This window comes from Babylonia areolata, chromosome 5 (assembly GCF_041734735.1).
Source record: "Babylonia areolata isolate BAREFJ2019XMU chromosome 5, ASM4173473v1, whole genome shotgun sequence".
Taxonomy (NCBI): Eukaryota; Metazoa; Mollusca; class Gastropoda; order Neogastropoda; family Buccinidae; genus Babylonia; species Babylonia areolata.
This window is the reverse complement of record NC_134880.1, coordinates 51,333,944-51,468,943: the sequence shown is the minus strand read 5'-3', so window position 1 is coordinate 51,468,943 and position 135,000 is coordinate 51,333,944. Positions and strand designations below refer to the sequence as shown.

The 135,000-nt window shown below is 40.3% G+C and overlaps 5 protein-coding genes and 1 pseudogene across 9 annotated transcripts in view; 2 read left to right on the top strand and 4 right to left on the bottom strand.

The window, feature by feature from the left end:
- LOC143282517 (flap endonuclease GEN homolog 1-like) overlaps positions 1 to 19,578 on the top strand; it is a 19,719-nt gene extending 141 nt beyond the window's left edge. The window contains exons 2-12 of one of the 2 annotated variants that reach the window (XM_076588184.1): positions 1,087 to 1,263; positions 1,984 to 2,164; positions 6,271 to 6,360; positions 7,033 to 7,119; positions 7,936 to 8,117; positions 9,698 to 9,795; positions 11,136 to 11,320; positions 13,270 to 13,463; positions 17,189 to 17,250; positions 17,570 to 17,740; positions 18,775 to 19,578. In XM_076588184.1, coding sequence (XP_076444299.1) covers positions 1,094 to 1,263; positions 1,984 to 2,164; positions 6,271 to 6,360; positions 7,033 to 7,119; positions 7,936 to 8,117; positions 9,698 to 9,795; positions 11,136 to 11,320; positions 13,270 to 13,463; positions 17,189 to 17,250; positions 17,570 to 17,740; positions 18,775 to 18,872 — 1,518 coding nt within the window. In that variant the 5' untranslated portion in view covers positions 1,087 to 1,093 and the 3' untranslated portion in view covers positions 18,873 to 19,578. Of the gene's footprint in view, positions 1 to 1,086; positions 1,264 to 1,983; positions 2,165 to 6,270; positions 6,361 to 7,032; positions 7,120 to 7,935; positions 8,118 to 9,697; positions 9,796 to 11,135; positions 11,321 to 13,269; positions 13,464 to 17,188; positions 17,251 to 17,569; positions 17,741 to 18,771 lie in introns of both variants that reach the window. The other variant, XM_076588183.1, reaches the window with a different exon arrangement.
- Positions 19,579 to 20,229: 651 nt separating this feature from the next.
- LOC143282516 (survival motor neuron protein 1-like) lies at positions 20,230 to 31,097 on the bottom strand. The gene is made up of 8 exons (XM_076588181.1): positions 31,010 to 31,097; positions 27,422 to 27,496; positions 26,494 to 26,622; positions 24,792 to 25,010; positions 24,320 to 24,475; positions 23,385 to 23,444; positions 22,553 to 22,678; positions 20,230 to 21,992 (listed from the first exon to the last, which is right to left on the bottom strand). Exons 1-8 carry the CDS (start codon positions 31,058 to 31,060, stop codon positions 21,936 to 21,938), a joined length of 873 nt encoding a protein of 290 aa, XP_076444296.1. The 5' UTR covers positions 31,061 to 31,097; the 3' UTR covers positions 20,230 to 21,935.
- A 1,219-nt stretch (positions 31,098 to 32,316) lies between these two features.
- On the top strand, positions 32,317 to 56,753 carry LOC143282150 (SURP and G-patch domain-containing protein 1-like). Of its 2 annotated transcripts, none has more exons than XM_076587692.1 (14): positions 32,317 to 32,560; positions 33,699 to 33,877; positions 34,314 to 34,361; positions 35,142 to 35,202; positions 35,838 to 35,932; positions 38,482 to 38,593; positions 45,622 to 45,734; positions 48,004 to 48,183; positions 49,669 to 49,766; positions 50,889 to 51,063; positions 51,805 to 51,902; positions 52,647 to 52,801; positions 54,360 to 54,489; positions 55,542 to 56,753. In XM_076587692.1, the coding sequence occupies exons 1-14, from the start codon at positions 32,406 to 32,408 to the stop codon at positions 55,566 to 55,568; spliced, it is 1,626 nt and encodes a 541-aa protein (XP_076443807.1). In that variant the 5' UTR covers positions 32,317 to 32,405; the 3' UTR covers positions 55,569 to 56,753. The 2 variants fall into 2 exon arrangements, with proteins under 2 accessions (XP_076443807.1, XP_076443806.1); XM_076587691.1 differs by having other exon boundaries at positions 38,470 to 38,593.
- A 1,628-nt stretch (positions 56,754 to 58,381) lies between these two features.
- Positions 58,382 to 99,143, bottom strand: LOC143282149 (large ribosomal subunit protein uL24m-like). 2 transcript variants are annotated; one of them, XM_076587688.1, is made up of 6 exons: positions 98,993 to 99,143; positions 95,068 to 95,339; positions 62,090 to 62,185; positions 60,896 to 61,002; positions 59,228 to 59,367; positions 58,382 to 58,616 (listed from the first exon to the last, which is right to left on the bottom strand). In XM_076587688.1, the coding sequence occupies exons 2-6, from the start codon at positions 95,317 to 95,319 to the stop codon at positions 58,480 to 58,482; spliced, it is 732 nt and encodes a 243-aa protein (XP_076443803.1). In that variant the 5' UTR covers positions 95,320 to 95,339; positions 98,993 to 99,143; the 3' UTR covers positions 58,382 to 58,479. The 2 variants fall into 2 exon arrangements, with proteins under 2 accessions (XP_076443803.1, XP_076443805.1); XM_076587690.1 differs by lacking the exon at positions 98,993 to 99,143 and adding an exon at positions 96,177 to 96,303.
- On the bottom strand, positions 76,610 to 85,608 carry LOC143282148 (uncharacterized; annotated as a pseudogene). The gene is made up of 2 exons (XR_013055214.1): positions 85,098 to 85,608; positions 76,610 to 78,965 (listed from the first exon to the last, which is right to left on the bottom strand). The product of XR_013055214.1 is annotated as an uncharacterized LOC143282148 (transcript).
- An 8,547-nt stretch (positions 99,144 to 107,690) lies between the features above and the next one.
- Positions 107,691 to 121,303, bottom strand: LOC143282147 (transmembrane 6 superfamily member 1-like). The gene is made up of 9 exons (XM_076587687.1): positions 121,278 to 121,303; positions 119,472 to 119,739; positions 117,978 to 118,179; positions 116,820 to 116,902; positions 115,634 to 115,743; positions 114,430 to 114,540; positions 112,357 to 112,449; positions 111,199 to 111,318; positions 107,691 to 109,761 (listed from the first exon to the last, which is right to left on the bottom strand). The coding sequence occupies exons 2-9, from the start codon at positions 119,668 to 119,670 to the stop codon at positions 109,534 to 109,536; spliced, it is 1,146 nt and encodes a 381-aa protein (XP_076443802.1). The 5' UTR covers positions 119,671 to 119,739; positions 121,278 to 121,303; the 3' UTR covers positions 107,691 to 109,533.
- Between the last annotated feature and the right edge of the window lie 13,697 nt (positions 121,304 to 135,000).

Below are 135,000 nucleotides of genomic sequence, written 5' to 3'. Positions count from 1 at the left end.
CTTACGGCGTATTTTTTTTCATTTACGATTTCAGAATATGACAGACGCACGGTGCAGTGCATGAATGACTGAAATGCACAACCACGACCGAAGTCGATCTCAGGCCTAAGGCCACGCTTTCTGTTTCACACACACACACACACACACACACACACACACACACACACTCACTCACTCACTCACTCACACACACACACACACACACACACATTTGTGTTCATGTTTCTATGCACACTTCTTAATGAGTGCATCCGTTAGGGAATGTTTGCCAGTTTATTAGCATTCCCCTCTGACTTCCCTTCAATGCAATGCAAGCTAAGAAGGCTTTTTCTTTCAAGTCAGATACGAGAACTAATGCAAGGTATGTGCATGCTGGGGAAAATAAACATTTGCTGGTGATACTGATGAAAACGCTTTCTGATGATACTGATGAAAACACTTTCTGATGATACTGATTTGATGATGCTGATTGAAAACACACGCTGATGATAGTGATGGAAGGCAATTGCAGATGATACTGATGGTAGGCAATTGCTGATGATAGTGATGGTAGGCAGTTGCTGATGATAGTGATCAAAAGCACATGTTGATGATACTGATTGAAAGCACATGTTGCTGATACTGATAGAAAACACATACTGATGATAATGATGATGATAATGATAATAACAATGATTTTTTTTTTTAATTTTTATATAGCGCTATAATTCAATCATAAGCAAGCTCTAAGTGCTTTACAAATCCAGTACCTAAAGTGAAACAAGAAAGCACATAAAAAGTAGTAGAAGCATAAAACAGAATCATTAATATTATGAGATCACAATGCACAAAACCCACAAAGTAACATACTCTCAGTACTACAACTGTTACACTCCAACACAGACACAGACACACACACACACACACACACACACACACACACACACACAGACAACTAAACGGCTGAGATAATAGCAATTGTCACTTAAAAAATATATATGTAAAAAGGAGCATAACTGTAATTTGGATGTCATACATTTAAAAAAAAAAAATGTAAAATAAAGATGGAAAGCACATGCTGATGACACTGAACTGTGCTGATGCCAGGAGCCCAATGGGTGTGACCAAACTGTGGCAGGAGCTGGAGGAGGCCGGAGAAGGATTCACCCACCTGTCACAGTGTAGTGGCCAGACATGGGCTGTGGACGTCAGCGGGTGGATCGTGCCAGCGCGCACAGCTTCAGTGGCAACAGGGGACATCAGCCCCGAATTCTCCATGATCAGGTGGGTCGTAATTAATCACTCTTCCTGGTTCCAGTCGTTGAGTGTTCAGATACAGTTTTCCTGTTTCCCTTTTTGATAGTCTTTTTGATGACAGCGGAGAGGGAATGATCAGCATGATGATGCAGTCGACATCCTTTCATTTGTCTAAACCAGCTATTATGTTGTTTAAAAACTGCACAGAGCATAGTTGTTTGGTCTTCAGATTGGAATGCACTAACCGGATCAGAGTGGGTTTTTTTGGTTTGCAGTTTATGTCTAGTGATTAACAAAAAGCAGGAACATTTTCTTCAACTTTGATTTGTGAAGTCATAACCTGTTTAGTAATATTGTAACATGTGATTTCAGAGTCTTGGTGTTTATATCACTTTATTTGCTGAGCTTTAGTGCCAGTCTTAATGACCTCTTGGTTTTGGTATTTAAAAAAAAAATTTTAAGTTGTGTGATCTATTTTAGATGAAATGTATCTGTTTTATCACCCTGATTAGATTGTCCTCTCTCTCTGTGTGTGTGTGTGTGTGTGTGTGTGTGTGGTAAACTCAATACTTGTATGATTGTTGTTCTGAATAATTATGGTTCAGAATGACTGTTTCTCATCATCAGAATTTATGTCACATGTAGATTCCTAAAGAAGCACATCAGAATACTTGAAAAGCATGTAAGGGTTGGCATTGGTTCTTCTTTTCTTGATTTTATGGAAGTCATGTGTTTTACTTTTCTCAGAACGGTGTTTTTTCGAGCCCTGTGTCTGATGAAACATGGCATAAAACCTATCTTCGTGATGGATGGGAGAATGGCACCGCAAATAAAGTCACAGACCATGCAAGACCGAAGCATGAGAGTGTTCTCAAGCAGTAAACTGACCGCAAATGAACGCTCCGGTCTTCAGGATATGAATAAAAGGGTCAGTACTTTTGAATTAACATTTCTCTCTATGTTGCAGGTTTCACATGGAGTACAAGGTTTCCTCATGAACATGTAAATATGTGTGCTTTTTAATAATTTTTTTTAAATATTTTTTTAAGTTGTTGTTTTTTGTTTTTTCATTGTTATATTTCATAAATCAGTTTTTGTGCCTTCTTTTGCTTGAAAAATTTCTTGTTGGTTTGAAAATCTGACACTTCAATCTTTAAGCTATTGCACCAGTTTGTTGGTATCTGTTTATTTCAGTTTGCTTTTTAGCTTTCTTTGTTAGCTGATGTATATTCTAGAATATGCACTTGTCTCTGTGTGTGCACAAATGCATATGCCAATATGTCTCAGATGTTTATAGCTCTCATTTTGGAGGTTTTGCCTGCTCTGCTGGTACGGGTTGATAGATATGCTGTTATCATGTAGGTGTGAGTGAGCATGTTCGTATGTGTGGTGTGGTGAGTGTGTGTGTATGTGTGTGGGCACAGTGAGCATGAATATCATGAATGAAATTTTTTTTTCATGTTTTTAACTAGAAATGTTGTGTGTCTAGATGGGGTGAGTAATGCAGGAAGGACAGACATGTGTTAATATTTGTTATCTTCGTTCTTTGCTTGGTTTACTCCAAATGTTCTTAATGCTTGCATCTGATGTGGTTTAATGGACTTTGATATGGTTGAGAGATTAATGGAGTGTATGTTCATGAGTGTTGTGTGGACACAACTGAATTGATACAAGGGATTAATAGAATTGTATGCTGTCTTGCTATATTTAGGGATACACTCATACAGGAAACTAAAATATCTCAAGCAGGATAGCAGGGATTTGCCCTAACTTGTGCACTGTGAACACAGGGCATGTGAAACTATTCATAACTGTCTGAATCCTGTCAGCGTATTTCTTAGGAATTCCTCCTGTCGGGGAGTTGCAACAGTCCGGTCTAACGATGGTAATGTGGTGTCCAATTTCAGAACTAAATTTATGGGGGGGGGGAGGGGCAGGAGGGGGGCCAGGGTGGGGGGCTTGGGGGGGGGGGGGGCGTGCTGACTTGAGTCTTGTACACAGTCCACAAAAGCGAGGGACTTGGAGCCTGACTAGAGCAGGAAAGTGACCAAAAGCTGAGAATCAGGGCTACGATCATGTGTATTTTAACTAATTAGATTCTACATCTTTGGGCTGTTATCTCAAATTCTAACTGAATAACAGTTACCTTAGCCACAAACTTATTATTATACCTTTGGACATTAACCCTTTCGCTGCCAGGAAAATAAGATTTAAGTGAAATCTGTTTGCCAGGGTTTTTTCACAAAAAACGGGTATAAATTTTCAAAAAATTCTGTGCTCTTTGTTATTGGAGAAAGACCCATAAAAGTATATATTTTCTGAAAGGGAAATGAATAAAGAATACAAAACACATGATGTTTTCCCATTTTATGCATTTTAAGTGACATGCTGTTGTTTTGAAATCAGTGTTTTGTTTTTTGTCACATTTTCAACTTGTTCATTACAAACATTAGTCTGGTAATTTGCACAAAAATATCATTTTCTGGACAAATGGATATCTGCACACACAAAATCATACTAGAACAACCACAATATAAAAAAACTGAAAAAGAAATAGATGCATTGTGACTTCTGCAAGTGATAATATGGATGTGAGGCCACGCCCCCTCAGTCTCCACCCCCCTCTTCTTCACCCCTCTCACACCGTCACTTCATCAGACCGCGTTGGCTGAGTGCCAAGAAAATAGCTCATACGGTGCCCTGCTAAAAATTCGTCTGCTACAGTTGAACAGCCTGCATCACTCACTGATAGTTGTATCTTGGCCACTCTCTTGATTGCTCCCTTTATTTTCTATCAAATCGTCCTATAAATGTTCACCACTGTCTTCTCCTTCGAATTTATGCTCCAATTCTTTCTGAGCATTAGCTAAAGAAAGTAATCATGGTTGATTTAGTTCGCCACGAGCGCATGTCTTCAGCACGGAGTCAGTCCGACATTTTGTTGAGCGAGTGAGGAGAGAAGCCAGGCAAAGACTGCGGCCAGTAACCCAACCAAAACCTTCAAATAAAGGACCGCCTTATGACGCAGATGGTGTTTCTAGCTATGAATAGAATCCAGAGAGATTCCCCAAGCTAAAGCTACCAGCATTTTTGTCAACGAACTGAATGCAAAGCAGGGAAAAGTCAGAATATTTCGATGACGAGTTATCTCGTCATGCAGGCAGCGAAGCATACATGCTTGCCATGACGAGTTATCTCGTCATGCAGGCAGCCTAGGGGTTAATTGTCTGACTAAATAACAGTTATATTCGCCACAACCTGATTATTATACCACTGGGCATCCATCGTCTAAATAAATAACAAAGACATCAGCCATAAACTCATTATTAGCAACCTGTCACACAAGTCTCATGCTATCAAGGAAGGGAAATGGTGCACTCATGGATCTGTTTTGAATAAAGCTTCCTTGAACACTTGACGGTGTGGTCAGTCCGCCATCCTGCAGCTTGCCAGTGGAAAGAATTGAAGGAACAGTCAGTCAGTTCAGGCTTAGCTTCGCACTCAGCCCTCTGGAGATGACAGGGCTGACAGGGAGTCCTTCTCACAGTGATAAACGAAAATAATGATGACTACTGCACATTGCACCCAAAACTCTCCATACTGTTTGAACTGAACGGAAGCATGAAGCTACATTTGTTATATGGCACACTGACCTAGTTACATGCATGCTGCAGTATCAAAGATCAAACTGTGAGGTGTGGCATGGGGGTGGGGGGTGAAGATGATATCGTTTGGTATGATTGGAATATGTGTAGGGGTGTGATAGCTGAGTCAGAGTGTTGGTAAAAACTGTTACAGGTCTGGAAACCCTCTTGTAAATAACAGTAAATGTTGTAGTTAAAGCCCACAAACACAAGAAAAGACTGCAGAACAAACTTGGTGTCCAGCGTTAATACTGAGTAATCATTGCTTATGACATCATCTGTTGCCTGCCTGAATACTTTCTTTTTTCTTCTGATAGTTTGTATTTGATATGCATCAGTTATGGTCTGAAGATCTGTGGAGAATCATGCAGAGAATGTTTTTGCTTGATTGTGACAGTTACTCCGTGAGGCAGTACAGTCCATTTCAAAATCAGTTGTTCTCTGATACGTTCTTTTACTTAAATTCAGAATGGTCCATCTTCTCAGTCATTTTAGTTGAAAGAACATTTGACTGGCTAAATTCAAGCTTAACAGACCATCTTAAAAATTGTCTTACAGTAAATTTATGCACCATTAAGTTCAATCAGAGCTACTCATTTTTCATAGATCGTTCAAAATTTTGATAAGAACATAAGAGATTCAGCAATGTCAAGTGGAATCTGAATCAAATAAAGTTGGACAGCAATAATGTTGATTCCTTCATGTTTGTTTTCTTATTTCTTATCTTCTTTGTCTTCTTCTTCTTCTTCTTTATCCTGTGTGTGTGTGTGTAAGTACGTATGTACATGTAATGTACCAATTGTTCCAGTTTTCATCGCTTTGTTACCTTTAATAGACTATTCAAGTTCCTATTCTTATTCGTCGTTCTTATTATTTTATTTTATTTCAGTTTATTTCTTTATTTTTATGTTTTGTGTCGTTCTTTATTTTTTATGTTTTGTGTCGTTAAATGGCCTTTACTGTGCCTAATTCTTTACCCATTAAAGATTCAATCAATCAATCTGTGGTCACTGGCTGCATCTTCCACATTCAGTAGTTTCCACAAGAATGACTTGTATGTGTATGATCATTTTACTCCCCCATACTCTGTTTAAACAGTATTTTTATTTTGAACATGTTGCAGTACACTACAGTTACATGTCAAACAGGACAGCAAGAAAATCTTATACAAAGTCCTGCCCTGTTATATGTTTCACATACTAAGTATGTGATGGATGTCTTCACAGCTACAAGTTTGAAACTGACCGTACATGAATTTAAACTAAACTATAAAAAAAGAAAAAGAAAAAAAAAAGAAAAAGCTATACTCTGCTTGTAAAGGTTAGAGTGAATTTGATTTTCTGGAGGATTGGAGGCAGTATTGAGATGTTTGACCATCTTGTTCTGACAGTGCAAGGAGATGCTGGAGTGCCTTGGTCTGCAGGTCATGGATAGTTCTGGTGAGGCTGAAAAAACCTGTGCCCTTCTCAGTCTGCTAGGGGTAGGTTGGTGGGTGTTTCTTCTTTTATGTCTGTCTGTCTGTCTGTCTGTGTGTCTGTGATGTCTATGGGCATGTGTGTGTACTGTCTGGATGGGTAATCAGATTATTGTGAATGGGAATATTACACAGCTGAATGACAGAAGAGGAAAAGTGTGTATGTGCGTGAGTTTGCATGTGGATGAGTGACAAGACAAAGACAAGCAAGACAAATTGTTTAATGTGTTTTGGCCATTGGCCATACATACACACGGGGTGTTGGGGAGGGGCGTAGAGTGTTATGAATTGCAAGATAATCATGTGATAACATTACTTTAAACAGATTGACTACATTTTTTACACTTCATCATCTCCATATTGTCTAAGCAAAGTGCATGTGATATATTCTGAACAGCCGATATTGTTGATAATCGAGGTTCAGAGAAAATATGATAATCACATTTCTTAATATTACTTCATTAATTTGTGTGTGTGTGTGCGTGTGTGTGTGCGTGCAGGTTATATGCATGCATGCATACAAGTGTGTGTATGTGAATGGTAGTGTGTGTGCATATTTCTGTGTCTGTGTGCATGTGCGTGAATGTGCGCATAATTATGTGTTTAGACTGGAGAGCAAAGGAAATTATTTGCATTCCTGTTTCATAATGATCATTTTGGTTCTGATCTTTTGCACAGATTGCAGACGCCTGCCTCACCAATGACAGTGATGCATTTCTGTATGGAGCTAGAACTGTGTACAGAAACCTTGATGTGAAAAAAGAGGTAGTCATTATAGTGATGACTGTTTTATTTCGAATGACAGCGATGGTATTGATAACATCCCCTTTTTTGTGTCTGTGCATGTGTGTGTGTGTGTGTGTGTGCATGTGTGTGTGTGTGTGCGTGCGTGCAGGCCTAACTGAAACCTGAGTGAAATGGTTATCTGACTTTGATAGTTTTCTTTGGACTGTCACAGATGAGTCTGGGTATGGAAGTGTTTGGATGATTCAGAGTAAGCATGGGAGTAAATTCAGCAAAGAGGGCGCTAGTCAGGGATGCACAGCGGAGGTAACCTACTTCAGGAGGTTATCAGCCATAGCTACTTTCGTTTTCTCCGCATAGGCGGGTAGTAGTTTGCACAGGACAGGAATCAGACCCCTGCCGGAGTCTGCACTAGTGGGTCACGGTAAGTATGTTACTTAAATGTAATTTTAGGAAGAAAATTTCCTATAAGGGGCACAGAAGATCGGAAGGCAAAACACTAATTAAATATTTTTTTAGGACCAATTTTTTGTCTGAATCTGAGCAGGGTTGCTTTGGAGGTAAAAAAAAAAAAATTAAGTCTCTGGAATTTCTCTGTAAGTTCTTATCATTTTTGGCTCTTTTAACAGATATAAGAAATTTTCTGGTTTATAATTCAAAGTCTGTATTGAGTTGCTTGTTTTTTTTCTGTTTTTTGCTGTTGTTGTTGTTGTTTTTAGGGGGGGGGGGGGCATAGATATAACTTTTCTTTTCAATATATAGAAATAATGTTCACAGCTTCGTCATATTTTTCTATTCACAAAGCTTTTTTTTTTCTCTCGCTCTCTCTCCTTTCAGGAAGCAGAGAAATACACGTTGTCTGGCATTGAGGAGAAGTTGAACCTGAATCGTCAGGACCTTGTGGTGATAGCACTGCTGAGTGGTTGTGACTACGGGGATGGAGTGAAGGGCATCGGACCAAAGAAAGTGTTGGAGCTGATTGCCGCTGTCAAGAAATACGCCCCAGATGTTTTGCGGAGGTACTATGTTCATCGATGCATCATTCACAAACTGCTTTGGTTTTGTGTGAAAGGAAATGAAAATGAGCATAAAGTTTCAGTTACTGAGGGAGGTGTCTCCAAGCTAAATCAAACCAATGTACACTACATCACATCTGCTAGGCAGATGCCTGGCCAGCAGCGTAACTCATCACACTAGTCTGACCTCAAGTTCATGCACACATATTTGTGTACCTATCAGAGTGGATTTTTTTTTTTTCAGGATTTTTCTAGAGGACAACACTCTCGTTGCCATGGTTTCTTTTTCAGTGCACCAAGTGTGTGTTGCACATGTGGCCTTGGTTTATCAGTTCATCCAAATAACTAGACGCTCAGTTTGTTTTTCCAGTCAAACTTGGGAGAAAGGGCAAGACACGAGATTCAGACCCAGACTCTTCACAGACGTTGTATTGGCAGATAAACGTCTTGACCCTTCTGCCACTTTCCTGAGCATTAATGCAGTGAGCATTATACAGCAATGGCATGACGTTGTGTGCCTTTGACAGAGCACTGTTATTTGTGGCCAAAAAGGCAAAACTAATTATGTGACCTGGTTGGAAACATAATTTGACAAAAAACAAGAACACCAGAGAATCGACAGAGAGACAGGAAATACGAAAAAAAATTAGCTGTATGAAGAGCACGGGAACAGGAGTCATGATGGCTGCCGGAAAAAGTGGGCGCTAGCCAGCGGGACAAAGGGGAGGTTACCTACTTCCAGGAGGTTATCGGCCGTAGTTACTTTCGTTTTCTCCGCATAGGTGGATAGTAGTTTGCACAGGACAGGAATGTCAGACCCCTGCTGGAGTCTGCACCAGTTGGGTCACGGTAAGTATGTTATTTAAACATAATTTTAGACAGAAAATTTCCTTTTTTAATCAGGTATAGCCCCTGCGGAGGGCTCTGACTTTTTAAATATTAGGATTTTCAGCAGATACAATTTTTCAGATATGTGTGGCATATGTGTCAAAAAAACGTGTGTTTTTCTGAAGCCTAATGTGCTGTGCACTTTTCTGTGCTATAGGTCTGTTAAATTGCAGTAGAAGTTATTGTGCTTTCTTCTTTCTTGATTTTGTTGGCTCTCTTTGCATTTAAAAAAAAAATCATTTTTTTTCCTGGAATTGGATTGGCATTTTCAAAAGTTATGTGATTTTAGAACGAAATTAATAACATGCAGCTGTTGAACCATACATTTTTCCACCACCATTGTGGAGAATTTTTTATGCTTTATGTCAGCAGTGAGAGTTTCAGTTTCAAGGATGCATCATTGCATTCGGACAAATCCATATACACTACACCACATCTGGTAGGCAGATGCGAGACCAGCAGCATTACCAAACATGCTTAGTCAGGCCTTGAGTGGCTGCACATAAATTTGTGTACCTATCAGAGTGTGTTCCTTCGACAGAGGACAACGTTTTCATTGCTATGGGTTCTTTTTCAGTGCGCCAAGTGTGTAGTGGGAGTGAGAAGAATGTCACTTTTTGGATTTGGTTTAAATGCCAGTATCTAATTGGAATACAAGGTGAGATGAATCTGTGATTAGTTTCATGTGTCTACAGGGTATGTGGCTGGCGAGACAAAATGGATTTGGATTCCATCAAACAGGAGAGGACAGAAGTTACCAAGTCAAGTCACTGTCAAAATTGCCATCATCCAGGTAGGTGCATGGAAATAATTTTGGTACTGTCAGTTTATGACTGACTGAACAGATTAGGATTTATGTTTTACATGAACATCACCCCACCCTGAAATGTGTGATCGTTGCACTTGAAGAAAATACAAGGGCAGGGCACTGGGGTGCAGCAAGAAATGGAGGATGAGAGAACAACACTATTACATTTGCACATTTCAAATTTAGAATGTATACATCAGAAGTAACAGTAGCTCAGTTCAGTTCAGTTTAGTTTCTCAAGGAGGCGTCACTATGTTTGGACAAATTCTATATACACTACACCACATCTGCTAAGCAGATACCTGACCACCAGCGTGACCCAACGCGCTTAGCCAGGCCTTGAGGGTGGGAAAAAAACGAAAAGAAATAAAGAAAATAGTAAAGAAAAAAAAGAAGGGTAAGAAAAGTTATGTTAGTGAAATGATTGTAGCCTTACCTGCACAAAACTGTCATTACAAGCCACTGGGAATGTTGATGTCTTTGACTTTTTTACATTCATTAGCAGTTGTTCCTTTTGTTAATTAACAACTTCCCTTTTACAAAATCCAATAATTAATTGCATTTAGTTGTACTTCTATTATTTATTTCAAATATTCACCTTTGATTCGACCCTTCACCTGTTCTCTTTCCACCAACTCACCATCCAACTCCCTCCCTGCTCTCCTCCCTTTTCGACAATACCATTCTTATGTGAAAATGAATATTTTAGCTAAAGGTCTATAATCACCAGTGTGTGTGATGGGACATTAAAGAAAACTCCTCCTCCTCCTAATGGCAATGAGTGACGATGAGAAGACTGTTTTTTTACTTGCTGCCCTTTCCCATGAAAGTCCACAGAATCTGGAACTATTTTGTTTTCATCTTTGATGATGGTCTATGAAGATTAAAGTGGTGAGCTGTTGCAATCCATTTTTGTTCGAAAGTATGCAATGTGTTCCAACCGTATCATATCCCAGCATCATTCAGATGTGAAAATAGCAGACATTGACAGTGTTGGTCAGAAGATGCAGACATCTGCAGTGTTAGGCACCTTTGAAGCTGACAAGACTTGTCTGTGTGAGCCCACCGTACACTGACATCTGGGTAGGAGTTATTTAGGGGCAAAACATCGCACAATATTTTACTACAGTGGAATCAAGCCACAATCACAAAGTGTTTGATAGCAACACCAACTATTTTGGACTTATACAAACAGTGATGGGTGTGTGTCTTTGTCATTGAAGATTTGTATTGTTGTTGGTCTTCATTATTGTTTGTTTCAGTTTAACTTTAAGCAGGATTATTGGCATGACTGACATCGTTGTCATACATTTTTGTGTGAGCAGGTAACAAGGCGGGGCATAAGAAATCAGGATGTACATTCTGCGGAAGCACAACAGAGTGCCTTGCGCATAGCGGCAGACCGTGTGACTGCCAGTACCACACGATAGAGCGACGAACCAGCCCCTATCTGGTGGAGATGAACATGAGAGAGAAAGCAATCAAACAGGAGGGCTTTCCCAACAAACAGGTGAGCGGGATTTGATGCAGAGGTTTTTATTATCATCTTCCCCCGCCTCCCCCCAACCCCCTTTGCAGAGAAGGTTATATTTGTCAAGAAACACATGTAATCATATCCCACATTTGGGTCACCCGTGTCGCAAAAATACATAATCAGATTCCATCAAAAACTAGTGAAGTAGAATCTATTTCAAGGAGCATACATGAACACTGACAATCACTTCACAGAAGTTATGTTTTTATTATTATGTTTGAAGACTGATTGTGTAAATCTTTTTTGAAGTTTTGAATTTGTCTGCACATTCTGATCCTTTGGATCCAGTGGATGCTATACACACACCCATGTGGTGCTGGAGCCGCTTCCAGTATATAGCAGTTTCCCAACTTTCTAGAAATTCTGTGCTAGAGATTTCCTCTTTTCTGCTACTTCTGAACAAGCTTCAATGTTTTTGTTTTCTTTTGTTTGTGTGTGTGTGTGTGTGTATGTGTGTGTGTGTGTGTGTGTATGTGTGTGTGTGTGTTTGTTGTGTTGTTGTTGTTGTTGTTTTGTTTACTGTTTCTTTTTCTTTCAGTTGTCTCTGCCTTTCTTGCTACTTTCTGTCTTGCTGGTCCATTCACCTATATTTTTGCTGTTGAATAATTTTTGTCTTTTTCTGGATTTCGTGACTGGGTATTCTTTCTTTGTTGTATTCCTTGATTTTTGTGCCAAGGATGTCAGAGGTGCTCGGTGACAATTTTTAGTTTCGTATGCCTGTTATTTTATATTGTCTTGTGCATTATGTTTGATTATGTTTATTTTCAGGTTAGTCTTTCGATCAGTCTTCTCTTGAAACATTTATAGAGTTGTCAATGTAGGAGGCATGTCCTAGGCTTGTGTGTCAAGTATGCCTGTATTAAGTTTTCTTTTCCTGGTGTTTTTTTGTTTTTTTTTCCAGGTCATACGGGATCAATATTTACAATTTTTCAGCCTTGCCTAGTGTGCATTGTATTGTATTTTATTATTATTATTTTGTTCCAACAGATTTCTCTGTGTGAAATTCGGGCTGCTCTTGCTGGGAAGAGCCCGTCACCTCAGTTCAGCACCACTCTTTTTTTTTCTTTTCTGATTTTTTCTTCTACATGCAGCTGTATTTGTTTTCCTATCAAAGAGGGTTTTTCCACAGAATTTTGCCAGCAACATCCTGTAGTCGACTGGGCTGTAAGCAACATGGCTGCACAAAGGAATTCCAGACTGTTGCACATTAATTACAGAACAGTATCAGTATTGTATGATATGATACAGTGAGAAGCATTACAAAACAAGAGAGGCAAGGCCTTCAAGACTCACTTGTGATACACTTAAAAAAAAAATCCAAGCTTTTTATGTATTGAGTATAATTTCAAAATGTAATGTTTAAGATGAGAAAGATCAGTTTAAAGCAGATTAAGTCCCCTAGCATTAATTACAGAGTAATTTCCCTTTTTTTTTACTATCTGCACCAAAACGTTTGCAAAAATAAATAAAACTTCCATGCTTAGCAAAAGAAGTTCCCGTTTGAACAAAAAATGATAATAATGACTGCTCTTGTTGTTGGGTCAGAATATCAGATCAAAGTGCCAAGTTTAGAGAATACAAAAAATATAAATATAACAGTAAATGCAGTTTGCATATAATTAGGCTTCATTTTTTATTTTTTTTGGTGCCCATCCCAAAGGTGCAATATTTTTTTAAACAAGATGACTGGAAAGAACTGAATTTTTCCTATTTTTATGCCTAATTTGGTGTCAACTGACAAAGTATTTGCAGAGAAAATGTCAGTGTTAAAGTTTACCACGGACACACAGACACACACACACACACACACAGACAACCGAACACCGGGTTAAAACATACTCACTTTGTTTACCCAAGTGAGTCAAAAACAACAATTATAAGGCATTGCAGAATGACAAGACAAACTGCTGATACTGTTGTTTCAGCTGGTTGATGAGTTCCTTGACGACAAGGAGACGCTAAACGTCAGTGAGGTGAGGATCTCCTTTCCCATGTTGGGTGATGACTTGACAGGGCTGGTGTCCATGAGTAACGTAGAACTCATGAAGAAGTTGATTCCTGTCCTGATTCACATGCATCTGTATGGCACTCTGCAACTGCCTGAAGCATCACCTGAAAGGTTCTCTTTGTGTGTGTGTGTTGTGTGTGTGTGGGTGAGTGTGTGATGTGTGTGTCTCTGTGTGTGTGTGTGGGTGGGTGAGTGTGTTGTGTGTGTGGGTTGGTGATTGAGGGGTGTGTTTGTTTGTGTATGTTGGTGATCGAGGGGTATGTTTGTGTGTGGGTGTGTTGTGTGTTTGTGTGTGTGTGGGTGAGTGTGTTGTGTTTGTGAGTTGGTGATTGAGGGGTGTGTTTGTGTGTGTTGGTGTGTTGTGTGTTTGTGTATTGGGGGGTGGTGAGTGTGTTGTGTGTGTGGGTTGGTGATTGAGGGGTGTGTTTTATGTTTGTGTGTGTTGTGTGTTTGTGTGTGTGCATGCATGAGTATGTTTGTGTGAGTGTGTGTGTGTTGTTTGTGTGTGTGTGTGCATGTGCATGCATGTGTGTGTGTGTGCATGTATGTGCATATGTGTGTGCACATGTGTGCGTTTGTTGTGTATGTGTGTGTGCTTGTGTTTTGTGCATGTGCTTGTGTGTGTGTACAAGAAAGTGAATGTGATCGTATTGTGTTTATTGCTCTGTGTGTATGTACTGGAAGTGTGTATGGAATGGCTGAGGTGATTGTGATTTTGTGTGTGGTTTTGTGTGAGGTCATGTGTGCATACTAAAACGTTTTCCTTGGATGTTTGTGTTACGCTATTGTATATGTATTTACGCATGTCTATGGGTATTGCAAGAGCTCCACTATCATTGCAAATTTTCAGTGGAATTTGTTGCCATGTGTTTGTTTTTTATATTTAGTAATGTGAGATTTTTTGGGGGGAGGGGGTTGGCGTTAAGATAGTGACGCACTAGTGTGGGGTTGGCGTTAAGATAGTGACGCACTAGTGTGGGGTTGGCGTTAAGATAGTGACGCACTAGGGTGGGGTTGGCGTTAAGATAGTGACGCACTAGTGTGGGGTTGGCGTTAAGATAGTGACGCACTAGTGTGGGGTTGGCGTTAAGATAGTGACGCACTAGTGTGGGGTTGGCGTTAAGATTGTGACGCACTAGTGTGGGGTTGGCGTTAAGATTGTGACGCACTAGGGTGGGGTTGGCGTTAAGATAGTGACGCACTAGTGTGGGGTTGGCGTTAAGATTGTGACGCACTAGTGTGGGGTTGGCGTTAAGATAGTGACGCACTAGTATGGGGTTGGCGTTAAGATAGTGACGCACTAGTGTGGGGTTGGCGTTAAGATTGTGATGCACTAGGGTGGGGTTGGCATTAAGATTGTGACGCACTAGGGTGGGGTTGGCGTTAAGATTGTGACGCACTAGGGTGGGGTTGGCGTTAAGATTGTGACGCACTAGGGTGGGGTTGGCGTTAAGATTGTGACACACTAGTGTGGGGTTGGCGTTAAGATTGTGACGCACTAGGGTGGGGTTGGCGTTAAGATTGTGACGCACTAGGGTGGGGTTGGCTTTAAGATTGTGATGCACTGGGGTGGGGTTGGCTTTAAGATTGTGATGCACTGGGGTGGGGTTGGCGTTAAGATTGTGATGCACTGGGGTGGGGTTGGCGTTAAGATTGTGATGCACTGGGGTGGGGTTGGCGTTAAGATTGTGATGCACTGGGGTGGGGTTGGCGTTAAGATTGTGACGCACTAGGGGTTGGCGTTAAGATTGTGATGCACTGGGGTGGGGTTGGCGTTAAGATTGTGACACACTAGTGTGGGGTTGGCGTTAAGATTGTGACGCACTAGGGTGGGGTTGGCGTTAAGATTGTGACGCACTAGGGTGGGGTTGGCTTTAAGATTGTGATGCACTGGGGTGGGGTTGGCTTTAAGATTGTGATGCACTGGGGTGGGGTTGGCGTTAAGATTGTGATGCACTGGGGTGGGGTTGGCGTTAAGATTGTGATGCACTGGGGTGGGGTTGGCGTTAAGATTGTGACGCACTAGGGTGGGGTTGGCGTTAAGATTGTGACGCACTAGGGTGGGGTTGGCGTTAAGATTGTGATGCACTAGGGGTTGGCGTTAAGATTGTGACGCACTAGGGTGGGGTTGGCGTTAAGATTGTGACGCACTAGGGGTTGGCGTTAAGATTGTGACGCACTAGGGTGGTGTTGGCGTTAAGATTGTGACGCACTGGGGGTTGGCGTTAAGATTGTGATGTACTAGGGGTTGGCGTTAAGATTGTGATGTACTAGGGGTTGGCGTTAAGATTGTGATGTACTAGGGGTTGGCGTTAAGATTGTGACGCACTAGGGGTTGGCTTTAAGATTGTGATGCACTAGGGGTTGGCTTTAAGATTGTGATGCACTGGGGTGGGGTTGGCGTTAAGATTGTGACGCACTGGGGTGGGGTTGGCGTTAAGATTGTGATGCACTAGGGTGGGGTTGGCGTTAAGATTGTGATGCACTAGGGGTTGGCGTTAAGATTGTGACGCACTAGCGTGGGGTTGGCATTAAGATTGTTACGCACTAGGGTGGGGTTGGCATTAAGATTGTGATGTACTAGGGGTTGGCGTTAAGATTGTGATGCACTAGTTACAAGCTACACACAAGACATCAGTATATTGTCTGATTCAAAAGACACGCACCCATACCATCACTCAGCATCCAATGGTTAGGATGGCCTTGGAAGATGTGTGAGTGAAAATCATGGGTATTGCAAGAGTCGAATCCAGGGTCCTTGCTTCAAAGTTGGACGCTCTGTCCAGTGTACATTCAGCAACCATTCCTTGTGGTTTCTTATGCATTTTGACTTCCAGTTTCAAAGCAGCTTAGGCTTATGGGTGTGAGATTTCAAAGTCTGTTGAAAATGATATACTGCACTTGTCATGTTCAGACCTTAGTTTGAGTAACAAAATCAAACAAGAATTTCATCATCTGGCTTATTTACTTTGATAAACAATTTCATTGATTGTGATCAGAATTTTCTAGCTGCCCCACATGGAGATGAAAAATAAACCTTTGACAGATTTCAGTGCAATTTACAGCAGCGGTTGTAGTATTCCATTGAAAATTTGTTCTTGTAATTTTTTTAAACTTATTTAAAGGTCACAGAATCTAAAAGCTTTGTCCTTTTTTTTTTTTTTAGAAGGGTGGGGGGAATGGTTGGGCTTTTTTTTTTCTTTTTTAGGAGGAGGGGGAGAGTGTGTGTGAAACATTGAACCCACATTTACTGACTGATGAAACGTGACCGGAAAGTGTAAATCAAATCTCAAAAATCTGAATGTACATGGAGAATAGAGGTCAAGGTCACAAGTAGACCAAGCAGTCCTTAAGCTACAGTATGTTTTATGGACATTACCTTGAACAAAATTATTTTACACCATTTGTGAATTAATTTAAAGTCTGTCTCAATGACTCTTGATATTTATTGTGTTAAGCAGCCTTTAGCTGTGGTATAGTTTGAGTGTGTATATGTGGATGAGTGTTTGTGAGTGTCTGTGGTGTTAGAGCATAGTGTATGGATAGCGAGAATGGAAACTGTACAGCACATTGATTCGCACTGGGCAATAGTATACACCATATAAATATCATTGTTTGCAATATATTATTATGATCATTATTACACGGCTTTTCTTCATTCCCCTGACGCATTCAATACAATGTTTTGCAAACCCAGTCACCAGCATTTTTTTCTTCATTTTTGCAATTATTTTGTTGGCCTGGAGTCTGGTTCACTTTGTTTTGTTTCTTTTTGCTTTTGGGTCAGGATTTTATTTGGTTGTTTTTACTTTTTTCTTCCCCCCTGCATCTTTCAGAGTATTGGAGAAGTGTACACGGAAATCGGTGCCCTGCTATCTTGTCGAATGGCAGCGACTTGGTGAGAAATATTTCCATATTGCTACATAATTGTTTGCTTCCATTTGATTTTCACCTTTTAGTTCATGATTAGCAAATCCGGAATGAAAGTCCTCATTTCTTTAACTGTTGCTGCGAGCTTTTTAAAAATAAAAATAAAAAAAATAAAAATCCAGTACCATGTTGCTTTAGTCAAAGCAGATGTCATATTACTCGAGTTGGGTTTCTTGGTAATGGGAATTTCTTTACTTTAAACTTGTGTGTGTGTGTGTGTGTGCTAGGAATGGTATCAGTGTTTGTGATATGGGAAAAAAAGGTTCATTATCAGAATCCTTTTACAGCATTTGACAAATGGACTCCTGTGTCTGTCGTCGATGTGGAAAAGACGCCCAAGAGGGAACAAGAGAGAAATAATCCTTACCTGGTGGCAGTGCCAAGTGAACCGTTTGAGAACAAGTATCCAGAGATGACCAGAAGATACAAAGAAAGCAGGAGCATGAAGAAGGGAAAAGGTAAGCCAGCAAGCCAGAATTCCTGCATACCTTTACTAAGACTTATGGTACAGTGCAGTGTAATAACTTACAGGGATGGAGGTGACAGCCGTATTATTCAGATTATAAGTTTGCTGGCATTTCCAAACTGGATAGTGCTGCACAGAAAATGATGTTGGGGGTGGGGATAGAGGGTGAATGCACGCAAACTGCAGATGATTGTATTCTTGAAGATTTTAGAGCACAAAATCAAAAAAGAGGAGGAGGATTTCTTGTTTAATTTCCTATAACATATACTGGTGATTGTAGACATTGTGTGAAAGTATTCATTTCCAGATTTGAATGTTATCTTTTGAAAATAGGTAAGTAACGTAGGAGAGGAGAGGGAGATTATGGTGAGTTGGGGGAAGCAGGGTAGATAGAGGATGGAATAAAAGATTATTATATTAAATAAATATGAGAATAATTAAAGGAAATTACTTTGTTAAGGGAAGTCATTAACTGAACAACAGAAATAACTGATTATGGATGTAAAAAGTAAAAAACAATCATCTTCCCAGTGACTTTTGACGACACAATTTCATGCAGGTAAGGCTTCATCAACCCAGTCAAAAATGATACGCATAACTTTAACCTCACTCAAATATATTTGATATTTATGCAATATTTTGTCCATAATGATTCAGATATGATTGGAATATTGAACTAAAAACAGGTCTGCGAATCAGACCAAAGTCTTAGAGAGTTCACAGACAAGGTTTTAAAGTTGAATGAAAAAGTCATCAAAAGTCTCATTAGATTTTTTTTTTCTAGAAATATACACCACAAACACAAATCTATAAACCATTCTTATTATTTGTTGTTGAGGATTGCTGTAGTAGACATTGGTACTCAATGTACAGTTCATGAGTCAGTCTTTTACTGATAAATATAGAGAACATCATGACGTTTTGCTGTGCATCTGATTCATTCAAACTTCACACAATGACAGTGTTTGTTTTTAACTTTTACTGTTTTAGTTACGCATACCTCACATATTTTGTTTACTCCAGCAGGCAAACGACCAGGTGAAGCAGACAAGTCACAAATGACGATGGAAAACTTCTTGAAAGTAAAGAGAGAGCTTAAATATGAGAAGAATAATCAACAGTAGCCTTGTTCAGAACACTTTTCTGACTGGGGGGCTGGGGGTGGTGGGATATGAGGGCTAGTTTTGATGTCATAGTGTGATGCCTGAAATGCGGATGACATCCTTGGTCCATAGCTTCATTCTCCACCTCTGCCTCCTGTACATCTGAACACTGTCCAAAACATGGGGCTAATGGTAGGATGTTGGGTATCATGCGTTCGCATTGAAAATTATGCTGGTTTGTGGTGTGTGTGTGTTTTTTTTTTCTGTCATGCGTTTATTACAGCAGATTGTGACAGAGGCTTTGTAACCTGTGTACACAATTAAACATGTCATTTATTGCTGCTGTGATCAGTATTTTTCCTTAACTAAGTATTTTCTGTTTTTCTTTTTAACGTTTTCACCAGAGGTTTTTTTGTTGTTGTTGGAAACAGGCTCTGCAGTAGTGACCAGACTACTTGACGATATATGTTATATTGGAGATTTTTAATTTTAATTAAGTGTTAATGTGAAGGGAATACTATATATATATATAGAGAGAGAGAAATGTTCTGTTTATCATTTTACAAGCTTGCAGTCAGTATGTAGGTTTTGTGCAATTTTATTTTTGTTGTCACTGTGCTACATGTGATTTTTTATATATTCATTTTTTGTTTTGCCAGAGCTGTGTAAAGAATAGAAGGCACTTTTTTTCTTTTTGACTTTCATGAATAAAATTTTATAATGCACATCAGCTGGTTGGTTTTCACATCACTATTTGGAAAAACAAAGATAAAAAGTATTCCAATGTTGTTGCTATACCTCACTTTCACACTCATGTTTGGGGAGGTGTCAGTATTGTTAATTGATGGCATCATACTCTGACTGATGAAATTATTGAGAAAGGATGAATAGGCCAGCGCATAATACCATTTCTGTACTTGGAAGGATGTAATTTAATATGAAATATATTAAATTGAACAAAATCAAAAGCTGTTTACATTTAATTTTTTCTTCTAACCAATGCAAACCAATTAGATGTGTAAAAAAAACAAGTGAGAGGTAAACATGTCGTCCCTGGTAATGAATGAAATTACATTCCAAGCACTTCATTGTATTGCATTGCACCAGGAAAGCCGCTGTTTCCCTGAGATGAGCTTACTAAATTTCAATCACTAGAATAAAATTGTGGAGTAAAAGCCTGTCTTCACTTCTATTTTAAATTTAAGTTAAGCAACCTGATATATATATATATATATATATATATATATATATATATATATAGCTTTGATTTGGAAGTACATACAATATCTACACTGTTAAAATATTATACTGCTCTCACATGATACATCCAGCCACATTCATCTTGGGGATGTGGCAAAAGCTCCAGCAACCCAAGATATGTGTTCTGACAGTTTATTACTCAGAAAACATACGCAAACAATTTACAAATACACATTATCCATCAGCGTACAGAAACACAAAACGACCAGGCAAATCAAGGGCAGCATTCAGCTTGTTAACATTCATATTTTCATTCTTCCAAAATACTCCAGTTTACAAGATAAGCTCACACCAGCACAGTCCTTTAGTTTCTGCACACTGTGAGGATAATCTGCTAGTACACCTTGCAACTCATTTGCTTCTTGTTCAAATGGATGGGGGGAAAAAACCCTGATAAACAAGCATTTAGTAATGTATAGAAATACCTATCGCTTATCAAATAAGATAGAATGGATGTACTATCATCCATCTGCCTATTAAATTTCACCATCTTACATTCTGCTCTCACATTTATTCTTAACACTGGGCACTCTCATATTTACTGGTTAACCCCATAATCATGCAATCAATCAAAATGAAATAAACGCTTTTGTGCTGCCTTTGAAACAGTATTATGACATTCTGCAAACTGGTAATCCTGTATTGCAATGAGCATCTTCATCAACAGAACTGTCTGAACAGCATTTGTTTTTTTTAATGAAAAATACTTTCTTTTGAAAAACTCATTGCTCCAGGAGGAAGGGGAAAAAAGAAAACAAAAATAAAGGCTTTTTTATTGCGAAGGGAAAACATTGTCACACACAGCTATTTAATTGTGACAGCAACACTGCATCAATGCCAGTCTTCTTAAAAATATAATTTAAAAAAAAAGAAAGTAATCACATACCAATATTGAGATCCTTCACAACTGAAATCTCCAGCAATGGAAGTAAACCTTTCTGTTTTCTGTGTGCTACTTTTATGTATCACTGGTATTTCCTTAAACCTTTGTTTGACAAGTAAAAAAACACTTTGTGGAGAGAATGAAGACTGCAGCAAATCACACATAACCTTAACAAATAAAGCAAAAGGATGGTGTATTTTTGGCACTCTAATTCATTATAGCATACAAGGTTGCACGACTTGTCTTTCGAAATTTGTGAAATGATAAACCTGGACTGCTAGAGGTATTTAGAAGGAAAAAAAATTATGAAGACATAAATTTTACAGTATTTGATATTTTTCTTTTCCTGAAAGTAACCCCAAGTGGCAGTATTGGCACATCAAATGAATTACGAACATAATTAAACTTCTTTTCCCAAATTGTAACTGACACAGCAGTACATCTGAAGAATTATGAACATAACTGTGCAATTAAATACACCTGCACATGATTGAGGGGGGGGATGTAAACAGACAGCAGGTACCATTCACTGCTACTGCTAGGAAAAGTTAATGTTATAGTTTTCAATACATAATTCAAGAGAAAAAAACAACTCAGCAATGATAACTAAACTCGCACATCTTATTTTGCTGTGAAAATGAGTTCAACTGTACACCTTTTACTAAAGATTTCACTTTCTCCACCCCAGTCTCAAACTTTTGAGGAGGGCAACACACCAAGACCTTTGAAGATGTCCTCATTTTGTGCTTCGTAAACTCACATGCCTGCTCCCACCGGAACCATGACCTTCCCACAATCATCTGAAGTCATCCAATGTCCACTGACACATCCATCCTGCCTACAGTTGTGTGTTAACTGCACGAGGCCGGATGATCAGCAAGGCATGTCAGTAGTCTGGTCGTGGCTATGTCAGTGATAAACATCAACATGTCCAATCTGCCTTATCTCGCCGGTCCCATGGCAGCTGAAGCATCGTGCTGTCGGCCCTGCTTCAAACCCTGTGACACACATCAGTTTCCAGGTTATTTACATCGCTGTAACCATTCAGACAACAAAAAAAGTTCTCTGTGTCAGTGTTATTGTTCAGTTTTTAAAAACTCTTTAATTCAACTGATTCCACAAAAGCTGAGGGTCAAATCAAATCATGCTGTTTATCGCCCAGCTGACCACCAAGGGGCCATTTCAAGACTAGCTGGAGCAAATATAAATATGGATAAAAGGTTTTATAACATGCTGTCATGCTTGCATATAGAGAGGACAAGCACTACATGATAGTGTCACACACACACACACATAGCTCATCACTGGCAACTTTCACAGGTCAGAGAAAATCACGATGTGATATAATTTCTCTTTTCTTTTTTTTTCTTTCTTTTTTTTTTTTTTGCAGACACACACACACAAACTGTACTACTGACAAAGCAATTACTGTTCATTCCATTGCTGAACAACTGTTGGTGATGATAAAGCATACAGAATAATCAATTAAAAAAATCCTCACCCTGCCATGATGCCAAAATGCACAGAAAAACATGCACATACCCAAGCAGCGTTTTACCTGATAATATCCTGTGTGATAGCCGCTCATGTACCAGGACAACAGCATGCTGCAGAGAGCTTCATTCTCATTGGTTACATTGTCATTCGGCATTGGTGGCGGAGGAGGTGGCATCATGGAAAAAGGCTGGAAGAAAAAGTAATACACAAGTTTTTAAAAAATGAAGAAAAATTAAGATTCAACAAACAGATAAAATCCAGAAAAATATCAACAGTTTTTCATAACCTTATGGTCGTCTTTTTTATTTCCTTCATATTAGAGAGGTGAATAATAAAACTGTATTGTTCAGAACACATGAATAAGTCCAGACTTGGTTTTTGTTCGCTTGTTTATAGTTTCCAAGTGAAATATCACATGCAGCTTGCTTTTACTTTTTTAGTAACTTCTGAGAAAGAAAAAAATGAGGATACATCTTGTAGTTCTGCATGGGCAGGCATACACGAGTGTTGTACGCGAAGGGGCACAAGATGATTACCGAGTTTCAATACTTGTTCTAAAAATCTGCATTTATTTAAGCTGCACAGAAATCTGTCCATTAGTTTTACAGGAAACAGCTATCCCAAGAACACTGACACACACACACGTGCACACACACACACACACACTCGCAAACACACATGCACTCAAACAAACACTACTGCTCCCAGTTGTAAACTGAGGACTATGTTCACTATATTTTTTATTAGATTAATAAAGCTGCATTGTACAGAATACATAAAAAAAAAGAGGGACGTGGGGGGCAGGGGGGTTGAAAACACACACACACACAAAACGATTTGAACTGAAGCATGTCGCAGACTTGTCACCCCTCCCCCCCCCACCCCCTCCTCACCATGGAAGCAGCACTGCCCATGTGTGGCTGAGGCATACCAAAGGGAGGATGGCCTGAAATCTGAAACAACAAACCATCTGAATACAGCTCATACGGAAGGATGTAGCTCATCACCACAGTTCATTCATCAAAATACAGAACACTACACTTTCTCCAAGGAAAACTTTATTTTTTGGTGTAAAACAAACAACAGACAAGAATCACAGCATAATTATAAAAACAAAACATAAAATGCTTAAATATCGAATTAAACCACAATTAAAATAAGAAGTCATACACATGCAATAATCATAGCAGACATAAAAAAACACTTAAATGTTGAAAAGAGTTGGCAGACAATTAGATCAGTTTTATGAATTGAGCGTATTTACATAAAACTACTGTAAACCTTTTTTGGGGGAGGGGGGGAGGAGCATGGACACAAATGTGGTTACTCATATAAAGCAACAAAGAACTTCAAAATGTGTAATGAACTATTCCTGGGAAAAGAAAGAATGAACCACATTGAAAAAAAAAATCAATATCATACTTTTCTTATTAAATAATTAATAAACAGGCTGAAAGGAACTAAGACTGAGAAAGGAACAAATACAGTTAAGACAGGGAAGACACAGGTAGCTGTGACAATACTGTATCTGGAATCAGCGCAAGGGACATAGGATCATGTATTAGACTGGCAAAGTTGTAAAATTCATCCTTAAAATTCACCGATTGTCATAAAAAATTATATCGTTTTAATAAAGACCCATGACGTACCACAAATGTTAACAGGAACTGTGCACATGAGAAAAATGCTGCAGGAAAGAAAAGCAAAAGAACTGAAACCCTTCACTTCCGACAACAACAGAGGCCTAGGTGGGGACCAGGGAAGATAAAACAAGAACCGCCTTTCTCCTGAAAATAGCAGCAGAGATCAAGAGGTGAAAATCCATTACCCCAGGAAAAAATGGATGTGGTGGTGGTGGTGGCGGTGGAGGAGGATGGAAACTGCTGCCTTGACCAAAGCTGGGATAAGCTGATGGGTGCTGTGGATGGCTTGATGCTCGATTTTTCTTCCCCATCTTCACACTGGCTGAACTCACACTGTCCGTCTGGAAGGAAATTTTATCAGGTTGCTGAAAAATGTCAAAGTTTACCACTCACACACACACACACAAACACACACGCGCGGAACACACCAAAACAGAGCCATACACAGACTTATTAACAGCTGTATAAAGCAATTTTCAAATCAAAATATAAAAAAAAGAGAGAAAAGAAAAACTTACACAAGTTACAAAGCTATAAAAACATTACAACCCCTTTCCTTCATATTTGACAGGAAAATCCCTTCAATGAATATTCTTGCAAATATACTAGCTTATTTAACTAGGTGTTCCTTTACATGTCTTAATGATGATAGCTCACCTCGCTTACTGATACAGAAGCACTTCGACGCTGTTTATAAGCTGATCTGTCTGGGTGGATCAAATCTTCCAAACTCTGCTCTTCTTCATTCCCATAGCCTAGGTATCGTACAACACAAGTGTTGTCCTCTGCATTGATGGAGGTGATTTTAGCTTCGTAAATGGCACCATCTTCTGTGAACACAGCTTGGCAGTAATCCCCTACCGCCCATCCACCTGCCTGAAACAAAAACACAAAGTCAAACTTTCCCCCCACATCCCTGTATAGAAATGCCTCAAATGTGCTGGAGTGGGTTACATATTTATACATGCACACACACACATATGTACACAGGCACAAAATATGACTCTTTATGAGAGCAAGTCTGAGATAAAGAGAAAATGAGAAGAAACAGAAAAAGCTGCAGCACACATACCAACAATTATTCAATACAAAAATGCTTCATTTGAATTTTTCAAACTTTTTAGTGAAAAAGCAAACAAACAAAAACAACAGTACAGTCAGTGTTGCACCACTGATTTTTGGAAAAATAAATCTAAAATCACACAGTCCTTAAACCTGGGAAAACAGCACTGACCCCTAGCAAATACATTTACCCAGGAAAGCAGAATTTGAATAAATTTATACATATTCAGGTGATATACAATATATGCCCAACCAACATACTGCTGACCTAAACGAAATATGCAAATGACAACACTGATCCAACAAATGTTCAAACTGTATAGACTTACAAGACTTCATTGTACATTTTTTCATTAGAAAGATTAACTGTACACAGACTGAAAATATCTGTGAAACACTGAAAGATGTGTTCTCTTGAAAATATTATAAACCAGAAGTAAACAATCAGCTTGGATTTGTTGAAGACTCTTTTTTCCAAGGGCAGGACATGTTTTACATAAATAACAACCTCTTAAGTACCCTGACAAAATTGCAGTCCCCTTCCAATGTTACAAAAAAGTGCCCCAGGATGGAAATTTCCACCCGCATCGTTATAGGAATTTTCACAAACAATTTGCACAAACTGAAAATCAAATTAATGCGAAACTGTCATAACTGGAATGGATAGTGTGTTCATTTTCCTTTCAGAAAAATATAGGTTATATATAGTAGTTATTTTTTATATGGAAGTTTGTGTACTTGATCTTTTTTTCTTTCTTTTTTTTTTTTTATCATAACCCGACCATTAAGAAACCTGTGACTGACAAGTCACTCTTCTCAAAGCCTCTTTACTATGGGGTCAGCAAACAGAGAATACAAATGAACATATTCAAAAAAGCTCTTATATTTTCATTTTTGACAGGTCTTCGGCAAATGACAAAGCCCATCCTCTTTCCCCCAACCCCCCCAAGAAAAGAGACATTCCATTTTAGGGTGAAAATCTAAAAACAGATTTCTGTCCCTAGCAGAAAAGCTGCACCCTTGCAAAGAAGCTTTTCAGGAACAGAAAACACAGGATAAGAACTGTGCATGAATGTGTGTGGGTGGTTCTCTCTCGGTCTACCTCTCTGTCTCTTTCAGTCTTTGTGGTGTTTTATTTCTTTTCAGTGAAAGAAAACCACATATAATACATAAAAGAAGGGGAAAACAGAAGAAAATATGATTACATGCTCTGTGACTTGCAAGGAACTGAAGGAAAAGCAAACGTTCAATTCAATACATCCACTAGATTTTTTTTTGATTTTTTTTTTAAGTATACCTGATGTTTCTTCTTTGCTTGCTTTGATTTTTTCTTTTTGTTCTTCTTCTTCTTAGAATGCCCAGAGTCTGTGGTTTTCTTGGTGGCTTCCAAAACAGAGGGATCCCCTGTATGTGCTGCTAACTTTGCCTGTATGAGTGGAACATAAAAATCTATCATTCATGAGCAATGTACAAAAGTCAGCAACCAACATGACCATGAAGACTACCTCATGAACATAGCAATCTGTTGAAAATTAAATTCTACTGCAGACATTTCATAACTTTAACACTAATAATCAGCAATAAACATTGCACCTTCCCAAATCAATAAACACATATGATATCCAGAACGTGAATCTTTATTACAAAGTACCTAAATGTCTCATTGTAGGAGCGTGCTGTTATTATCAATTTCATAATTTCTAGCAGTACTATGCAACCACTGATAAACATTTAAAAGGCTAAGTCTAAAAATATAATTCTAAAAAATATTCATAACAATTAAAATGACACTGGATAACTAATGTGTTTGTGTTACAGTTTAGTGAGGATCAATAAAATCATGTAAACAGTAAAATGAAAAATAAAGGAAGTAGCAACCATAGTGATATTACCAACAGGGTTTTACAAATTTCAATTTCATGAACAGCATAAATCAAATTCTAAACACACATACACCCACCATATACAAGCTGTGGACAGAAATCAAAGTACACATAATAGTGACTCATTTCGCACACTGAAAAACATGACACTGCCATACCTTGAGAGGTGCAACTGCAGCATCATATGCTTCAATCAATGCTGTATCATCCCGATTTCAATTGAATGAATGGCATAAATCAAATTCTAGACACACATACACCCACCATATACAAGCTGTGGACAGAAATCAAAGTACACACAGTGAATCATTTCGCACACTGAAAAACATGACATTGCCATACCTTGAGAGGTGCAACTGCAGCATCATATGCTTCAATCAAAGCTGTATCATCCCATATATCACTGTCATATTCTTCCTGAAATCATACATCATAAAACCATAGTTAATAACTGTAGCCATTGCAATGTCATTTTCACACTCCAAAAATCTTGTCAGTCAAACTTTTCAACTCTGCATAACTTGAAAAGAAAAAAAATTCTCCATCAGGATTTAAAGTGTTTTTCCCAACTCATCATTGATCATCATCTTCTAACTTTTTCAGAGTGAACAAACAATTTGAAATTTTTTAAATCCTGAACAAAAGGAATACAATTTTTTGATTACAGGTATACATTGTTATTGTTATTGTTAATATTTTTACAAAGATTTTTCTGTAACCTTCAAAGCTTATGTATAGCAATAAACACACTATGAGTATGATTTAGATTTTATTGAGCCAAGGTTGGCAAAGTAACTTTTTCTTATTACTAGTATCAATAATATTCTTAACTTAATCAACTTTAATATTTGCTGATCAGCTCCCCCATCATAGTAAGTCTGTTCACAGATAGAATAATAATAATAATAAAGCTCCCTACCCTTTAACCCAATCTGTTTTTTATGTTAAAAAAAAGAAGAAGTAAATGTATACATATACACACATAAACACTTACACACACACACATATATATATATATATGTGTGTGTGCGGGGGGGGGGGGGGGGGGGGGGGGGGTCATGCGCGCGCACACCAAAAATTCCCTAGAGCCCTTATAAAAAATTTTTTTTTTTTTTTTTTTTTTTTTTTTTTTTTGCTGCCCCATCATCTGCACCGTTTCAGTGGCATTACTCCCACGCCGCTCATTTAGATTCCCCCATACACGGCCACACCCGGGTTCGTCCGTCGCAGTTCCAGCGTCGGCAGTCCACAGGGAACCATCGATGTTAGGTCGCCTGGAGGCCACACACCAGAGGAGACCCTGCACTGCTGCTGAGTCACTTCGGTGGTGTTCAGTGGTGCCTGTTCTGATTTTACGTACTTAGGACACCACCTACTAAGCCCCCTACTAACGACAATAATGGCTTAGTCGCGGAGCCAGACTGAGTGAGCGTCCCTCCCAGAGTGGAGACCGCCACCACGTCCCTCAAACAACAGCCCCCGACGAATCCGCCGATACTGACGACATTGACAGGACTCACCCCAAGCACAGAAGTGGAGGGGTATCGAAACTGAGGTCACCATGAGAGCAGGGCATGAAAGGCCACAGACTTTGAGACTATTTTGTTTATATTGATGACGATGGAGGAGGAGGAGGATGACGATGATGATGACGATGTTGCTATGGAGGTCCATTTTGGTTTGGGACTGCGTGACAAGGCTGTACTCTACGCTTCCTGTCATAATGATATCCCGGCGTTAACCAGGCCCGAGAGATACAGACACTTGCAGTGTTGGTCAAGTAATTAGAGCAACACACCCAAAGACGCATCCTTGAAGTGGATGACACTCGACTGTGTGGTCCCAGTCTCCCCATTTAAGCCCACAGCACACTCAGCTCTGGGTAGGAGCCGGCCACGGGCCGAAAAACCCACCTCCGCTGGGATTCGAACCCGCGTCCTCCCAGCCGTCAGTCCGCGACGCTAACCACTTCGCCACGGCAGCTGGTGCCCTTATAAAAATTGATATAAATAAAATGACACACACACATATACATACATACACGCGCGCGTGCACGCAAAAAGAGAAAGAAACCAAATATTTTTGTGATGGAAAGCTAATGAGAATTCTTAATCTGAACTTTTTTCCACATCATTTTGACTGCAGATAACAGTGCTGGCATTTCAAGTGAAGATATTTTTTTGTGGAAAAAAAGCCTATATCCACGTCCACACAAAGACATCCAATACAAAGAGAAAAGAAACAAAATACGACTGTAAGTTACTAGCGTTGTCAATTTGTGGATGGAAATAAAAAAGGTTATATATATATTTTAAGTTTATGATAACAATCACAACTCTTGCAGACCCATATAATGTAAATAAGAATAACTGTCCCTGCAAACCCCAAGAACAGCACAGGAATCACCAAGGCGGCCGTGTTACCTGTAGGCCATTACTCCACTACATTAGTACACTCCTGAGAATAGGGGTGATTCATTTTACTGCTTGCTTTTTAGATTCTTCTAGATTTTATATTTAATTCAACGAGTTTTTGTTGCGGCTCTCAACCGAATGTAAGTAACGCATAATGTTCGGCACATTGCGCAAATTTCTTCAAAACGGAACAGAGTCTCTGTGGGCTTTTCCAAATACAATAGACTGAGAAACACACTAGACGCCACGTTCTTGGCATCAGAGATCTTTTCCCATCCCTCTTGCGGCCAATCAGTGGCAGCCTCTGTGCGTGTGTGTATGTGTGTGTTTATGTGTATGTGTGGGTCTGTGTTTTTGAGTGCGTTTGTGCATGCACGAGAGTGTAAGTGTACACAAGTGTCAGGAGAGTTCTGTGCATGTGCGTGTGTGTGTGTGTGTGCGAGGGGGAGGTGGGGGTGCAGGGGTGCGTGGGGGGGGGGGGTAGAGGATGAGGTATGTGAGTGCATGCATGCCTACACTGTGGGAGCAACAGGATATTGGAACGTATATATATATATATCTTTGTATATATGTGTGTGGGTTTGGGGGTGGGAGATATGGGCGTATGTGTATGTGCTTGTACAAGTAAGTGTTCATCTGTGTGTGTGTGTGTGTGTTTTTGTGTGTGTGTGTGTGTGTGTGTGTGTGTGTGTGTGTGTGTGTGTGTGTGTACCGTGGAAGCTGTGATACGTAGACTAGAAATGAGTGTGTGGAGGAGGGGGGTAGAAGAGGTGCAGGGTAATGTGTGTGGTGTGTGTGTGTTGGAGCTCATGTACGTTTATATGTATCTGACTGTGCGTTCATATCTGTGAAACTGCATGTTTGGTGCATATCTGTTATGCATGTGTGGGTGTATGTGTGTCTTCATGTTTTACATTTATTTGCTTATTTATCATCATTGTTGTCTTATTTATTTATTTATTATTATTATTATCTTTTATTATTATTATTACTACTACCTTTTTTATATTATAATTATTATTTATTTATGTAAGCTTATCTATTACTTATTCACATTTTTTTTTCCTCAAGGCCTGACTAAGCGCGTCGGGTTACGCTGCTGGTCAGGCATCTGCTTGGCAGATGTGGTGTAGCGTATATGGATTTGTCCGAACGCAGTGACGCCTCCTTGAGCTACTGAAACTGAAACTGTTCGGCACAAGAGCTGGTCCATCAACACAGTACAGATTAGAAACGAGTCTTTCATTATCGGGACGAAAAGGGTGTGGCAATTGCAAGGAGACAGATAAAGAGAGAGAGAGAGAGAGTTTCTAAAGTCCTCTGAGTACTCGGTTGTGAGAGTACTGAGTAACTCTCAACGTGTGTTCCAACGCACAGCGTGAAAGAAACGTACTCCATTTAAAAGATGAATAAAAGGACAATAAGAAACAAGAGACTGAACACAGACTGAACTGTTGTGGTATTTGATTCATGAACTTAATTGGATCACTTCATCAACAAATGTATAAAAATCCACCTCATTTCCAACTGCACGATGAAACAAAACTGTGCCTTCTGCACCTGCCATATTGATCTTTCTTTTTCTGTCTCCGAAACTGAAGAACATGTGAAACAATCTTTCATTTGTTTCCGGATCCGATAAATAGATGTATCTTATTGTAGAAAAGACAACAAAACATAAACACAACATTAACGCATACCCGTCCCACTCCTTTTTAGTTTTGGTTTCTGGGTTTATCAGTCATCAGTCAGTCAATCAATCGATCAATCAACCAATTAATCAGTCCCTTTATGTCTGTTTCACATATTACATATACTTTTCCTTCGGCTCCGTCATTAGAGAGGACAAAAAGCAGTCAAAAGCCATCACAAGAAAAAATGAAATAACATAAGTCATTTCACCATGAAAATAAATCGCATTCAAAGCTAAAGTGAAGAACCACTCACTCGCATGATTCATGGTAGGAGAGGGGCGTGGGAAGGCTGTAAGAGGGAGTTAGCAAGTACATCACCCAACCACCATCACAGTGAAATTATCACTCTCTAATACTCTCTAATACGAAATGTAAAAACACGAAAATTTTACACACGAAGTTACTGGCTAATAAAAAAAAAAATCTACTTCGAAATTAAACTTGATTTCAAATTATCCGAATGTGGATAGGTGATGCAAAATAAGAATGGAAAGAGCACACACACTCATACACACACACACACACACACACACACACACACACACACACACACACACACACACACACACACAAACCCTAACACCAGTACAAGCACTCAGGGCAACAACGTGGCAATTATAAACAAGCGATCAGTGAAGTGGAATTTCAAAAGAAATACCTATCATGAAGAAACCGATTTATCTATTAAATTAAACTAAGCTGCTTGAAAGATGAATGTAAGTAACAGACATGCCAGTCTAGAGAACCCCTAATTGTAAGAAATTGTCAAGATTTCGTGTTTGCATGGACTGTAGGGTGATATTTTGATATGTCATCGTTTAAATATATAATTACATTCCTTCGCACTTTCACACCTGTGATTCCCCATCCTCTTTCCGCCTTCGCCATAAACCCAACCCACCCACCCACCCACCCACCCCCTCCCAACACACACACACACACACACACACACACACACACACACACACACACACACACACACACACACACACTCCACCATCTCCTCCCTCGCTCTTTTCCAGCTCCCAGCCATGACAAAAGTCCCTCAGTTTCCGGCTTTGGGTTCAGTGTTATATATTTTGTCAGAATTCGGTAATCAGGTTAGACTTGGTTTCAACAGGAAGTGAAGTCAGAGGTGCAGCAGTGATGTTGTTGTGAGCCGAGGCTCGGGGTTTTATCCGTGTTTTAGACTGTTATTTTATGAAATAATAAACAAACATGGCAAGTTTTAACTCACCGATTGCAAGAGAAGACCAGCAAAAATTCATTGAAGAGAAAAGGAGAAAGATTCAAGAAAAATTAGCTGCAGCGCAAAGCAAATTGAACAAGGAGAGTTCTTCAGCAAAGGCAGGCAGTTCTCAAACACATGCACTGTAAGTACTGACTTTAGTCTGTGTTATTTTCGTTCCTTTTTAATTCAGTTTAGTTTAGCGTAGACGTATAGATGAAAAAAGACACAAGATCGTCCGGTTTTATCAGGCATTGTTTCAAATTAACTTCAGCTTGATTGACCTACGTTTTCCATTGTTAATCAAAGAGTAACTTAGCAAGTCCATGTAAGTGGTTACGCATACAGATTTGCATTAATCATGTGTGACTTTAACTCAGTTCAGGTCTGTGCTGGATCTTACGCATTTCTTTTTTTATGTTACTGATTGGTGAATACGCTAAGTTTGGGATGGATGTGGAAGCAGGCAAACCAAGCGTTTTGTAATTGTTGTTTTTTCCTTTCTTTTTTCTTCTTAAAAAGACCTGTGATAGGTTTCAGCAAAGACAAGGTTACTCCATCCCTGTGACCAGTGGTATTAAAAAGAAGAAGAAAAATTTACCAGCATATGAATTCTTTATTAAGACAATAGCAGCATTCATGTATTTTATCTCTTAGTCTTACTATCACAAAGTGCAATAGTTATTCTCTGGTTTTTAATTTGGAGACTTTGAGTTACTTGGGCTGCACGAATACAGCTATGATATTTTAGATATTATTTATATGATTATGATTAGTTAATTTCAACTTTGAATGGTTTACAGATTAGCGAATGAAACCAGAACAGAATTTGTTTTTTACTCACTTTACAGTTTGCTGTGGAGCAAATTGTATATACTTTTTTTTATTTTAATAAAAAAAAGATTAGATCAGATTCAGCCTTGACTATGACTGTATGAGGTGTTTTTTTCTTTCCATTGATCAGTGATTATACAGGCTTCCTTCAAAATGACAGTAAGTTGCCAGTTTTCTCAGAATGTGGTCATAATGTAACATTTTAATTTTCTCTCTCTCTCACTCTCTCTCTCTGTTCTCTCTATCTCTATCTCCCCCCCCCCCCTCCTCCGATCCCCCCCCCCCCCTCCCTTTCCCTCTTGTCACTCTCTCCCCCCCTAACCCCGCCCCCCTCACCTCCCTCTGTTTTTTTTGTTTTGTTTTGTTTTGTTTTTTCCCTCAGTACACTCCTGCATTTCCTACTGTGTATATGCCCATTTTTATAACATGTTCACATGTGTTTGATCCAGGATTGGTAAGCGTCCTGGCAGTGCAATGGTAGGCAGCATCGGGGCGAAACAGATTAAAACGGAAAAGGGCAGCATTCCCGTTACACAGTCAGCACCAAACCTTGGACATATGGAGATGTTTTCCAATGATGGAAACTTCCTGGAAAGATTCAAGAAGATGCAGGAGATGCAGTCAAAAGGTGAACGGTTGACATGTTTATAATTTAGGCATATTTTGATTATTATGATTTTACTCAAAGTATGTTGAAACTGGGATTAAAGATGAGTGTGTTACTGTATAGTTTTGTTTGTTTGCTATGATGTTTCAGTTTTCTAAGAGTTGCTAATGTGTGAACCCACTATTTGGTAAAAATTCTAATATATATATTGTGTGTAAACTCCTGTACTTTTTCGCTGTGTGTGTCATTTTGTGTGAAGTGAACTGGTATTGACTTCTTTTTCTTACTGCTGTCAATCTGTCTGTCCCACAATCTGCTAATAACAGCTTTTTTCCTTTTATTTTTTAGATTTAATTTTTTTATTCTACCCTCATGAAATTATGCCTCTTTCTACCCACTTGTATAGGACGTAAATTATAGTGTCATAATTTTATATATACATATATATATATTTCAGGAGGATCTGTGAAAACAGAAACATCATCAGGAGACACCACAGATTCAGGTAACAGACCATCTAATGTCATTCATAACTGTCTGTCCATGTTCACTCTTTAAGTCTACTGCCTTTCACTGCAACATATAAAATGTGAGGAAAAAAAATTGCTTACTGAGACTGTCTTTACAAACAGAAAACCAGATGAGTGAGCTAACAATACCCAAAGTGTAACATGGCAGAGACCCTCCACTTCTTAAAAAAAAATGAGAGAAGAAGACCGCCACCAGCGTTTAAAAAAAAAAAAAAAAAGATGGGGGTGGGGGTCTCCCACATAGGCCAGTATTCTTGGACTAAACAGACTACTCAGAAATAAAAATTATCAGTGCTTTTTTCTTTCATACAACAGATGCACCAAAGTTTGATAATTAAAAAAAAAGAAGTTAAGAAAAAAAAAGAATGAAGAAAATAAAAGAAATAACAGAAATGAAGGTAAAATTTAAAATAATGATTTCAATCCAAATGCTGCTGTGCATCATACATGCATCTGCTCTGCTCATACGTGCATAATATATTTTTGCTCACACACACTCGCACAGGCATGCATCTGCGTGTGTGTGCGCACATGCAGACAGTATTCTAATATTAACTAATTAAGTAGTTAAAATGTAATCTGACACACACACACACACACACACACACACACACACACACACACACATGCATTGTTTTGTAACATTTAGTTTAGATGGAAAAGATCCCTTGGTTATATTTACTAATTCAGTCATAATTTGCTTTGATTTTTTTTTTCCCCCGTTAGATTTGCTTAAATTTTTTTTTTCTTTTCAGATAAAGGAAAATATGAGGCGTCTACAAAATCAGCAAAGACCATCAAACAGGCTGTGTCATTGTGAGTTTGATGTGAAATTGTTTTCATTGGCATTTGGTTTGGGTGACAATAGCTCTCCAGTTTTCTGTCATAGTGAATGGGATTATTGGGTGGTTTTAAGTGAAGGGTAAAATGAGTGGTTATTTGCTGTGAAGTGTTTGTGATAATGTTATGGTTTTATGTCAGTGGTATTACTAGTATTTTTTTTGTTTTGTTTCTTAGTTAATAAGTGCTGTTAAAAGTAGGGGTTTTTTTGTTTTTGGGTTTTTATTTTTAAAAGTGCTAGTTAGAGTGAAAATGTGTGTTTTTGTGTATGTGTTTGTGTGTTTAAAATCCCAGGTGGCTTTGGTTAGTTGTTTCAATTGGAAATTTGTAATTTTTTGTGTGTGTGTGTGTGTGTGTTTAAATTCCCAGGTGGCTTAGGTTAATTGTTTGAATTGGAAATTTGTATTTTTTGTTTAAAAAAAAAATAAAAGAAGTATTTAGCTGTATTTAGCTGTCCAGTCACATACTGATTGAGGGTGTAAATGAACCATATACTTATGCTGTGGTATGCATATTTTGGTCTACAGATTTTGCAGTGGATTGATTGATTTATAAAAATGCATGAATTAGTTAGTAGAATAATTATTAACAATTACAGATAACTATTTCAGTTCTGTGGGGCAGCCGATAAAACCAAAGCAGTCATCAACAGTCCCAGCAATGACCATTGCTGACGTATTTGACCAGGATGACCAAGAGCCACCAGGTATCAGCCAATTCCTTTTTGATTTACAGTTTGTCTTTGTGCTTCTCAGATGGTGTTTCTTTTGTTGTTGCTGTTGTAAATGTGTACATAATATTAGATATTTTCTGTTATTTTCTACATGATTATGAACAACGCTTTAGAAAGTTTGTTTTCATTCCAAAGAACATCTTGATGTCATTCTTTACATATGAACAAATATTCTTGTTCCAAAAAACACCAGGGAGATTTTTTTTTAAATGTTCATATTTAGAAGTCAAAAAGATGTAAAGGGTGTGGTTTGTGGGTTGTGATGTAGAAATCTCAATTTAAACATATGCCATACAGTTCGGCCTGTAACTAAGGCGCCACCTGCACCATATCTGTTTCTGAACACCAAATTCTAACTGCCACTTGATGCCATCTGTCATAACAAACTCAATATATGACAGCATCTTTAATCAGAATAATCACTCACGATCACAATAAACAGGTTGATCAGAATAGACGCTCACCATAACATCACACTGAACAGCAATACTTCAGTTTTACCACTGGTCAGTCCAACATGGTTCTTGTTCACTATCATATCAAATCGAAACCAAATGACATAAAACACCAAATTTCAACTGTACATGATCACATTTTGCACTTAGGCCATAAAAAAAGAGCAGTGTCCAAGTTGGGGATAAATTTTTGGTTCGAAAGTAGTGAAATCAGAAATGAACTGACTGTTATTCAAAAGCGGAATGCAAAGTAAAATGGGGGATGGGACTGGAAGCAGGGCTAGCAGGCTGGATTCTGATTGCACAAGTTAAGGAACAGGGGCTTTAAAACAGTGTACATTCGACTGAAGGCTGTGAAATTATTTTATATGAAAAATTGTATGTGAAAAAAAAAAAGCAACAGATAACCAAGTAGACGAATGGACTAACAGAGATGAGTGGAGATTGAAGAAGCAGATGAAAACTAGTCGGATTCAGATCCATTTTTCCAAAGATGTCGTCACTTCTCAGAAGGCAACATCCACTGATAGCAGAGGACTGGAGGACTTTACGGTAGATGCAGCTTATCAGATGTGTGCGCCTTATACACGTTCAAAATAGAGTTTTTCTTTAAATTCAAGAAGTGCTCCTTATGTGCTGCAGCACCTTGCATGCTGAAAAGCATTGTAAAGACTATTTTTAATGGAAGAAAAAGATTATTGAGGTCACTTATGTGCATGCAAAAAAAAACGAGAACAAAAGTGAAAACCTCAATCTGTCCAAAGAAAGTTCAGTTACTTGAAGTCAGTTCAAGAAACCTAATTTTGAAACAAACCTTCAGGTTTGTCTGTGGAATAGTAGACATTCTATTTCTCAATTTTCTGTTTTACTTTTAGCATACTGTTCAGTCTAGTCGTCATGTTTTGTTTTGTTTGTTTGTTTTTTGTTGTTGTTTTTTTTTGGGGTTGTTTTGAGGGGGTGTTGGAGTGGATCAGTAGTAGAGTTAGCTGGATTTGTGTGTGTCTCATATTAATTTTTTTGCTTTGTTTTGTTGTTGTTTGTTTTTTTGTAGTTCTACAACCAGCTTTAAACATGTAGTATTCACCTATTAGTCAAATGGGGAAGTTAGTCACATTTGATACATTTACTGTGTTATTAAGCAGTGCTCAAGTTTTTGTTTTGAAACATCGAAGGTCAGTGAGCAGTTGTTCTCTTTTATATAAAGAGCAATATGCGCATAGAAAAAGGAAGATGTGAGAGTAGAACTTATGATGTTACAGGATATTATTGTCATCGTTGCTTACTGACAGTCATCCATAGATATGTATGTTTTCACTTTTTTTTCCATAGATTACAATGATTAAAACATTTCTTTTTTAATTTCTTTAATTTTTGTTTATGTTTGCAGCTCAATGTTTTCAAAAGCAACAAATGGTTTGATCACTTTATTTTTCTGTCTAGTGAAGTAACCAAAGGTTATTCCAAAGCATCACATTATGAACTGTCCTAAGTCTAACCCAGATGTCATTTCTGATATGACAAATGGGTAAACTGTCAAAGTAATTTACTTAACAGACTTGTTGTTATGATTTGTTTTTAAAGTGAAGTTCTTTGTCAAAAAATTGTGCTTCGAGTCATTTCTTCCCCCCCCCCCCCCCCCACCCCCCCCAACCTTCAGATTAATTTGAATCCACATTTTCATGGTTTTTCTCTTCAGAGAGCAGTAACATAAGAAATTCATGCCATTTTCACAGCTTTCCTGAGAAGTTGCTTTCTCTAGACATTGAGCATGCAGCAGTAAACAAGAACACAACCGTTTCTTTCCAATCTAGAGTTTAGTTTGCTCCAAGGAGACCTGGCTGCTGGCAGAACCCCTGAGGGCTGGAAGCTGAGTACTCGGTTTGAGCGCTGTTTGTGTCCATTTGAAGTGGTTGTGTCAATGGCAACGGAACCTCCAGCCAGATTTCCCTGCAGGACTGATTTAGCGTTGCTGAGTGTGGTGTGGGGGAAATGAGGGGTGGGTAGGTCATGGAGGGTGGGCCCTTGGGGGACAAGGTTCTGATGGAGTTGTTAAAGTCTCTCCACCAGAGGACGAAGCCACCCTGGCCCTAATCGACAAACTGGCCCGAGATGTGCTGGCGGGAGGGGAAGCTGTGGAGGTCACCACCCAGGTCAGGCAGTTCAAGAACCCCCTCTTCTGGTGAGTTGTGCTTTCTTTGGACTGGATTTTGTTGACTCACTTGTGTAAACAAAGTGAGTCTATGTTTTAACCCGGTGTTCAGTTGTCTGTATGTGTGTCTGTGTGTCCGTGGTAAACTTTAACATTGACATTTTCTCTGCAAATGCTTTGTCAGTCGACACCAAATTTGGCATAAAAATAGGAAAAATTCAGTTCTTTCCAGTCATCTTGTTTAAAACAATATTTAATTACACATACTTAACCGTGACCCAACTAGTGCAGACTCCGGCAGGGGTCTGACATTCCTGTCCTGTGCAAACTATCCGCCCATGCGGAGCAGACGAAACTACGGCCGATAACCTCCCGGAAGTAGGTAACCTCCCCTTTGTCCCGCTGGTTATCGCCCTCTTTTTCCAGCAGCCATCATGACTCCTGTACCTGTGCTCTTCATACGGCTAAGTTTTTTCGTATTTTCTGTCTGTCTGTCGATTCTCTGGCGTTCTTGTTTGTGGTCAAATTATGTCTCCAACCAGGTCACATAATTATGTAGCTCGATTGGGGAATCGTGCTAAAATTAAAGCGCGATCGCAATCGATTCGCTGACACTCTGGGCCCTCTACTCCTGGCCCTCTAAACAACGCCAACCCGCCGCCTTCTCCACTTCCTCCGCTCCCTCCGGTCGACTCCAGACCTCCGCCACCTCCTCTGATGACTTCTAGAGGTTTGTGGTCACACACTCAGGTCAGTGTTACCTTTCATGTCATTTTTATCGATCCGCGAACTCACTCGACGCGATCCGCGTTTTCTCGGCCCTGCCAGTCGGCAGTGTACGAGTCGATCTCCTCTATCTCTTTACCATACCCACAGTTGCACCAATGGAATGGCCACAATCCCTTGGGGAAAAAACAAAACAAAAAAAAAAAAAAAAAAAAAAAAAAAAAGGCAGCTTGTCTTGGATCCGCACGTTAGACTGGGCCCTATGTGCGATGCGTCCGTGGTGGCGGCCGTGACATCGGATCACGCGACCCCCCACGCGGCTTGCCTCGACCGTCTCGGATCCAATAGCGACCGAGGCGTGTAGGGATGCCCTCCCCTGGTGTAGGGAGGAAGGTGGACCACTAGGGGACACGCTTGCCCATACGCGTGCTCCCCCCCCCCTTGTCCGGATCACCCGATCCAAGGGAGGCAACCCCTGCTTCGGCACCCTTGCCGGTGACCGCCGCAGTTATTTCCCTTGCACCGGCACTGCTCCTCGCCTTCAGTGCGAGTGTGTGCACGGTCCTACCAAGCTATGCGGTGATGACCCCATCTGCCACACCGCCGAGTGCTGCTGTTTCCCATCCACTAATGGTGTCTCAGAAAGCTACTCAACCAAACAATCAGCAACTCATCGCTAAACTTGCTGCAGCAATTATGCACCACTCTGCCTTCTGGTGCCGCGCCTTGCGCCCACAGAGCAGGTACGTGCACGCCCCATTGGAACTTAGGCAGTGTTGGATTCTTCTGCCCCATTGCCTAACTCTGCTGTTTCCCAGACTAATATTGGCACTTCCACGTTGGAGTACCTCTTATATCATATCATATATCAATATCAAGGCGTGCAAGCCTGACAAGGCCTTTTACCCGCTTGAAGTGGGGAAGAAAAAGAGAGTCCCCACGTATGTCTGTTGCATTTTTCAACATTGAGTGCGCAGTGTTTGAAAAATCAGAAAATATGTAAACGAGTTTTGTATTCAAGATAATTCTTACATGTATTAATAACTCGATCCTGCCTCTCGGCAGTGCTCGGGCCGATCTTGTCTATCACTTTATCCGTCAACACACAACTGACAACTGAACGCCGGTCCTCTCGCAGGAGCTGTTCGCGAGATTGGACCGCCGTTCAGCAACAGGGGGATGCACATCCCACGGCAAGCCGACGGACTTGTCACCCCCTCGCCCACGACGCCCATAACACTCGATTACGGCGCCGTCATGCCACATGCCCTGACCGTCTCGCGTCCGATGGCAACCGATTTGGGTTGGGATGCCCACGGCACTAAGGGGCATTATAATTATTCCCCTTGCGCTCGTTTTCACCTGTGTCGGTTACGGTGGCATCGAACCACGGACTCTCACACACAACATGACACTCCTCCCTGTTCAGCGAGGACACGTCGCACAAGGGGGATATGTGCTCTAAAGACACATTCCTTTTCGATGATTTTCGGCGCCAAGGGAGGCAACTCCACATTTGTAACCTAGGCGCTCGAAGCTGTGGTTAGTTTCGCCGACACAGCACATCACTCCTGCCCCCCGTGCTGTCCACCAACGATGTTTTCTTTCGGTTTCTCATTGGGTCCTCATGCCCAGTCAGGGACTTTACACATCTTTGCATAGCAACTGCACTTTTCTTGCTGTTTCTCAGGCTATTGGCTACAGGAAATGCATCACAATATTTCCCCTTCTATCCATTTGATTTATTATCACAAGCAACAATCACGAAATATATATATAGAAAAATCTATACATATTTAAAAAAAAAAAAAAAAAAAAAATCTATATATATGTATATATATATATATATATATATATATATATATATATATATACACATATATATATATACACACACACATATATACATATATATGAGATATATTGCTACATTCATACGCATTTCTGCTTTCACGTATAGATGCATACTTATCCATCGGTATACACATGTGTATGTGCTTATGGGATAGGTTCAGACGACTTTCATATTAACATGTACAATTATATTTCTATCTCAATTCATTGACATCTGTTCATTGAGATTCCCTACATAGCAATATAGGCACACTTGCATTTGCGGCCTTCTGTTCACAATGCCCAGAACTCTCTGCCTGTACGTACTGGCACTTTATTCATATGCGTATGTACATCTCATATGTAGGTGCATGGACAGATTCCTTTCCATTGATGATTATGCACACTTACCCACTTACTTGGGTATATCGGTGCACGCTACACGTATGCTTATACAGCCGCTTATTTCTTGTGTCTCGATCTCTTGTCATTGGCATACTTCTGACATCACTTGAGCTGACGGAAGTTTTTATTCCCTTGGCACATATATGTATTCATTTTCATAAATTCATCCCTACCTTGCTTTTGGAGGACGACTGCACTCACAAAAATAAAATAATAATAGCCTCATTCACGCCTGAATGTATGCTCCTTCACATTTCAGTAGTGGCTGGTCCTTAGGGATCCACACATACCCCCTTCACACCCACAGGGCTAAGAATGCCTCTCTTGGTGCAAGGACGGACAAGGCAACCCAACTCATTTGCCTGCAACAATCACCCATAAGGCTGGAGATGCACAAGGAAGGGTGAGGCAGTCCAACTTAGAGGTGCCACTCTGGACACACATGCCCTTCATTCCTTCCAAGTTTGTAAGGCATCCCTTCTTTCTCCCCTTGCCTACAACAACCCTTGGTTTGCACCACTGTGATTGTGACAAAAGCTCCACACAGGCCCTACATCCTAGCCAGCCTTCCCATGAAGAGGTGTCTATCTTGCCTTACAAGTTTTAGCGCACCCAAAAACTGCCCACTGGGCAGGAGACAATCACCCTCAGCCCATCTCTTCTACTACTCTCTAGTAGCAGAAGGCCTGGGTCATAATTGTTTTCCTCTACATTTGGGAGAAAGGCATATTGACGAGGACGGATGCGTCCCACAAAGCACAACGAACCGTCCATTAGCCACAGGGGTGTACCTTTCTGCCCACTCATACCAGCACGGCAGATGCCGCATTCAAGCACATCAGTTCACCCCATCACCTTGCTTGAACACAAATCCAGCATCAACGTCTCAAACAATTGGCGTTCGAAAGCACTTTCTGCACTTAGTCTTCCCTGCCCGATCCTTTCGGCCCCTACACACAACCACTGCTGTGGTTACAGATGGCCATTCCTCCTCAAGCACTGTCTTTCCAATGAGACACTTCCAGAGGTTGCTAGCCTAGGCAGGCTATCCCATCATGGAGCCCCAGCCTTCGGTCAAGGGACTGTCAGAGGATGACTTTGTTGTCACTTCGGAAGCAAGCACCATGTCTTTCTGACACACGGTTGCACCACAAGACCCCGTCAACTCTTTCCGGCTTCCTTACATTGCAACATAATCTGCATGGTGAACACCTTCGTCCCTGAAGCACACAGCAGCTGTTTCCTGGTTTACCCATGCTGATTGGTGTCCTCCTAGGAAGAGTATATGATAATCAGTCGAGTACGACAGTCTCCATCAGAACAGCAGAGGAGGCATCTGCTGTCCAGTCTATTCGGGCTGGAATTCGATTATACAATTTATAGTAGAGAGTGTTTTGCCCAAGTTGCATCCCCGGTCCCTCAATCAAGAGGGCCTTAGGACTCATAATTGGGAAGGTTCCCAAAGGCTACTTAGGCCTAAGGCTACAGCACTAAGTCCCAGTGCAATTTGACTTCTAGTCTGAGAGACATAGTCATTCATGAAAGACTAAGCTGCAAATGATTTCCCTTTGCAATTAAGAAACCACTGATAATACAGCTCTCACCTTGCAGTTGGCCATACTAAAAACGTATGTCAGATCAGTGCCTTGATGTCAATAGCCAGTACAACACATCTTGAGCCACTTACCTCCCTGCCCCGCCCCGCTCCATCCCAGACTCAGTGCGCACCACACACAGCCAGAGGCCTATCATGGATCCGGTCCCCTTTCTCACTAAAAAACCTTCAGCAAAATTTTCCCCATGGAAACCCTCTTCCATTTGGGAATTCCATCACTGAATGAGACTCAGTGACCTGTGGGCACATGAAATGCACTTCCACAGCCTGATCCAACCCAGCCATTGACTGCCGACAACCTTCTGCAGGTTACTCCAACAGGCCACACTCAGGCAGAGAAGCCACCAAGCCTTCTGTATGCCCCTTCGTGATGGTACCTACCTGGGCAATTACACAACCCTGTCCCAGAGACACCAGGGACATCAAGTCTTTTGTTACCAAATGTCTGCCATCCTATGCATAGGCAACATACCAGTGCTGTCATTTTTTGACAACGTCAAAAAAGGGGGGGGGCCAGGGGCGGGGGAGTGCCCATCGCCTGTCAGCTCGCATGGAGGAGCTCCACAGATCTGGCTGTCATGCCTGAGGCAGGCCCAACACGGTGACCTACCTGTGTCTCGTGCCACAGTTTCCTTCAAACACAAAAACCACTTCCACTATCGGCCCACATCCGTTGTGGAATCATCAGATCAAACCACATGCGCACCTCCTTGCATTGACGCTCATCCGCGCTCATCTGCTCAGCTGTGGTCCACAGACCTCCCCCACAATACAGCTGTGGACCTCTGTCTTCTTTACCCGCACTAATGTCCTTAGGCGACACAGTACACTCTACTTTCGTCAAATTCTACTTGAGGGACACCTATCGCCTAAGGGATAATGGCTCATCGACTTCTACCAGAGAGATGTCGCACGCCTGCGGGTTGATGACGCAAGAGCCATCGCTTCTGTGGTAGCTGCACAACAGACCATTACAGCTCACAGACAGTAGAACAGGCGAGCCCTCCACCTTGTCGTGCTATTCTGCACTAGTTGGGTCACGGTTAAGTATGTGTAATTAAAAGGAAATTTTCTATCTAAAATTACGTTTAAATAACATACTTACCGTGACCCAAATTTAAGACCCTCCCGTCCTCCCCGCTTCCTGTTCTTCCTGCTTACTGCGCTGGTGATGGCATATTGCCGTCAAAAGAGGGCGATAACCAGCGGGACAAAGGGGAGGTTACCTACTTCCGGGAGGTTATCGGCCGTAGTTTCGTCTGCTCCGCATGGGCGGATAGTTTGCACAGGACAGGAATGTCAGACCCCTGCCGGAGTCTGCACTAGTTGGGTCACGGTAAGTATGTTATTTAAACGTAATTTTAGATAGAAAATTTCCTTTGCACCTCTGGGATGGGCACAAAAAAATTTTAAAAAGAAGCCAATTATATGCAAACAGCATTTACTGTTATATTTATATTTTTTGTATTCTCTAAACTTGGCACTTTGACCTCTTATTCTGACACAACAACAAGAAGAGTCACTATTATCATTTTTTGTTCAAACAGGAACTTCTTTTGCTAAGCATGGAATTTTTATTTATTTTGCAAACGTTTTGGTGCAGATAGTAAAGAAGGGAAATTACTTTGTAATTAATGCTAGGGGACTTAATTTATCACAAGTGAGTCTTGAAGGCCTTGCCTCTCTTATTTTCTTTTCTTCTTCTTCTTTTTTCAGTCTTACAGGCTTTGTCTTCTTCACAGTGCCTTTTCTTTTCTTTTGACTTGTTTAGGTTGTAATGCTTTTCTTTAAGGGAGCATACAGTGATACAGGTCAGATAGTCAGGTTGAAGATCTGATAATCCTGAAATCGGAGTATTTAAATTTGAATTTAATTTCATGTTGATATTGATAGTGGCATTATTGTACTTATTTGTATATTTATTTGGTGGTGGTTTTTTTTTTTTGTTTTTTTTTTTTACTAACTGTTATGAATAAGTTATTTGATACAAGTGATAATATGGTTCATCAGCGGTCTTGTTAAAATTGAAGTGCAACATGTGAGATTTAAGCTTGTTGATGCTCCCTTATCTTTGTTTGCATTGTAATCATGTGTACTGTTGAACAATCATAGATTATTTAAACCACGTCAGACTATGGCTGTGTGGCAGGTAAAAATTGTCATTTATACATGAAGGACTATTCATATATTTTTTGCATGAGTTGCAGTCAGCTAACATAGAAAAATAACTGCTTTACTATTTCAATATAGAGTCTGTTCATAAGATAAGGGTGTGTTTGAAGTTACATGTGAACTTGTGAGAGGAAAATTGTTTCTCTTCCTGATGTTTCAAGGAAAACAGCAGAAACAAACAAAAGAATCAAAACAAATTAGTGAAAATGATATTGTGTTGTTTATATAAGTGGAAATATTGTTAATTTTTACTTTCTTCCTGTTTAAAAAAAAAAAATGTTTACTTGCGTGGTTGATTTTCTGACAGGTTTCTTAAAGACCATGACTCAGATACCTACAAGTACTACAGGTGGAGATTGGAGAAGTTACGTGAAGCCAAGGACGAAGGCAATGATGGGGACATAGAGGATGATGACCTAGGTAATGTGAAGAAAACTGGTAATACTAATAGGTATCATAGTATCATACACAAGCCTGCATACTGTTATTGACGTATATATAGAATTTCTCTGATTTTTTTTTTGAGATACTTGTTACCAGGTGCACATGGAAAGGACACAAAATTGAATTGAAATACTCAGTTCTTCATGGTCAAAATCACTGACAGTCATGTGGCACAGCAGAGAAAGAAGACATACATGTTTTTGAACTGCTGGCGAAAACAAGAACTGCAGCATTTGCACTGTTTATCATTAAGAGTTGTCATCCTCAAGTTCCTGCTGTGTCACTTTGTTTATAACAGAAAACATTATTTCTAGACAGATTGTCTTAATGGGCATGGTTCCATTTGACAAGCAGGACTATATTAACACCACAATGAAAAGGTCCAAGCAACAATGTGTTTGATCCAGGAAAACAAGGTCTTGCATTTGGCATTGGATTTGTCAAGAGAGGATATCTTTTGTCTGGTTTGGACTTTAAAAAAAATTAACAAGAATTTTCACCTATCAGTTGACGATCTGTTTATGTGTGCAGATGTAATCCATGACAGCATAAGAAGTATTATCCCTTTTTTTTTTTCCTGTAATGAATATTGTTTTATTAACCTAACAAGTTTAGCACCTCATGCACACTAATGAGGCTGGATGTTGAAAATTCTTCTGTTTTATCAGTATACTTTTTCTTGTCATTGGTCAGATAAACAGTATAACTTTTAATACAAGTTAAATGCAGATCCTTTGTCCTTGAAAAGAATTCAAGCATAACTTGTGTGCATTGATCTGTACCTCCATGGATGAATGAGGACAGAGCAAACTTTGTTCATAGAATGTATGAATTATAGTTACCATAATAGCTTTCTAAAGCAGTGTAAATTTGACATGCAATAGATTTAAAATCAGTTACTGTTCCTAATCTTGCTGTGGAGTGTTGTAGCTCACAGTTCGCTTGTGGTCATTGCGCTGTCGGTAAGTGGTGGTTCTTGAACAGTTTGTTGCATGTTATTCAGACCATCAGTATCAGGTGATGTGATGTCCACGACTGTTGTGCTGTGATTTACTTTACCATTGTTTTTCAGTGAACTGATACAGGCTTGTGAGTTGGACACCAAACTTAGTCCTGATAGAGAAACGATGCATCTAAACAAACATTGCTTGTTGAAATTGTATGCTCTTATGTTTTTGGTTTGTTTGTTGTGTTTTGTTGTTGTTTTTGTGAGTGTGTCTTGTATGTGTAAGGTGTACGGAGCTAAGTTATTACTTTCCTGCAGTAATGTCCTCTCCTTCCTTTTTGTATTCAGCTGTCATTCTTCTTTCACCACCCCACACCCCTTAACCTCTCTCACTCTTGCGAAATATCACTCAGTTTCATATACTATATTGTGACTCCCTTTCTTTGGGCATTCATGGGCTGCATCTCCCACATTCAGTTGCACGTACAGGCAGGCATTTAGTACCCACCAATAAGGCAGCCATACACCATTTTGGTGGGTAATCTGGCCCAGTATGCTTGTTTCCATAACCCACCAAAGGCTGTCATGGAGTTTGTGATCTTTGGTAACCATATTTGATCTTTTGCCTTTGTATTCACGAAAATGGAATTGAGATACTAGCAGGTCTACATTATGTTGACCTGATAGATTGGAGAAATCTCCACCATAACTCACCAGATGCTGAAAGCAAGGTTGAACCTAGGATCAGAAGTCCAACACTTTGGCACTTTGACCATTTGGTGCCTGTCCGTGGTTGTCACTTTGAGGCAGGGTTGCGAGTTACACAGATTTCTGTGTTATTTCTTACATACTTATATCTTAACTTATCTGTTACGGACTAATATTTTGTTTGAGACAGGGATCACAATCCATGCTTGCTTTAACTTCAGTGGGTCCCAGTGGGTCATGGTAAATATGCAGTAGTTTAAATGCAGTGTTCAGGGAAAAAATTCCTTTAAAGTTGCTTTCTTCATGCTTCATTATTTGTGTTATGAATGACAAGTACCTAAACAGGCAATGTTGTGTCACAGATGTGTTGTACAGTCATGCTGATTACGAGTTTCACAGCTGAATGCCTATGATACTGAAAGTAGAACATGTCAGCATTTACCCAGAACTGTGACATACACACACACACACACATCGTGATTAAATTTGCATCACACCATTGTTACAAATTACCAGCAATGCAAAGAGTTTTCACGGAACTAAATTTGTTCACCATGAACACCACTTTTGACCTTCCATTTCCAACAACAGAAACAAGCAGGTCCAAAGTGCTGCGCAAAAAGAAAAGTCGATGGAGCAACGACAAGACACGCAGCCCCTCTCCCCCAGCAGCAGCGCCACCTGTGATGCCCACAATGTCAAGGACTGGACCAGGGGTGGCGACCAACGTTCAGCTTGGACAGCCTGCCGCAGCCAGACGTTCCGTGCCAAGTGAGTGGAGGGGGAGACAAACATTAATCATTTCTGCAGATTCAGTGCTGGGACTGGGACAGTCACTTCAAGTGGGAGACGTTTCCTTGTGGGGGTGGAAAAAAAGTCTGCTGAGACTTTTTTTGTGTGTGAAAGACAACAGTGTTTGTTGGTGCAGTGATTTCTTGTTGGTGACAATATGTCTTCACACATAAAAATTACTTTAATGTATGCATATATGAAAGTTTTTTTTTGTTTTTTTTTTTCCTCTGGATTCATAGTTGTGGGTGGCGAATGTTTTAAGGGCAGATGTACATAACTAAGTACCCTGAAAAAAATAAACTGAACAGCCCCAAGTAGTTTTTCACAGATAGGACATGTACTGTATTAATCATTATCATTGTTATGCAGTTGATTAAAAAAAAGATAAAGGGTTATGTATATTGATTTAGAATAATTACTACACACACAAACATGCACATGCACACTCGCACACAAACATATACTGTCACACACACACACACACACACACACACACACACACACACACACACACACACACACACACACATACACACACATCGTCTAATATCACTGACAGTGAAAGGACGCTAAACTAAAGAACAAACGAACGAAGGAACCACACATGCACGCACGCATGCATGCACGCACTAAAAGATGACAGACAAAGATGTGTAACAGTATTCTAATCACCAAATGATTGAGAGTGATGCCGGTAACAGACATCAATTATATAGTTAAACCATATATAGAGTTCTCTGTCACAGTTATTGTGTACATCTTGCCATGGCTGTTGGACCGATTAAAAAAGAAAAATGGGAAAAAAAAGTCAATCCACCACATGTCTGAGTCTTAAAAGAGACTTGTTCAAGAGATCAAGATGTTTCAACAACAACAAAAAAGTAAAAGAGAAGAGCATAGGCATGAAAAGTGACTGTTCTTTGAGTTGAGTTTTTCAAAATATTTGTTTTTGTAGCATTACCTTTGTTTGTAATACGCACGCATGCACACACACACACACACACACACACAACACAACACAACACAACACAACACAACACACAACACACACACACATCTAAAAACACTTATAGTGAATAGACGTTAAACTGAAGAAAACACACACACACACAAGCGCGCGCGCGCACGCACACACACACACACACACACACACACACACACATTTGCATAGAAGGAGAAGAGAAAAGTTTTGAATAAAGCCAACTTTAAAGCATAATTCTATCTTTCTTCTGCCCTGGTTCTGTGATGGTCATGCAATTGTGCCTTGTAATATCTACATTTGGAAGGTGCATGTATGTGTGTGTGTGTGTGAGCATGCAGACTCTTCTCTTGTTACTGTGAAATATATATATAACTGTGGATTGATGTCATAGTTTTGAACACCCACGCGCGTGCCAGACTCTTTCATCTGCAGCCTGTAAAAGTCAAAGATTCAGTAGAAAATGTGACTCTGTGTGTTGCTAGCGTCTGGTTACCCAACCATCCAGGACTTTGCTCGCAAGATGGTGGGGAGCGACACTATCAGCCCAGAGCAGATGAAGCAGATCCGGGAACAGAAAGAGGTCAGTAGCTTTTTGGCGTCTGTATTGTATTGTATTTTGTCATAACAGATTTCTCCTCGTGAAATACAGACTGTTCTCTCTAGGGAGAATACGTTTCCACAGTGCAGCACCATTTTTTTTTTTTTTTTTTTTTTTTTTTTTTTTTTTTTTTTGTCTGCAGGTGTTTGAATTTGTTTTGTTTTTCTTACTATCATAGTGCCTTTTTCTGCAGAATGTTGCCAGGAACAACCCTTTTGTTGCTGCAGGCTCTTTTCTTTTCATGTGCACCATGTGTAGGCTGTACACGGGACCTTGATTTATCGCCTCATCAAAAAGACCAGCACCAATACACCACTCAGGATCTAGTGGAGTGGAGCATTCAAATTCTTGGTCTGTATAAGCCTGGAACCCATGGGCACTTAGTTCCTTGTCAACCACATCACCACTAAGTCATTGCTCCAGTGCCTGGGCTTGGAATTCCTATTTTCCGCAGAGAAAGTTTTTAGACTTTTCGCAGTTGGCAACCAGCGATCATGCCCCTGAGGAGAGACCCTAGAGATCAACACAGCCACTTTTGCTCGAGTTGATGTTAAACACTTAACTCCCTTGTTGAACACTTAACTCCCTTTGATACGAGATACAACTTCAGTTGCCCATAAAACATGGAAAAGTGTCTTTGGGCTGCACTGTAACAAAACGTTTGCACACATTTGAAAATAAATGTGCACGATAACAGAAAGCAGACTGAACTCACTCCGTTCCTTTTCTTATTCGGCTTCCGCCACCCAACAAGCTATCCCTCTATTTGCCCTGTAGTCCCTATCATACCCTCCCCCTCTCTCCCATGTGGCGGATGTAATATTTGAAGTTCAACAATGCAAGTTTATTACAGTTACAAAAGAGAGGGAACTCTCAGTGTCTGTCTGCTGACTCAGAGGTTGAACACATGACTGTATTTCTGATCTTTAATGTCTTAGAATAAATAGGAGATATTAAAAAAAAAACAACAAGAAACCAGCATGTTTATACAAGCACGCACACACACTTGCACACACACACACACACACACACACACTGCATCACTGGCCATAGTTTGTCCCAAGATGGTTTAACATGTTAAACATGCATGTTGTTTTTTGCCAGATGAACATGATGTATGAACTGATCATCGCTCAGAAGAAGGCAAAGGAGGCCCAGACAATGTCAGAAATCACAGGCCTCAAGGTCAAACCCAAATATGAGTACGACTCGGATGAAGATGTTGATGGCGGAACCTGGGAGCACAAGAAGAGAATGAATGAAATGAACGCCACAAAGGGTGGGTCCTTCGTTTTGCTTTTTTGTGTATGTGTTGTTGGTTTGTTTTTTGTTGGTTTTTTGACTCACTCGTGTAAACAAAGTGAGTCTATGTTTTAACCCGGTGTTCGGTTGTCTGTGTGTCCGTGGTAAACTTTAACATTGACATTTTCTCTGCAAATACTTTGTCAGTTGACACCAAATTTGGCATAAAAATAGGAAAAATTCAGTTCTTTCCAGTCATCTTGTTTAAAACAATATTGCACCTATGGGATGGGCACAAAAAAATAAACAAGAGAGGCAAGGCCTTCAAGACTCACTTGTGATGCACTTAAAAAAAAAAAAAAATCTAATCGTTAAAATGTGTTCTGTATTTGTTATTATAAAGCTTCGCATTAAAAAAAAAGAAAAAAAAAAAAAGTCCTAACCAGATTCAAATTAATTCCCCTAGCATTAATTACAGAGTAATTTCCCTTTTTTTACTATCTGCACCAAAACGTTTGCAAAATAAATAAAACTTCCATGCTTAGCAAAAGAAGTTCCTGTTTGAACAAAAAATAATAATAATGACTGCTCTTGTTGTTGGATCAGAATATCAGATCAAAGTGCCAAGTTTAGAGAATACAAAAAATATAGAACAGAACAGTGGGATTAGATTGATTGCCTTGAGGGTAAACTTGGCAGTGACTTGCATTGTTGCGTTTGATTGTTAGGACAGAATTGTCAGTTGTCCTTATTTCTTGCTCTGTGCTTTTTTTAACAGAATATGCTGAAAAGTTGACCGAGGCTGGAAGAGGGAAGCATTTTATTGGTGACTTCTTGCCACCTGAAGAGCTAGAACGTTTCATGGAAACATTTAAGGTAAGTTGAAAAGTGTGTGTGTGTGTGTGAAATTATATGCGATCATTCATTATGAATCAGCACAGAAAGTATGAACTGTAACTGGTATGAGGTGCAAGTCATGCTATATTGCAGTGAACAACAACAATCACAGGATGCATTAATGATAATGTTGCTGTTCACTAATCAACTCGTGCAAAACATTAAAAAAGTTGAAATGACTTGGTTTCCTTTTGAGTTTGTTAAGACTGAGCACTGGAAATCCTTTGCAATTGAACACTTGATTTTGAGCGTGTTAAGACTGTGAGCACTGGAAAAACTTTGCAGACAGTTGATCTTGAGCGTGTTAAGACCGTGAGCAACTGGAAATCCTTTGCAAACGGTTGTTTAATTACACATATTTAACCATGACCCGGTTGATGTTGAGCGTGTTAAGACTGAACAACTGGAAATCATTTGCAATCAAGCAGTTAATCTTGAGCATGTTAAGACTATGAGCACTGGAAATCCTTTGCAAACAGTTGATCTGGAGCGTGTTAAGACTGAGCACTGGAAATCCTTTGCAAACAGCTGATCTTGAGCTTGTTAAGACTGTGAGCAACTGGAAATCCTTTGCAATCAAGCAGTTGATCCAGTGAAACTATGGTTGCATTTCACTTAATCACACTAATTCTGATGTGGTGGCTCTGCCATAAAAGTTTTGTTGCGTTTCGCTTTTCACTGAACTACACAAACACTGATGTTGCTGGCTCTTCGTCTTCACAGGCCTTGAAGGAGGGTCGGGAGCCAGACTACTCTGAGTACAAGGAGTTCAAGCTGACGTGCGAGAACATCGGCTACCAGATGATGCTGAAGCTGGGCTGGAAGGAAGGTGACGGGCTGGGCTCTGAGGGACAGGGCATCACCAACCCCGTCAACAAGTCAGTAGGCCACCTTGGATCTTGAAGACCCTTGTGTCTGTGCTGTGTTGAAGACCTCAGTGTCTGTGCTGTGTTGAAGACCTCTGTTTGTGCTGTTGAAGACCTCAGGGTCTGTGCTGTGTTGTAGACCTTAGAGTCTGCACTGTGTTGTAGACCTTAGAGTCTGTTTGTTTGTATTTGTATTTCTTTTTATCACAACAGATATCTCTGTGTGAAATTCGGGCTGCTCTCCCCAGGGAGAGCGCGTCGCTATACTACAGCGCCACACATTTTTTTGTATTTTTTCCTGCGTGCAGTTTTATTTGTTTTTCCTATCGAAGTGGATTTTTTCTGCAGAATTTTGCCAGGAACAACCTTTTTGTTGCTGTGGGTTCTTTTATGTGCGCTAAGTGCATGCTGCACACAGGACCTCGGTTTATCACCTCATCCGAATGACTAGCGCCCAGACCACCACTCAAGGTCTAGTGGAGGGGGAGAAAATATCGGTGGCTGATCCGTGATTCGAACCTGCGCGCTCAGATTCTCTCGCTTCCTAGGCGGACGCGTTACCTCTAGGCCATCACTCCACAATGCTATGCTGTGTTGTAGACCTCAGAGTCTGTGCTTTGTTGTAGACCTCTTGGGTCTGTGCTGTGTTGCAGACGTCTGGGTCTGTGCTGTGTTATCGACCCCCGGGGTCTGTGCTGTGTTATCGACCCCCGGGGTCTGTGCTGTGTTATCAACCCCTGGGGTCTGTGCTGCATTGTAGACCCCCGGGGTCTGTGCTGCGTTGTAGACCCCTGGGGTCTGTGCTGTGTTGTAGACCTCTGGGTCTGTGCTGTGTTGTAGACCCTTGGGGTCTGTGCTGTGTTGTAGACCTCTGGGTCTGTGCTGCGTTGTAGACCCTTGGGGTCTGTGCTGTGTTGTAGACCCTTGGGGTCTGTGCTGCGTTGTAGACCCTTGGGGTCTGTGCTGTGTTGTAGACCTCTGGGTCTGTGCTGCGTTGTAGACCTCTGGGTCTGTGCTGTGTTGTAGACCTCTGGGTCTGTGCTGTGTTGTAGACCCTGGGTCTGTGCTGTGTTGTAGACCCTTTGGTCTTTGTTGTGTTGTTGATCCTTGGAAGCTGCATATATATAATATGGCAGATAACAGACCTTTTTCTTATTATTTTTATTAGAATTAATCACAAAGTATGTCATGAACTGTGTTTGGTAGGGTTTTTTTTTTGTGTGTGTGTGTGACAGTTTTGTGTTAAACACGGTTGGACGTTTGTGTAGTTGGGCAGTCCTGATCTGGCCTAGTGCTGTCAGCTGGACTATAAGAAGCAATGATAAATAATATATTATTAACCACAAAGAATATTCTGCAATCTCCTGTCCCCTTTGGAAGCCTTCCTGGCTTCCTTATTCTGTGTTTTGCTAAAGTTTGCATCCTTCCCCCAAACACTGTACATGTGAAACACTAGCCAGGTGAAAGCCCTACCCCAGCCACTGTATAGACAGTATTCTCTGTCTTTCTGTCCATGTACAAAAATCAGTAGTGCAAACCGCCTACATTGTCTTCTTTCTCTTTGTTCCAGGGGTAACGTTTCCCGTGAGAATCGGGGTTTGGGAGTTGAGCGCCCTGCAGAGCTGAGCAAGGAAGATGACGAGTACGACGCCTACAGAAAGAGAATGATGCTGGCCTACAGGTTCAGGCCCAATCCTTTGGTGAGTGTTCTTGTCTTCTTTCCAGGAGCCCCACCCCATTATGTTTTTAGGACAGGTGGGTGTGAGATTTGTTGTGGGAATATGAATAATTTTCAGTTGCATTAATGTTTATTTACCAGAATTGATTATTAAATATTTCAGCACAAAATAAATTTAGTCCGAGAAACAAGCTAACAATAAAGAAATTTAGTCCGAGAAACAAGCTAACAATAAAAACGACCACCTCTCTTACACACACCACCACCACCACACCACACCCACCAAAGCAGTTTATGCTTTCCAGGTTGAATTCATCAGTGAACTTTTCCGTTTTGTTTTGTGTCGATTCAAAGTTTGCAAGGTGTGTTGTCTTTGTTGCCTTGTAATATTACCTTGCTCAAGTTATTTTAGTGTTTGTGGTTGCATTCTAATTGGTTCACATTTAATGCTTACTGGAGGGTGTAAATTTTGTTTTCTGACAAATTTAATTGATATGAGTCGTTTTCCTTCTTTCATTGAGTGTTGCATACAAATGGTTATAGCCATGGTTATAGTTTGGTCTTCAATACAAAGTTTAAGAGCATGTTTTATTTATCCTTTATCTGGTGGTATGAGTGATTGAAGTTACACAGTAACAGTGCATTGATGGTGCTATCCAGCTCCCCAACCTCCTCTGGGGACAAGTGATAATGTGCTGAGGTTGGAACGGCAGGCACCCCATCCTTCAGAACTTCATATTTTCCTTCCATTGAAACAGAGCACTCGGGGGTGGAGGTTCATATTGTCAGGGGTTTTTTTTTTTGTAAAGTTAATGTCAGAAAAGGAAACTGTCATGTTGAGGAAGAAAAATGTCACAGGACAGTTTTGAAAAGTGAGGTTGTTCAAGGAAACTGTCCCAGAAAAGGACTGTCCTTGAAAATCCAGTTTTTACCATGGCATTTGAATGACTTCATTTGCGTTTCAGTGGAAGACTTCTATTGATTTATTACAGATGCAGTTATGTAATAAAATGTAAGTATAGTGTTCAGTTTTATTGTCATCATCTTATCTTACTATCTTTTTTATTTCTCCAGAATAATCCCAGACGACCATACTACTGAAGTGAACGGACACAGCAGCAGCAGCTTCCAAGAGAATGCATGAACTTATGTTGTATTATTGGGAAGTGTATTGTTTGTCTAGCCTGTCCTTCCACGAACCAGGCTGCCAGAAAGCATGACCAATCACACTTGTTATTGAGGAGCTTGTCTTTTATCAAATGCCAGCTGTTTTAACTTGCAGATTAATTTATGCAAGACTTGAGACTTTTACATGCTCTTCCTTACGTCTAGTTTAGTTGGGTGAGCTATCCTGCATGTTTTTAGGGAACTAATGAAATTTTTATTCTCATAAATTATTAATGGACAGACATCTCTGATGTACAAAAGAGGGGAAGAGGTGGGTTTTTAATGCTCAGCATGACCTTGGAATCTACTCAACTTTTAACTTCAGTATCATGTTATGAATCATTTTGCTGTACTGAGGAATAGGGCTAATCCAGATTTGAAGGAGATGAACTTTGGTGGTTTGGGTAATTTACTGGGGTTTTGTGTGTGTGTGTGTGTGTGTGTGTGTGCATGCTCCTTATGTGTTGTAATTCTCAGGAGAGGCTGAAAAAAGGAGAGAAAAAGTGTCAGACAGTGAATGAATTTATACCATGGTTGTGTTACAGCAATATTCTGCAGCTTTGTCACCTTAGGACAGTGCATGCGCATTAATGAAATGTCAAGTTTTCCTGATACATTGCTTGAAATACAGCATCCACTTTGAAATATTGACACAAATCTTGGTCAGTTTTCTGGCATCACTATTCCAACTGCTTTTACATGTATGTCTTTTATCTATTTAGACAGCATCACTTGATTTTAGGGGCATAGGATGCTGCATACAGGGTTCTTTTGTATTCCCAGAACTAGTAGAATATGGACATAAAAACATGAGGTCATGAAGCACCAGGTTCTGCCAGGATTTGAACCCTAAGCCTGTCAAGACTGGTATAACCTTTTGACTGCCAGGCCCATCAGTCACAAGTAAAATGCAGAAAATTGTAAAGTAGCATGTGTATGTTTCTATGAGGTGATTATTATTATACTCCATTTTGCTCGTTTTTAGCAATCTTAAGAAGTAAAAATCATAAAACCAGTTTTCATGAGGTATTTGTTAATTAACAGTTGTCAGTGATTGTTTTATCAAGCCATGTTTTGTAACAGATGAGTTGTAGTTCATTAAAACATTTTAAATCACAACTGCTTTGTTTTCTGTGTTAAAAAACGCACACACACACACATTCAGCTTGGCCCTGTTCCACAGAAGAGCATGCATGTGTTAACCATATTGGACTGAGCTACTGATGCTGGACAAGGAACAGAGACACCATCCAAGCCCAAAAGGTCATGGATTCAGTAATGAAAAATCAACTCCAGATTTATGGCTTATTCAGGAGTTTTAAATATGTGATGTGTTTGTAGGTGAGGTGATTTTTGTTTACAAACAGTTGATTGTTATTGGTTTTTGTTATCACTGGGCTTTTCCAGATACAATAGACTGAGTAACACGCTAGACGCCACATTCCTGGCATCAGACTTGTTCCCACCCCTCTTGCGGCCAATCAATGTGTGTGTGTGTGTGTGTGTGCAAGTGTGTGTGGCTGTGCGCGCGCGAGTGTGTAAGTGTACACGTCAGGAGAGCTCTGTGCACGTGCGAGCACATACATGTGTGTGTTTGTGGGTGGGGATGAGGGTACGGGGAATGTGTGTCAAGGGGGCTACAATGTGTATGTGTGTAGAGGATGAGGTGTGTGTGTATGCATGTCTATATTGTAATAATAATAATAATGGTATTTATATAGCGCTGAATCTTGTGCACAGACAAATCAAAGCGCTTTCACTCCAGTCATTCACACGCATACATAACTCTAAAACTGGAGAAACTGAAATACAAGGAAAAGGCAGGGAAGGGAGGTATTTTGGGAAGAGGTGGGTCTTAAGGCCAGACTTGAAAGAGCTGAGTGTGGAGACTTGATGAAGTGAAAGAGGAAGTTCATTCCAATTGCAAGGTCCAGAGATGGAGAAAGAACGGTGGCAAACAGTCAAGTGTTTGAATCTGGGTATGCGTAAACAGAGTTGATCCGAAGCCGATCGTAGTGAGCGAGATGGAGTGTAGATGTGAAGGCAGCCGCAGAGATAGGAAGGGGCAGATTTGTGAATACATCTATAACATAGAGTGCTGATCTTGTACTTTATTGTGGGAGCAACGGAATGCTGGAATGTGCAGATGTGTGTACATGTGTGTGGGGGGTGTGTGTGTGTGGTTGTGTGTTGTAGAAGCTGCGATACATAGCCTAGGAATGCGTGTGCAGGGAACGGGGGGAGAGGCATGCAGGGTAATTTGGAAGGTGTGTGTTGGGGCTCATGCACTTTTGTTTGAACTTTCATATCTGTGAAACTGCATGTTTGTTGCATATCTGATGTGTGTGTGTGTGTCAGTATGTTTCACATTTGTTTGCTTATTTGTTTATTTATTATCATTATTGTCTTTCATTTATTTGATATATGTATATAAATATATAAATTTTTTGTTTTTAATTTATATTTTTATTTTTTCTCAAGGCCTGACTAAGCGCGTTGGGTTATGATACTGGTCAGGCATCTGCTTAGCAGATGTGGTGTAGTATATATGGATTTGTCCAAACGCTGTGATACCTCCTTGAGCTACTGATACTGTTATTAGTCCATCCCACATTACAGTGAGATCTTTTGTTAGCAATACTCTAAAGCTAGGTGGAAAAGCAAATTCTGTCCAGTTGCAGTCATTTCATCAAGTTATAGCTATGAAGAATGGTTCAATCCACACTCGCCACAATAAATTCATGCAGCTCTTTTCAAGGCTTTTAATCCCATTCTGTTGACACAACAGCACACACAAACCTGCACACATCATTCACACAGCCTGCAGTCCGACAAAGAGTTCAGTTCAGTACCAGTACGTGGGGGCTCTCTTTCTGTCGTCTTTGATGTTCATCTGCTTCAGAATGTCTTCATCAAAGGTGGACAGGGTGGGTTTGAAAGTCACCTTGTGCACCTCTGCTTCCTTTGTGTCCCACTCTTGCTCTGAAGAAAACAACAACAAAACTCTATTGCATTCATATATTTTTTTTCACTGAATCAAACTGCAATCATGACTGCCTTTACTTAGCAATTTACAAAACAACAAAAAGCAAACCTGCTCCACATAAAAGACAGCTCTTTCAAATCTTTATTAAGGAAATAGTTTTAACATTGGAACAAGGCAGTCATTACCTAAATGACTATATCACAGACACAAATATAAGGAGTTTAAATTACATGCAGGATGAGGATGGCAACACTATTTCTTTTCGCCAAATATCTTGGGAGTTTGAATACATCAGCTTTGCCCATTTTTCCCTTGCACTGGGATTGTGTTAGTCATATAAATTTTTTTTTTTTTTAAACCCTACGCAAGTTAATTTCAGTTGTGGCAAATCCGTCACATTGTCCTCTTATTATGAACTTATAAGTGTGACAGCAGCGGTGGGGCCCGGGGGAGGGGGTCACACACACACCCTGGTTACATTTACCAGTCTGTTAGCTGCATCTCTCTCCTGAATAAAGGGATGTTTGACATGCAGTTTTGATTTTCCCATACATGGGGCCATCTATTTGCTGGTACACAATGTGCATTATGGGCAGTGAAGGGTTACCTGCATAACCACTTTTGGCGACCATGTCCTCTGATTCATCTTCAGCTATTTTTGACATGGGAACGATCCGCCCTGTTCTCAAGGATACCCGCACTCTCTCCCCTTCCTCAGTGTAGCGCCACTCCACTGGACTGCCTTTGCTGAAACAGAAAGCTAACGTTTTAAAGAAACATGCCTTTCTGAAAGGAAACTGCCTGAAACTTGAAAGTAACATGTTATATTTACCCACAACAGCCTTTAGTCAAGAGCATTCGCAATAAGAACGGACATTTGTGTCATGACATGAATGGTTCAAGAATCTTTCTTCTTTTTTTTTTAATGTTCAGCTTGTGCATATACTGATTATGTTATGATGAATACACACAAAATAACACAGGTAAAACATGCCTCAGCTGCAGTAACACTATAATAGACAAAATCTGTCCAAGCAAAACGAAGTGTCCTGCAGGCTCGCTAAGTATGAGCAGTGAAAGCCTCAGTTTCAACAATGCATCCTGATTCATCATTTCCTATGGGTTTTCCATTAAGTTGTGAGTCACTAGACCAGCTGCCGTGGCGAAGTGGTTAGCGTCGCGGACTGCCGGCTGGGAGGATGCGGGTTTGAATCCCAGCGGAGGTGGGTTTTTTGGCCTGTGGCCTGCTCCTACCCAGAGTTGAGTGAGCTATTTTTGGCTTAAATGGGGAGACTGGGACCACAGAGTTGAGTGTTACCCACTTCCAAGGATGCTTCTTTGGGTGTGCTGCTCTAATTACCTGACCAACACTGCAAGTGTCTGTATCTCTCGGGCCTGGTTGACACTGGGATATCATTGTGAAAGCAACATAGAGTACAGCCTTGTCACAAAGTCCCAAACCAAAATGGACCTTCATAGCAACATCGTCATCCTCCTCCTCCTCCTTCATCATTACCAATATGAACAAAAATGTCCCAAAGTCTGTGGCCTTTCATGAACCTGCTGCTGTCATGGTGACCTCAGTTTCGATACCCCTACACTTCCGTGCTTGGGGTGAGTCCTGTTAATGATTCAGAGTGAGCAGATTCACAGGGGGCTGTTGTTGGAGGGGCGTGGTGGCGGTCTCCACTCTGGGAGGGATGCTCACTCAGTCTGGCTCCACGACTGAGCCATTATTGTCGTCAGTAGGGGGCTTAATAGGTGGTGTCCTAAGTATGTTAAATCAGAACAGGCACCACTGAACACCACCAAAGTGACTCAGCAGCAGAGCAGGGTCTCCTCTGGTGTGTAGCCTCCTGGCGACCTGACATCAATGGTTCACTGCAGATTGCCGACTTACGGAGTGTGACAGACAAACCCGGGTGTTGCTGTGTTTGGGAGACTCGGAAAGAGCGGCATGGGAGCAATGCCACTGAAACGGTGCAGATGACAGGGCAGCAACAACAAAAAGTTGTGAGTCACGAAAGTATGAAAAGTATACAGGCTGTGAGTAGGAGGATTGATTCTCTTAAAAGTAACTGAAATATGAAAAATATACAGGCAGAGTTCACTGAAACGTGTAGTCACTCTCTTCAACACTTTTTAGTACATAGGCTCCTTAAATGGTGCAAACCAGTAACTGCTGAAAGATTGTCAACAACAAAAAAGAGAGAAAATAAAACTAGACCTCCAAAATACACCATACCGTTAATGTAAATACCACATGGCAACCTACCTGTCAGAAGGATCAACCAGAGCCACTTCAGTTGTGACCAGGAGCGGCTTCTCTGTCTTCACCATAGACCCTGGATTGGTGGAACTTCGGTTTATCCACTTGTATTTCTGTTCAATTCAGCAAAAAAGAGAGAGAAGAAAGGGGGGGGGGGGGGGGCAGTGTATTGGTTAAGCATATGTTTGTCTTCATTTGGTTGCATGAACATTCTTTAATGTTACAAAAAAGGGCAAACACATTTTCGAATAAAGACTAATCAAAGATTAATGTAAACACACACACACACACACACACACACACACAGAGCCTGAGGATAATCTGCAAACTAAGTTTGCTGGAATGGACAACTCTGCAGCAATTTTAGCTACCAAATCTTCAAAAATTGCTTTGGACTATCCTCCACTAGCCCATTTTAAATTCATATTCATTCAGCTGCAGACAAAATCAGAAGAAAAAAATCCTTGTGTCTCACAGCATGAAACCTGTCATCACAGTTTTGATGAAAGACACACAGGGTCCACCCCACCACTCACTCCAATCCTCGGCCGGACCCGAAAGGTACAAAGAATTGTTGGTTGTGGGTGGCAGGACTGGCATAACCACATTCAGAGTAGTGACAGATTTGCTGAATATAAGATGTTTAAGTTGACAAATAATGTGGAGCCATACATTGAAATGAAAATGAATAGATATGTGAAATGTGCTTTGATCAAAGTTAGACTTGGTGTATCAGATATTGCCTGTCATCGTTTAAGATACAGTGAAAAAAGAGCTGAGAAAGTGTTGTGTCGTTTATGCCATCAATCAGAAGATGAAATTCACTTTATGTTTTGTTGTCCTTGTCTACTTGACTTAAGGTTGAAACATATCCAGCCTAAGTTTTATAATAACCCATGCCGCTTTAGATTAATTTGCTAATGTCATCCAGAAATGAAACCGTATTGTGCAATGTGGTGTTATACATTTACAATGCCTTAAAGTGATTGCGTATCGCTATAACTTAGATCATAATATCAACATAGATTGTCAAATATAACAAGCATCTGAAGTGTAAATGTTAAACAATGTGTTTTTGAAAAGTGTTTGTGTGATTGATATAATTGTGACTTACCCCTTCAGTAAGGGGCTTAGGCCTAAATCTGAATAAACAATTTCATATTCGTATTTCGTATTGGCTGACCCGGAAGGTACACTTACGCAGTTCAGGCCCTCCACGAACACCCAGTTCCTCTCCTTGATCACGCAGTCCACGATGCCCTGCTTTCCCTTGTCTGGTCCCGTCAGTACCTCCACCTGGAAGGAAGGACCACATAAACAATATCACAGTTCAGTTCAGTTCAGCTACTCAAGGACGCGTCGCTTCGTTCCGACAAATTCATATACCCTATATCACATCTGCTAAGCAGATGCCTGACCAGCAGTGTAACCCAATGCGTCTAGACCTTGAGTGGGGGTGGGGGTGGGGGTGGGGGGGGGGGAGGAAAGCATAAAACAAATCCATATACACACAAAACCACATCTGCTAAGCAGATACCTGATCAGCAGCGTAACCCAACATGCTTTGTCAGCCCAGCCCTTGAGGGGAGAGAAAAAAAAAAGACGTGCGCAATAGCCGAGTAGTGAAAGCATTGGACTTCCAATCTGAGGGTCCCAGATTCGAATCTCGGTAACGGTGCCTGGTGGGTAAAAGGTGGATATCTTTCCGATCTCCCAGGTCAACACATGTGAAGACCTGCTTGTGCCTGAACCCCATTCGTGTGTGCACAAGCAGAAGATCAAATATGCACGTTAGAGATCCTGTAATCCATGTCAGTGTTTGGTGGGTTATGGAAAGAAGAACATACCCAGCATGCACACCCCCAAAAACAGAGTATGGCTGCCTATGTGACAAGTAAAAACGGTCACACACGTAAAAGCCCACTTGTGTACAAATGAGTGAATGTGGGAGTTGCAGCCAACAAACGAAGAAGGGGGGGAAAAAAGTTAAAGGTTTAGAAATATTTAACAATAGCTTTCTTATGAGCAACATCTTTCAATGATTTTTCAGGAACGCTAGGTATAAAAGGTTTAAGAGCCTCACACTCAAAAAGTATAAATATATGTATTTGAAAGTTGTCCTCCACAGAAGCATGTGACATGTTCGCTGCATTTAGTTTAAAATACATTTAATTTCCAATCTGTAAACTTACGAGATAATTTGGACATTTGCTTTAAGTTTCAGCTGGCAATGTATTAAGTTTTGGCTCATTTGAATATGAATTTTGTTGGGTTTTTTGTTGTTGTTTTTTTTGTCTAAAATAACACAAAAACACAGTTGTAAAACATACACATGTGCTCCAAAATTCAGACTTTTTTCTTTCTGCATTCATGGTCCACAACTATAACATTCACTCAACCATCAATGGACTTTTATGAATATGACCCTTTTTACCTTAACGATAAGGCAGCCATACTCCATTTGGGGAGTATAAAATTAGAAAAAGGCGTGATTTTCTTGCTCTGCTTCCTTTCAACCTGTAATCAATGGGAAGCTCAGCTCTTCTTCTTCTGCGTTCACTCGTATGCACACGAGTGGGCTTTTACGTGTATGACCGTTTTTACCCCGCCATGTAGGCTGCCATACTCCGTTTTCGGGGGTGTGCATGCTGGGTATGTTCTTGTTTCCATAACCCACCGAACGCTGACATGGATTACAGGATCTTTAACGTGCGTATTTGATCTTCTGCTTGCATATACACACGAAGGGGGTTCAGGCACTAGCAGGTCTGCAAATATGTTGACCTGGGATATCGTAAAAATCTCCACCCTTTACCCACCAGGCGCCGTCACCGTGATTGGAACCCGGGACCCTCAGATTGACAGTCCAACGTTTTAACCACTCGGCTATTGCGCCCGTCAGGAAGATCAGCAAATGCTTAAATCCCCCCCCCCTCCCCCACCTCAATATTACTTGCTAATGTGGTGGTGTTTTTTGACAAACGTCAGAGGAATTCAGATGTGGATTACTGGGAAAAGAGAGAGAGAGAAAAAAAATTAGCGGTTACTTTTGAGAAGAAGTGTTCCTTAACCAATGCAAAGTAAATTCAAGATGTCATGCAAAAGCACAAACACACACACACACATGCATACTTACACTCCGTATGGATGGAATTCTGTAATCGTGTACCACTCTGTGTTTATGCTTGTGTGTATGTGTGAAGGGCATCCTTTCAAACACAACTTCCCATTCAGATCCAAAACAAGCTTAAAGGGGATCAGTAAATGTAATCATGGCAATTGTGAATGTTAGTTATGACTAGACAGTAGCAAACACAGCAAGGGACACAGGTACACAGGAGAGGTCTGAAAAACAAACATTCTGACAAACACTCCACATGATCCTGTGCCGTTTTTAATTTTTTATTTGCACAGAAAGGACCACAATGTTGATGACATCCATTAGTAATACACATTTCAACGCATGCATTTCACAATTTATTGTACAATCTAAAATAACATCTAATAATTTGCCTTATTTGTGTCAGATAGTACTGACCATGTTCTCCAATAACAAAAATGTTGTGGGAGCAAATACTGTACATCCACTTGAATTGGGCAGCTCTGATGAGATTTATCACACCACCTAAAATAACATTTAATAATCTGTATTACATTGACCATGTTCTACAATAACAAAAAATGTGGAAGTGGTTACTGAACATCCACTTGAAATGGGCAGCTCTGATGAGATGGAGATTTCCTTGTAAAAAAAAAAAAAAAAAAAAAACCACCTGTCAGTATATCATGCTGTATTACAAAGGTGTTGCAGAGTTCTCTCCAAGAAGTGACACCAACCAATAATTCTGTGAGCCAATTTCTATGGCTGCTGGTTGTAAATTATTCTGTCACTTTTGTGTGTTTCTTACAAACTGATTTTACTATCACACACAAAGAAACAACCTTTTTTTTTTCTTTTTTCTTCTTTTTTTTTAACTGTTGAAGATGTTCAGCCCTGAATATGAAACAATCCATGTACAATGTTGCTGACGGTGGAAGCAACAACTGCATAGTTGTCTGTTCACAAAATTCAGAGGAGAAAGGGAAGGAGTGGTGGAAAGACAAAAATTCAAAACCAAAAATTCATGGAAAAACTGCCCACATACAGTGCCTCTGTCCAAAACCACAAACACCAGGTCCTTCCAAAACACAGGAACATGTCTGAATTCATGGGAACATCACACATTTGTTACATCACTTTTTACCAACACTATACTCAACTTCTCAACAATGATCTTTGTGCAAATTCTGTTGTTGAATCATAGTGATAACAGTGCTCCCATTTGTTAAGTTATAACAACTTCACTTGGACTTGCCACCATTTGTCAGTGGGCAATTTGGCCGAACAGTAGAATGCTACATGAAACAGCTATCAGTCCTAATGTTTATAAATTATCAATGAAATCCTTATTTTTCTTTTCCAGGTCATTTTCAGGATGACTCAAATGTGTAAACCAACACACACTGTCAAGGTCCAATAAAATCAGACAACCACAACCCTGGCACAAAAAAGCAGTCAAAGGAAAATGTACAAGGGAGATGATTCCACAAAAAGACTTGCATGAAGGGAGGAGGGTGTTGGGGTGGGGGCGGGGGGGTGAGGGAGGAGCCCATTTACAACCTGGTACACCCAGAACAAAGGATTGCAAAAGTCTGAGATTATGTTTAAGCTTTTTTTTTTCCACAACAAACCAGATACACAGAAATCTAAATGAATTTCCAGATTAACTAAATGCGGGTCCAAACAGGGATGAATGAAATCTAAAAACCAAATTAAAATCAAATGGTACTATTACTTCATTAGCATATACTTTCAAGATGTCAGGAGCTGGGGCAATTATACAAACATCTGATCACCTAAAACAAGTTACCTCATACAAATACACTGTGACTGTTTTCACTGAAGTACAATTATAACTATCAGAATCATGAAAAGTTCAACATCAGACAGATATGAATAAATCATCAGATAAGTACACATCCATTTCATTTTTGTCATGTTCACTGGCAACACTCTTCTTAAGGGATACTTTTAACATTTAAATTATTCTTTCGTACTTTATACTTGAAACTGATATTTCTTTAAAATAAAGAAAAGAAAAACAAAGCAATACTTGCATTCATGCACACATATATTATCCATTAACATTTGAAACAGACTAGAGAAGAAACACTGACACTAATCAATGACAATTCAATCAAACGTAAACAGACTCTAAAGAAAAAAAAAAAAGAAAAAAAAAAGTCAAAATCTCTAATCCTTGAGAAAGTTGTTTTCCCCGAGAAAGAAAGTACATTCTCTCCAGGCAAAGGAACCCTGTTCCCTGCATAGCGTGAGAATGTTAACAACCGGGATCCTCATCCGCAAGCCCGCCCCTAGACACGAACCACACACTCCCCCTCAGTCTGTGCCAGCCAACTGCCAAGCAGCTGAGACAACAGGACGTCGAGGCCAGTGGAGGTTTGCCGGCAGCATGGACCATTTATGATTTCTGCATATTATGCACAGTGCTGAAGGCAGACATGCACAGAAAGAGAGGAGGAGGACATGGTTCCCCCTTTCTTCTTGTGCGCTCGTTACAGGTGGTAAGAATTAATGGCAATATGACGTCAAAAGCCCAAGATGGTATTTACACTGGAAAACATGATTCTTTTTTTTTTCTTTCTTTTTTTATCAAAAGCTGTGTGAAATGTTAAATACTTCATCATAAATAATGTTAACAATCATTTGTAGCGTGCAACATTTCTTATCTGTCAATGAAATTATGCTGCCTGTAAACGTCTGGCAGGTAAGTTTAGAATCACTGCTTTTCTATTGTTTTAGAGTTTCAGTTTCAGTTTCAGTAGCTCAAGGAGGCGTCACTGCGTTCGGACAAAACCATATACGCTACACCACATCTGCCAAGCAGATGCCTGACCAGCAGCGTAACCCAACGCGCTTAGTCAGGCCGTGAGAATTGTTTTAGAATCATTGCTATTCTATTGTAGCTGACATACAACATTCTTCACTGCTACTGTAATTAGTTTCAATATAGTTCTTATGAAACACTATGTATAATGTATAAACAGTTTCAGAAGCATGTTTTCTCAAAAAGCTTCGAATAAAAAAAAAAAAAAAAAAAAAAAAGAGATTGTACAGTCTGAATTTGCTTGACGTAAGTGCTATGCTAGTTTGATATATCAATAAAAGGTTGTCATGTCCATTCTTTTCGACAAAAAGGTAATCATGTCCATTCTGCTCCTGCCTAATGTACTGATTTATTTGATGAACAAAGTGAACACACCTTTTGTTCAAGGTTGTTTTTTTCCTGCACACACATATTAACTAGCCAACCAAAGAAAAAGAACCACCTAAATCAACTACACCAATTCATCAGTTAGTTTTCTATAAATTTTTTTTTTTTTTTTTTTAAAGTTCTTTAAGTTGTATCTAACATCTGTGAACAGTTCCACAGCAGTCCAGACAAAAGTATTTCTGTAGACAGACAGAATAACATGTAGACAGACAGAATAACATGCTGAATGAATTACAAACGGATGACCTGATGACTTAATACCCCCGATAACACCTCACACATTCTGTTCCAAGCACCACTTTTTTCATCCATCTTCAGATGAGTGTTATAATATCAATGGTTGTTATCTAGCAATGCAGTGCTATATGTTTGCGTCGACTATGCCTTGCTTCTTTACACGCTTTCCCAGTCTATTTATACAAAGGCCAAATGATAATGGGAATGCCTGTACAACTATAGTTAGTTATGATACCATACTTCATACCACTCGACCCTCAAATGAGATCAACATTGAACCTATTTGTACACTTAATCTGTACAACTATCACAGATCAGGTATTATTTGTAAGTACTGTGTTACTGAAGTTTCTTTCTCAATCTTTAAGCAAAGATAATGTAATAACGCAGCACTGAATGAGAGCCAAGAACACAACATTCTGATACATGAATACAAGTCTACTGCCATTTGTCACTGAAATCTCCGTAACACACACACACACACACACTATGAACAGCAAAACAGCAAAACTAAGTAACGGACTGTTGACAGTGCCTTTATCACACACATACAGCCTACAAAACAAACGATGGGTTCTTTAACATCACCAATGCCACAACCACACTGTCTGAGGGAGAGTGTCACTGCCCTGAATTTTTCTACCATCATTGATCCATAAATGTACCAACACAACAAAGACATCTACGGCTTTTTAATAAATCTTAAGTGCTCCCTTTGCTAAGTTAAACTGTTCAGCAAGTGTGGGGAAAGTATCCAACCAAACTTTCCAGTTTATAAGCTACTGTTACTGCATAAATTCAAGACTGGTTATAATTCTAGAATTAAAGTTAAAAAAAAAAATCAATACATTAAAAAAAAGTCCACAGAGCTACCATAGTCTGTTCAACAGCTCCTTGACCCATGTCTACTGAACAATGTATTAGGGTATGCACTCGTCTTGCACAAGTAGTGAAGTCTGGATTTCTTACAGTTTATAACTTAAGCAGGATAGCCATAGCTTAAAATACACGCTACCCACTTTGAACATAAAACAGTTCTTCATAATTTTCATGAACAGTCTTTTCAAAAGAACGGAGGAACATCTGTTATTTGTCATGCACATCTCATCATTATACTGGAAGCATAACAAAAGTTTTCCTTTCATACCAGCAGATGTTTTGTTTTTTTTGTTTTGTTTTTCTTACGTACATCACAGCGAACAATCCAATTGTACACTCTTCATTGTAAGTACTACAGTATCCAACTCTTCTGTCTGTACACTTGGTTTGCTGCCTGTGGAGCTGCTTAACTGGTGTTGGTCACTCTGACCACATGGTCTCCTGTTGCTGCATAGTACGCTATTGTATTGTATTGAATTGCATTACTCTGTCACAACAGACTTCTCTGTTTGAAATTCGACCTGCTCTCCCCAGTGTAATGTCTGATATTCTCATGTGTGGTTGGAGACATTTTAATTCTTGCGTATGTACTAGACACATAAATGGCTTGATTTTGCGAGAGATGTTTTTATTTTCTTCAGCTCTCGGTTGGGTTGACATTGACCTGTTCCCCCCAAAACCCGCATGTTTACCCCATTGCCTATTCATATAACCTCTAACCTTACACCCAGGGAGTATGTAATGCTACAGGGCAGCACCAACCTTTTTCTTTTGCCTGAAAAGTGTATTTGGTTCCCTATCAAAGCGGATTTTTGTACAGGATTCTGCCAGGGACATCCCTTTTGTTGTCGTAGGTTCTGTAATGGGCATGAAGTGCACGCTACACATTATACCTAGGTTCATCGTCTCCTCCAAATGACAAGCATCCAGACAACCACTCAAGGTCAGTGGAAGGAAGGGGGTTGGGGGAGGGGGGGGGGAATACTGGAGAATGTGGGATTGGAACCTGTGCACACTCTCTCGCCTCTTCAGCAGATGTGTTCCCACAAGGCCACCAATCCACTGCTGAGGCTTTTGTTTGCCTATTTTCCTAAATCCCCTTCCAACATAATTCTTTTATCATTGGTTTCCTCAAAATTGAACAGATTTTTTGGGGGTAAAAATCAAACTTTGGAGTTGAAAAAAATACCTCAGATCATGTTATTTTACAAATGAGCATTTCAGAAAGGGGGTATCTTCTTCCTCTTCGATTGTGGGCTGCAACTCCCACGTTCATTCGTATGTACAAGAGTGAACTTATACATGTATGACCGTTTTTACCCCACCATATAGGCAGCCATACTGTTTTCAGGGGTAGAAGGGGAGTATAAAAAGGAGGGATGGAGATGGAGAGACTGGGGGGCAAGAGAGCTTCCAGTTTCACTACAAACTCTCCTTGCAGTTTTTTTTTTGTTTGTTGTTTTTTTTCACCCTGAGACTGTCCCAGAAACACTTTGTTTCAAAGAAATGGTGTCCTGCATTCAGGTGGTGGTGGGGGGGGGGGGGGGTTCTCCTGTTTCTCCTTATCTTACAATGTTTCTTGTGTAAGAGTATCCAAAAAATGTCTTATCTCCTGTTAGAGTATCCAACAATGTTTCTACTGCAAGAGTCAGTTTTACAACACTATTTTCACATGACATGGTAATTCTTATTTGGAGTGTTCTGCTATGACATGATAAATATACTCTAAGTTCAGCATAGGTGTTCCAAACATCACATGTGTGTGTGTAAATGTGTAAAACCATGTGACCAGAGTGACGAAAGTAGCTGCACACAATATACGAAGAGTGAGAAGGGTTTGGTTTTTTTTTCCTTCCACGCAATGCCAAGCTTGCAGTATTGCCAGCTATGATACTACCATGAGGTAGGCAAAAGAATTTTTCAGCACTGTTCCACAGACTCGATCTAAAAAAAACAACAACAAATAAGTAAATAAAGCAGTAACTTTCAAGACACAGAGCATGTCACTGTCAGTCTAGATTTTAAGGGAAGAACTATCACATTCAAAAGAAAGCAACAAAACAAAAAAACATGTTCAGTTTGTTAAAGTGATAATAAGGAAAGAATTATCTCCCCCCTCCCCCCAAAAAAAAACAAAACATACACATAAACATTTGCACTCATGCCAAGTAAAAACATCTAACAATATGATTTCTTAAAAGGTCAAAGAGTTTTCGGATAAGGAGGATGTAATCAACCTCCCATTCTCTCTGCAAGCATCAAGGTAACCAATCATGATCAACTGGCAAATACACACATTATATAGGTCTTCACATTATTCAAAGTCAATACAATCATTTTTGGAAGACTAAATGATGTAATTAAGAGAGAGAAAGCAATCTATAAAGATACAAGGGCAGACAAGGAATGAGTCAGATCAGGTTCTTTTATTTCTTCTTTTTCTTGCCTTCTTCTTTCTTCCTACTCTCTATCACACTGAGCAGCTGAACACTTGAATATCATATTTAACTACGGTCTCTTTCAGGTTTAAATGCTGTTCATGAAACAACGATTTGTCTACACAAAGCTTCACACAAAGCACAGAGTTACATTTTGAAAACCCAAAACATCACAATACAAATTACAATACAAATTAACACTATCTCTAAACTCTGATTCAGTATCAGTATGTTGCATTATTCACAAGATCTTGATTTTCAACACAAAAGTCTCAAGTTCACTTTTGTGGAGACAAGATCTCTGAACTCGGTAACACCATCATTTTATCAGCCCACAACCATGCTGTTGATGTTCAAGCCCTATGAGACGAAGAAAACTATTCAAGAGATTCAAGTAAAATTGATGCCCCATACAGACAATTCTACATTAAAAAAAACAACAAAAAAACCCAACAACCTTGGAATAATTACTGGACAAAACACACACATTCACACACAAATATACTGGAACTGTGAAGGAGATTTAAGTGAAAATATACTACAGATGTACATGCATGAACTTTTGAATAAATATTGAAATGGAAAAAGAAACTGAGCAAAGATGATGGAATAGCACCATGGGCAATTCAACTTCCGTTATCTGAGAACCAGACGAAGTCGCTGAGATACTTCTGCGCTTTGCCATTTTTCGTCACCGTCTTGTGACTGCTTCCATCGTCACCCATCAAGAATACATATCAAGAGGTCTTTTATGGTTGAAAAAAAAAAATCCACTTTTCCCTCTTTAGTTATTTGTTTCTTTCTCACAGTAAGATGACAGTTTTAAGAACACAAAGTGCTAGTAACATGTAGGTTTGGTGTTGTTTTAAGAATAAGCAAAATGGGGGAACAAAGAGGTTCACATAGAAACCTGAATCTAGCACTTACCTAGTTTTACCCCAAAGATGTCAACTGTTTTGTTTGTTTCTTGTGATCTGTGTAAAATTGCTATGAAACATTTTGACAAGATCATGAAGAATTTTTTAGCAAAAGTAAAACCTGGAAAACTGGTCGCTATACCTGCAACTCTGCTTAACAATCAAAAGAACATCCTGCAGAAATATTTGGTGGCAGCAATTACTGAGTGAGACCTGAAATTCAAAGCAAGTTTTTCCCTCAACCATAAAATATTTGCCCAACATGAAACCAGCAGAAATTAAGATGAAGTGCAGACTCAATCAACCTACACTGATCTGATGTCAAATGGAAAGATTCAGGTCAAAATTCTTTTCCCCAACACTGCTCCAGGCATCTCTTGTCCTGGAAATGTGCTTAAAACTGTCTTCCAGTGGCCTTGTTCTTTTCCAGGACTTAATCAAACTGGCCAAATTTGTATGTGTTGTTAGGAGGGCATCACAATAAAACTGACCCAAAAGGAAATCACAAAAGACCTCTTGCATGACCTTGATGGTGAGACAGTCTGCCAGTCATTGTTACTACGCATCATTTGATCTAGAGTATCACTCAATACACATGATGTCAAACAAAGTGGTACATACAATAATGAATCGGTTCTCATGATTTGAATGCAGCTGTCTCCCACATTTAAGAACTTCACTCATCCAGTCAAAATCTGAAATATTTCATGAGACCAATTAGTAGTCATGGTTTCCAGAACACTTTCATGCACATGCTGAGATGGTTTCTGACTGGAACTCATTTCATGGTTACAGGTTATCGCTGACAGAGAACAGAGTGAAACAAACAGCACAAGGGCAGCCCAGTCCACCACCAAGACAGAAGTGAATCTGAAGTGTAACAGAAATGATCCCATAGGATATTTCTGACACATGCCCGCTTTCATATCTACACACTTTTCCTGGCTTCTAAAGTTCTAATATACCAAGATTCAACACAAATCATCCAAAGTTCACACATCTGCACCTTCCAGTTCTTCAAGCTACAGATTCAAAATTGTCTTTTAAAAATTGTTTTAGTAAGATATTTAAAAAAAAAAAAAGAAAGAAAATGAAAGAAACACACTGCCCAGGCAAAAAGGAAACATACTAATTTTTTTTTTAATCAACTGATAAAAAAAAAAGTTTAAAAGGAAATACTTAAACCTTGTCTGCCAGATGACAACATTCAACCCACCATGTACCGCACCCTCCAACAAAAGTGGTACAGAACATTCTTTTGGGTTCTGTCCTGCACAGTTGCCAGAGTGCTTACACCTTCATCAATCAAATTCATTTCAGGTGGAAAGTCTTTAAATTTTGTTTATACCTTTAACATTTGGTTTTTGAAGGCTCAATGGGCTGGGTTGCACAAGTGATATTCGCAGCGCTAAGTTTGTTTAGCGTTAACAATTTTACTTTCAATGATTTCTGAATGTTAAACAAACTTAGAACTATTAGCATTGCTTATGCAACCCCATCGAAATGCTTTTTTTTTGTGAAACAGTCTGTAGCTGTGACTATTAAAATGCCCATGAAGAATTCTCTTTGAGAGTTTTAAGACCTGGACTACTGGTGAAGCTCTTATTCTTTGTTGAAATGCTCAGCCCATGCATCTCTTGCTTTTATGTTTTTTACCATCAACACCAAGGGGACAAAACAAACAGCTGGTGTTGCTTCAATGCAAAGGGAAAAAAAAAAGGGGGTGGGGGTGGGGGTTGACACTTCAAAAGAGGCCAGGTTTAAATCGCAACTTAAAAGACTGCCTCACTTTAAGTGAAAAAACACAACCATGGTGTCTACTTTTTAAACATCCATTGCTACAAAACAGAAAAAAATACAGACAGATAAATGGCTGCAAAAGCAAACAAGACCCGACTCCAGAGAAAAGACACGGCATTACATGTTTGTTTTTTTAATCACTTAACCTACAATGTTGAAAATATAACAGTTTTGCACAATTTGTTATTCCATTTTGCAAATTCTTGGAAAACAGCTTGTAAATTCAAACAGCTAACATGTGAGACCTGTTGCCTAACTATGAAAATAAAAACAGCTTTATAAACCTTTATCCTTTCCAGACCAAAAGCTAGAACCATCCTACTATTTGGTTTTCACAGACATATCAACACTTACTTTCCAAAAAACATATCTACAACATCGAACAGATTTGAACAATAATAACACCAAGCTCTTCTGACTTCAAACCAAACTCAACCAAAAGACAGTGCACAACAGAGCACAATGGATACAATTCTGTACAACAAAGCAGGAACAAGACATCAAGTGCACCCTGGCTGCGCACACAGCACAGGCTGTGTACTTCATTGGCAGGCTTGAGCTGGTCTTTATGTCTGTCACCACATCATGGGGAGACAAACATGTCCATCTCCGGGAGGAGACAGACCTGACACCTCAAACAACTGGTGCAATCTTCACAGTAACATCTGCCAATTACAACTCTCCTAAACCTTTTTTTTTTTTTTTTTTTTTTTTTGAGTGCACACAACTGGTGCAATCATCACAATAACATTTGCCAATTACGACTTTCAAAATAATATCTGCCAGCCGACAACATCTCTCCTAAACTTTTTTCAGTGAACACAACTGGTGCAATGTTTAAAATAACACCTGCCAATTACAACTCTCTGAAACCTTTACAAAGCACACAACTTGTGCGATCTCTCTGAAACCTTTACAAAACACACAACTTGTGCGATCTTCTCTCTGAAACCTTTACAGAGGGCACAACTTGTGCGATCTTCTCTCTGAAACCTTTATAAAACCCACAACTTGTGCAATATCCTCTCTGAAACCTTTACAGAGAATGCACAACTTGTGCGATCTTCTCTCTGAAACCTTTACAGAGTGCACAACTTGTGCAATCTTCTCTCTGAAACCTTTACAGAGTGCACAACTTGTGCGATCTTCTCTCTGAAACCTTTACAGAGCATACAACTTGTGCGATCTTCTATCTGAAACCTTTTCAGAGCATACAACTTGTGTGATCTTTGCTTTAACAACTTTTCAGCACACACAACTTGTGTGATCTTAACAGTAGTAAATCTTTTGAGCACACATGCAGAACCTTTTGCTTTCTTACATCTTGGCCTGAACCAAATTTCTCAGTGCTGTGCCAAGTCAATGCAGTTTTCGCACCATTTTACTGTGATTTGTGATACACAGGCAATTTAATATATAATAACAACAAAATACAAAAACAGGCATTTTTTTTTCACCTTGCAAACTGGTTATGTCAATTTTGTTGTGGCATTAATGATTATGGTAATTGGTAGATGTAGCTTCTGAGCTGGAAATTGTTGTTTTTCGTGGTTTAAGAAATAAAGGTTAAAAGAGGAAGGTCGAAAATCAATACAAAAAGTAAAATTTGTTAAAAAAATTTTTTTTAATCAAACCCGAGTCAAGGACTGACTAATTTTGATATCTAATCCGTTATCAGCTACTTTTGGTTTCTAAATCATGACACCTTACTTTCAGATTTTCTTCCCTATTCCATCAATTGAAATGGCTGTCACTTCCAGTGAGACCAACTTCAAAGGCCCATAATCAGTGAAAGCCAATGCATAAACTGACTGAGAAATGAAGCTTTACTTGCTTCTGCTAAAAATGGATCATCTGACATCATAAAAACAAGCACACAACTTGAAATCCTTGTTTGCGTATGGTGAGTGCGAGTGCGAGTGTGTGTACCTGTGTGAGTATGTGCAAGTGTATGCATGGATACAAGCAAATGTGTGAGTCAATAATTCTTACATTAAAACCATGACATACTCAGAAGTTTGATGAATGAACATCAATTCTCTTTCTTCTTCCCATCTGACCCCATCTCTTTACTTTTATCAAACTCTCAGAGACAAGATGATATAAGGAGAAAAAAAAAACGTAAACGAGCACAAGCAATAAAAGATCAACAATAGATCCAAAAAGTATGAAGATTACACCTGGTGTTTGTGTGACATATCACAGCATTGCTTCGAACAGTTAGAGTACGGTAATTCACTGTCAAACATCCAACTATGTCTCATGTGCACCAAACCTTTTTTCTTTTCCTTTTTACATCATTCAACCACTTTCTAGTTCTGTGCATTCCATTTGCTCCTGATAGATTCAACATTCATTGTCAAAATCATGACAGAAATAAAAGACCAAAAAAAATCAAATCAAGTGCAAATCTTTAACCTTTTTTTTTTTTCTAACTGCAAACTCAAAACCAACACATGCATACAATTCATCACTGCTCCATTACTTCAAACGTTTAAACGCTCCAGACACTCATGGCAAATTCAATAAACAATAACAGTAACAATAAAGATAAAATTAAAACAGTATGTTAAACAGTTTAAAATCTGTCTTTTTCTTTTTACAATGTAATGAAGAAAGGAATCAGTGAAACGCACAAACCAGCTAAAAGAAATAACAATCTCTCTTGACATTACTGAGGCTCATTCTCTCTTTCCTTTACCTAAAAATGTACAAAACCTGCTAAAGTTTTCAACCATCTCTCTTGATATTTTATCAGAGGTCTCATGTGCTCTCTCCATCCAGCAAAAAAAACAACAACAAAAAAACAAACAAATGTTTAAAACAGATTTGCTTCACCATTTCTCATAATAAAACTGATACTTCAAGTACCACTCCCTAGACCATGGTTCACCTCAGGCTGAAAAGTCAGTTCTGTTCATGATGTTAATACTGATTTATGGCTGTACCAAATCCCTGAAAAAATCTTTGACGGCAAGTCTGACTGTAAAAATCTACCGTAAACTTTCCATCCAACAGCATGTTTGTTCCTTTAAAAAAACTGTACACACACACACACATATATATATATATATACACACAAACACACACATATATATATATATATATATATATATATATGTGTGTGTATATATACAAAAAACAAAAACAAAACAAAACACACACACAATGACTAACAGACATTCACAAAAAAGCCAAAGATGACTAAGAAGGTACCTACATGTTATATTCAATGCCTTACAGACACTTCAATGTATTTGATTGTGTGCTTATATACTATGTGTCAGGGCCTCCATCTGTTTCATGAAGAGTAGATTCATATCACACACATGCAGCTTTGGTTTTGATAATTTCAAGATAACCAATCAATATGACCTGCTCTTAATAAAGGTCTCCTATTCCCCATCATGCATCAATATCTATTTAAAATTTTTTTTATTTTTTTTTTTAACAATTTTAGTTTCAATATCAGTTTTCAAAAGTCAAAGAAAGAAAAGAAAGATGACTGTGTAAAAACAAGACAACTATTGTGATCATATCATTAAAAGACAAAATAACTGTTTTTAGATGAGAATTACCTTTAATTTCTTCCATGTATTGAAAAATGTCCAAATAAAAGTTGTAAATCTAGTGTAAATGCAAGTTTCACCACAACCATTAGGGGGTGGGGGTGGGGGGATGTGGAGACAATGATAATGATGTAATTAAGTGGAGAAGAAATGGAGAAGGTGGGGGAAGGAAATAAAGCACTGTAAAATAAGGTTTTCCATAACATTATCCGGACAGTGAAATATCTCCCTCTCTAAGTCTCTCTTTCACACATACACATACAACAATGAATCGACTGCAATACAAGGGAATTTGTATTAAAAAAGTATGAAAAAAAACAAACAATAAGCCATGAAAGAAGGTAAATGATGAACAGTTATATGATCCCCACACCCTCCCCCAGACTCTCAAAAAAACACAAAAAAAACAGCAGATAAGGAAAATAAATAATATAGCTGACCCTCAAAAATCAAGCATAATATACACATCACAGGCAGTATGAACAATCCCGGTTGCCAGGTTGCTATTTTTGTGACAACACACAAACGTACACCCAGTAAATCTACCCTTAAAGATCAACAAGCACATCACAACATTCTTCACATCTGATTGTACAGACAAGAAAGGGAAACAACAAGAAAGGGAAACAACAATATCAAATATATACTATACATGTGAGAAGGCAATGGGACGGGAACCACAAACCAAATCTGTTAAATCAAAAGCTGTTGATATAGGCACTTAAATGTTAGACACTCTCCCAGTAAAAACTGACAGCCCTTGATCATGATTAATTTCAACAAACACAAAAAAAGCAACTGAGATTTCCAATACAGTTTATACTAACTGCCAAGTACAAGGCCTAACAGCTGAAGTCAGGTTTTTCAGGGAAGGTACAGCCATAGTTCTGTAGAACGACTTTAGCAGCATAGGTGCCGCAACGCAAACATTCATCCACAGTGCCACCTTGCACCAGCTGAGACAGGAAGCCCCCGACAAAGGAATCCCCACAGCCGTTGGTGTCTCTGATCAGGCTGGGATCTACAGGCTGCACAGGGATCTCTCTCACCTCCCCTTTATAGGCAACAATGGTAGACTTTTTGCCCTGCGTGAAAACCACCATACGAGGTTGATCAGCATTGGCTTTTGGTAAATCTGCTGTCATCTGTGCAATCTGCTTGATATCATCCGTCTTAAAACCTGCTTGGTGAGAAAACTCTAAAGCTTCGTCGCCGTTGCCAAACAAAATGTCAACATACTGCATAAGACCAAGGGACGGGTCAACAAAATGTTTAACAATAAATGTGGCATGCAAGTTCATGACGAGGGTCTTCTTGTGTTCAGCGCAGTGGCGGGCAACGCTCATCACAGCGTCAGGGCTGACTGGGACGATGAATCCCCCGATGTAGTAGAAGTTGGCTTTCTCCACCAAGTCCCAGTTATGTTCTTTGTGCAGGTGATCTTCAGTGAAGTGCTCTGCAGCGCCAAGCTCCGTCACCAACGAGCGATCCTCACCCGTGATGACTGCCCCACATATGCCAGTTCTCATCCCAGGGTGCACCTGATAATGGACGTTGACCCCAACTTCCTCTGCCTTCTCTTGCAGGATGTGACGGAAGTGGTCATCGCCCACGCCTCCAAAGAAGGTGGTGGCATGGGGAACCTGCAGCAGCCACTGAGCCACGCGTATGGAGTTCTGGGTGGCGCCACCTGCAATGTAAATGGGGCTCATGTTCTCCACCATGTCATGGAACATCTCGTGCTGCTTGTCAGTGGCGATGATGGCATTGTTGGGCTCCAGGCCGTAGAGCTTCAAGTAGCTTTCATCGCTGTAGACAGTGATGTCCAGCAGAGGGTTGCCCATTCCAAGCAGCACACCCTCCCTCACTTTGTTGTCTTTGGCACTCGTGCTGTAGGCCATCTGTACAAACACACCAAAAAAAACCACACAAACGCTTTGTTAGACTGGAATGCAACATATCAAATGCAACATTAAGTGCACACCAGCATAATCCAGCTGTCAATTGATACTAACTTTAAAATACACTGCTATTTTCTTTTAAATTCAAAAGTACAATTTTTTTAAATTTTTTTTTTATCAAGACCAAACACTTTTTTGGCTTCAAGTAGAACATGGGATGCATGTATTGTATGTCTTATACAAGGTAATTACTCACCAACTGGTTGCTTTAAATAAAATCATGAGTGATATATTGCTTGCATGAAAATGCAAATGATGCCGAGTATACAATGTTTACTTCTACAGAAATCCTCATTCCCACTGGGCTGCTGATCCAATACCAGTAACTTTTTATGCTGACCAGTGAAAATACCAGGTCCCCCTTCTTTTTTTTTCTTTTTCTTTTTTTAATTAATTTTTTTGTCCCCCACTGTAATCAACTGATTTGTATCCTTTGCAATGTGCAGCACAAACCCAGGTAAGTCCTATTCATACACATACACCGATACAGTTAAAAGTTATCATAAACAAGTGCTATCAAGCAGCACAATACACTTACTATGACAGGTCAGTGTAACACTGTCCTTCTCACAGTTTCAAGTGCAGTGTTCTAAAACATACACCGCACCATCATTTTACATCACTAGTGCAACAGCATTTAACTCTGACTTAGGCCATTTTTTATTCTGTTTCAGATTTTTTGTTTGCTTGCTTGCTTGTTTTCCTTTCGGTAGTTTTTTTTTTTTTTTTTTTTTCGTTTGTTGAGAGTGGTGGAGAAGTGGATGAAGGGATGGAGAAGGGAGGGTTGTAGAGGGGAGAGGAGGTTACGCACAATGACACTATGTAAATTCTTTTTCTTGTGTGTTTGTGTTGTTTTTTCATCCATCTCCCTTTCAGTATGCCTATAGATATATGTGTATGAATATGCACATGCATCTCTGTGACTATGTGTGTGTTATTCATGCTTCCAACTCCATTAAAACTTGTTAAGAGACCTGTCAGCTGACTTATGCTGTGAGATTTATAAATTATATAAATTTGGATGTGGCTGGGGGAGTGGTGTGAGAGGTCAAATGAAACCTCATAATGGATATCATTATTTGATTCTTCATACAAATACTATATTCAAATCTATCATATGGAACTTTGTTTAGCCTATTCCCCAACCAAACAAAGTGAACTCTGTACAAACAAATGTTACAATGTACTCCAAAATAACCAGGGGAAGACTGAAGCTGACTGCAATGGGTGCTTTGAGATAGCCTTTGCCAAACTTTTATTTGACAAACAGTTTACAAAACTGTCACAGCCCACTCAGACCCAAAACTGAATATCTCACTTGCACAACATAGAAAAAAAAATGCACACTTGAGATTTGCATTCAATCCTGTATATTTACAATGAAGATATTTTTCACATACATTGGTATGCAGTCAGTCAGTAGTAAGTAAAGAACACAAGAGTTCTGAACAGTCAACACAAAAATAATGTGTAGAATATTCACAGTGGACTTCCAACACAATGAAGAAGAGCACATCTGTCATGGATCCAATAATCAGAATTCAGATTATATAGTAATGCATTTAATAAAGAATATATGTGCACTTTCAGAAAATTCCATCACAACAACCACATGCAAATACAAGAACTTTTCAAGCAGATGCATTTCACACATGCATTACTATTTATTAACTTCTCTTGAAAATAGGGGGTTTGTGTTTGTTTTAATCAGTCTAAGTTTTGATTACCATTTCCTCTGATTATGCTTATTGACCACTGCTACTTCTAGTAGATAAAAATCAAGAACAAAATAAAATTCAGTTTAAATATGAGGTGAGAAGACACTATAGACTGCTGGATCACTAACAGAAGATATCACTTCACAAAGCTGTCAACCATGGATGCTATCTTCTTTGACTTTTACCTCATGTCACACACTCAGAGCATTTATAAATACAAACATGTGTTTGAGTATGTCTGTGTGTGCATGTAGTGTGTTTTCTATAGGTGTGTATGCTTTCCTTGTGTCTGTGTTCTCTATTTGTGCATGTCTTCTCTGTGTGTGTGTGTGTGTGTGTGTGTGTGTGTGTGTGTGTGTGTGTGTGTACTCTTTGCCACTACCTCTCCTCTGGTGATCTTTCATAACTGACCAGACATTATATCAAGAACACTGCCCCAGGCTGTACAGACAACTACTCATACTCAAATGAGTATTTTGAAAATGAAGTGAACACAACCTTGTGTCAAATTACCTGTGAACAGCATCTTCTGTGTTAGTATGTGTGTGTTACGAATATGTGTGTGTGTAGGTACCGTACTCTGTGTGCATGTGTATGTACAGAAGAATAACTTGACATTTATGACCACAAAGCAATGGACAGAGAGCACACTTATTTTGGGTCATTTTCTGCCCTTAATTCAGCTCAACACTGACACAGACATCCATTCCCCAGCACAATAATATTTAATGTCTGTCCTGAAACAATCTACATATGTGAGAAAACAGCTTCCTTAACCTTTCACATTAAGTTACAGAACTGATTATTTGTAAACTGGACCTGAGACATACATACCACTTCCATATACAGATCACAAGAACTGAAAGCCACTTTATAACACACTGGTTCTGAACTCAAGTCCAAGGTATTGAGTTATTGCACACAACGCTGAGTACAGATCATAGCAAGAACTAAACATCAGTTCACACACTGACACACCATCTCTGTGCTCTAGTCCAAGCTGTCTAAGTTAGCGCACACAACTGCCCAGTTCATATCAGTTATCACCACTGGAACTGAAAGCCAGTTGGTAAAACTAACACACTGACTCGGTTCTAAGTCCAAAGTATGGAGTGACAATGGAAGGCACAGACTGTGGCTGCCAGCCAAGGTCAAACAAGCTTCTGATCACCATGTTCACCTGCTGGTAATGTGGTAGGTTGCTACTATTTGTGTTCATGCTGTCACTGGGTTTTATGTGGCATATGCCTAGGCTTGAGGGGACTCATAAATTAATGACCTACGTCTACCTTGCTCTTGCTTCTTTTTTGTTCTTCATAGCCCACCCCCACCGAAAACACTCAGGGTGTGCGCGCACATGTGTGTGTGTGTGTAAAGGCGTAGGTGTGTGTGTAAGAGGGTAGGTGTGGTGTGGTGTGGTTGTGTGCATGTGTACATGCATGTGCGAACATTGTGTGTGTTCCTTCATGTGTGCATGCTTACTTGTACCCACTGCTGTAGTGTATCTGCATAACCATGCATCCAGTCCACTAAAGAAAATGACCTAATTACTATGAATAAGCAGCAATAGAGACACATACATGAACACTTTAAAAGAAAAAAAGAACTGATTTCTAAGTCTGTTTCTGATCAGACTGGGTTCATCTATCCTGTCCGTTACTTCAGGTCTTTGACCTGACTTTCAACATGAACTGATATGTATTACATACTAAAGTGCCAGCAACCAGGCTGACGAGAAGACTCCAATGGACGCAGACCAAAGTGTAAATTATCAAGAAATACTCCACACTATGCAAGAGAGATAAACCCCTTCTCCCTCCATGGCGGAAAAAAACAAATCTAAAAAATATTATTACTTAAAAGTAAGTATTTACTCTTGATATAATAATTTTCTCTCACTCTTTTTCCTGAAAATAATTTCAGTAATTAGGTCTTTTTCTTTAGTGGACTGGATGCATGATAATTTCAGCTGAACCGGTGGCCATGACCAAGACTAAATCCGAATGGACCTACCAGGGGTCACAGTTACAAACTCAAGAAACAGTTCTGCAGCACGAGTCTCCGACAAAACTTTATCAGAGCAGTGGACACCTGGAACAACTTGGACGACAATGTGGTCAACGCAAAAACACTCAACAGCTTCAAATATATGATGTTCTGCAGAGACCTTTGCCATCCGCTTCGAACCACCCAAGTTGTCATGTGCCCGCTGCCACCCACCACTCAGTTACAGACTCGGCTGAAATACTACACTGTACTATACTAAGAAGCAACATTAACCCCTAGACTGCCTATATTACGAGATAACTCGTCATCGCAAGCATGTACACTTCACTGCCACAATGACGAGATAATTCGTCATCGAATTACTCTGACTTTTCCCTGGTTTGCATTCAGTTCGTTGACAAAAATAGTGGTAGTTTTAGCCTAGGGAATCTCTCTAGATTCTATTCATAGCTAGAAACACCATCTACGTCATGAGGCAGTCCTTTATTTGAACCTTTTGGTTGGGTTACTGTCCCAGTGTTTGCCTGTCTCCTCTCCTCGCTCGCTCAACAAAATGTTGGACTGATGCCATGCTCAAGACATGCTATCGTGGCGAACTAAATCAACCAAGATTGCTTTTTTTAGCTGATGCTCAGAAAGAACCGAAGCGTAAATTTGAAGGAGAAGACAGTGATGAACATTTATAGGACGATTTGATAGAAAATAAAGGGAGCAATCAAGAGAGTGGCCAAGATATGACTATGAATGAGTGATGCCGGCTGTACAGATTTAGCAGACAAGAGAATGTGACCGAATTATTAGCAGGACACTGTGTGAGTGATATTCTTGGCACTCAGGCAACGCGGTCTGATGAGAACTGGATGAAGTGACCATGTGTGAGAGGGGTGAAGAGGAGGGGGGTGGAGACTGAGTGGGCGTGGCCCCACATCCATATTATCACTTGGAGAGGCCACAATGCATTGTGTATGTCTCTCTTTTTTTTCTTTCTTTCTTTTTTTCTTTTTTAATTGTGGTTGTTCTAGTATAATTTGTGTGTGCAGGTATTATTCATTTGTCCAGAAAATATATTTGAGTGCAAATTACCTGAATAATGTTTATAATGAACAAGTTGAAAATGTGACAAAAAACAAAACACTGATTTCAAAACAACAGCATGTCACTAAAAATATATAAAATAGGAAAACAGCATGTGTTTTGTATTCTTTATTCATTTGCCTTTCAGAAAATGTATACTTTTATGGGTCTTTCTCCAATAACAAAGAGCACAGAATTTTTTGAAAATTTATACCCGTTTTTTGTGGAAAAACCATGGCAAATAGATTTCACTTAAATGTTATTTTCCTGGCAGCGAAAGAGTTAAGTCAAGGTATTAAAACTGCTGTGGCCTCAGTCAAGTTGATGTTGACCTTAACTGACCAATGCCTCCCAGGTCAGTCCACTCTGTTCTCTGCCTGCCTTCTGCACTCATTGACAGCAGAAGGCCCCGCCCCCTCCACACTCCCCCCCCCCCTCACCCCAGATACTGACCCCATCCCAATATGGACATATCTGACCCAGTTTCAGCCAATGGCTGATCAAACGGTTGACCCATTTTCCCCCATTCATTAAGCCCCCACCCCCTCCCCCTATCTCCCTTCTTCGCCTCTCTCGCCGTGCGGTGGAGACGGCAAACAGTGTCGCACACAGTGTCGAGGTCGCTGAATGTGTGGCACGAAAAATCGATGCACCGACCTGCCATCTCAACCTTTATCCCCCCCCCCCCCCCCCCTGCTCTCCTCCAGTATCTTCAGCAAGTGACTCAGTGATCAGAATGATCGGCTTCGTTAGCATTTTACAGATAATACACAACTCATCATTCCAATAGGTAGCAATAACCTGGTTAATCTAAGTTTAATGCATAGCTTTAAGGAAAGTTTTCGCTGACGGGTAAGAACGCGATCATGCGAGAGGCACAGTGGATGGACATGACGTCATTACCCGTTGACGGTACCAACTTTACAAACTTTTTTTTTCCGGGTTGGTATTGTCATACAGCGCCAGTGTGGGGGGATGCTTTAACATACACCTGCTGTGTTCGTGATTCATAACGTTTCGACTAAGCAAAGAGCAGAAAATGGAACAGACGGCCAGGATTCGCAACTGGGCCGGTTGCGAGAAATGGATGCTGAACCACCAAACGATCGTACAAGAGAATTCAACGTGCTGGCACAACAAAGTTACAAACACACCACACGTAACACATATCGGGTTACATATATGACTGCACATTCAAAAGTGATACAGATCGGAAGCTTTAACATCGGTCTGACACAGACAATAAAAAAGGAAGGGAATAAAACAGACCTACCTTCTACTATTCCAGTATTTTCTCGAGATCTGGAACTGGCATGCAGCAGTCGGGACATAGTCGACCCCCCTACAGCTGCTAGAATGGAACTGGCTCCGCTGCGCAAAGCAGATTTCTGCCGGCTGGCCCATCGCCTGGAATGTTGCGTGCACAGGGGGGTCAGCTTCATCTTGCTTGTCTTCACGTCCTGCATTTTTGCTTGGCTGCCCGTAGCGATTCCTCTTTGGACCTAAGTTCTGGGATTAATTAGGCCTGCTGACGAGTTCATGCCAGTGGCTCATCTCCACCTCAGATGCAGTGCAAAACAACTAAACACAGCACGTTCGGATAAAGCAAAAATTAGCTGGATCTACCGTGAATGGTAGAACGGCAACATAAATTTATATGAAAAAGCGAAAGTGAAAACGCGTTCAGTGTCTGCTCTGCAAGCTCAAACCGTCGCCATCAGCTGCTCCGGCACACAATTTCGACGAGACAACCACCCACCGTCTGTCCAATCAACGAAAGGGGTTACGCTAACCTCTGAAGTCAGCAATTTCTTATCTGCTCGCTTGCACTTCGTGGCTGATGAAGCTTGTCGTCAATGATGATGACTATCCGATCCCGTTTCGTACTAGGATGATACATCCATGTCACTGACCATCTGGCAAAGACGACTGACTGGTTTTTCTACGAAATCATGATCCCTGATCCTCCAGTGTGCACTTTAGAGCTGGCGCCCCGGCGGGCGAGCCGAGCTCACTGGCAAAGATTGTATGGCACTACTAACCTACATTGGGCCTCATTATCATGTGGTTTTGTGAAGGGCGAGGCGAGAGTTCTGATTGGCTGGAGCCCAAATGCTGCCAGGTCGCACCGCCTACATGGAAACTGGGTCAGGAAAAAAGGGGGAGATTTCTTTTTCAACTCATGACGTAATGTCGCTCGGCTGCTTCGCTAAATACACACGCCGTCACTAAGACCACCATCACCATTGTCCTCACTACTTTGTCGTTGTTTTTTTCAGTTTCAGTTTCAGTAGCTCAAGGAGGCGTCACTGCGTTCGGACATATCCATATGCGCTACACCACATCTGCCAAGCAGATGCCTGACCAGCAGCGTAACCCAACGCTGTTTTTTTCATTGTTCATGGTGATTCGCTATCGTAAGTTTATGGGGAAAAAACCAAAACTGTAACAATGACAACCATAACCGTATTTTAAAAGAAGAGAAATTCAGTAAAACTGACAAAAACAAATGCCAGATACATAGACAAAAACAAATGCCAGATACATAATCAAGAACAAATTTGTTCATGCATAAACGATTTTTCTCAACATAAACTGATTCTGTATTAATGAAAACGTGAATTTGCAGACCACTGAGGGTGCGCGTGTGACTGCATTTGACTGAGTGCGTGGGTGCCAGTGCCTGCCTGTGTGTTGAGGGAGAGTGTGTATGACAGCCTATGAACTTGGGGGTGGGGGTGGGGGGGCGTGGGGGGAGAATGTAAACAATAATTACCAGGATAAACAGATTAAAGCCAGAATTATGTTCGATTTGATGATACGGACAGCACATGCGCAGAGGCCGTGGTGTGCAGCTGACCCCGGCCCATCGAGCTCTATGCCCCGGCCGCTGCTACTGATGACGAACATCCTGACACCCTCTCCACCCTTTTCCCCCCCGGCACCAATCGACTTGACCCAGTTTTCGACATGACCCACATTCCTGACCCGGTCGGAAAGAAGGCCAAAGCAAGTTCTATATCGTGTGCAGCTTTTTTTTTTTTTTTCTTTTTTTTAAGACCATCTCTCTCTCTCTCGATCTCCCTCTCTCTCTCTTTCACCCCACTCTTTCTCCTTCAAACATCCTTTTCCCTTCTTTCTGCTGCAAAGGGAGCTATCATTGTCCAGTGTGATGGGTGCCCAAGAGTGAAAGCAAAGAGGAGTGGGGGGCTGGGGGGGGGGGGGGGGAGGGGATGGCTGCTTGTAAGTTAGATCCCACATGACCGCAGAGGCCATGTCATCAAGGTCAAATACAGACCAATGAGGCAAAATTCCTACAAAAAATACATGGTATTGGTAACTGTCCCATACTTTTTTTTTCAAACAGAACTGAGAAATAAAAAATACATATTGATTGATTGATATCGATACTTATATAGCGCCTATCCTCAGTCGAAGACCAAGCTCTAAGCGCTTTACAAACATGGGGTCATTTAGACAACAGGCTGCCTACCTGGGTACAGCCAACAGACGGCTGCCACTGGGCACTCATCATTCGTTTCATATGTCATACAATCAGATTTCAGGCACGCACACATACACACTCAGACAAACATGTAACATTTAATATTTTATGTGTATGACCGTTATTTGTTTATTTGCCCCGCCATGTAGGCAGCCATACTCCATTTTCGGGAGTGTGCATGTATGTTTTTGTTTCCATAACCCACCAAACGCTGACATGGATTACAGGATCTTTAATGTGTGTATTTGATCTTCTGCGAGCGTACACACATGAACGGGGTTCAGGCACTGGCAAGTGTGCACATATGTTGACCTGGGAGATCAGAAAAATCTCCACCCTTTACCCACCAGGCGCCACTGAGATTCAAACCCAGGACCCTCAGATTGGAAGTCCAACGCTTTAACAATTCGGCTATTGCGCCGTCTATGTATATTTCTTAAAACAAACAAGATAGATATATATGAAAAATGTCAAATGATGCTGCTGGAAAGGCTGCCAGCTAGTGCTCACCCAACTGTACACAATTCCATTACCTAATCAGTAACTATCATAAAGTGAAAGCACATGGTAGCCGTGCTGAAAAAGGTGAAAGGTAAATGACACAAAAGAAAGGAAACACCAGAGCTATAGAACAGAAGAACTTTCCAGCTTTCCAGGAAGGTTTTCTAGAAGGTACAAATACCGACACACCCCAGCATTCCCACAAAGATGGGGGTGGGGAAAAGAAACCCTCTCTCTCTCTCTCTCTCTCTCTTTATACACACACACACACACACACATATATATATACAATAACATACATACATACATACATATATATATATATATATATATGTATGTATGTATGTATGTTATTGTATGTATCATAGCAGCAGCAAAATTATAATGGAAAGCCTTCATTGTTTTATCACAGGTAGGGTTGCAATATGTGCATGCATTAACTAACCTCAATATGGGTCAAACATTGTTTCCAGAAGGCAGTGTAAAAGGGGCATTACCCACTCTCTGCACCCAGCCATACCAACTTGGAAAAAATGTAAAAATTTTGACAGATCATTGAGCATCTTCAAAGAATATACATTATCAATGAGAGATCCACCAATATTGTTCCTTGGAGGTGTAAGAGGAGGCAATGGTGGTAGGGGGAGGGAGACGGACGTGGGGGAAGGCAGAGACAGAATTAGCAACAAATATATGGGAGGATTCAAGTCCTGCATCATACAACATTCCCCCTAAGCCATCATAATGGCCTGCTTGCAAAATATGTGTTGGAAAGTTGCACAGGAAACAAAACCCTGAGCCAAGATGGCAAGCTTGGTATCATCCATGATGTCCAGCACTTCTTACTGAAGCTAACTGCTTGATCCTCTGGCAAAAGGGGTATCCCCTGATCCTCTTGTGTCCCCAGACACCATCCAGGCAGTCATATACTGGTCAATAATGATCTCAATTCTCATTCTCTTGACCAGTCTCCCATGTCAAGGTCTGAGGGGTCCTGCATCCCTACTCCCTGAGCATGTACCCATTTTTGTTGATAGTGGTCAGAATGTTTGCATAAAGGAATCAACAAAACAAAGGATTTTTTTTCCCGATGAATGCATATCAAAAATTTAAAAAATATATATATCTAAAACCCTGACCTCAGCAACACATATGCACCTTAATCTGTGCCAAATGTCAGCTGATGAGACCTGGGCCCAGCTGATTTTTATTGTAAATTAAACCTTAGACTAAATAAAGGATATATGGACATCCAGGACAAATTGGTGATCCATCATAATGTAGGCAAATCTTACAGGTATGTACAAAACCCCCACTCTTGCTCAATGAAGACTTTGCCGTCAGGGATACATGATACGTATGTATATATCCCAACTGGGTTGATCCAGCAGGTGAAGTGGACATAATGCTGGAAAATGGGAAACCCGAAAGCAATTACAATAGCCAAGAACTGAAAAATCTGAAAGACTGGTCCACTGCATGGTGTCAGAGAGAATAACAACAGCCACTGACTTGACATGTCACACCAAGACTCACACTCATGTGTGCTGCATGAAGTGCCACAAACAGAACATGTCCTGAAAACACACAAGGTGAATGATCACGGGATCATGATGCCCGAAAAGCACAGCTTAAAACTGAAACACTACATCAGTACATGGTGTGAGTTCATCAGGGATATGTACTCTGACATGGACATGGCAGTGACTTACAAGTGTCCTGTGGATCACCTCAACATGGAGGGTCAGTCTAAGCACATGCATATCATGAAGAGAAAGAAACCTGGCCCAAATGTTGTGGGCAAGATGATGTCAGTAAGAGAGGGATGTTTGGGGGAACAGGAAGACCTGTTTGTGTTTAGTTTGTATCTTGAAATATGATTTTAAGTTTTTGTGTGTATCATATTCATTGTTTGAACATGCATCTATTTCATTTTTTAATGCATGTGTGTGTGTGTGTGTGTGTGTGTGTGTGTGTGTGTGTGTGCGTTTAATAAACTTTATCATCAGGGAGATGTGAGCAGGTATCTCCATTCTTGTGTATCTCTCCCTCTTTTTTCGGTATATATACAAGTCCCTTTCTGTCTTTGTCTGCATTTTACCTCCACGCCAGCCTGCCTCCCTCTCTCTCACTTGTGTTTCTGGATATATCTCTACAGCTCTCTCTGTCTGTTTTTTTTCTGCGATACATTATTCTGTGTATCCAATGTTTGTAATGTGAGTATCATTAGATAGATCTTCCAAAGAGCACATCACTGATCTCTGCAGTATGTTAGATCTTCCAAAGAGCACATCACTGATCTCTGCAGGATAACATACTAAGAACTCACAAGAATAAGCACTATCCATCACTATTGTCCTACAGATACGACCACAATTTTCATCTGCTCTCTTGTTCTCTTCATGCTTGACTATGCTATGCTCTCTTTACGGGTGCGCAAAGTGCCTGTTTCTATACTCCAAAAGGCCCACAACAACTGGTTTCTAAAATTACACATTTTTTAACAGTGCAAGCCAGACTTCTTAACTCCTTGCACTGAATCCCTGTACAGACAAGGATTTAATACAAACTCTCCTCAACCACCTTATCTGTCACTGGCATTCATCCTGAACATCTCTCTGACATGCTGTGTTACTCTATGGAAACATGACCCACTTTTATTTCCTTTATAATTATTTGCCTTCCATGTATCTTTCAGTTTTAATCTATTTCGGTTCATTTATGTTTTCCTTGTTGCTTATTCATTTTCTTTTAGTTTAATGATGTTGTGTAGCAAATAATTATGGTTGAATCTCCACACTTTGATGCCACATTCTGTGACATTGAAACATACTGACACTGGTCATGCACACAAAAAAGCACAAAAAAGAAGAAAGAAAAAAAAAAGCCCACTCATAGATCAATCAATGAGTGAATTTGGGTGTTGCAGTCTGTAACTGCAGATAGACTGAAAGAAAAGAAATAAACCAAATGAAAACCCTTCATGAATTAATGTGCTGTGAGAATTATCTATTCTGGTTCATAAACAGAATACAATTCTCTTTATCATTACCGTTTAATGCTGTTAAAAAATTGCATAAACAATTTTCCCAGGCCCTAACATTGAGATGATTTAAGGTATACACAATAACTCTTCCCCTCTTCTCTCCCCTCCCCCTACCCCCCACCCCTCCCCCTACACCCACTCCCACATCCCCCACTTCTCCCTCATATCCCCCCTTCACCCTTTGGTGGTCATTCAATCTCTTGTCTTATACTGGTAGCATGCAGACATGCAGCAGTATGCAAAACATTGTAAGAACAGTAAAACTAAAAAAAGCAGTGGAAAGAATGAATATGACAATAATATCAATGTCTGTCTGTCTTTCTGCAGTCATTACCTGCGACTCCTATTTTACTAGCATACATGTACGAGTGGGCTTCCACATGTATGACCGCTTTTACCGCACCTTCTTTTAGTTATAGAAAGCCATACTTTTGTTTTCATAGAAACAGTGTTTTTCTGGGGTTTTTTGTTTGTTTGTTTGTTTTGTTTTGTTTGTTTGTTTGTTGTTTTTAAATGGGTTATCCATTGCTATGCTACTCTGTGACACAGTTTATCAGTATGTACTTTCCTTCCCCCCCACCCCCTTTTTTCTTAAAATTTAACAGCAGAATCAAAGTAGCTTGAAGCTGAACACAACATCATGTGTCAAAAACAAAAGCAAAAAAAACAACAAAAAAAAGAAGTAAAGTCAGAATCAGATCTTGGCACAAAAAAAAAACAATTTTCTTTTGAGCCAAACCATTTCTCTGCTGACCCAGTTTCTGCCGATCAATAATGGGGCCAAACAGAAAAGAAGTGTCCAAAGCAGAGTTACGGCCTCAAAGGCTGCAGCAGTACACTGTTCAAATGAAATGAAACAAAAGAAATATTACCCACACTGTTTTCTAATCCTTTCCATTTGCTTATCCTCTTCCAGTCCAGTGGGGTTTAATTAAAACAAGAAATAAAATCTTTCTGAAGAGTGGTTGTCAGGCTTGCAAACCCACTCACACCCCCCTTCATCCCCCACCTTATCCCCCTCCCTATCTCTCTCTCTCTCTCTCTTTACTGGTTGATAAATGGGTCAAAGCTTTGCTGATCACAGAATTCCTATTGGGATTATCACATCTGCTGGAGACATTACAACACTGAACAGTGAAAAGAAAGGAAATTAAAACAAAAGGATACAGAAAAAAAAGGGTTTTCTTCAACAAAAAAACAATCAGGTCATGAGATGACAACTCATTCATGATGAAAAAAATCAGCTGGATGAAAACTGCGAAGAATATGAATTCTAAACAAAAAAAGTTCTGACTGGAAGTTAACTGGTAAACATTTTATTTGTTTGTTTTTTTACTTTTGAACTGCACTTGATGGTAATGGAGTATTATCATCAGCTTGATCAATGGACCTCACTGCGCAAGCAAGGCTTTCTTGTCTAGTTTTAGTTTCAGTGACTCTGAACATGGTGTGACAGATATGTGAACTGTCTTTAAAACTTGTGTTCAAGTTCTTAATATTTCTTTGTCTTCTGACTGAAGGTATTTCTGGTTAAAGTGTGTGTGTGTGTGTGCGTGTGTGTGCGTGTGTGACTATCTGTGTGTCTGTCTCAGTGTCTGTCTGTGTATGTGTGTATGAATGTGTGTGGTTGCACATATGCGTGTGTCTGTACATGCATGCATGGTGCTGCACATACTCATGTGTGACTGAGAACTTGGATGTGGCTCCAAAATTTACTCACACATTGAAACCCTGAAATATAGCCGCATCGTGTTTTGCTTGTGCATCATTCCAAGGTGTTTCAAATGCCCTTCAGAACACCTGTGCTAAAGGTCCAGGCTTGTAGTCCTCTCCCTACACAAACTTTCTTGGTGATTGAATCAGTCTATTGACTGTACATGACATCATCAAAGCTTGACATCACTGTGTCAACTTTGCAAGCAGACTGCACAGCAACAAAACTAGCCCTTCTATACATGTAGTGCGTGCGTGCGTGCGTGCGTGCGTGTGTGTGTGTGTGTGTGTTTTATCTTCAGTTTAACGTCTATTCACTATAAGTGTTTTTAGACGGAAAGGAGTAAAGTAGTGGATAAAGGAAAGGGAATGCATGTGAATATTAGTGTAAAAAAGTGTTCATGTTATGTATCAGAGGAAAGGTATATTATTATAAGAAAAAGTCTAAAGAGATTGTGGTGTGTATTGAATGAGGTGTCATGGGAGGGAGAATATGTATATGCATATCAACAAGTATTAACCTACAACAATGTAAAGATAAATAACAACATTAATTATTAAACATCAAAGGAGGATACCAACTGGACTGGAGTTTAACATTTCTGAAAACATTCTAAGCAATGAATAATCATTCAAAATCTTTTCAGTGGCTAATGAAATATTGGAAGAAAAGTCATCAACTACATCTTTTGGAATTAATGGTCTTATGCTCGGACATATATGTGTGTGTGTGTGTGTGTGTGTGTGTGTGTGTGTGTGTGTGTGTGTGTGTGTGTATATCAGTGCAGATAATTTAAGCTCTTTTAAGCTTTTAACTGTTTGCCAAGAATGAGATAAGGAAACTGAAAAGATTGATTTTTCTAGATTTACAAAAAAAATGTGGGTGGAAATACCCCTAGGAAATAACACATAAAAGTAATCGGTAAACCAACCCTTTTAGCTCTACCTTGTTCTAAAACTAGGATTCCAGCAGTATATTAAATGTCTACATTGGCATATGTGCATAAATTGTGTATGTACATATGAGATTGTGCATGTGTGCATTTGTGTACATACATACATGTCATGTGTGTGTGTGTGTGAGGGGGTTGGGGAGGGGGGAAGAGAGAGATAGAGAAGTGAGAGAAAGGGTGTGATAAGTATCCTTCATTTGCCAATGAGGATGGCAACTGTGTGTGTGTGTGTGCATGTGTGTGTGTGTGTGTGTGTGTGTGTGTCTGTGTGTGTCTGTGTGTGTGTCTGTGTGTGTGTAGGTTTGTGAGTGCATGTGTTTATCATGTGTACATTTGTGCAATGCACTTTACAATATGAACATGACAGGCCTGATAGCCAAGTGGATAGTCAACAACAAGAATTTCATCCTCACAGTCCATGGCTCAAATATGAACACCTGCTGGGCTGAGAGTCAGACTGAAGATTTTCAATATTATTTTCCAGGTCTATAATTCTGTACAGAACTGATATTGCCTTTACCCCCCTTGAAAGAGAATATATGCATCATTACATGTAATGATGTATATATAAGACATATATGCAGATCAAAATAAAAACAAACCAGGCTTCAAAATCAATCTTCGTGTTTCAGAGTACTAACAAATAGTGAAATACTGAAATAGATTTTAAAACACTTACAATGGAAAATTAAAAACATAAAGCATTCACTGTCGTTGTCTGAGTTTTCTCTTCAGACTGAGTTTGATATGGTTGCCACGCAAAGTATAACTATAACAGTATAAGGCACAGGCACACACACACACACACACACAAACAAAAAGACCCCACCCCACCCCACCCCACCCCCGCCCCCAAAAAACAACAAAAAACCCCATAAAACTTGTAGTAACTTGTCCACCTAGGAGTGGAGAGAATATGACCACACAAGTTCGAATCCCTCACTCACCAGTATTTTCCCCGCACACAATTGACCTGGAGTGATAGTCTGGGTGCTACATCCAGATGAGATGATAAACTGAGGGCCCATGTGTAGCATAGATTTAACACACATAAAAGAACCCATGGCAACAAAAAGATTCTGTAGGATATCCACTTCAATAAAAAAAATTTTTAAATGCATATGCAGGCACAGAAAAAATACATAAAAGTAAAAGGTAAGCGCTGCACTGTGGCAATGCGTTCTTCCCATGGAAAACAGCTCCAATCTCACACAGAGAAATCTGTTGTGACAAAGAGTAATACAATACAATGACATATATATGTATACACATATCATAATGCACAAACATACAAATGATACACTTAAACACAAAATTATCAAAAATGACTTACAATAAACAGACACTGAATTCAGAAAAAAAACATGTACACAACACAGAACTTCAGAAAAAAACATGTACACAACATAGAACTTAACAACACACACAATCTTGTATCCAGAAACACACAGACAATCTTGTATAATCCACAAACACAACACACACACATACATACACACACACATACACACACACACACACTTACCCGATCACCCTTGAACACAGTCCAGTTCTCATCAGCAATGGGTTCCAGAAGAGGATGTCTGTGACGCTTGTTCGGAGCGTTGGCAGCTTTGGCAGCATCCGTCCAAGGTCGGTTCTCATCATAAAACCACTTCTTCTTGCGAATCTCACGCCATCCTTGAAAAGGTTTGTACACTGTGACCCCAGTAGCTTTGGCAATCTCCCGCTGGACATACTTTTTGAAGTAGTTCAGTGTGACCACTGTCAGACGCATGATGAGTCTTGTCCAGTCACCTGACAGAGTTTAAAGCAGGGGTCAGAAGTAAAACATCCTTCAACTGTGATGTGGGCAATCAATGAATTCCAGTCATATGACAAACATCTGTTCACATGATGAAGGCCCAAACCTCAACAAAATCATGGTGCAAAGTATAAACACAACTGAAAAAGTTACGCCTTTTTCAGTTTTACTTCTTTTTATGTTATTCCTGTCATGCACAGTGCATTAATAATAGTTGGATCCTTTTTAAAAGGTTTTCCCCCCTTTTTTTTTCATTTCAAATTGCCAACATAATGGGCATCATGAACTCTGAATGAACATGACTATATTCTGAATGCATAAAAATAGCTTGCTTTAGTTTAATTCAAATGATTTGATTTCTCATGTCACTTTTTTTTTTTTTTTTTCATTGTTACTTTTTGAACAGTTACATGAGTGTCAGTCTTTACAATCTACCATACAGCAAAACACAAGGTAGATAATTTAACCATTCATCATGTGTACGTTTGTGAGAGAGTGTGTACGTGTGTGTGAAAGAGAGTGAATCAGAGAGAAAGAGAGAGACCGAGAAAGAGAGAAAGAAAGAGAGAGAGAGTGTGTGTGTGTGTGTGTGCAAGTGCACTTCTTTGTGTTTCTGTAGTATAAAAATACAACCAAAAACTGAAAGAATGAGAAGAGGGAAGCATAGAAAATATCGGGCACAAGTTAACAAACAAGACTGAGAAGAAAACAAAAACAAAATGAGAAAAAAAACAAAAACAATATCCTGGAAAGCTGGTTGCACACGAGGCAAAGCACAATCCTTTGCAAATAAAACAAATTTTGGCACTGTTTCCAAATCATCACTGCACCATTTTCTTCAAAACGAACAAGTCTCTCTCAGCTTCCCAATTTTTTTTTATACAGTAGCTGAGCAACACGCCAGACGCCATATGGCATCAGAGATCTCTTCCCACCCACTTGCAGCATATTGGTGGCAGTGCGAGTGTGTGTGTGTGTGTGTCAGGAGAGCTCTGTGCATGTGCATACATGTGTGTATATCTGTGTGTGTGTACTAGTGTGCGTGTGCACTATGGGAGCAGCGATATGTAGGACTAGGAGTGTGTGTGTGTGTGTGTGTGTGTGTGTGTGTGTGTGTGTGTGTGTGTGTGTGTGTGTGATGTGTGAATGTCTGTATTGTACTTTGTAGGTATTGTGGGAGCTATGCAGTTATATGCATGTGTCTATATGTATATGTGTGGGGGGGGGTAGGGGGGGGTATGGGGGGTGCGTGGGGTATGGGGGTGCGTGCCGTGGAAGCTGCGATACGTAGGAATATTTGTGTGAGCGTGGTGGGGGTAGGGGGTGTGGGTGGGGGCTGGGGGGTGGGAGATGGGGGAGGGGTGTTAACGTCATAGATGGGGAATGTGTGTGTGTGTGTGTGTGAGGAGTGAGTGAGTGAGTGTGTGTGTGTGTGTGTGTGTGTGTAAGAGCTCAAGTGTTTTTTATGTTGTGCTGGGCCTGTGATCTGTGAGACTGCTATATTTGTTGCATACATGTATATCTGTTGTGCAGGTTTGTGTGTGTGTGAATGTGATGGTGTGTGTTCTTTTTAATTTTATTCTACATTTCATTATATTTCTTTATCTATTTGCTTACTTATTTCTATTTATTTTATTTTTAGATTTATTTATTATTTCATTTTAATTTATTCATTCATGAATTTGATCAACTGATGACTTATCCATTTATTTGTTTATACATATGTATCCTTTTTTTTGTTCCCCTCAAGGCCCAGCAAGTTGGTTACACTGCTGGTCAGACATCTGCTTAGCAGATGTGGTGTAGTAAAAATGGATTTGTCCGAACAGTGTGATGCTTCCTTGAGAAACTGAAACTGAAAAACTGAAACAAAGTTCCTGGCTGCAGGGGGATGATATTTTGTGGGTTCAGGTTCAGGTTCAGGTTAGGGGCTGATGTTGATCATCGTAGCCTCACGGCTTTTTACGCCCCGTCTCATTTGATTAGCACAAGGCCTCACGGCCTTCTTTATGCTATGTCATTATCTGTCTTGTCTCAGTCTAAGTAGACCCAGTTACAATTATCTTGGACCATCAAAGTCAAACCAAATGTCTTTTAAAATTTTGTGATTATCGATAAGGTTCTTGAAGTTGTTGGTATTGGAAGCATACTTGATGTTAGTGGTTAGTTTATTCCAGTCGTTAGTAACCCTATAACTGAAAGCAAATTTCCTTGTGTTATTGTTATGTCTCTGTTTATAAATTTTATCAACACTGTTTCTTGTTTCCATATTAGTATCTGGCGGTGAATCAAAGAAGTGATCTTTTTTAATATCGTCTATACCATTACAGATCTTATAGGCTTGAATCAAATCTCCTCTTTTTCGTCTTGCTTTCATTGAGGGTAATTTTAGGAATTTCAGTCTTTCTTCGTAAGACAAATCCTTAATTTCATGCACCAGTTTAGTAGCACGTCTTTGCACTCTTTCAATAGTAATTGATTGACGTATTAGTCTAGGACACCAGGCATGGAGACCATACTCCAAGAGAGGTCTTACAAGAGCTTTATAAAGTCGGAGAAAAATATCCTTATCAATAAACGAAAAAGTATGTTTAATAATACCCAGCCTTTGATTTGCCTTGTTAACAACTTGGTTAATATGTCTGTCAAACAATAAGTCTTTATCAAACGTCACCCCTAAGTCTTTCTCCTCTTCACATTTCACAATATTGGTTATTTCATCGTCGTTTTTCATTACATAGTTATGTTTTGGGTTAGTTCGACCAATGTGTAATACTTTGCATTTGGAAGCATTAAAGTATAAGTTCCATTTTTCAGACCATTCTATCAAGGAGTCAATGTCATTTTGCATATATTTATTATATAAAGGGATTTGTCCAAACTCTGTGACGCCTCCTTGAGTTACTGAACTGAACTTCTTAGGAAATTCTAATTTAAAAAAATATTTTTGAAATTGAAAAACTCCACTGATACATGGTGGCTAAATTAGGAAAAATTTGGGATGTCTCCCAACTGTACTGAAAGTTCAGTTCCTGGTTCTGGCACACATGGTGAGTGAAGGCAGGAGATTTTTTTTCTATCTCCTTGGTAAAGAGATGTGCAGAAGTGTCATACCTGAACCCCTTTCGTGTGCAACATGCAACATGACCATTGTTCATACTAGAATTAGTAGAAAATAAAGTGAACACCTTAACTTGTAATTTATCACTCCATGTCAGCCTACCGTAGGCTATGGAAACGTGAAAATACCAAGTATCCATCTGCCAGGATAGTCATCAACAAACTATTGTGGTTGTGTAATGGGGAAAAATGAAAGAAAAAAGAAAGAAAGAATGTTGCGGCAAGCAGGAGAAATCTTCGGGGGGAAGCTTGACTCGAAGGTCGTATTAAACTCCCGCCAGTGTTCAACGCCTGTTGGAACTAACACTCTCTTGACACTGCACTATCACAAAATACACACGTAAGCATAAATAGCCTACGGTATGAATAAAAAGCAAAAGCCTATTCAGAGTTCGAGGCACTGCCAACGTGCTGAGTGCTCACTCTTATCACCTTGAGGGTCCTTTCTTTTATCAAAGCGTATGACTTCCAGTTTAAGTTATTACAGTGACACTACCGAACCAAAAGTGCATTACAGAATACCTACCCTTGAAATAATCCTGCGATGAAAAGATATCCGTTCTAAATCCTCAGGGGTCCGTTCTCAAAGATTTTGTGCAGTTGTACTCTGCTGCCGGTCTGCACTATTCCCACATGGTCTTCGTCCACCAACTGAGAATCAACCGAACCCCAAATTTTGCTGTTTAGAAATACTTTGAACTGGACAGCCTGTTGTCAGTGGTAAAGACAACAGCCACGAACAACTTGACCAAAAGGGCTTGAAGCCGATAGGTCGTTAAACTCAACTCTACCAGGGTTGTCAGTTACCAAACATGTGTGTGTGTTATCCACCCCCCCACCCTCCCCTTTCTTCGGCAATATCCACAATTTTCCCCTCAGGACGGAATGAAGTGTGGATACAGCCCCATGGCCCCTCCAATCTCACAAATCCTTTGAGAGGTTTGTCTACATTGCTCCCCAACATTCTGTAATATATGATGATGACTCACATGAAGGTTTGGAAAGCTGGAAAGTGAACTGTGTACCATTATGCGTAAGTACCCTGATTCAGCGTTGTTATTATGTGGTGATTTTAATGCCAGAACAGCAGACTTCTCTGACACTGACGTTTACGACGGGGAGTATTGACACGGGGGAGTATCGACACGTTCCCGGGCTGACCCCACCTGGATACTGCGAAAAAAGTTTGTTGTTTTGTTGAAAAATGATTATGTGGTCACTCCATGGAAGGAAGGAATGAAGAGCGGAGACTACTTCTACTGGAAGAACGTACCAGTGTTTGAGAACACAATGTATGATATATGTATGTATATATATATATATATATATATATATATATATATATATATATGCGTGTGTGTGTGTGTGTGCACTATAAAATTCACAGTAATGTAACAAGCTACTTGAAAATTTATATACATCACTATGAAAATTTTTACATAAAAGAAAGAAAGAAAAAAAAAAGTTCCTAGCTATGATAGCCAGAACTTGTATCTGCAATGTAACAGCCCATCCGGTCACTTTTTACACACACACACACACTATCCATTCACTTCTGCTGACCACACTCATAGCGAAAATAAAGTTGAAGAACACAGCCCATGCACACCTGTTTCATGCCCAGCAGGAATTCATTCCCACTCCAAAACTATCAAGGCATGCCCCTTACATTAAAAAAAAAAGAAGTTTAATACATTATTTCTCCTTTGAACTGGACACTGACTTCTGGGTGAATGGATAAGTGGGCAACATGAGCACACAATGTGTGTGAATGACTGAGTGGCAATGTCAGTGATTTGCAAGTTTTGAGTGGATAGGTTTGAGTAGATGGGTGGATGAGAATGAATGGGGTGGATGCAGTACAGCTGGTGGAATTAAGAGGGTAAATGCCAGGATGTATGGAAGCAAGACTTTACAGAAGTGGATGCTGGATGTAAATCATGGTGGGTCATTGTAGTGGGGGTGATTTCCCTTAGGCAGGAAGTTGGGTTACATTTGGGTTTTCATGTCAACAGCCCTTGACCTAATGATGGACAGCCGTCCCATGACGCCAGGTGGAAGGGGCCTAGTGGCACTGCACTGAAACCATGAGAACAGAACATCAATAGAGATAGTGAGATCGTCAGTTTTGATTCTCCATGTTCTGGATTTCAATTCACCAACTTTCTGAATGCAAGTTTGACACCCAGCCAACAGATCCATGCAGGCATCAAAGGTAGATGGGTGAGAGTGAGTGATTGCAGATGTTGAAAAGAAAAGAATAATATTTAGAACAGGAGGTCAATTAAAGCAACAATTGTACAGTTATGTGTAAAAGATGGTCATCTGTTGATTTTGGTGGATCAGTTGGTTCAAGTGCTCAGATAATTTTTCACTAAAGGAATAGGTGGAGATGTTGGGGTGAGGGCTGCTGTATATTGGTTTCAGGGTGGTGACCCATGAACACAGGTATTCACTGGCATAATCATACTGGTATTTATTGTCAATACACAGGAATGATACCCCGCACAGTTTGTACAATTGTTCACTGACATGATCACAGCAGACGAAATGTAATTAAAGGACTGGAGAAAGGCATGTGAACAATAAATTGACTGCACCATATGTAAAATGTCATCATTTACAGCACTGGTTTGGGAAATGCAGTGGGATAGACTTTTTCTTGGCTTTACTTTTGATAATATGCACAGGAACAAGTTTTGGTGACATGGGATGAGGCCAAGCAGCTGACCAGAGCATCTGTCCTGATGACTAAGGGATAGAGACTGTAAACTTATTTCATTATTGACAGTTTTACACAGTACTCCCAGACATGAATTTCCCTGGAGTCATTTCAGGGGTTGGTGGTCATGCTTTGCAGTCACTGCAGGGCTAATGATTCATGGCAACTGGTCAAGAAGTGTGGAGCATGTATGCCTGCAACAGTCTCGACTAATTTTCTTGGAATATGATTAGGGTCTAAAAAGCACACTGGGGTCTAACGAGCACATTGGGATAATATGAGTACATACATATTTTTATGTTTATTGTTTGTGATGTCTGATTTTCTTCAGATGCTTGGAAAATTTAGTTCTGAGAAAAATTGAGACAAAATTTTTGCATGTACATGTAAGTTAACACATCCGGTCTCATGTCTGTGTGTGTGTGTGTACACGTGTCGAGAGAGAGAGAGAGAAAATGTTGACTCAGAGCAACTGTGTGTGTTGACGTAATTGTGCAAAAGCATGCACAGGTCATGTGTATTTGTGTCTGTTGTGTGTGCATGTGTATTGCACATGCATGTCTTACTCTGTGTGGTCTTGTGCTGAGCATCAGGTACTGTTACAGAACAACTTGTCTGCAATCCCAGGGATGTCCACTCACAGTACTCAAGTCAAATGAAGGGATATCTGGCAGATCAGTCAACCATAGTCCCATTATCACCAGCTTTGATTCAAGTTTTGATTTGATTTCTATTGTTTTTTTCAACCTGTAAGACTCTCAGTGTGAACTGCAGTGTGAATACAAACATACAGAATGATATTCTTTTCATTCCTCTGTATTTTATATCAACAAATATTCATACAATGTAACATAATTTATATGCATACAGACAAAATATGCCATCACATTTGTATAGATACTTGAAATATAAAAACAATAGATCAAAATCAATATACTGGAAAGCAAAATATTGAAATGAAATACCACCAAACAAAAAACGAAAACATTGGAACAACACAAATCACAAATACAGAACAAGGCTGAAATATCACAACTATGGTGCCTGTTCAGCAGCATTCACCAGAATTAACAATGACACTCATATTTTAAGACTGCTGGTCCCCCCCCCCCCCCCCCCTCCCCCAAAGCCCCTCCCTCAGTTCCCCCACCCCTTTCTCAGCTGAATAGTGAAGGCAAATCAAAGATTTAACAGCTGTACCTCATCTATTTGACCTGTTGTTCGTTGTTTATAAGCCAGCTGACCACACAGGGTCATATCTGTATCTGGTGTTCTATGTTCCATCCCTTTTTGTTTAGATAAACTGGTCCCATAGATTTTTTTTCTTTTATAGAGAAGAAATAGAAAAACATAAAATATTTGGGTCACACACAGTGAACCACTGTATCTATACTAACCCGACTTGAGGGAGTTATGGCACATCCCATTCAGTGGAAGGGGTGGGGATATGGGGGATTGGGTAAGAAACAGCTTGAGATTATCCAGGCACTTGTTAAATTCTGGTATATATTTGGATGCCACTGTTACTGTATTCTGTTATTGTTTCTTTTAAATAATTTGTGAACATGTGATAAATCATATGTACATGGATTTTGTTGTTGTTGTTCAATGTGCCAGCGACAGAAATTTGCAGAAGGCAAGAGCTTGAGCATAAGTTAGATTTTGATGTAACTTATTTGCTCTGATTTTTGACTCACTTGTGTAAACAAAGTGAGTCTATGTTTTAACCCGGTGTTCGATTGTGTGTGTGTGTGTGTGTGTGTGTCTGTGTGTCCGTGGTAAACTTTAACATTGACATTTTCTCTGCAAATACTTTGTCAGTTGACACCAAATTAGGCATAAAAATAGGAAAAATTCAGTTCTTTCCAGTAATCTTGTTTAAAACATAATTGCACCACTGGGATGGGCACAAAAAAATAAAAAAAGAAGCCTAATTATATGCAAACTGCATTTACTGTTATATTGATATTTTTTGTATTCTCTAAACTTGGCACTTTGACCTCTTATTCTAACACAAAAACAAGAGTAGTCATTATTATCATTTTTTGTTCAAACAGGAACTTCTTTTGCTTCGCATGGAATTTTTATTTATTTTGCAAACGTTTTGGTGCAGATAGTAAAAAAGGGAAATTACTCTGTAATTAATGCTAGGGGACTTAATTTATCACAAGTGAGTCTTGAAGGCCTTGTCTCTCTTGTTAAAACATGAATTGTGGGTGGTTGTTCTTTCTGCATGCCAACAATAGTTTGCAAAAGGCAGGTATGGTGGTAAACCAAATAAATCCCATGTTGTCAAATTAGATTTTGGCTTATTTGTTCTTTTTGATGTAAGTCTGTTCTTTTTCCCTTCTTTTTTATTATTATTATTTTTTTTAATCTTTTTTTTCCCTTCTTCTCTCTCTTTTTTCCCACTTATTCTTCTCTCTTTTTCTTCTTTTTTTTTTTTTTTGCTGGTAGCATTTAGCATTTTTTGTTCTGGTGGAAGCCTTCAACAGAAAGCATTTTTCTTGTTGGCAGCATCTTTTGGAAAAATACTGACTTATTCATTGCGGTTTTACCAATCATTAATGAACAGGTAACCCAAGTGTTTGCTTTACATTCTTTTTGTTCGGGAAGATAGTGACACACAATAGTTTTTGATCTGCAAATTGCTAGAAAAACTGTCTCATCGAATGTTATCTAATGAGAAAAATATTTCTAAGAAACACTGCATTACATAAAAAAAATATTTAGATACATAACCCCTCACACACACACACACACACACACACACACATATATATAATGTGCACACAAATTAACAGATTTGGACATGGCATGGTCACAAACCAAAAGTAATATAATGAAGAGACTTTGTGACAACACAGATGCAACTCCCATCCAAAATAATCCACATAAACATATGGTCCAAAATAAGGGTTTTTTTGTTTTTTTTTTGGGGGGGGGGTTAATGGGCTACGTTCATAGGTGGCGTTAATGGGCTGTTTACTCATATATCCACAAGAAGGCTTCTATGTGTATGACAGGTTTTGGTCCACTATATAGGCAGTCATGCTCTCTTTTCAGGGGTGGGCTTGCTGGGTACACTCATGTTTCCACAACTCACCAAACACTGACATGGGTTAAAAGATCTTTAATGTGCCTATTTCATCTTTTGTGTATGTATACACACAAAAGGGATTATTGCACAAGCGGGTCTGCACATACCTAAGAGATCGGAATAATCTCCCTTTTAATCCACCAGGCAGCAATACTGCAATCCAATCCAGGATCCTAAAGGTCCAATACTCTAGGTTATGGTGCCTGTCAAATCAAAACAAACTGCATACATACTGACTTGTGACCTTTCTACTGTCAACTTCAATTTCAGACAGAACAAAAGTTTCAAAACTGGTAAATGAAGATAAATGATACGTTGGTCTTTAATCCTTTTCCATCCAATACTGAATACAAAAATATCAATGCACTTGTACATGAATCTTCAAAGAATTTCCCGAGGTTGTTTTGATAAACTTCTGTGACATCCAGAAAGAACCATTGTTTGACAGTCTGATGTTATGACATTTTCCATTAAATTGCATATCACTAGCCTGAAACATTTACTGGTACATATCAGGTTATATCTCATGAGGAATGAAAGTAATCCGAAACTGCCCACACCACTAATAACTGAAAAATGCACATGACATTAAAAGCCTGGACAACACCAAGGTATACAGAATTGCATAGTTAAACCCTGATAGCAGTAAATACTTCAGTAACTGTTCTTCTATAATAAAAAAAAAAACAAAACAAAAAAAACGTGTATATGCTGCATAGAGTCAAAATTGACTTGAAAGAAATGATCCCTATTAATGCCATTCGTCATTATTACTATCACTACTACTACTATTATTACTATTCTTATCATTATGTTTGTTTACCACATCTAATGGCCTCTGCTGTATTGGTCTTAGCTATACTGTTTGTTTTTTGATAACTTTTTATCCACCACTGCACTGCCATATATTTCTGTCACAGTTCTGCCTATTATAGGCAACTTGTCTGAGCCACTGGTTTGATATCACAAACACTTACAGCAATGTTTAGTCATGAGCAATGAAAAAAATAATAATAATAATAAAATAAGACAGGAAAAAAAAAGGAAAAGAAAAGAAGAACCGAAAAAAAAGTCAACAAAATCTCACTTCAGATCTTTGGAAAGCTCAAAACAATATATCGCTCAGTTCTTGGGAATTCCAGAGAATTTTCTTCTTCTGTCTTTGTGGGCTGCAACCCCACAATCTCTCGTACCTACAAGTCAGCTTTCAAATGTATACCAGTATCACGATATGTTCAAATCATATGACCCATCAAGTTACTGCTGGTGAATCATCTATACAATTCTACATCTATGCTTCAGATGTATTATCTGGCACTTTTGATTTTGGCCCAATCATTTGAACACATTCATTTTGGCCCAATCAATCAATCACACACACACAAAAAAAGAAAAACAGATTTGTAACATTGACTGCACAGTTTATGAATAAAATGCAGCAAGTCAGAAACACGCACACATGCACATAAACAAAATAAGCCTGATTTTGAAAACATCCCTTCAATGAAAGCACACATGCTGTCAACGCTCAAATAATATTAAACTGATGCCGCTGTCAGGGCTGCTTGTCTGGGTTTGTTCTCATTCATCAATCATCATCATACATACCTCTTTTCTGGTAAAGACTCTCACACATCTCACATCAGTATCCAACGTTGCTGAGAAAGCAATATACATTCTATACTAATTATCGTTCATGCATTTCTACTTACCAAGTCAAACCTTTCAGACAAAACATCGCTACAATGATGATGTAATTCATATCTCATCCTGGGATACCCTACACCTCTTACCCGGATAGTCTTTTTTTTTTCTAAGTCATACAATCTCTCACATTACACCGCTTCTTATTCTGACCCCTCAAAATTTTTACCCCTACAGCAGACGGGCGCAATAGCTGTGTGGTTAAAGCGTTGGACTATCAATCTGAGGGTCCCGGGTTCGAATCACGGTGACGGTGCCTGGTGGGTAAAGGGTGGAGATTTTTACGATCTCCCAGGTCAACATATGTGCAGACCTGCTAGTGCCTGAACCCCCTTCGTGTGTATATGCAAGCAGAAGATCAAATACGCACGTTAAAGATCCTGTAATCCATGTCAGGGTTCGGTGGGTTATGGAAACAAGAACATACCCAGCATGCACACCCCCGAAAATGGAGTATGGCTGCCTACATGGCGGGGTAAAAACGGTCATACACGTAAAAGCCCACTCATGTGCATATGAGTGAATGCAGAAGAAGAAGAAGACCCCTACAGCAAAGCCTGTCTCATCTACAATTGGTCCTGGGCAAAACAACCGGCAATGCACAGGTCAGGAATGTCCTTCCACTTCCACACCTGTAGTCTTGGCCAGTGCCAAGTCTTGACTATTGACAACATTTTCTGTTATGTGTTGCAGCATAGTTATACAGGCCAGGCACTGCAGACTTGTGAATCTTCTGGTGCTGATGGAAGGGAGTGTTCTTGTGGCCATCTTTCAGGGAGATGATCAACATGGGAGAGTCTCTTGGCGAGTATCTCTGCCAGCATCATGATCCCTGCCTTCGTAGGATGGCAAACGAGGCATGGTACCGCGCGTAAGCACCCAGCGAACAATACGATCCCCAACAGAGAAAGGAAAGACAGGATCGACTCAGAGGTAGAAAAATACGAAGAAATCGAGGGGGCCGAGTCGAAACGAGTACACAGAATGTAAGGACAATACACATGCAAGCCGCATACAACAAAATAAGGCCAAATGAAAACGCTTAATAGCCAAAAAAGATGGTACAGTGTTGACACCAAACAACATATACTCTCCTCCACCCTTTCCAGTTCTTGCTTCACTGCCACTGTCTTCCACTTCTAACGTCAACTCCAGTCAGTTCCTCTCTCCATGCCCTATCCAACAAATCCTGGCTCAGAAGCAACCCAATACTTCCGGATGATTGCAGATTAATGATCTACCGGATTTTATTCCAAAAGAAAGTGCTGGACACACCCCAGCTTTCTGGAAAATGTCTTTAACCCCTAGCAGAATACACCACAATGCATTTCAAATGCATTCACACATTTCAGTTTTCCATTTAAAACAACTACATGAAACCGGTATTTAAGACAGCCCCTTCCAACAAATTAAAAGCTGCCACAACTGGAAAGAGCTCTGAAAAGCATCAAGCGTTTCAGAGACTCATTACAAAAGGTTCCTTCACACTGTGGAAGAATTGGAACAATCTGAAACAAGAAAGCAGACAAAACAACAAACCCGGACTTGGAAGATGGACAAGAAGAAAATACAATTACTTATGCGGACATGAAGACCATCACTGAAGCTCACTGTAAACTATACCAGCCAAAAGACAGCTATGAAATCCTACTGACTATCCAGACCAAAGCAAATCATTTTCATCTGTCTGCAGGACAGAACACAAAACTAAACAGCCATATGCACAAACGCTTCCGCTTCTGCCATCCCCTCAGTGCCCATGTGAAGAAGCAGCCTAGACCAGCAATCTCCAGGACAGCAGGGACATCAGAGTCTGAGGGAGGCGACAACCACTGCCATACAACACACATTATCACAGGCCAGTGGTGGCTGTCCAGAGGACCACCCATCTCTTTTCTAGGGTTGTTTTCCATGCGTGACAGTGAACAAGAATAAGCAGAAGAAAACAGGAAGCCACTCATTGATCAGCTTCCTACAGTTCCTTTAATCCATTCCTATCCATCAAATCTTCACTACTGAGTACAATAAATGAAGGGAGTATTTTCTTTGCAAAAAATGGGGCTAAAGAATACATGGCCTTCAGTTAACATCAGGTGTGAGGCCCAAGCAATCCATCTCCCATCATGCTATCCCCTCTGTACAACTTCTGCAGGAATAAGCCTCATCTCCTGCCCATTACCTTGGAAATTACTATTGCTCATCCCTGGAGACAGCTAACTGATGTACTGGCTTATTTCCCTGTTAGCTTTCTTGAGAGACTACACCAGTGAAGTCTGAACTGGTCTCTTCCTGTTGCCTCGTCAACAATCTCCTGGATCAGTATTACATACTCCATCAATTCTATGCCATGGCGTTCAAATACATCACTACCTATGGCAACACTGGTGGTCTGATGTCTAGGATTACAGGAATAACATCTGTCTCATGGACTTAAACAGCTACTTCTGCACTATTCACACTCACACACACAGAAAGGCATAATTTTGAAAACATCCATAGATTTAAAGAACACACACACACACACACACACAGAGCTAAAGAGAGGAAACTTGCTGCAGCAGACACTTCTACTCAAAGCATTATGATGAGCAGTAGTACACATCTAATTTTCTGAAAAGAAAACCTAGAGCATCAGACTGACCACAGACATTCTGTTGAACGCCCAATGTATGTTGAAAGCTGCCACTGCTGGAAGACATCAAAAGCTGCAGTCAGGTTGGAGGTTCTCCTCTGCTACTGGTGAACATGTAACCCAGTACTACTTGCCACATGTGGGGAGAAAACCCCAACAATAAAATCCAATCTGGAGAGGGATGGACTCTGCCAGATTTGACTTGCCCAAAACGCACTGCATCACGAAGACGTTTTGACATACAGCTGACAGATGTGAAAGAATCTGGTAAACAGTTCTTCTCTGCGACACCCCAATGACTATTCACACAGGGAGAAGTAACAACACTGGTGTCATCTATTCAGTCATGTCTCAAATGTAATTATCAGTTTGTTGGTAAACCATTGCCCATTTTCACAGTGTGTCTGTTCTCCAATGAGATGACAGAATTTCTCCCAAGACCCCACACTTCCTTCCAGACTCACAACTATATGGTTTCTGTAAGAAAATTGCCCACAGATGAAAAAACACATGGAAGTCTAAGGTCTTACATATAGATCAAAATTTTCTTTGATTTTATGATTTTCAGTAACTCACCATCATTTATTTTTATAACTACTGTGATATCACATTCAAATTTCTCTTCTTAATCTGTTGAACATCTTGTTCCTTTTTTTCCATATACACTGATATGTAATTAAACTATCATCCAGAATATATCAAAACCCATACATGATGTGCGCGTGCATGCTCACACATACAAAGAAAGATACCAGAAACTTACAATCCCTCCAACCTTTACAAAAAGAAGAAAAGCAGAAAATAATACAGGTAATAAATAATTCTCCATGAATCCAGATAAGCAGATCTGATATGACTTCCCCCTCTCAACAACAGGGAGCTTCAGCAACACACATCACTGTTATTCTGTTACACTTTCTTCTTCTCCTTAGTGTCATCTCCCTCCACCTGCTTTTCGTCAGTAGGTTTGATAAAGAAACTGGGGTAGTATAAACACCTGTAAGCTAACACTTGTGGTACGATGAACATGCTGCCATTGATCAGCCAGAAAATAATTCGGGCTTGACCGCTCTGGGGAACACGGTAGGAGAAGGGTGTTCGGTAATGAAACGATGCTCCAATGTGTGCAAACTGGCCCTGAAATCATACGCATGCGCGCGTGCACACACACACACACACACACAAGCACACACACATCCATCTTATCAGTACAAAAGAAAACAATCATAGACTGATCCTGGTGCATAAAAAAAGAAAGAAAAAAGAAAGAAAAAAAGCAATATTCTAAGTCTTGTTTCCTACTAGCATGACCAAAAATACTGCTCAGTTGTTGAATGAGTGAGAAACCCTGCTCAAAGGGAATCTTTTCACCCCATCATTCAATGACAAACATCATCAGTCTGCCGACACTCAAGTCCTTGACATAAACTCAACACAGACTTGAAAACAGAAGGAAAATTAAAACTGCGTTCATGAGGTGAACAAATACGATGCTCTACAGAGTTTCAAAATCACAATCAGCTGGTGTTATGGGCTGTAGAATTTTCGTGTCTTTTTGTCTTTACTGGCCAGTCTACAAAGAAAAAGACTTAGTAAGTTCATGGCGACATCGTGCTGAAGAAATCCAGCATGTATAAACTCAAAACCTGGGTATGTGTACAGCATTCTGCTTCAGTCACAAAAAATTCTGTGCATCAAATTCAGGCTGCTCTCCCCTGGCAAATCATGACACAGTTAACCTGTCTGTGTATGTTTGCATCGGACATTCCCTTCTCTTATGCTGCTGTGATACCTTTTTATCCTTGCTAAGTACATGCTGCATAAAGATCTTTGATCTTTTTAATAATATTTTTATTCAAATTTTTCATTTTTTTACATAAGACATACATACCTTAGTTGGGTTGATCTTTAATTTATCATCTTATCAAAAAGATAAAAACCCAGATTCACAAGATCTGGTGGAGGGGTGTGGGGGGTGGGCACAAATTCTGTACTGGACTGCCTAACCAATCTCAGCAACACAAAGTTTGGTGTGTTTAAAGAAATTTCCCAAGTCTTCACAAGTTCCATAATCATAAGAAAATTCAACGCTTAGCAAACTTGGCACTGCTAAGATAACATATGCAATCCAACCGTGGTTCCAGCTGGAAGAGAACCCCAGGACCCTCAGTACAAAGCCAGGCATTTTATCCATCAGGCCATCATCCCACCAATCACACTACTTTCACCTGAAACAATATTTCATTCATTCACTCATTCATTTTCATTTTATCACAACAGATTTCTCTGTGTGAAATTCGGGCTGCTCTCCCCAGGGAGAGCGCGTCGCTACACAACAGCGCCACCCACTTTTTTTGGTATTTTTTCCTGTGTACAGTTTTATTTGTTTTTCCTATTGAAGTGGATTTTTCTATAGAATTTTGCCAGGAACAACCCTTTTGTTGCCGTGGGTTCTTTTACGTGCGCTAAGTGCATGCTGCACACGGGACCTCGGTTTATCGTCTCATCCGAATGACTTTTACCACCCGTCCACCTTAACACTGGCACCTAGAACAGACAAACTGGTGGCGATACCTGTGCTGCAGCCCCTGCATGCAGAAGAGACCAGTCCAGCATCCAGGTGTGGCCCGGCCAGAGCAGGCCGTAGATGGCAGCAATGTAGTACGGCAGGAAGTAGAACAGGTACACCATCATCTGCAGCATCACAACGCAAGCGGCACTACATAAATGCTTGCTCTGTCTTTTTGCTTTTAAAGCCCCTTGGCGCTTTGATTTTGTCTCCAGCAACATCGCGGAGTGGTCAGCCAGGAAGGTTAACAGAAACATTAGAGTTTCCTGTCGCAAGAACAGAACAATTTAAAAACTTTTTTTGTGAGAACAGCTGTTGACTGGAGCAATCTGAACGATGACCAGCTGCTGGCAAGGGTGCAGGACCACCATCACAGTGGCAGCAGCATACACGTTGTGTAGAAAGCTACACAGCCAAAACCTCTCCCCCTTGTGTATATAGCCGACTGGGATCCTACAACATACCCCCATCAAAGTATATAAAAAAAAAAATAATTTTTAAATTACATACAACCTTTTCTTCAGTCAAAGTGCCTTCCAGTTGGAAAATGGTACACATATTTTTCAGCATGGTGAACCAGAGAGCGGAGGAGGACAGAGACAGGTGGAGGAGAGTGGTGGCGTTGTCTTCACTGGTGTCCAAGTGACATTAGCAGAAGTCATGGGACAGCTAACAGGTAACATATATTTTTAACCCTTGACTGACCTAGAACTAAAGATCTATTATTACTGTAGTATTTCAATATTCAGATGATTCTGGTTCAAATCTCAGCTGGGATGGAAAAAAAAGAAGAAAGAAATGGTTACAGGGCATTATATAAAAAATAAAAATTGTGACAGTACTTTCTCAAAAAATTTCTTTCTTTCAACAATGCAAATTCCCATCAGTACATTTTTTCCCAATTTTCTCTGCTTTGTCAAAGTGAATGCCCTTTATATTGTCTCGAGGATGTGTAAATGAACACATGTATGCATGCTAGTATATTTCAGCTAACATTCAACACACATACACATATAATGGTGACAAAAATGAATGTGCTAAAGTCAATCTGCAACACATGCACACGCAAACATGTATACACGCACACAATTACATGTACACACACACACACACACACACACACACACGCACGCACGCACGCACACACATACGCACACACAAACCTGAACTTTGGAGAAGGTGGTAGTATCACCCAGGTAGGGTTCAATGTGGTGCAGATAGTACTGAGCCAGGCGAACCTTTCCATCAAAAGCAGCCTGAAAGAAACGTGAAGAACATTAACCCCTTGACTGCAGCTGACATGTGTGCTTGTCAGTGAAGGACTGTCACCTCACTGAGATAGGACAGAGCTCACAGGTCAGCATGTCAGTGAAGGACTGTCACCTCACTGAGACAGGACAGAGCTTACAGGTCAGCATGTCAGTGAAGGACTGTCACCTCACTGAGATAGGACAGAGCTCACAGGTCAGCATGTCAGTGAAGGACTGTCACCTCACTGAGACAGGACAGAGCTTACAGGTCAGCATGTCAGTGAAGGGCTGTCACCTCACTGAGACAGGACAGAGCTTACAGGTCAGCATGTCAGTGAAGGGCTGTCACCTCACTGAGACAGGACAGAGCTTACAGGTCAGCATGTCAGTGAAGGGCTGTCACCTCACTGAGACAGGACAGAGCTTACAGGTCAGCATGTCAGTGAAGGGCTGTCACCTCACTGAGATAGGACAGAGCTTACAGGTCAAGATGTCAGTGAAGGACAGTCACCTCATTGAGATAGGACAGAGCTTACAGGTCAGCTTGTCAGTGAAGGACTGTCACCTCAGCGAGAGAGGACAGAGCTCACAGGTCAGGATGTAGGTTGACTTTCTTTATCTGGACGTCTCCCTTTTGAGGATCTGTATTACTTTTTGTCCAACAAAACCAATAACACCACTTAAAGCTAAACATAAAGTAGTAAATACACTTCAAATCATGCTATATTAATCTCATTTCACCCATGCTCCAAAGTCAATATGTCAAACTATGCACCATTCAAACTGTTATGCTCTAAGGTGTCTGTCAAAAACAGCAATGTACCCAAGTTACTGAAGTTTCAATGCCCTTGTTAGTCGTGAAAGTTGTGTACACACGAAATACAAATTCAACCTGGGTAACTGACAGTCTCACTTCCAATATAAAATTGCATCTGAGATAAAAGATGAAAACTATAAAAACAAAACTAACTGTTTTTGTATGTTTGTTTAACATACACTGATACAGCAACAAAAACCAATAACCTTTAACCTTTCTATTTGCAAAAAAGCCATAATACTAGAAACAAATTTTGGAAGAAATTTCCATATTAATACTTATCATTATTGATACTTCGATCAGAAACTGAACTCTATGCACTTTACACAAAGTCATTAGCAAACCAGCTTGCCTATCTAGGTAGAACCAACTGAATGCTAGCCTGTAGGCACTCATCATTTCCAGTCTTTCAGTCAGGCTTTCAACCATGTGCAAACATACACCTGTATATAAGAGTGGATTTTTCTTCAGAATTTTGCCAGGGACAACCCTTTTCTTGCCATGAGTTCATTCTGCATACAGAATCTCGATTTATCATCTTATCCAAATAACCAGCATCCAGACCACCACTCAAGGTCTAGTGGAGGGGGAGAAAATATCAACGAGTGTAGGATTCGATCCTGTGCAGTCAGATTTTCTTGCTTCCTAGATGGACCCATTATCACCAGGCCAACACTCCTTCTTCTGCGTTCACTCGTATGTGCACGAGTGGGCTTTTACGTGTATGACCGTTTTTACCCCACCATGTAGGCAGCCATACTCCGTTTTCGGGGGTGTGCATGCTGGGTATGTCCTTGTTTCCATAACCCACCGAACGCTGACATGGATTACAGGATCTTTAACGTGCGTATTTGATCTTCTGCTTGTATATACACACGAAGGGGGTTCAGGCACTAGCAGGTCTGCACATATGTTGACCTGGGAGATCGTAAAAATCTCCACCCTTTACCCACCAGGCGCCGTCACCGTGATTCGAACCCGGGACCCTCAGATTGAAAGTCCAACGCTTTAACCACTCGGCTATTGCGCCCGTCAGCCAACACTCCAAATTATATCATTTCTATTTACTGCAGAACAAGGTATCTCAATAAAAAAAAATTAAAAAATAGCTAACATCAAGGTTGATTTGTAATGGTTCTATTATGTCTGTCGTGGAATGTCCGACTCACAGTAAAGCGGAGTACAGCTAAGACACTGGCAGCCAAAAAGTACAGCACAAAGAAGAAATCCATAGGACGTTTCCAGATGCTGGCAGCAGGTGGCTCAGGATTCTCTTCAATCTGAAAAGTATATGGAAACCAGATTTATTTATATACACTTTTTTTTTCTTTTTCAAAGTATGTGGTGTGGTGTGTGGTGCATATCTCTGTATGTGTACCTGTAGGGGTGTGTGTGTGTGTGTGTGTGTGTGTGTGTGTGTGTGTGTGTGTGTGTGTGTGTGATTATTTTATATCTCATGTGTGCTAAGTTGTGGAGCAAGCTTGACCCCATTCTTCTTCTTCTTCTGCGTTCACTTGTATGCACACGAGTGGGCTTTTACGTGTATGACCGTTTTTACCCCACCATGTAGGCAGCCATACTCCGTTTTCAGGGGTGCGCATGCTGGGTATGTTCTTGTTTCCATAACCCACTGAACGCTGACATGGATTACAGGATCTTTAACGTGCGTATTTGATCTTCTGCTTGCATATACACACGAAGGGGGTTCAGGCACTAGCAGGTCTGCACATATGTTGACCTGGGAGATCGTAAAAATCTCCACCCTTTACCCACCAGGCGCCGTCACCATGATTCGAACCCGGGACCCTCAGATTGGCAGTCCAATGCTTTAACCACTCGGCTATTGCGCCCGTCAAAAGCTTGACCCCATAAATCCTACAGAAATTGATATATTTCTTCCAAAGTTCACCCTCACACACACAAACATGGAACACTTCAATACAATCAAAAGGTCAAGGTTACAGATCCCCTAGCCTTTCACAGCCATCGGGGGGAGAGTGAATTCATATTCGTTGTGTCTACAGCCTGGCAAAGGAAGGCAGGGCCCAATCCTCTCTTTCAATCATTTTAATCTTCCCCAAGTTAGGTACCCATTCGAACATGGGTTGAGTGGGAAAAATCAGAATAAAATGCCTTCCCCAAGGACAACACAACATACTGAAACACAGCCTCAAACTCTGATCACTGGTGAACACTAAATCAAGTCCAATGCCTAAGCAACTCTGCCATGACACCAAATCCACAACATATCAAAAAGTGTATAAGAAATACAGTTCATAAACAATAAAACATAATAAATATTTCTATGTCATATTCAGATCCCCTGTTTTAAGTACTTGATTTTTTTTTTTCAATTGAAAAGTGAAAGCTTACCTCAAAGTCGTCATCTTGCCTGGGTTGGAAGAAAAACTTGGCTCCAAAGTAGAATGAAAGAGCGATGAAAACTAAGTTGAGAAGACATGGCCACCGAACTCCATTAGGGCCTGCATAATAAGCTGAAGTGCAAGCGCATTTTTCATCCAGTCTCAAAACGTTACTACATTTCATCAAAAACTGAATTACACAGCTGATATCATGTGATAAATCAATATCCAATTACTATTCCTTTTGCAAACATCTTTGTGTAGAAACACAAACATGCTCACTCATAGTCATACAAACACACACACACACACGTGTGCGCGCGCGCTCACACACACACACACACACACACACACACACACAGATGATTTATTGATACTCCTCATTATCAAAATAAAATCTAAAAGCAAAAATGCTTCAACAATCTCGTTTCACAAAACATTATAAAGCTGAATTACTCTTGGTCTGATTCATTTCACAAAACATTATAAAGCTGAATTACTCTTGGTCTGGTATCTATCAAAAGCCTGTACAGCTTAAATCAGATTTCGTGAGCTGTCTTTTACTCTACAACATCACAAGATATTTGCTGTTCATTCCCTTGGCAACAAATCACTATTCTGATCCATGGGTACACTGGTCAAGGGTTACATTGGTCAAGGATACCCTTCCCCACCACAGCTTGTTACAAGAGAACCTGCTTGAATCTTTCCTCCGACGGACGCAATAGCCGAGTGGTTAAAGCGTTGGACTTTCAATCTGAGGGTCCCGGGTTCGAATCTCAGTGACGGCGCCTGGTGGGTAAAGGGTGGAGATTTTTCAGATCTCCCAAGTCAACATATGTGCAGACCTGCCAGCGCCTGAACCCCCTTCGTGTGTATACGCAAGCAGAAGATCAAATATGCACGTTAAAGATCCTGTAATCCATGTCAGCGTTCGGTGGGTTATGGAAACAAGAACATACCCAGCACATACCCCCGAAAAGCGGAGTATGGCTGCCTACATGGCGGGGTAAAAACGGTCATACACGTAAAAGCCCACTTGTGTACATACGAGTGAACGTGGGAGTTGCAGCCCACGAACGCAGAAGAAGAAGAAGAATCGTTCCTCCTCCTGTCTAAAGATAACCAAGAAATATATCAGCCCTGGTCACAGTTGTGGCTCTGCACAAGCATCAGACTCTGAGCAAAGTACTGACCGATGAGAACACTGGGCATCAAGATCATCACACTGTGGCCCATGGACCCAGCCCAGTACAGCCCCACATCGCGGTAACTCTGGCTGAAAATGGAACACACAACAGAACAGAAAATGTAGCAGAACATTCTTCTCTTTTCTTCTTTCTTCTGTGTGTAAATTTGACACAGAAATTTATTATATATATATATATATATATATATATATATATATATATATATATATATATATATATATGGCTTTCACCAAATAGGCATTCAAACTGATCAAAATATGAACTATGCACAATGACTATTACCATCTAGACATCAACAATATAAGTGAAATTATGCACAATAATAATATCATCAATAAGAGCTTAAGGTTTCTATGTGAATCATGTCTCTTATTTAGTAGAGAGTACGGTATTGGTTGGACAAAAAACAGTATCGTTCCTATAAACTGTGACCATTTGTTGAAAATATTTTGAAATAATTTGCATGTTTTCACTACATCTGACTGATTCTGAAATATTTTGGCAAGAGCACTTTACATATTTTTTCAAGGCAGTACACGAAAACAATAAAATAACTACCACAGATTTCAACATCACATCACCCATAAAACACAATTTTTCCTCATATACAGTGGGGATATAGTGATAACAAACACAGACAACTATGAAGGACAAAACCTTTCACTAAAAAACAACAACAACCAACCAACCTTTTAAAGTAACAATAATAAAACTAATAACCTCAGTAAGTATCAAGTGGTCTTGAGGTCAAGTCAGTGGACTCTGAAATGTATCAGAACAGTTTTGTTCTACACAGATGTTGATACTTAGGTGTTTACGTTTGCAGATCAAGTTGTAGTAGTGTTCAGCTTTATGTCATTGCTTTTAAGTGATATTAGATGAGAGAAAAAAAGGAGGAAGAAAGGAAGCTGAAGGTAAGGGAATGTGTTTAAAGAGCGCCAGTACATGAAAATGTATTGTGTGTGCATGTGTGTGTACGTTTACATGTGCAGATCACATAAATGCACTCAAATATTACTAACCAACATACCAACATACCAAATCATCAGCCAAAAACAATGAATGATCCAGCAATAAAATACTGATATCAAAAACATTCTGTACTCACGACTTTCTGTCACAACCGAATTTCGCCGAACTTACTTCCAGCTCTGTGCAGCCAGTATCAGCAGGTACATGGCGTAGTGAGCCACACCATCCCAGTAGGAGATCAGGGTACCATGAGCTGTCTTCAAGTAGGGCTCTCCGTCTCGCAGGTAGAAGGACATGAAGTTCGCAACAATTCCGTCATTCTCCAGCGCTATGACCAGGTCAATCACCGAGGTGAATGTAAAGATGCCCAACACTGTAAACAAAATAGATATCTGCACATCTGGAAACCTCTGTACAAAGAGCTATGTGAAGAGGTGGCCTTGTGGTTAGGTGCCCGACAAGGAAACAAAGTGTCAACATGTTTGAGTCCGATACACAGACCAGGATTTTTACTCACCCCTTCACCTGGAGTGGTGTAGTCATTTGGATGAGACAATGAACTGAGGAACTGAGGGTGTAGCACTTTTCACATGTAAGCCTGCTCAGTCAGGCTTTGACTGCATGCATTTTGTATGTGTGCATCTATCAAAGTAGATTTCTTCTGCAGAAGTTTGCCAGAGGAAAACACTTATGTTGCCATTGGTTCTTTTTCAGTGTGCCAAGAACGTGCTGCATACAGGACCTTGGTTTATCATCTCATCCAAATGAGCAGATGCTCAGTTTGATTTTTCTTTTAAACCTGGGAGAAAGGGCAAGACAAGGATACAAACCCAGACACTCATGGACACTGCATAAGGGTCTTAACCACTGTGCCATTTCCCTCCATAAAGAGAAAGAATAATTAGTTAGACAGAATGAGGGCTAGCAGGGGCAGTCATGAAGAGCTTAATGAGTGATAGTGGGAAGGAGGGGGTGTCGATGCTGTAAAGTGTTGGCCAAGTGGTAAGGAATCTGTCCAGGAAGCAAGGGAATCTGAGCGTATGGGATCGAATCCCACACTCGCCAGTATTTTCCCTCCTCCAGACCTTGAGTGGTGGTCTCAATGCTAGTTATTTGGATGAGAAGATAAACTGAGGTCCTGTGTGTAATATGCACTCAGCGCTTGTAAAAGAACCCACAGCAACACAAGGCTTATCTCTGGCAAAATTATACAAAAAGTCCACTTTAACAGGAAAACAAATACACCTATAGGCAGAAAAAAGAAAAAGAAAGAAAAGGGTGGCACTGCTTTCTAATGACGTACTCAGGGGAGCGCAACAAGAATTTCACACAGAAAGCTGTTGTTACAAAGAGTAATACAATAAAATTCAACTGTCATTACATCCAAACCATTTCAGACTGCAATATCATCCACAGTATATATCCAACTGTCATATCATCTATATCACATTCAACTATAGTAATATCATCCATACCATACACAACTGTCATACCATATTTAACCATCATTATCTATAGCATATTCTACTCTATGTCATCCATACCGAACACAACTATCATACCATATTTAACCGTCATATCATCTATAAGTAACATATTCAACTCTTTACATCATCCATGTCATATCATCTATAACATATTCAACTCTCTTTACGTCATCCATACCGTAGAAGAAACTGTCGATTTTCTGCGGCCGGTTTCTGACAACCAAGAAAGGCACGATGGAAACGACGGCCAAAGCCAGCCCCCCAGCCATCATGATGAAGAGAGGGTCCTTCATAGAGCCCAGCTGGTTCAGCATGTAAGGCAGCGGGATGGCTGTCAGGGAGCACAGGAACACGGAGAGGGGGCCAGCCAGAGCCATGGGGCCTAAACTCTCTCTCTTCTTGCGACTTGAAATGGCTTGCTTCACCAGCTTGAGTTCATAGTCACCCTTGAACATAAACGAAAAAAATGCGTGCTTCAGGGATGCTTTGATAACAACAGCTTTCTACTCAATTTTAGACATGAACAGCAGTCCACAATTCACGCACAGAGCACAGCTTTTTAAATGCACACATGTACACGTATCTCACACACAGAAACATTTATGCATACACAAGAGAAATGGCAATATCAAAAACAAGAAGAATGGGGACTGTATATCAACAGAATGCTTCCATTCAAGAAGAAAACTAAACAACCTGTGATGTATAATTTCGTTCAAAATTTGGTTGCTGAAACTACAATATTCAATTGAACAAAAAAATTATCGCTGTGTAGTTCAAGAACAGTCTGATGCAAGTTGACTTTGTGTGTACATTGGTTTTTATATGGTTTATATATAGTCTGAAAGTGTTTATCTGTCCCTTTCTGTGTGAACATGAATGAATTTACAAGTGTGTGTGTGTGTGTGTGTGTGTGTGTGTGTGTTCATGTGTATCTGTCTTTTCACATAAAAGGTCAAAACTATATTTATGCATGTCTTCATTGTATTTGAAAGAATATAACATCAACGTGCTAACTTTTTTGATCATTCTCTTATCACACACACACACACACGCACGCACGCGCACACACACACACACACACAGAGCTATACAACACATCCCAGTCAGTGGACAGCATTAACACAAGCATGTATGTTTTGGCATTGCCATGGGACATCATTATAGTTGTGAGATATGTGCAAACTGACGATGCTGCACATACATTCATCCTGATAAATCTATGTCACTGGATCCATCTCATTCAGTCATTGTCTACATCACTGGCTTTGTGTGCATTTTGTTCTGATTCAACTCGACAAGTGGTGCTTCTGGTTGCTGCTTAATTCATATCCTGATACGATACAAAAATAAATAATAAACACAACAAAATAAAATATAGATTTGTTCTAATTAATGTGCATGACAAGGGCAAGTTTCAGTACAGATGTTAGAGATCCATTTTCCCTCTGTGTTGATATTGTTCGGTCCATCATCTTCTTGGTTGTCAGTTCCAGTTTCAGGTTCATACAAGAGTCAGTCCCTTCCAGCTCCCATTCTCACTGCTTTGGTCGAAGGTTGTTGTTTTTATGCAAAGGAGACAGAAACATCGGTTTTGAGGAATGAGGTGATGAGCCTCCCTCCAACTTGGTTATACGATCTGTTAGTGCCCTTGCCTTATTAATCCTCATCCTCAGTCGTTTACATGGCTTTAAGCTCACTGCAATCTTACATATATGTGATATAGAAATGATGAAATTATCGGAATCTCGCTGCCCAGTTTGCCTTCGCTGTGTGGTTCAGGCCAATTTTACTGCCACAACTGTACAAGTTTGCACAACGCACTGCGGCGTGGGCAGAAACCGACAAAGGCGATTTCACAATGAAAACAAATGCATAAATGAGGAGCTTTGCAACCGCGTTTTCTTCCACTCTCTGCATTTGAAATAGTGTGCATTCTAAATAATTCAACATTCGATAATCATCGATGTTTGTTTGCACGCACCTTCTACACCCCGAGCCAAGGGTTTGTTACTCTTGATTACCAGTTAGCCACCACCCTGCTCTCCCTTATTTTTTGCTCGCATTCCACAAATCGAGGTCAAGGGAGACCGGCATGGCTACTGTTGTTCTTCTCTCTGTTACTTTGAAACGACCCACAAAACTGAATGAAGTGGATAAAATGGGTGCAGCATAACTCATCAAGTGTGTTCGATAGCTAGCTGAAACACACACACACCGTGCATTCCTACACACCATTAGGCCAAGCTACACAGTTGATCCAATCGTCCAATGTATCAAAACTGGCTGTCGTGTCCGCCCGGCGAAGTCGACTGACCCAGCCAAAGCACAGCTTGACCGCAGGCGAATACCAATCGGTCGTTAAAGCTTCTAGCTACACATGGCCAAGTGGTTAATGTCACAGACTGGTGACCGGGCGGTCGTAGGTTCTGGCTCACGGCGGACATTGTGACTGATTCGGAGGTGCTTCAATCGGGTCCCAGCGAGATAGCAGTCTCGGCATATCTACCCAGGAATTGAGGAAAACCGCGCCGAGGATCGATGTCAGTGACGTGGAAAAAAAAATTAAGTTAAAAGACAATGAATAAAACGGATGATTTTGATCTCAGTGAACTATTTGCATTGAATCCGTTTAAGAAAATCGGTACCAGAAACACTGACTGGTGAACTGATGAACTGAACTGGTATTTGTATTTGTATTTCTTTTTATCACAACAGATTTCTCTGTGTGAAATTCTGGCTGCTCTCCCCAGGGAGAGCGCGTCGCTACACTACAGCGCCACCCATTTTTTTTTGTATTTTTTCCTGCGTGCAGTTTTATTTGTTTTTCCTATCGAAGTGGATTTTTCTAGAAGAATTTTGCCAGGAACAACCCTTTTGTTGCCGTGGGTTCTTTTACGTGCGCTAAGTGCATGCTGCACACGGGACCTCGGTTTATCGTCTCATCCGAATGACTAGCGTCCAGACCACCACTCAAGGTCTAGTGGAGGGGGAGAAAATATCGGCGGCTGAGCCGTGATTCGAACCAGCGCGCTCAGATTCTATCTCGCTTCCTAGGCGGACGCGTTACCTCAAGGCCATCACTCCACTCCACTGGTATGAGCTTATCGTCACAGTGTACTGAGAAAACAACCACCAAAAACAGTATCATGTAAAATAATAATAATAATAATAAGTTTTTAAAAAAAATAAAAAAAAAACACGGCGCAGAAACAACAAACGAACACTGACCCCCCTCCTCCACCCGGCCCTGCAGCAACGCAACAATAACAGACAGCATGAGGAGTACCACCACGGCCGCAACACTGAGCCGACTCGGCCGTCAGTGAACTAACAAAGCCGCCGGTAACTGATCGGGGGAGGGGGGGGGATGGACATCAACGTCAGAAGTAACAGTGTTTCGGAGAGCCTGGCAAGCCGGGAAGAGTTTCTACTAAACCAATCCACATTTAATTCATTTCTGGGTCGAAACTAAACGAATCCACATTTAATTCATTTCTGGGTCGAAACTAAACGAATCCACATTTAATTCATTTCTGGGTCGAAACTAAACCAATCCACATTTAATTCATTTCTGGGTCGAAACTAAACCAATCCACATTTAATTCATTTCTGGGTCGAAACTAAACGAATCCACATTTAATTCATTTCTGGGTCGATTTCAAGACCCTTCTCGACAACCGTGACTTGCCCAACTCCAAAAATGGAATCATTCTATGATTATGATTTACCTAGTGTCTGATCTGGGAAATGAGGGTATCCTCTTGGCGGCGGCATGCAAACTGACACTCAGTGGTGACCAACTGATTGCAAAGCGTGTCAATGAGGGCCGGAACGTTTGTTCAGTATAAGGCCTCGAGGCTAAGGCGATTATCACTGAAGCCAGTCCACACTACTCGTGTACCACTACTGCTACTAAGTACTCAGTCTAGTACTGCTACTATTACTACTACAGTAACAAAGTTTCCAACATGTACTTGATGGACTCAGGCTGTCACTATCTCAACTAAAACAAGTATCATCAATTCAATGATAGGCCATTCAGTCGTTCATCAATTATCAACTCAGTCAGTGGACAATCCATCAAATTTCTTAACCATAATTTTTTTCAGTGGTGACCCCAGCTCCTCACCCCATCGCCGGAAACAGGAGAGAAGAGGAGCGGGAAGTGGTACCAAATAAGGAATCTGTATGTATGCAATCGGATTCCACTTATTCTGTGCCGGCAGTTATTGTGCAGAATCTGGTGGACTGAATCAGTGAGTGCGTGTGCTCCGGCACCGACTGACACTGTCAAGCATACACACACCACCATCACCATCACCGCACACACGCGCTTGTCAGTGTTCTATATAATACATACCAACGTCATGATGAAAACGCCTGATTAAGTGTCTTGGTGAGACAGTGCACATCCACAGAAAACGTCAAAGTAATTATATTTTTGACGGAGTCGATTGCTGGCCAGATTAGAGGTTGAATTTCAATGACATTGTCCTTTGAAAGCACTGTACTGATGCTTGATAATAACTTGATTCACATCAGTTATGCAATTTCAGGTAACTTGAAAATGCGTTGTTCATTGGATTTTGGCTAACCGTGTTACTGAAAGGCCAGGAATTGCGACAGGAATAACCAATGGTACGATAACAGCTCAGTTTTTGTCAGTGAATTTTCCATTTTTACTAGACTCATGTGATTTTGAAGTCTCGATTTTATTGCGGCGGTTTTCTCGTTCTCGTCGGCTGATATGTGTTCGTGCAGTGTTGAACTGACTCAGTTGCGCAAAGCATTGAAAAAAAATCATGAACTTATCTTGTCCATAACACGTGCACTGGCCGAATACGTGCAAAAATCTCGGCTGCACATGTGTGACAGATGGACACAACTGAGACTGATTTCCCTCGATCACCCTCTCTCTCTCTCACTCTCTCTCCCCGCTGACACTGCTCAGCCGACGAAGCCAGCTCGACACAGACGATTGTCCCGTGCCGCTGTCTTTTTCAGTCCGGATTCTGACAGTTCTGTAATGAAGTGGTGACGCCCTACCCATGGCCCACATGACCTCTCATTTCATGAAGGCCACGTTCGGCTACGGCGAAACACGCAAGTCAAGCTCCTGTCCTTTTCCACAAGAGAGACAAAGTCTGTCAGATTTTTGCAGGTCCTTTCCTGCAGTAGTCCTCACCACCCTCTTTTACGCCAGCGAGACCTGGACTGTCTACAGCAGACACGTACGCCAAACAGCACAATCGCTTCCACCTGAGCTGTCCCCACAGACACCTCCACATCAGGTGGCAGGACAAAGTCCCCGACACGTAAGTCCTGGAGCGAGCTTGCCTCTGCAGCGTCTACATGCTCCTCAGTGCAAAAAGCCCAAGCCAGGTGGGCTGGACATGTGGTCAGAATGCCAGACAGTCGACTGCCGAAGCAGCTATGCACAGAGAACTCTGTCAGGGCAAGCACTCAGTTGGAGGGCTGACCAAACGCTACAAAGACTGCCTCAAAGCGTCCTTCAAAGACCTGAGCGTCCACATAAACACGTGGGAGACGCTTGCTCCGAACCGTCCAGCTTGGCGCAGCAAGATCACCACAGCCGGGAGGCCGCGCAGCTGAAGCCAGGCGCATCACCGAGGCGCAACGAAAGCGTGCTGCGCGCAAGGCCCGAGCAGTATCCACTGCCACGATAGTACCCACTCAGTTGTGTTCCACGTATAGGCGAACCTCCAGGGTCCTGACTGGCCTTATTAGTCACCCCCGGACCCACAGCCACCGATCTTCCATCTGATAATATTTGAAGTCATGGTCATCTACGAATCCGAAGGACGAACATCACATGCGTGTATTGTTTAGTAAGTCTATGTCAATGGAACTGGTGTGTGTGTGTGTGTGTGTGTGTGTGTTTAGTTTAGTTTAGTTTAACGTCTTTTCACTGCCGATATTAGACGGGTAAAAAAAAAAAAAAAAAAAAAAAAGTATGTGCGAGATGAGGCGTGAGGTACATGAGAAAAGGTGGTGGGATGACTATAGTGAGTAGTCGAAAACGAAGAGTCACGAAGGACTGTAGTTACTAACAGTGAATTATAACATGAATTACAACAGTAAGTTAAACATCTACAGATAACAAAAACGTGATCAGTCGAAGGTTTATACCAGCTGGAATTTGAATCAAACATTCAGAAATCAGTCTTTTTAAGTAATGAATAATTATTCAAAACATCTCCTAAGGACAACTGAAAATGTGTTTGGTGGAAACTGGTCGGTTAGTTTTTGAAAGAACAGTTGTCTTGTTTTTGGACACTGAAGAAGTATGTGGTAGACATTGACTTCTTTTCCGCACAGGCACTGTATATTTTTTGCAAAATCTAATTCGAAGGGCATTCAAACGGAATCTATGAATTAAACTTCTAACTTGATTGGTCTTGACTGGGAGGCAAATAAATCATTTAAGAAAGACTTTGGGTTGCTTGCTGTTACTGTCTTCATACAGTGACGGTAATAATGGCAGTCAAAATCTTTTAGCCAATGTTTATGTCGATCACTTGACACTTTTTCTATACACCTATAACATTCTTGTAGATCTAATGGTATCCTGAGAAGCCTTCGCTGTTTCGCGCTGCCTTTCTGGCAGCCTGATCTGCCCTCTCATTTGCAAAAAATCCAGTGAGAAGGCACCCAAATGAAAGTCACATGGATGCCTTTGATCGATAATTGATGTACAATGTGTTTTATTTCTGTGATCATCTCAAGGCGTGATTTATTTATTTGCAAATCTAAGTGCATTTAACGCCGATTTTGAATCTTCGCAAAGTAGGATTTGACTATCCTTTTTATGAAAATCCAGGATGTAGTTTACGGCCAAAGGTATGGCGAAGAGCTCAGCAGAAAAGATAGAAAGATAATTGCCCATGTGGTACATTTTCTCACGGTTCAATTCCGGTATCACAAAAGCTGCTCCCGCTCTGCCATCGTCAAGAACCGAACCATCTGTATAGATTTTAAGGTAATTTTTATATATTCATTTTCTATATGACAGCATACGGAGCTCTTTAGTATATTCGGTGAATCTTTTTTCTTTTCTTTTTTCTTTTCAAATTTGTGTAGTCCATATCAAAGTTTGGTTTTCTCAATTCCCAGGATGGTATGGTTGAGAATGAGGGTTTAACAGCAATATCTTAAAAATCAACTTCTGAATCGATGACGATATCTTCAGTAAATGTATTGATAGGCTTTAGGGACTGGATTGTTGTGGCCCTTTTAGCAAAATCTTTCTCTGATTTTAACTCTACTTCATTTTTGGAGAAAGTTTCATACACTGAGCTTCTTAAAACAAATTTTGTGGCAGCTACTTTTCTGTGTTCATCAAGGGGTAATACACCAGCGAATTTATAGGCTTTGCAATCTATACATTGTAACTTTTTTTTTTTTAAATAGGTATTGTGGTGCACTGAAGAACACCTCCTGAGCATATATGTCAACTTTGAACGTACAAGAGCCGTCAAAGGGCGCTTTGACATCCTGTCCCCAATGGTGTTTGCTGACAACCTTGAGAAAATTCAGACTTTTTCTCGATTTGTTTATTATATACTCGATGTGGTGCTTCCAGGTAAGTTTGGATGTTAGATAAACTCCCAGAAATTTGACAGTATGTATATAATTTATGACAATACCATCTAGAGTGAACACACTGAGGGAGTTTTTCGGGATCATTTACCGAATTAAAAAGCATGATGTTCGTTTTCTCTAATGGTAGGGTTAGTCCATTTTCTATCATGAATACGCTAATTTTATCAATTTAGCGCTGGTAAAACTTTCTTTGTATAGATCAATACCCTGGTTGGAGTTTTGCGTTTCATCGTCACCTTCTTCCACAAACAGATATCATCAGCAAACTGCCTTAACCTTGTTTCTCTTGATAATGTTTTCGGTAGATCTGCTATCAATATGTTAAACAACATAGGTGCAATAACTGATCCTTGAGGCAAGCCTATTTTAAGCGGTCGCGAGCTTGAATATGTGTTTCCTACTCTTATTTCTATTTTTCTGTTCGATAAAAAGTCCTCAATATAAAGTACATATAACCAGTTATACCAATTGTTTTAATCTTGTACAGAAGTCGACTATGCCATACTTGTTCATAAGCATTTTTAACATTTAAAAAATGTTCATAGATTTTTCCGTCTCGCAAACTGTTGCTTAACTTGTGTTGTTAATTTTACCAAATGATCAGGCGTGGACCAGCCTTGTTGAAAACCAGCTTGGTTGACAGGGATTACTTTGTATTTTTCACAGTAATATACCAGCCTGTGCAGTTGTTGTTTTTCCCCCCATGAGTTTGCATGTGTGGGATGTTAAAGCAATTGGTCGGTGGCTGTGTTTGTCTCTTTTGGGTTTTCCCTGTTTGTGTATGGGGACAATGATTGATTGTTTCCAAGTGAGCGGAATTTTACCTTCGCTCCAGCATTTCTGAAATATGAAGTGAATGAAATGTATCGTATTCGGTGGTAAATGTCAAAGCATTTCATTTGAATTTCCATCCATTCCAACAGATGTTTTCTTGTTAATGAGATTAAAAATGAAGTCTTTGACTTCATGAAGTGTGACTGAACAATTTATGTAATGGTCAATTATGGTGCTGGGGTCCTTATATATTTCGTTATCTTTTTGGTTTTCTCTATACCTTATTTGTTTCGCTGTTAGTCCACTGGTACTACTGTTTTTAGCAAACATTTGAGCAAAGGCTTCAGCATTCTCCAAACTTGAAGGTAGATCTGAATTCGGTAGTCGAATGGGGCACTGTGGCAAATTAATGCCATTTTTCATAGTTTTAAGTCTTTCCCAGACCTTTTGTATATCTTTATAGTTTGAAACTTCATTCTTACAAAAGGACGACCAGTATTCCCTTTTTGCTTGTTCATTGACCCTGTTAGATCTGTTTTTCGCTTTTTTCATTTTAATGTGGTTTTCGATAGATTTATCTCTAACGTATGTTTTCAATGCAATTTTTTTTCTCCTTTGCTTTTTCACAACGACACAAGCTTCGTTCCACCGGCAGATATTACCAAGGTGCTTGTTAGATTTTGTTTTATATTGTGGAATAGATTCATTTGAGGCAGTCAACACGACATTTGTAAATAAAGAATATATAAACTGTCTACATCTTTGCTGTCAATTACGTTAAACGATGAAAGTAATTTGGAAATTTTCGACCAGTTGGCTAGTTTGTAATTGAATTTTTGAACTTTGTCTTTCGTAGGATCTATAGTTGGCGTTGGTCCGTTGCTTTCTAAGCAAGTGACAATTGGTATATGGTCACTGTTTAGAATGTCATCCAATGTGTTCCATTCGCAGACTGGTGCTAGGTCGGCGACACTAAAGTTAGGTCAATAGTGGTTGCTCTATGGTTGGGATTATCAGGAATGCGTGTTATTCTCCCATCATTAAACAGATAGAATGACGAGTCCACTATTCTCGATAAATCGGTTCCTTGTTACAATTTTACAATCCTTGTCCCAAAATGGTGAGTGGAGTGAGCACTGAAATCTCCTATTATAAGATTTTTTTTTTTTTTTTTTTTTTTTTTTTGCGTCTGCTTGTAATGTGCGAATCCATTCTGTGTTAATATCATTTGGTCCCTGTGGTAGGTAAAACAGAGACGACAGTTAGCAGTGAGGAATTACACTGGACTGTCACTGCACACGAATTTAGTCCTGGTATATGGTGGGGCAGGGCTTAGGCAGGGCATGTACTTCACACCTTCATGAACATAAATGGCTGTATTTAGTTTTCCAGTGGTATCTGGCTTTTGATGGATCGGGGGATAATAATAATAATTATCAATCTTGGGCATTTTTTCCCTTCTCACATTTAGTGACTGGAGGGTTAAAACTTGGTGGCTGTTTAGTGCCAGATGTTGAACTGGGTGGTCACAATTCGTCATAGGCCTAATGGAACGACAGTTCCACTGATAAATTTTGAAATCCTTTTCAGTCATCTTTGAAAAGGAGTAATCTGTTATATACAAAAGACATCAGTATTACGTAAATATCCGACTCTATAACAGTTTAACAGATTCAGTAGATAGTATATAAAGAAAGACCAGGAACTAACTAGGAACCATAAAACTAATAGATAAAATGTTAAACATCAAACTATGTAAATAAGGAAAAACGTTAATGATTGTAACGGCGAAGTGTAGAAAAAGTACTCAGCAGAGCTGCCTCTGTGGTGCTGGTGATTGATACAGTCAACTGTGGTTGTGGCTATAACAGTTGACGTAAGTGTCAAAACATCGACCAGTCTGTTAGCACGTCGTATCTGTTGTACCACTCGTGGCGAGGATGGACGGAGTAGTGCTGATGTGGATGAGATCTGTTGGGGCGTGCTGGACGTCTTGGTGCCTCCCACAGTAGATCTCGGACATGACGACCAACGTTACCGGCTTGTAGACTGGTCCCCCTTCTGTACAAGTGGACACCGTCCCGGAGATAGTATAGGTTGTCAGGTTGGTGTTTTCCACGAAGGATCTGTGTATCTGGATCTGGTGGTGTACGTCGCAGACGCCACTTCTGGTGATATAGACGCGACGGAACTAGGAGGACGCATGTACCTATCAGAAAAAATAGTCAAAGAAAGACCTAAGGAAAACTGTCTACCCTGGGTTAAGACCATCAAAACCCCCGATTCGGCCGGAAAGGCCCAGGCCCCACTTCCAGAAGCAAGACCCTAAAAAAAAGAAAAAAAGAAAAAAAAAGGAGATGTTGGCTACATCATTACATTCTGAAGTGCTGATGGCGTTGAATAGCTGCCTTCTAATATCTGTTTTCTTATCCCAAGGGGGTTATCTTGCTGATGTCGAACTTTGTGTGTGGATTTTTCTGCGCAGAATATTTCACTGCCGATATAAATGATTTGCACAAGTCCCTGAGTTCATTGGATCTGAGGTCATCGATTCCACACTGAGTGGATGACCACAACATCGTTATTTCTGAAGATGAAGAGTACTCGTGCTGGGATTTCCGTATCTCGTTGAACGTGTGGCTCCGTTGTTTTGTAGCTTGGAAGCAGTACGACATTCCAAGTCTTTTTTCTTCCACACCTTTCATGACGGAATCGTGCAGGATCAGCACTTTCGGCAAATCCCAAGCCAGCCTGTTTTATTTATTTTTTATTTTATTTTATTTACACCGGTTAGCAACTCCAAATGCCAATAACGGTCAGACAGTTGACCATGGACACCAAAGGAATGAGAAGAGATCCTCGTGATCACCAGTGTCTTTTTTGGAACGTTTTGCGGTAGACTGCTTTACCCGGCATTGACGTAATTCGTGGGGCTGACTTGATGACACTGTTCTGCAGCTTTTGATGTTTTGTTGTTTCCTTTTCTTCATTGGAGATGGTGGTCTTCTCTTTCGATGTTGTTTTCTCCGTGTTCTTTGCTTTTTCCAGGCTCGATGGATTCAGTTTTGTTGCTTCAACGTATGTGAGTTTTGTTGTGGGGCTGGATTCAGTCTGAGTTTCCTTGGTTTCCATAGAACTGAACAGTTCTTTTTGTGATTTGTTCTAACGTTTCATTTTAAGCCTCCACAATCTTTTCTAGTGACGAGATACCGGTGCACAGCCGGCTGGTTATAGTCTGCTTTAGCTCTTTAATAATGCATCAGTTGTATTTACGCCTACCGCGATCGAAGAAATCGCCTCGCCTTTTTTTGCCGTGGTTTGGAATTCCGTTGTCGTACTTGGCAACCTCGTTTCGGACAGCTTAGGTTTCGTTTCTCCAATTTTCGCAGCGCTGCCACCTGCTTGCATGGGTTGTTGTTCAGTGAAGCCACACAAGCACTGCCGCTTCTTGATTTTATCTTCTTTCCATGTAGTCAGTTGCGTCAACTTTGCCACAGTAACGTTCAGCTGCTGGTAGTCGCCATTTTGTCCTGTCGTGTGTGTGTGTGTGTGTGTGTGTGATTTGATATATGTAATTTGATTAGAACGAATGGAAAATACGTAGATATTATCCATAATATGAACTCATATGACTGTACCATTGTTAACAATAAGATACATTCGCCATGTCGTGAACAAAAAAGTTAACGATTGTACTGTAATCACATTGTTGCTGCGCGCTTGGGTGTGCATAGTCCTTTTGTGTAGTCGCAGGTGTTGCTGGAGGTTGTTGCGGGCTGCTGCACAAAGGAGTTATCTACTTCAGATCATTGATGCTGAAAGGACAACAAATGTTTACACGATGACACATGTGACCTCATTTTAGTAAATGACGTATTACATGGTCATGATGTAGGACTTGTAGTTAAAGAAAAAAATAAAAAAATAAAAAACGATAAAAAATACAACGTCAGCAAAAAAAAAAAAAGGCCAACACTTGTTTAATTTTTCTTGTTCGTTGGAAGAGGCTTTCCGTGTAGTTTATTTCATGCAGCCCAGACAATTTGGTATTGTTGGAAAGATGAGCAACGTATTCTGATCTATCCTGAGGTTTAATACTAGACTGAAAAAATACTATCATCATTTATGTTGTGTTTCATATAGTTTGTATTCTATTTCTGATAGTTATGTTATTTTAAATATTTATGTTTAATATTGGTGTAAAATACTATTGCTGTTATATAATATCCTCCATGCCCCAAAAGGGGTGAAAGGATTAAATATTCTTGATTCTTGTGTGTGTGTGCGTGCGTGCGCGCGTGCGTGTGTGTGTGTGTGTGTGTGTGTACATACATGCGTCAGTATATTGTGTAAGCTCTATCAGTGTCAATGGAACTGGTGTGTGTTACGCCGGTGTGTGTGTGTGCGCACGCGCCCGCTCGTGTGTATGTGTGTGTATGTGTGATCTGTGGCAGTATATGTGTGTGTGTTCGTACGTGCGTGTATTGTGTAAGTTCTATCCATGTCAATGGAACTGGCGTCAGTGTGTGTGTGTGTGTGTGTGTGTGTGCGCGTGCGTGCGTGTGTGCACGCGCGTGCGTGTGTGTGTGTAACCTCAGTGGCAGTGTATGTGTGCGTGTTCGTACGTGCGTGTATTGTGTAAGTTCTATCCATATCAGTGGAACTGGACCGGGAGTGTGCCGGTGTGTGTGTGTGTGTGTCAGTGTTAATGTGCCGCTGTGTGTGTGTGTGTGCGCGCGTGTGCCCGCGCGGCGGCGCGCGCGTGCAGTGTGTGTATGTGTCTGTCGTACAAGCACATGCGTAATCCTGCCAAGTAACGCTCATTGTGTTTGTCAGTGAACCGCCAGCACATCAGTAACGGCGATTGTGTTATTGTGTGAGAACAGGGCCTGGGTATAATTATATAAATGTTGTCGGTTGAGGGTTGGGCCTTCTTGTCTGTCAGTGACTGCTGATTGATAGAAAATGCGTCGTTTTTGGAGGTTTTTTTTTTCTTGGAGGGGGTGTAGGGGTGGGTGTCTTTCTGTGTGCCGTAGTGTGGCTGTGTGTGTATGGTACGGTGTGTCAGCCAGACCGTGGGTCCAGTGTGTGTGTATGTGCCGGTGTGTGTGTCAGTCACCGTGTGTGTGTGTGTGTGTGTGTGTCAGTGTGTGTGTGCCGGCCCGGGTCGTGTTTATGTATCACACGGCGGTGTCACTGAGTGTATGCGTGTGTGTGCGCGCGCGCGCGTGTCTGTCAGTGTGTTTGCCAGTGTGTGTTAGTGTATATGCGTGTGTGAGATCAGAGAGAGAGAGAGAGAGAGCCGAGAGTGTCGAGTGTGTGCGCACGTGGTACTTTGCACTCACTTCGGTGTCACTGTGACAGTTTGACCTTACTGTGTGCCAGTGTGTGGTGCACGGAGAAGCGCAATTTTTTTTTTCTTCACAGCTCTCTGTCAGTAAGGCCTCAGTGATCAACTTCTGTGTTGGGTTTGTGCGAAAAGTCAACATCTACCTTTATATATATATATATATATATATATATATATATATATATATATAAGAAAAAATTATTTGTTTATTTATTTTTCAGTTAAAAAAAATTTTTTTTTTAGTTCACAACAGCCGGATTAGCGCAAATCAGTGGACTCAGTCCCGGGCGGCCGCACAACGGCACGCTTTTCAAGCATCCGCCGGGCCGGGTGACAGTAACAGCTCGCCCGCCGAGTGTATGTGAAAAGAAAAATAATTACCAATCAGCAAATCAAATGCAAACTCGGAGTCAGTCAGTCGGCGAACTTGGTGCTGTAACCTGCTCGCACAGTCTGTTGAACTGATCAAGCGTGAAGAAAAGCGGCCCGAATGTCACTGTTCAGCATTCGCTTCAGCTGGAAGACACTGAACTGCATGAGCTTTACTGAACCAGTGATACTATAATTATTATACTTATCACAGAAAATCCGAGTCATTTGATGACTCAGTCAGTTTGTGACCAACGCCGCGCAACCGTCCGAAGCCCAACGGCAGTTGTTCCGTCCGCGCGTACAGTATGCAGTTCTCTTCTTTCCGTTCTCTCCCGTTTAGCATGAAACTGATAATGTTAGTCACTTGCAGTTTCAGTTTCAGAGCAGGAGGTGACGAAGCGCCGGTGCGGACATCCAGCAGATCCATTTATAAATAAACACATACACACTGACATACACACACACACACACGCACACTGACACACATATATGCATATTTATATAATAATAATAATAATAATGGATACTTATATAGCACACTATCCAGAAATCTGCTCTAGGTGCTTTACAAAAACGCTTTTGATAACATAAAACATTATATCTATGTTACATACACACACCAAAATGTGACCACACACACACACACACGCGCACGCACGCACGTACGCGCACACACACACGCACGCACGCACACACACACACACACTGCATACATACATTTTAACATACATGTGTATCTAACAGCTACCCTAACAAATACGCACACATAGGCAGGCACAAACTTACATAAACACACGCACACACAATACACATTCATATACATGCATGTAGTTGTGGACCTGCCACAATTGAACTTATTGCTGAGGGAAAAGGTGAGTTTTGAGACGAGATTTAAAAGATGCGAGGGAATCAGAGTGACGGAGGTTATCAGGGAGCTTGTTCCACGTCTTTGGCGATTGAAAAGAAAACGATCTGTGTCCATAGGTCTTACTTCTGACGTGAGGTATCCTGAGAAGTCGAGTATCAGAGGAAGAACGGAGCTGGCGAGACGGGGTATAGATATGGATGAGTTCAGAAAGATACTTGGGGCCAGATCCGTTGACTGCAGAAAAGGTCAGAGTGGATAGCTTATAGTCTATTCGATCAGAAACAGGCAACCAGTGGAGAGACTGAAGGAGAGGAGAAACATGGTCAAATTTAGAAGCTCTGCAAATGAGTCTGGCAGCGTTATTCTGAATTCGTTGGAGTCTGTCTAACAGGTATTTGGGAAGGCCGGCCAAAAGAGAGTTGCAGTAATCCAATCTTGAGAGAACCAGAGAGCATACAAGTGTCTTGGTTGCATCGGTTGAGAGATAGTGGCGGATAGAGCTGATTCTACGCAGTTCCAAATAGGCAACTTTACAGATATTCGAAATGTGCTGTTGGAAGGAAAGAGACTGGTCCAGGATTACACCAAGACTGCGAACAGAGGGAGAAAGTGAAACAGGTGTGCTATTGATCAGAACAGAGTCAGGAAAGGAAGGATGTTGACGAAACTTCTTTGGACAGGTTATCATCAATTCAGTCTTATCATCATTTAATTGCA

What these genes read in the sequence shown, in the direction of transcription:
- LOC143282516 (XM_076588181.1), bottom strand. Translation starts at nt 31,060, where the DNA reads ATGGCAGGTGCAGAAGGCACAGTTTTGTTTCATCGTGCAGTTGGAAAT. An exon ending in CTGCAGTTGCACCTCTCAAG is followed by an intron (nt 26,623 to 27,421) that starts GTATGGCAATGT and finishes CCACTCATACAG; the next exon opens with GCAAAGTTAGCAGCACATAC. An exon ending in TGGGCAGTGCTGCTTCCATG is followed by an intron (nt 22,679 to 23,384) that starts GTGAGGAGGGGG and finishes TTTTTCTTCCAG; the next exon opens with CCTTTTTCCATGATGCCACC.
- LOC143282150 (XM_076587691.1), top strand. Translation starts at nt 32,406, where the DNA reads ATGGCAAGTTTTAACTCACCGATTGCAAGAGAAGACCAGCAAAAATTC. An exon ending in ATCAAACAGGCTGTGTCATT is followed by an intron (nt 35,203 to 35,837) that starts GTGAGTTTGATG and finishes TAACTATTTCAG; the next exon opens with TTCTGTGGGGCAGCCGATAA. An exon ending in CATAGAGGATGATGACCTAG is followed by an intron (nt 45,735 to 48,003) that starts GTAATGTGAAGA and finishes TTCCAACAACAG; the next exon opens with AAACAAGCAGGTCCAAAGTG.
- LOC143282149 (XM_076587688.1), bottom strand. Translation starts at nt 95,319, where the DNA reads ATGCGTCTGACAGTGGTCACACTGAACTACTTCAAAAAGTATGTCCAG. An exon ending in CTGTGTTCAAGGGTGATCGG is followed by an intron (nt 62,186 to 95,067) that starts GTAAGTGTGTGT and finishes CCTTCCTTCCAG; the next exon opens with GTGGAGGTACTGACGGGACC. An exon ending in TCGTGGAGGGCCTGAACTGC is followed by an intron (nt 61,003 to 62,089) that starts GTAAGTGTACCT and finishes TGAATTGAACAG; the next exon opens with AAATACAAGTGGATAAACCG.
- LOC143282147 (XM_076587687.1), bottom strand. Translation starts at nt 119,670, where the DNA reads ATGGCTCTGGCTGGCCCCCTCTCCGTGTTCCTGTGCTCCCTGACAGCC. An exon ending in CTGGCTGCACAGAGCTGGAA is followed by an intron (nt 116,903 to 117,977) that starts GTAAGTTCGGCG and finishes TTCCATTTTCAG; the next exon opens with CCAGAGTTACCGCGATGTGG. An exon ending in ATGCAGGGGCTGCAGCACAG is followed by an intron (nt 109,762 to 111,198) that starts GTATCGCCACCA and finishes GTATGATTTCAG; the next exon opens with GGCCAGTTTGCACACATTGG.